Raw genomic sequence first — 144,179 nt, 5'->3', positions numbered from 1 at the left:
CACTTACAGTTTTCCTTCAGTATTTCTGTTATTTCTTCTCAGTCATCTTCTAGATTTCTCTCAGCCTTTCTATGTACCACCACAATCCAAAATTCTCTAGGATCTTTAATCCTTTTCATGATTTTGTACTAACTTTTTGCTGCAGGAGAGAAGCAGAGGAGTTGAAGAGACAGATGGGAGCCACTTCCAATTGGCATCACCTGCGTAAGGCATCCTTCCTGGCTGCTGAGAAGCAAAGACAGTAGCTGCATCCCCCTCTTTCTTACAGCCTGATCAGGACAAGTGGGGAACATGACAGATTTGGCTGAGAATGAGAAAGTGAGCTGTAAGGAGATGTGGTAAGGGAAGCACAATGAGGTTTCTGATAAGGTAGGGGCCAAGATACTACAGGAAAAACCAGAGGGCTTGCAGGGGAATAAAAGTGGCCACAAAACTTCTGAAAATCAGAGCTGGATGAAATGAAGGGGTACAAGCCTTTCATGAAAGAGGGGAAGCCTCGTTCATCCCTGAATGAGGGTACAATTCACCCTGAAAGAGGGTACAAAGAGGCCCCTTAATCTTCTTGCTCTAAGTGGATTTAAAGCTGTAGTAATGGGAGTCAACAGAGTTAATCTTTTACCCACTCTCTCCTCCAAAGTTGATCTCCACATACTGACCCCTCTCAGTACCTGCATGAATATTTTCCTTCCCTGTGTCCTATTCAGCCCTCTGTCTGCATATTAAGCTCAGCAGCTAACTTCACATTCCCTAAACTCAGAGGATTTCCTTGGCCCTCTAAGTCCTGCATGATGCAAGCATGCCAGACAAACATTCAGCCCTCGAATGTACTTATGTGGCCTCTTGTTTTCCTCTTGTGTGGCTCTGAAGGGTTATGAAAATAAGAGGCCAAACAAATTCATGCCAGCAGTAATTCCAGCCCCACCCTGCAGAATGGGCAGACACCACATGACCCAAGGAACAGCCAGATTTCATGATTACATTTAAATAAATGTTGACAGTTGAAAAGACTGCTCTGTTTCGCCCAGTTTTTCTCTCTGCTCATGTTCCTTCACTGCAGGGGGCTATCAGCACCTTGGCTAACTTGGCTGCAGCATGACAGGAGAAGATTTCACTCTGCAGGAACAAAAAGTTCCTTTAGAACTTGAAAATGCCCACGTAACAAAGCAGCATTAGTAAACAGGATTTCAGTGAACACCACAATGCTTAATGATTTCAGGGGGTTAAGAAGAGGCACGGATGAGGTGGGAAGAACCAACTGTTTTTCCAAATATTTTAAGTTCCGTGTTTGCCAAGATCTGCAGGAGGGAGACACAAACAGTAATATTAATAATAAAAAATAAAGGATATAGAAGAGTATTTCACTTCACTTTGCAGGCGGTTTGGCTATTTTGTTTGTTTTCTCTTCTTTTTTTCTGGACTTGGCTCCAGGTACCTGTAGTATTATTTAGACACTTCAGACAGGAATTTATAGTTGCCTTTTGTTGAATTGATCACAAGCTGTATCGACTCCATGTTTCTGAGTCTCTTTATCTCTTTGTAATTTTTCTCATCCTTAACCTTATGGCAGACTTCTACACTCTGCTTCGGAGCATATATGAACAGTACTTCTGGGTATTACCAGAATTAAACAGAAACTTCCATGAGCCCTTAGAAGAGTGGAATTTTTCTTACCAGCTTCAGAAAGGAAAAGGGAGATACTGCCTATAAATGAAACTTATTTTTTACAATTACATATATTCAGGAAAAATGCAAGACTGTGGTCAGTCCTACTGTTTTCTGAGAACTGAGAATATTAGTTGTTTGCTCCACATTTTAGGTTCACTGTGCACTGTGATCTGACTGCTGTCAATACAGATTAAACAGCATGTGGCATCAAATAATTTAGAAAAGTTTACATTGTTTGGAAATCCAGCTGAAAATTTTGAAAATCATATCTCCATGGTTTGTTTTATAATTTTTTAAATGCAAATACTGCATTTGTTTTTTTCTTTTAATTGTGTTACTAAAGAAACTTGCAGCATAGCTCAGACCTCATTGTAACTCATTACTATTACTTCATCTTGAGGTTACTTTTATTACAAAGAACAAAAATATTAACAACCACCTTGTAATAGGTAGCTGCCAACTGTAAAAAGACTATGACTTATTTACATTTTCAACTTCAGTAATTTTTTAGAGGTGAGAACAAGGTTTGTGTTCTTACTGGCTCGGCATCAGTTATACTACAAGTACAATACCATGATGCAAAGTTTTGAGTCTATTAATAAAACATGGAGGTTCTTTGACTGCTAGACACTGTGTAAATTTGGCACTTTTGGGTATACACTTAAGCTAGATTACTTTTATCTTCCTTTTGTCCCGATCCAATGTCAGGGGAGGTTTCAATACGATCCCAAGAGCGAGATTAAGACACAAACAAGGTCAAATGCTGTATACCCAAAATGGGTTTTTATTGTTAAGAAAGTGAGAAGGGGTAGCAGTAGGACAGAATGGAAGGAAAAGGCAGAAATAAAGCAAGGATGTGGGATAGGGCTGCAAGAATAGTCACCACCATGGATCCAGCGGCGTCCCGTTGGTCCTCAGTCTTCAGTTCTTTGGTGGTGGGTGCACACGGATCTGGCTTTGATGGTGGATGCACGCAGAGCAAGATTTTCTGATACCTTTCTAAATTCATTGTACCAACTGATCAGCATATCTGCTCCCCTTTAGTGTATTTTTTTTTCCTCTGGTCCAACAGGTTTGTTGCATCTGGCTTCAGGGCAGGAAGGTTTGCCTCTTGTCAGTTCATTAGCAATGCGGACATGGGGTCTGGCCTACACAATGGAGCCACAAACGGCTCCAGGATGGGGCCAGCTCAGTCCATGTCTGCCCCTTTGAGGCTTGTCTAAAGAGTCCGGACAATACAGCCGCAAAGAAGTGGGGGGGTGCATCCTTCAATACACTCCCGCTTCTCTGGGCAGCATCCCCCAGAGCAATTCACAGGCTGCAGCAGCTTCTCTTGGAGGTCTGCACAGACACAAGCAAGCTCTGAGACAGTCATAGGACATTTCAGTCTCTCACACTTTCACATCTGTTTTCTTCTTCTCACCTCCCATCATTCTCTCTGCTACTTCTCTTTGAGCATGGATTGCCAGTTGTAGACTCTTGCAACTTTGCTTTCAAGATGCTTGAGGATGTTGTAACGGGTAAAAAGAGAACAATAGCATTGTATCAATGTTTCATGGACACCACAGTGCTGTTTGACTCCCATATCCTCCTTGCAGGTGGCAAGATAGCAAACCATCAAGAAACCAAGTGGCATAAGCATAACACATTTCTCCATATATTCCTCACTTGACTTTGTAAGGAGTGGATCTGTACCACTAATTAACTTGCCACAGAAGACAAAACAGTTGGCTCTGCAAGAACGTATCCAGTTTCCTTGAATTATTATCTTGAGGCAGAGTAGTGTAGCATTTTTTACACAGAATATAGTATAGGCTTGGGCTGGGATTATGTCAGTGGAGAGACAGAGCTAGACCTGTTGTCTCTGTACCATGCATGCTGAGCCAGTACTGTGGAAACCTCTGGAGGTGCATCCAAGAGGCTTCTCTTTGCCAGCACAAGGCCAGCAGATTTTATGCACTCATGTTCATGCCATATCAAGCACGATCTGTTTCCTGCTATGCTGCAAAGCACTCTGGATTCCTAGAAAGCTTGATAGCTCTGTTGCAATGTGGTAAACTCAGAAAGTCAATTCAGGCTGGGTGCTGTATCTGAATGATTAAGTCCTCCTCCAGTTTGGAGTGTCAGGGGGTTGCTGTGCAAAGATACTCCTAGGTCTGGCCAGTCTTATGAGAAGTGGTTCCATGACTGCTCCCAGTACTTGCATCATCCATGTTTTTCTGCTATTGGGAAAATGCTTGTTTCTTTCCATCAGATAATGGCGAATTCACTGTAATTATTTTTGGCTGGTGTACTGCCAGAGTTATTTCAAAGTGGTGTAATAGAGAATAGGCTCATGCCCGTGTATGGTTTCTTTGTTCTGGAGAAAATAGTGTTGCTGAAGGTCAGACTAAGAGATCAGAAACCCCAGTAAAAATCCTTTCAGCCTGATGCAGAACAAAAGCTTGAACCAACATTACCTACTTGTCACATCCTTGTCCTGCCACTGGGGCAGACAAATCTGAAGGACCTCTGTCTATTCACACTTAACCTACTCAGCTCAAAATGCATCAATAGCTACTGGACAAAAGGACTTTCCACCCTGGGGTTGAACATGATTAGCTTCTGTAAAAAAGCAGTGTCAAGACAAGGGCTGAGAGCAGATACAGTTCAATACTTCCTGGCCTGCTAAGCAGGGAGCTCTTCTTTGCTTCAGAGTGCTCAAACCACAGCTCCTGTAACCTGAGGGAGGCATCAGATCTGCATCTTCCATATCACTGACTGCTCTGGACATTTCACTAATGATTAAAAGCACTGCCATCCACATTCACTGTCTCAAAAGTATGTAAAAGGCCAGCATGAGGAAACTCCTGGTGGTGAGTTTATATGCCTGTGGAAATACAAAGAAACAAACCGAAAGTCATTAAATGCAGTTTGATCTAAACAATACTTACATTTTTACTTCTTTTGTTCAACAGAAGGTAAAAACATCTATTGTTCACAATATAATCAATATTTAAATGGCATGGTAGCCGTCATCTTTTTTTCTTACATGAAAATCCATATAAGTGTATTCTTAAGCCTACATATAATGACTTCTTTTGTCCATTTTGTGAACAAAGGCAAAACCCACCCTTTCTAACGTCAAGCCACTAGATTCTAGCAAGGCGCTCTGGAGTGGTTCTGTTTCAAAAGAATGTTACAAAAAATGTGAAACCTTCTACACTGGCATAACCTGAGAAGACTCTACAGAAATTGAAATGCCAGACTAGTGAGATGGAATTTGCCTGTGTTGCTGACTGGGAAGGGAGAAGGGGGAAGAACAGCACACATTCCTACTGTAGAAGGAAAAACCTGTTTGTGACTCACACGGGAGAATTTTTTCCGAGAACAGTTCATCCTAGTGAAACTAAGACACTCGGGTCATGTTGCCAAGGTCATTGATATTTTAGATTATCTGATCCTTAAAGGAAAATTACCAAATTAAAAGTTGTGGGCAATATCCTCCATGGGTCAAACTGCTGCAGCTCCAGTGTAGCCACTAGAGGCACTTAACACCACGACGGGTTTCACGCTTCTTTTCTCATGCTAATTTGAGTTTTATATTACATCCTGTTTTCACAATCTTTCCGCTGTTGATTTCTGAAAGTCAAGCTGTTTCAGAGTCTGGCTTTCTTATATGTAATCCTATAACTGCATGGTTGTAAACAGAACAGTGAAATACATACAAAATAAACTTACTTGAAGTCATACCCAATGTAATGAACATGTTGTATTAGTGTCTAAAGCAACACTGGGCCGTAACTTCCTGCCACTTGCTATCTCCTACCTCTTCCCATTCCCAGTCAACTCTTGTTAAATGACAGCCTTTTTTCTCCTTTCATGGACCCCCTGAGATACAGCAACTGTCTAAAGCCTAAACATAAAACATTACATTTATTAAATGTGGAGACCATGTAAGGTGCAACCTCCCTGCAGAACCAGCTGCACAAAAACATCTTCACTGTTTTTACAGAAGGCAATTCCTTAATGGAGGTAAGCATTTGAAAATAACTTCTTACTCTAGTTAGTGCCGTTTTTGTTATCTCAATGTGATGAATTCCCTTCATAGTTTAAAAATCATGAGATTTAACTCTAGCAGAATATGAGTGTTGAGCTCTCCTTACTTGCCTTCTGAGTGGAAGAGCACTCCTTGCTGGCCACTAAGAGGAGGTACAAACACAGTCTGAGATTCATTGTGTGTAAATTCAAGCAACAGTCATTGTTTCATAATCCCTATTGCTTCAGCATTTTGCTGGCCTACAGTGAGCTAACAGGCCAGATTCAGCAGAGTCATAGGGTCAGAAGTTACCAGATTTTTCAATACAAACAGAGATCCTCACATACTCAGATAGCTGGGGTTTTAAGAAGAATACTCCCTCTGATGAGAATCCTCTGCTCATACCTTGTGTCTCTAATCACACACCTGAATTGTAAGCTTGACAGGGCAAGTTTTCTCTCTGCTATGACCAGGGCATACAGGGACCCAATGGTAGTGATATACTGCAGACTAGTAAAATATTAAATGGCTATCAGTAAGGAGCAACCTCCTGTGCAATTGTCTGCCTGACTAAATCCATGAAATCTGGACTCACTTTGGTGCATCACAGATCCTCCGGAAGTATAATCCACCCATGCATCATGGGGAAACCTGACATACACTGTGTAACTATGGAGAGTTTTATGTACAAACATATTCCGTATTATTAACAGATCAAAATCCACAGTTTAAGATTAATTATACTCAGTATCTTTGAGCTATTTATCCTACAGAGTGCAGCATGATAGTTCCTGGCAATACTCCACAGAAAAACTTTTGTGTAGGTTATCACTTCCACATCTTCTCATGAAGAATAGGGTCCAGTTTCCCTCAACCACATAAAGCCAGTCAGTCAGAAGCCACTGTCATTTTATGCCTGACTTCACTACTGCTTAATAAAACATTTTCCTGTTTTGGAAAACACTTGGCTATTCAAAATACAAGCAGAGATCCTAGTAGTCACTTCAAGTAGCCTTGCTGTGAACTACAGCTGAAGGGAAAAGTGTACTGAAGGTTTAATAACAAACATATTTCGAAAACAGTAACTAATCACATGGGAAACCACATATTTCAGCACATTACTCTATGAAAGATTTTTTGTTACAAAACAATTACTAAATCAAAGTGTTGATTATTAAGAGAGAAACTTCTTTTATGTCTTAATGTTCTCCTTAAGAAAATTACACATAAGACCTACACAGAATTCAAACTTTATCAGACAGCTCTGTCTACAAACAGCCTCTGAACATCCCTTAAAAATCCAATAAATGCTTCTCCAAATTTATTAAAAGGCCATGGCCATTAGGCAGTCAATTTTTGTTGTTCCCCTAAGAGACTGCTTACGGCAAATTTTACTGTGTTTCCTTCCCTCCTGGTATTGACTTATAATAAAAGAAAAACATTTTTCCCTGCTTAATGCATTTTCCAAAATTACATCAGTATCCATCCACTTCAAACAATTTCTAACAAAGGCCTTGTCCAGCTGAGTAAACAAAAAGATTTTACATATATTTCATTGAGCATTTTTAACTTTTTTATCATGAAATATTAACACAACTCCTCTTGCCAAAACTCATCACTACTCAGACAAGTAATTATTTACATACGTAAACTGAGGTATAAGTGCTTTTACTGTCACAGCAGAAGTTAAAAAACCCCATCCTGGTGAACTTGCAAGCTCACATGAAAATGGGGTATTAATATGCTACACAATTTAATGGACTTACAAGGCAACATGTCTCTGAAATAATAAATACTGTCTGAACAAAAAGAATTTCTCATGCTGATACACCTGTCAGAAAGAGAAAGATGAGCAGTACATGATATCTTATCTTGTTCTCTTTTTCAGCAGATTAAACACAAATCATTACCAAAGTTGATGGCCAGATTTCCTGAGTGCACAGTTATTTCCAAACAAGTAGCAAGATAGGCAGCCAACCCAGTGCCCCCTAAGAGAAAACTCTTTTCATCCCCAGCTGTTGAGGGCACGGACTTTGAATATGCTTAGAATGAAGCTTTAAGCATAGACTTTGTGGTGGTGTGGGGTTTTTTTGTTGGTTGTTTTTGCTTTGTTTTGTTTTTTTAAATTAGAAACATAAAATCCAAGGAAACAAATGCAGTATGAGCCATTTTTCTTTGTTTGGTGCTTTAAGTAGATTTTTTTTTAAAGCTGAATTGGACTCCATTTGATGTTAAGGAAAGGAAACCCTGTTCCTGACCAAGATGTGTGGCAGGGTGGGCATGGGAAGAGTGCTCCTGTTTATGGATTAACCTCAGAAGCTCAGGTTCCCCACCCCACCCCCCCCGCCCTTTTTTTTTAAGGACATAAAGGCAGCTGAAAATAAGTTGACAATACAGAGGAAAGACCTCATTTGACTTGTTGCATAGCCCTGAAATCCTCTTCAAACCAAATCCAGCTTTCACTCACATTGTCATGATCTCAGTGGTATCAAATTTTCTTGTCATGTGCTGCTATTCACTAGAGAAAATGGAAGAGAAAGGAACCCTCCCTGCACTGATTTTGAAACACACTGATGAATGCTCATTTTTGCCAAAGTTATCTTGACTGCAGCATTTCACCACAGAAACTCTATGGAGTCCAGTTTTTTGAAAGCTGCAATGTAAATCAGTAATTACTTGTTACATGAAGTGTCAATTAAACTTGCATGCCCCTTTATGGCAAGGTTTCACTTTTCCTCAATGATGTGTTAGACCATCAGAAAGACTGGTGACTTTGTGGCTGGTTCATAAGTGTGTGGCACAGGAGTTCTGGGTCTTGCTCTTGGGTGGTCTTCCTGTACAATCTTTACACCCAAGGGTCATTCCTTGCCTAAAGACAACTGAGACCTCTGCATGCCACCATAACACAGTAATATGCTGTGGTGGGTTATCCTTGGCTAACAGCCAAACTCCCACCCAGCTGCTCACCACCTGCCTCCAGCAGGACTGAGAGAGAAAATTCATATGGGTTGAGATAAAGGCAGGGGGACTGCTTACTAGTTGCTGCCACGGGCAAAACAGACTTGCCTTGGGGAAAATTAATTTATTTTGTTGCTAATTAAAAAATATGCAGATGGTGAGAAACATTCAATAAAACCACGTTTCCACTCTCTTTCCCAGGCTCACATTCACTCCTTCATTCCTGACTCCTCTATCCCACACTAAGTGGTGCAGGGGGTTTGCAGTCAATACACAGCAGTTGCCTTTCTGCTGCTTCTTCCTCTTCACTGTTTTCCTGCTCCAGTATGGGTTCTTTTCATAGGCTCCAGTTCTTCAGGGTAAACCTGCTCCAGCATGCATTCTCCATGGGCTGTGGGGAATATCTACTCTGCCATGCAGCACCTCCTCCTCCTTCCCTGACCTTGGTGTTTCCCTGTGATGTTGTTCAATCTTTTTTTCCTCTCCTTTTCTCTCTCTGGCATTTACTGCCCTTTCTTAAGTACAGTTTCCTAGAGGCACCACCAGCATGGCTGAGGGTCTCAGCTGTGTGCTGTGGTGGGTTGGTATGGCTGTGGCCAGCACGGGGCAGACCCTGGTCTCTTCATGCGATGGCCACCCCTGCAGTCCTGTCCTTGCAAAAACCTTGCCGTGGACACCCAGAACAAATGTACACTATTATATTTCCTAGCTGCACAAAGAAGTCCTTGCCATAATGCCCATTTGGCTATTTTACTGTGTGCTGTGACAGTACGTCATGCAAAGTGACAACAATTTGCGATTGGGATGTGGTATGAAACTTAGAGTTTACTCTAAGTGGTGAAGATTTGTAAAAATACTTTTCAGGTTTTTTTTCCCAGCAAATTTCACCACATCCCTATGTCACCTTCCAGAAAACATTATGCAAACTCATAGATCGAACCAGGTGTGAAGATCAAACTATAAAGAAAATACAAAGAAAACAAATACTATATCTACAGCAATTTATTCACCTATACAAGGCGACAGCCAGATATGTATGGATATGCATGTGTGTGCGCTTGTGTATATGAAGAAGAGAGGGATGAAGAAAAAAAAACGGGAGAGGGTGAGAGCATGAGGAGAAGGAGGAAGGGTAACGGGAACTTGCACACTCCTGATATTACAAGGCAATGCAAACAGCGACAGGTGCAGTTATTTATGGCAAAAGAAAATATATGCATTGGTGCAGACTGACCTAGGCTTACACAGTGGTCACCTGCCTGTAACTTAACAAGTCAATCTATACCATAAAAGATCCCTCCATTTCTCTTCTGGAGTGGAAGGAACACAAGAGGTAAAATAAAAAGGATTAGGGGAGTTGTTCTTCATTTCAGGCATGGAAGGCAATTTACGCTGTCAGATCCTGGCTGAAAAAAGCAATCTGTTGTGGACAGTGGTGGTTAAAGCATATCGGATTCAATCTGTTACAACACATCACAGAAAAATCAACATGTGTTTGAGATTATACCTATAATAAGTATTTTAAAGAAAGGGATTCTGAAGGCAGCTACAGAAACTACAGACTTTAAAACAAGTTCTGAACTCTTGGGACTAGTAATCCTTCCTGTAACAGCCCCTTAAGGTTTAATGGCCTGAGCTTTACATAAACTACGAGCAACAAAATGCAGTGTATCATGTGAGCAAGGAAGCAGAAAAATCTGCTATTGGGAAACTTCTGAAAGTTAAAAATCATATATACAATGCAAACACACTGTGGCTGCACTGGACCATGAAGTATGGTGAAGTAAACAGGGAAATGCTTTCACATTTAAATGCTTTTTTCAAGCACATTAATGCTTTCATAAGAAGGAGCTTCCAGTCCTCATCTATTAGATTCTAGGATATATTTATTTTTCCTAGTCTTTTTTTTATTGCTTTTTCAGAAATTCATTATTTCTCAGAATATGTCTAGAGTAAAAATTACTGTTAGGAAGAAATGAGAAAAATGTAATTTTGAAAGAAAAAAAGAGGATATTTTTAGCTGATATGTTTCAAGAGTGGTGCTACCCTAGAGAAATTTGTCTGACAGATTCCTACTGACCCATGATTTGTACTGAATCACTCAATGTATATAGCAAATAAAACCTCCCTCGTTTTTAGCACTTATTGGCACACAAAGAGAGATGCAGTAGATCAAGTACAAACTATTTTAATTCAGATTTAGTGAGTGTCTGCAGGTCAAGACAGGGGTGAATAGCCTAAGCATTGAGAGGATGCTGCTATGAATTCTATTGGAGCAAAAGACAATTTGGACGGCTGTCAACATTTTACATTTCATAGCAGTACAGTTGCTATTTGTTTTGCCAGAATGTTTACAATTAAAATAATTACTTTGTTAAAATACAGTGACAATCCTTAGGTCAGGCATTTTCTGTGCTTTCAACTCTTACTGAAACGGTAACAGAAACACTTTCTAAATACATACAAGTAATTAAATTTCTAAGTAGTACTTTTACTTAGCACCTGAATTCCTGTGTATTGTATAGAATGATCATAGAATCATAGAATATCAGGTTGGAAGGGACTTCAAGGATCATCATCCAACCTTTCTTGGCAAAAGTACAGTCTAGAAAAGATGGCACAGCACCCTGTCCAGCCAGATCTTAAAAAGTGTCCAATGTGGGGAATCCACCACTTCCCTGGGGAGATTATTCCAATGGCTGATTGTTTCACTGTGAAAAATTTTCCTCTGGTGTCCAGTCAGAATCTCCCCAGGAGTAATTTATACCCATTACCCCTTGTCTTCTCCATGTAATTCCTTGTCAAAATGGAGTCTCCATCTTCTTTGTAGCCACCTTTAAATACTGGAAGGTGGTGATAAGGTCTACCTTAACTCTTCTTTTTTTCAAGGCTGAACAAAACTTGTTCTCTCAGCCTTTCCTCAATATGGCAGGCTTTCCAGCCCTTTTGATAATTTTTGTGGCCCTCCTCTGGACCCTCTCCAGCCTGTCCAAATCTTTTTTGTATAGTGGGGACCAAAACTGAACACAGTAATCCAGGCGTGGGCAGACAAGTGCTAAGTGGGATGACTTCTTTATCTCTGCATCCTGTTGGCTTTCTCTGCTGCTGCAGCACACTGCTCACACATAGAGTTTGCTGTCCACCAGGACACCCAGGTCCCTTTTCACAGAGCAGCTCCCCAGCTGAGTAGATCCCAGTCTGTGCTGCACACCTGGATTATTTTTTCCCAGGTGCAAGACCTTACATTTGTCCTTGTGGAATTTAATAATATTCCTGTTATCCCACTCTTCCAGTTTACCCACATCTTCCTGCAGGGTGGCTCTCCCTTCTGAAGTGTCCCCACTCAGTCTGTTATCATCACCAAACTTCATCAGGGTACATCATACAGATCACTTATGAAGATATTAAACAGTGTTTGGCCCAGTATCAATCCCTGGGAGACCCCATTTGTGACAGGTTGCCAGTTTGTTTGAAAAGGAGTTATTTACCACCACGCTCTGGGTGCAGCCTGTCAGCCAGTTCCCCACCCACCACACAGACCACTTGTCTAGACTGTAACACATCAGTTTCTCTAGGAAGAGGCTGTGGGGAAATTGTACTGGCTGTGTGAAACCGTATGATTTATTCACTTCCCTTAGACATAATGTGGCACCTACTTTTAAAGCAAACTTAACATTTCAGCTTTTCTGGTTTTCCTGTCTCTATACTTCTTTTTCCCATATGCAAGGGAAAAACGCAAAACTTATCCATACATATATGGCATCATGTCCTGTCCTGGAAAGAGGCTAAAGCATGACAGCTATGCTAGTACAAGATCATGTGCTCCAACATTTCTTGCTTCATGTTGCTTATTGGAGAGTTTCCCCATCTCATCCTTGTAGATCCAACTAAAACACACCTGCTTCACAAATAATATCTCATCTTTACTTTGACTATAAACTGCAGTAATATTTCGGAATAATCTGTTCCTGTAAAATTGGGCAGTCAACTAAAGCAACTAGTGTTTTAGTTTGTACATTGGAAGAGGTTCAAACTGTCTAAAACTCTGGAATGGCAGAGCCACCAGCTGCAGCACATTTCATTTTCAAATCGTGGGAAGGGAATTGTCAGCAGGGTAGTACAAAACAATGGAAGTATCATGTCCATTCATTTTGTACAAAGTGTGCTTGATAAGACGGCTTAACAGCGATGCAGACTTTGAGTTACTTAAAAGAGTAGCCAGAGAAAAAAGAACTGAAGGAAAAGAATAGAATATGGAATACCTTATGGTCCCAAACAGAATCACAGAATCAACTAGGTTGGAAAGGACCTTCAAGATCATCCAGTCCAACCATTAACCTAACACTGACAGTTCCCAACTACACCAGATCCCTCAGTGCTATGTCAGCCCGACTCTTAAACACCTCCAGGGATGGGGACTCCACCACCTCCCTGGGCAGCCCATTCCAACACCTAACAACCCCTTCTGGAAAGAAATACTTCCTAATATCTAGTCTAACCTTCCCTGGAGCAATTTGAGGCCATTCCCTCTTGTCCTATCACTTGTTACTTGGTTCAAGAGACTCATCCCCAGCTCTCTGCAACCTCCTTTCAGGTAGCTGTAGAGGGCGATGAGGTCTCCCCTCAGCCTCCTCTTCTCCAGACTAAACACCCCCAGTTCCCTCAGCTGCTCCTCGTACCACCTGTGCTCCAGACCCTGCTCCAGCTTCGTTGCCCTTCTCTGGACACGCTCGAGTCATTCAATGTCCTTTGTGTAGTGAGGGGCCCAAAACTGAACACAGGAATCGAGGGGCGGCCTCACCAGTGCCGAGTACAAGGGTCAGATCCCTTCCCTGTCCCTGCTGGCCATGCTATTGCTGACACAAGCCAGGATGCCATTGGCCTTCTTGGCCCCCTGGGCACACTGCTGGCTCCTGTTCAGCCGGCTGTCAATCAACACCCCCAGGTCCCTCTCTGACTGGCAGCTCTCCAGCCACTCCTCCCCAAGCCTGTAGCGCTGCTGGGGGTTGTTGTGGCCCAAGGGCAGCCCCCGGCATTTGGCCTTATGGAAACTCCTCCAGTTGGCCTCAGCCCATGGCTCCAGCCTGTCCAGGTCTCTCTGCAGAGCCTCCCTACCCTCGAGCAGATCAACACTCCCACCCAACTTGGGGTCATCTGCAAACTGACTGAGGGTGCACTCGATCCCCTCGTCTAGATCATCAATAAAGATGTTAAACAGGAGTGGCCCCAAAACTGAGCCCTGGGGGACACCACTTGTGATCGGCCACCAACTGGATTTAACTCCGTTCACCACAACTTTCTGGGCCCGGCCGTCCAGCCAGTTTTTTACGCAGCGAAGCGTGTGCCCATCCAAGCTGCAAGCAGCCAGTTTTGCCAGGAGAATGCTGTGGGAAATGGTGTCAAAGGCCTTACTGAAGTCAAGGTAGACAACATCCACAGCCTTTCCCTCATCCAATAAGCAGGTCACCCTGTCGTAGAAGGAGATCAGGTTTGTCAAGCAGGACCTGCCTTTCATAAACCCATGCTGACTGGGCCTGACCATCTGGTTGTCCCACATGTGTTGTATGATGGCACTCAGGATGAGCTGCTCCATCAGCTTCCCGGGCACCGAAGTCAAGCTGACAGGCCTGTAATTTCCCAGATCATCCTTCTGACCCTTCTTATATATGGGTGTCACATTGGCCAATTTCCAATCAGTCGGGACCTCCCAAGTCAGCCAGGACTGCTGGTAAATGATGGAAAGTGGCCTGGCGAGCACCCCAGCCAGCCTCTCCAGCACCCTCGGGTGTCTCCCATCTGGTCCCATGGACTTGTGTGTGTCTGTGTGATGCAGCAGGTCACTGTCTCCTCCTGGACTGCGGGGAAGTCGTTCCGCCAGTCTCTGTATTCTGTTTGAGGAGGCTGGATTCCCTCAGTACAACTGGTCTTGTATTAAAGACTGAGGCAAAGAAGGCATTAAGCACCTCAGCCTTCTCCTCATCACTTGTTACCAAATTTCCTCCTGCATCTAGCAGGGGATAGAGACTCTCCCTTGGACTTCCTTTTGCTACTGACATACTTAGAGAAACTTTTCTTGTTATCCTTGGTTGCAGAGGCCAAATTAATTTCCAGATGGGCTTTAGCCCTCCTGATTTCCACCCTGCAAAGCCTCACAGCCTCTCTGTAATCACTGTGTGTGTCTAGCCCCTTCTTCCAAAGGCTGTAAACTCTCCTTTTCTCCCTGAGTTGCAGCCAAAGCTCCCTGTTCAGCCAGGGTGGTCTTCTCTGGCGTCGGCTTCTCTCAGAGCACCTGGGGACCGCCTGCTCCTGAGCCATTAACACTTCCTTCTGAAAGAGCGCCCAGCCTTCCTGGGCCCCTATACCCTTCAGGACAGTTTCCCAGGGGATCCTTTCAAGCAGGTGCCTAAGCAAGACAAAGTCAGCCCTTCTGAAGTCCAGGATGTCAGTCCTGCTTAGCTCTCTCCTGGCCTCTCTAAGAATAGAGAACACTATTACTTTGTGATCACAGATGAATGGTACAGAGAAAATTTCTTGTTGAGTGAGGAGCATAGAATCATCTTAATGAGAAATCACAGATCATCAAATTGCCATGAGCTCAAAAAAACCCTAAGTATCATCTACAAGTATAATTAAAGCTTTATGTAGAGTTGTGTCTGGTGTTGACTATATAAAAATTCTTGAATTTAATTTGAGATGAGCACATTTCAGTGTGTGATTGTTTGACAATTAAAACCACTATTCTGCTAAGTTATTAATTTTGATTTATTTATATAGGTGAAAAATATGTGAATTATAAATACCACTGGCACATCACCCTTGAAAAATTCTGTTTGTTCACTTATACATGATAAATCTGTTGCTTTGACAGGAAAGTAAGTATTTTTTTCATCAGTCAGTGTGATGCAAGTATAGAGGGTCATTTACATGGGTGGAGCTGTTACTCATTTGTATTATTACTTGGCTTTTATGCCAAGGCTAGCATCCTTTCTTTCATGAACACATCTAGATGTATAACTGCTGCAAGCTATTTAAACCCTAATTCTATTCTCATCTCAGGTAACATACTGTACCTTGAGCAACACAGCACATCCTACCTTTGTGATGGACGACATGGTTAGTTAGCAGTGACTCAAAAGCTGTCACCCACTGAGTTACCACCACATAGTGCCATATTTTATAGCAGTATACTTCAGAGAGTCAGAGAGAACTAACCATAGATGGTCTAACTTCTTCTGCACTATATTTAAGATATTGCTTCTCATCTATTCTCTTATATTGTTTCAGCTAATCTCCAGCTCTCCATTTAAAATTGCTTCATATTTATGGTTTTCTAAATATATTAAAAATATTTTTAAAAGAAAAATTTCCACTTTCCAGTCTCCAGTGGGTTTTCTGATCTTAGCTGATTAAATCATATCCCTTAGAAATGAGCTCAGAGCACAAAATGTCATAAAAAATTACAATGTTTTTAAAAGTATAATTAAAAATCTCTGTCTGGATATTAATTTGGTGATACCATTTTAAAAATCAAATTAGTCGTTCTTATGCAGTCACCCCCATTGCCCAACCCTGCACCAAGAGGAGAGGAGATAAGCAAGTGACTACCTTATCAAAGTCTGAAAGGCAAGAAGATGATGATAAAAGCCAATTTAGCCTATAAACTTTATACACAGTAGAAAAAAATTTGGAAATAGATGTGAAACCACACAAAGTCTTCAGGTGATGAACTTGATTTGGTTTCACCAGGCAACATTGTTCTCTTCATAGAAATTAAAACTATACCCTGAGCCTCAGTAGAAAAACTGCTGTACAAACATGAAGGTTTACTAAAGGAAAAACAAAGTGATGCTTATCTTTCTAGTACTTTGTCTATATTATCTCTCCCTAAAACCATGAAGTTTGTCATGGATTTGGATCTGTTCTCAACGAAGTATATAGATATATAAAGAATAATCTAAGTGTATCCACTTCTGGAAAATCTCTTTATTTTCAATTTAAACTACAGGACTCTCTCACCTTGAATTTAAAAACACTGATGTGCCTTAGATATTCACTCTCTCTACCTGATACATGATGTAACCTCTTTTATAACCTGGTTGCAGATCTACCTAGAATCCCATAGCATATGAAGCTGAGTGACTAGTGTATGTTATGCAGTATACTAACAGTCACTTTTATTTCTTTAGCTGTAAGGATAACCAAAACTTCTAACTCCTTTCAGTGTTATCATGTTACATAAAAGCCAGATTCCAGGATGTGGACATTTCCACTATAACCTACCAGAATGTCTGCTAAATCTGGCAGACAGATTATTTTGGGAGCGCTATTAAGTTATTTTAGATAAATTATTTAATCTAAACATTCAGTTTAAGTCATATCCCCTCACAAGTTAAAGACTTCTCTTATGCCTGGGAAGTCCCAGAGCCACCAGTATTCCTCCTGGACAATTTTGGATCTGAATGGAATTATCTTCAGTGGAGAAGATTAATAAATAACATAGTGTGACAGTTTGACTTTGGCTAAATGCCAGCTATCCACCAAGTCACTCTATCACTTCCCCCCCCCCCCCCCTTTTTTTTTTTTTTCTTCCCCTTGTTTTCTCAACAGGGTAAAGAGGGGAAAGAAGATAAACTAACCCTTGCGGGTGAAACAAAAGCAGTTTTAATATAAGCAAAGCGAAGCAAAGGTCCACGTGTGGAAGCAAAAGCAAACAGATTTTTTCTCTACTTCCCATGGACAGACGCTGTCAGGCCTTCTCAGGAATCAGGGCTCCAACACACGTAGTGGTTGCCTCAGAGGACCAAGGGTGACCCCACCCCCTTCCTCCTTTCTCCCAGCTTTATACTGAGCAGACATCATATGGTCTGGAATATCCCTTTGGTCGTTGGGGTCAGCTGTCCTGGCTGTGTCCCCTCCCAAGATCTTGCCCACCCCGTCCCACTGGGGAGGGAAATGTCGGAAAGAGCCTTGGTGCTGTGTAAGCACTGCTCAGCAGCAGCCACAACACCAGGGTGCTATCAACACCCTGCCAGCTCCCAGCATAAAACACAGCACCATGAGGGCTGCTATAAGGATAACCAATTCCAGCCCAGCCAGACCCAGTACAGTCTCCACCCCTTATTCCATACCATTTACATTATGCCCAGGTCCCACAAAATATTCATTTATCCATTCCATAAGCTTTCTTCACTCCTTCAGATGTTCAGTGACTTGGCTCCCATCTGTCAAGATGGATGTTCAGGACAGAGGTATGTTTGACTGTTGGACTCCAGCACCGGCTAGGTTTGGGTCGTCATTGCACGTATCTGGTTCACTCTTCGTCGTTCCTACTTCCTCCATCACTTCCTGCAACATACAACTCATCCCACAGATTGCTTTCCCCAAGGTTAAATGTTCTTGAGGCACACACTGAGTAGTCCCATCCTCCCGCATTACCCACCAAGTACATCCAGGTCCCTGAGCAAAGACAATCCCACGAGTGGGCTTGCCTTTTCCCAAGGGAGGAGCAATCCACACTGCCTTCCCCAGCCATTTCCCTCTGTGTACTGCAGGGACCTTATCTCCTCCCACAGTATGAAGGGGGTTTGTTTGGGCAGGACCAGGACGGTTAACAGATCCTCTGGTGTTAATTAGTCAACTGGCTTGTGCTAAATTTATATCCCAGTGCTTCCATCCCCCATTGTCCAATGCTCTCAACATAGTCTTCAACAGTCCATTATATCTTTCAATCTTTCCAGACGCTTGTGGGTAATAAGGGATGTGAAACACCCACTCAATGCCATGTTTCTTTGCCCAGGAGTTTATAAGATCATTTCGAAAAAGGGGTCCCGTTGTCTGATTCGATTCTTTCAGGAGTACCATGCTGCCATAAAATTTGCCTTTCAAGACCCAAGATGGTATTTCGGGCAGTGGCATAATTTACAGGGTACGTTTCTAGCCAACCCGTAGTTGCTTCTACCATGGTGAGTATGTAGCGCTTGCCTTGGTGTGTTCGTGGCAGTGGTCCAATATAGTCAATCTGCCAGGCCTCACCGTATTGAAAACTCAGCCATCGCCCTCTGTTTCAGGGAGACTTTACCCGTGTGGCTCCTTGATTGCAGCACATGTTTCACATTCGTGAGTGACATGTGAGATGGCCTCCATGGTCAGGTCCACCCCTCGATCACGAGCCCATCTGTACGTTGCATCTCTCCCGAGATGCCCTGATGCTTCATGGGCCCATCGAGATACAAACAGCTCACCCTCGCGCTCCCAGTCCAGGTCCAGATGACCTACTTCAATTTTGGCAGCTTTGTCTGCTTGCTCATTTTTTTGATGTTCTTCAGTGGCACGGCTTTTGGGCACGTGAGCATCTACATGATGTACCTTTAGAGACACGTTTTCCACTTGGGCAGCGATGTCCTGCCACAATGCAGCAGCCCAGATAGGTTTGCCTCTGCACTGCCAATTGGTCTTCCACTCCTGTAGCCACCCCCACAGGGCGTTAGCCACCATCCAGGAGTCAGTGTAGAGATATAGTACTGGCCACTTCTCCCATTCAGCAATCTTTAAGGCTGGTTGGATCGCTTTTACTTCTGCAAACTGACTTGGCTCACCTTCTCCCTCAGTGGCCTCAACGACTTGTCTTGTGGGACTCCACACAGCAGCTTTCCACTTCCGATGTCTTCCTACCACACGACAGGATCCATCAGTAAAGAGAGCATAACACCTCTCATCTTCTGATAACTCGTTATATGGCGGTGCCTCTTGGGCACGAGCCACCTCCCCAGGCAATGCTCCAAAATCTCTACCTTCTGGCCATTCCATGATCTCTTCCAGGATCCCTGGATGGTTGGGTTTCCCCAGTCGAGCCCGTTGCATGATTAACGCTACCCATTTACTCCAGGTAGCACTGGTTGCATGGTGTGTGGAAGGGATGTTTCCTTTGAACATCCAATGTAATACAAGTAACCGTGGTGCCAAGAGGAGCTGTGCTTCTGTACCAACAACTTCTGAAGCAGCTCGAATCCCCTCATATGCTGCCAGTTATCTCCTTTTTAGTTGGAGTGTAGTGGGCTTCTGATCCTCGATATCCCCGGCTCCAAAATCCTAATGGTCAACCTCGAGTTTCACCGGGTATCTTCTGCCAGAGGCTCCATGTGAGTCCGTGCTCCCCAGTTGATGTGTAAAGTATATTTTGCACAGCTGGTCCTGTCCGAACAGGCCCAAGAGCTACCGCCTGAGCTATCTCTTGTTTGATGTGCTCAAAGGCTTGTTGCTGCTCAGGACCCAACTCAAAATTGTTCTTTCGGGTCACTTGATAGAGAGGGCTCACAAGCTGACTGTAACCTGGAATATGCATCCTCCAAAATCCCACAAGTCCTAGGAAAGCTTGTGTTTCCTTCTTGTTGGTCGGTGGAGACATAGTTGCTATCTTGTTGACAACATCCAATGGCACATGACGGCATCCATCTTGCCATTTTATTCCCAAGAACTGAATTTCTTGTGCTGGTCCCTTGACCTTGCTCTTCTTTATGGCAAACCCAGCTTTCAGAAGAATCTCCATTACTGTTTGTCCTTTCTTGAACACTTCTTCTGCCTCATTGCCCCACACAATGATGTCATCAATGTATTGTAGATGTTCAGGGGCATCACCCTTTTCCAGTGCAGTTTGAATCAGTCCATGACAAATAGTGGGGCTGGGCTTCCACCCCTGGGGCAGTCGATTCCAGCATACTGGACACCCTTCCACATGAAAGCAAACTGTGGCCTGCACTCTTCTGCCAAAGGAATTGAAAAGAATGCATTGGCAATGTCGATTGTGATATACCACTTGGCTGCCTTTGACTCCAGTTCATACTGGAGCTCTAACATATCTGGTACAGCAGCACTCAGTGGTGGCGTCACTTCCTTCAGGCCACGGTAGTCTACTGTTAACCTCCACCCTCTGTCAGACTTTCGCACCGGCCATTTTGGGCTATTAGAAGGCGAATGTGTCTTACTGATGACACCTTGGTTCTCCAGTTGACGAATCAATTCTTGGATGGGAGCCAGAGAGCCTTGGTTTGTACGACACTGCTGTCGGTACACGGTCCTCATAGCAATTGGCACCTGTTGTTCTTCAACTTGCAACAGTCCCACAACAAAAGGATCGTCTGAGAGGCCAGGCAGATTGGACAACTGTTTTACCTTTTCTGTGTTCACACTGGCCACACCAAAAGCCCATTGGTATCCTTTTGGGTCTTTGAAGTATCCCCTCTTGAGATAGTCAATGCCCAAGATGCAAGGGGCTTCTGGGCCAGTTACAATGGGATGTTTTTCCCACTTGTCCCCAGTCAAGCTAACCTCGGCCTCCAGTACTGATAGTTCTTGACAGCCCCCTGTCACTCCTGAGATCCAGATAGGTTCTGCTCCTCTATAACTTGATGGCATTAGTGTACACTGTGTCCCAGTGTCGATTAAAGCCTGGTACTTCTGTGGATTTGATGTGCCAGGCCATTGAATCCACACTGTCCAATACACCCGATCATCCCTTTCCTCCTCCTGGCTGGAGGCAGGGGCCCTCTATTCCCGTTCTTGGTCGGAGTATTCACTGTCTGACTCTTGCCGTGCCAGGCTGGAGGTTCCTTCATCAGGGTCAAGGGAGGTGATCTCAGTCTTCTTGTATCTGGGAGATCGCTGGTTACTTTCTTGTGGTTTTACACCAGCTACATTAACAACCTTCTTGGATGTCTTCTTGGCAGGGGGTCTTTCCTCACAATTCATGTACACGTTCTTCTAACTTAAAGGTGGGTTGACCATCCCACTTCCTCATGTCCTCCCCCTGGTCGCGCAGGAAGAATCAGAGTTCACCACGTGTCATGCGCCTTGGCTTCCCTTTCCCCCTGACTGGGACAGAAGAGAAATGATTTCTTGGGGAGCTCCTAACATCCAGGGCACTCGCCCATAGAGATGAGGAGGTACCAAGACTCTCTTCAAAGTTCTGAAGCCAGGAAGAGACTGCCTCCACAGTTGGCGTACATCTTAGTCCTTCTCCTGCATCCATTTCTGGGTAGTACATCGCGGCCAAGCCGGCAGAATACGAGGATGGTGCACCTTTAATCACCTTCCTCCACATGGCCCGTGTGCATAGGACATCCTCTGGATTTTTAGGGGCTTCATCATTATCTGGATCACCATAGATGACTTCCAGCACTGCTAATTCTCTCAGGTACTGGACACCTTCATCTGCAGTAGTCCACTTCCCTGGGGTGTTGTCCATAAGATCTTCCTTGAAAGGATACCTTGCTCTAACACTTGAAAGGAGCTGTCTCCACAGACTGCAGATTGCTGTCTCTTTTCCAATTCCCCTTTCAATTCTTCGATTTCTAGCAAGGGTACCCAGCTATTGGGCTTCCTTACCTTCCAGTTATTGAGCATCAGCTCCATTATCCCAGCATTGCAGCAGCCCGGCAGCGATCCGCTCACTCGGCTGGTGGCAGTAGTCTTTCCGCAGATCTCGCAGTTCTGATGACGTCAGGGACCGGGTAGTTTCCGCCTCCTGTTTCAGTTCCGTTATTCCCTCTTCTGATACCTTTGCTGAAGGACCAGCTGCTTCCTCCTCTTTCTCCTCCCTTATTAATCGAGGGTATGGGCCTGTTGTTCTACTTGTCCATTGTTTCTTTTTTACTGCTGGGGCAATCTCTGTTGTTGTTATTGAGTTCCCATGTCAACCACAGTCCTTTGAGAGTGCTGAACTGCAGCTTGGTAAGCACAGGCCAGGCCCCAGTAAAGTGCTAGAAGTTGTTGATTCTCATTGGGATAGGCAAGGCACCCCTCTATCAGGTGATGTGTCAATTTTGTGGGGTTGCTTGCCTGTTCAGGGGTGAGATCCCAGGCTACAGGAGGTGATAACGGTCCTAGGAATCTGCCCAACTCCTTCCACTCTCCCTGCCACCCAGGAACAGGCTGCCTCAGGGCACATTTTGGTACCGACTCACTCAAAATTTGCCTTCTCTTACACCAAAAGCATACCGAGCTCCACACAACCCAAAACAGGTGAACAGCATCAATAAAGAGTATCAATGAACTAACATAAGGATGACTGAGTACCTTGAGAGCCTGCAAAATAAAACCACTCATGATGTTCCCGATTCCTTGCAGCATGTTCCGAGCTTAGCAAAAATAAAGATAAGCAGTGCAATAAACAAGCCCGTGACCAGCACAAGAGCTTGTTGCTTAATAACTACTATAGCTACAGCACATTTAATATAAAACTGCCATTGTTTTGCCCCATGTTGGGCGCCAGAATAGACTGTGATGGTTTGACTTTGGCTAAACGCCAGGTATCCACCAAGTCGCTCTATCACTCTCCAGCCCCCCCCCCCCCCCCCCCCCCCCCCCCTTTTTTTTTCCTTTGTTTTCTCAACAGGGCAAAGAGGGGAAAGAACATAAACGAACCCTTGCGGGTGAAACAAAAGCAGTTTTAATATAAGCAAAGCGAAGCAAAGGCCTGCGCGTGGAAGCAAAAGCAAACAGATTTATTCTCTACTTCCCATGGACAGGTGCTGTTGGGCCTTCTCAGGAATCAGGGCTTCAACATGCGTAGTGGTTCCTCAGAGGACCAAGGGTGACCCCACCCCTTTCCTCCTTTCTCCCAGCTTTATACTGAGCAGACGTCATATGGTCTGGAATATCCCTTTGGTCGGTTCGGGTCAGCTGTCCTGGCTGTGTCCCCTCCCAAGATCTTGCCCACCCCGTCCCACTGGGGAGGGAAATGTCAGAAAGAGCCTTGGTGCTGTGTAAGCACTGCTCAGCAGCAGCCACAACACCAGGGTGCTATCAACACCCTGCCAGCTCCCAGCATAAAACACAGCACCGTGAGGGCTGCTACAGGGGAAATCCAATTCCAGTTCAGCCAGACCCAGTACACATAGCTAAAGGAAAAGTGAAGTTTCAAGAATGTCCCAGTATTCTGGCTTTTAGGATAACACTGTATGGTCATGTTTGTGAGAATCTACAAATTTGTGAGATCCAAAACTTTGCTTAAATAATTGCACATCTTCATGTAATTTTTTTCTAACAGATCAAGTAACTGGGGATTTGTTAAACTAAAAATGCCATGTATGAGGAATTAGATTTTGCATTATAAAACACAGGGCCTTACATTCAAAGCAGGAAAATGTGCGATGATTCAGTACTATGTCTCAGTTACACCTTTAAGTTTACTGCTGATGTGACCCTTATGAAGGTGTCCTTTCAAGACACTTGGCTAGCTGGCTGTCCCTCCCACTTCTTTGTCTGTAAGAGTCTTTCCTGAGGTGTGGACATTTAAAGTCTCTTTTACTACTACAGCATTCTCAAACCCCAAAATATGCATGCATGCACAATACATGTACCCACACACTCTCTATCTATATAAAAAATATCCACATGATAGCATCTGTTTGCAGTGCAGATGAAGACAAACGTGATACAAACAACAGGATATACATATAAGTAAGAAGCTTCAGTCTATATGGGGATCCAGCATGATTTCCTTCAAACTTATGAACATGGGAAATCAGATCCCAGTTCCCACATATGACTGTTTACGTGGAGTCAGACTCTGCTACTTCTCCTTTCAATGTCTTTTCCATCTCATGCCATTAAAGCTACACTTTAAATTTCTTATTCTTCTGGACAATAAATGCAGGTCATAGGGTTCCTAATTCAAAATCCTGTGCCACATATGCCACCTGTACAATGTATGATGCCCCTGCTAGTACTGAGTACAGGATGGCCAAGGGACCATATACCAACAGGCTGTGTGGGGGTGTCCCACCTTGGGAACACGTTCTTAACCTGAAGAAGTCAGAAGGCTGTAGCCTTCCTGAGCATAGCTGCTTTAATATCACTGGGTTTAATAGATGCTTATGGGTTGTCTTCCATTGTTTTCTCAGTTTGGATCACAATGCCTGCATTGTGCTCTCTAGACTATTCAGCAGTAGTTAGTCCACAAGGTAATTATACCTTGTGAAAAAAAGATTTCATATTTTAAAATTTTTTTAATGTAAACTTGGCCGTGCTCATATTTTTGAGTATTAAAAAAATATATCCTTATTCTCCTTCTCTGCAGCAGTCATGATATTTAAACGCTATCATTCCTTTGCCTTCATCAGTTTTCTCCTTTAAGAAATGAAGGGTCCTAGTCTAAGAAACAAGCTCTTCAAATTAGAACATGGGAAACTCTGACTTCATATTAAAAAAATATATATATATACCGTGAGGGTGGTGAAACATCTGAATGGGCCCAGAAGCATGGGGGATCTTCATCCCTGGAGATATTCAGAACTTGTCTGGGCATTGCCCTGAACAAACTGCTAAACTGAGCCTCATATATTTCATGAAGAGATACAGACTTCTGCCCTCTGAGAGATCCTTACCTGTAATGATCTATTAACTCATAACAGCTTCATTTTTTGTTGTTGTTTTTTTAGTATTTAAGGCAGTATGTTATCGAAAACATGGTTTTTAAATTCAGGCATTGCCTGGATTGCTGTATGTGTCGCAGACGAACACCACAAGGAGCAGTCCACCAGGTCTGACTCAAGTGCTGCCTCAGCCTGTTTCCAGTACACTGATGAGAGAAGTCGTTTGTACTCCCTTAAAAACCATGTTCACAAGTGATATATTGGAGTGGAAAAGGAAAAAAAAAAACCTGTTGGAGGAATGCATAATGATTTTAGGAGATCTGTTTTGGATATTTTAATCCTGAAAAATTACCAGATAAAACCAGGAGAGGGCAATGGACACATAGAATATTGTTGATAGCTAGAAAGTCCCAAGCTCCTGAATGGTATGGTATTTTCCACTTTTTAATCAAGGGGTAAATATTTATTTGCCCCATCACTGGCTTTGAAGCAGCTGCATTTCTGAGATTAAATATCATCACATTGCACACGATAGGTCTGAGGATCTCTCAAGACAAAACAAAGGTTTCCACATCAAACTTGCTAAAATAAAAAACAGTTCAGAATTGCTGCTGAGAGTTTCCTCTTGGGCTAAATGGAAGAATGTGTTTAACTGGACAAATTCCCAGAATCAATGCCACAGAAATTTGCATTAAAAAAACCAACAATCAGCATTTATAAGTGGAAAAAACTTTGCAAAGATCTGTTCTAAGAAATTGCTTTCACAACAGTCTTCACATGAATGCTCTCTCTGAGTAGCTTCTTTCCCAAAGAATACTATTTTTAAGAAGCCTATTTAGTGCTTTTGGTCTCTTTCAGAGTGTTTAACTTTTGGTGAACTCTGAAAAATCTATCTGTTCAATTAACAAAATGAGGACAGCATTTGTTTGGTTTTCCCAGAAAGGAAGCTTGCTGCTATATGTGTTGCTGTTAGGTCCACTGCAGACATAAACAACAATAAATTGTCCTGCTGGATTGAGGCATATAATTTTCTTAGTTTTCTTTAACAGGAAACTCCCTTTAAAAAGACAGGGTAACTTCTAACTTCAAAGATGCTGTAATACAAAAAAACCCAAAACAAAACAAAAAAAACACAACAAAAAAACAGGAAGAAAAAGATGCTTGTTGCTTTCACTGAAACAAAAATAGCCTTTTCCAAAAGCAAATGAATAAAGTACATCATTATTCTCAGGTGTAAACAAGTGCAGGGGATTAAACTGGAGGTTTTTAATAGCTGAAGTAGAAATATGTTCCATCTAAAAAAAAAATCTTCAGAAGCTTAGGTCCTGATTTTTTATTTTTCAACCTTAGTAATTTAGGTTGGATGTGTTGGATTCTGTTTTTGTCCTAAAGGTATTGATTTAACATTTTATAACATAATATTTAAAGTCATGAGGAATTCAGAATACTTTCAGTATCCACAGGAGCAAACAAACACATATTGCCTGCATACCTAACTGACCAGTGGTTTACTGTAGTGAGAAACTGCACACCACATTTTATGGTTTAACCTCAGTGCTTGTTTTTTTATGGGTTCAAATGAGTTGAGTTTGTGTTTCTCAAGGATATCACTGTCTCACACTTAACATACATTGTTCACTGCTTGGAATATCTTTCTGAAACAATATATTTTAAATATCTGCATAGTTTATGAAAACATGATTTTATGTGATATGAATAACAACATGACCGTTTCCTGTCACAGAAAATGACTGAATTATTATAAATCTTATGTTCTTAAACAAAAAACATTATTATTTATGAAAGCATTAGTTTTATAATCGGGGTGTTGCCACAGTAAGCAAAATAAAAATGAAGGCAAATTTATCTCGATGGTATTTTCAAACCTAAAGAGATAAGAGATGCTCTCTAGATGCTATATAGTCACCAATGATTCAAAATGAATGTTCCAGTAGCCTCATTTTGTTTGCAGGCTTCTTGGGAGAAGTATGTCTTGGTAAGGATTTGATCACATAGAGCATGGAGGTGCACCAGTCTGGAGTGCACAGGACTCTTTGGGACTGCACAGGTGAGACAGGACTGACGGGGTCACAGTAACCACAGTGGAAATCTGTCTTTTCTTTCTGGCCCCTGATATCTTTTAAGACTAAAAGAAAGAAGCTGTCCAGTTTATTCAGGCACGGGATATAGTTTACCTGATACATTTTTAAGTCTGAGCAAAAGCTGCAACTCATGAGGTAGGACTGACTATGTGGAGCAGTGTGATCCCCAGGTATCAGGCTTTTTATTGGAACAGTCCCTCCACCCACTCTGCCTTTTTCTTAGAGTGCGGATTTTAAATGTAGTTTTATAAACTACAGTTATCATCATGTGTTCTGAACATAAATTTTGAGTGCTAAAGGAAATTGAATTTTTTCAAGTGATGCAGTAATTCTGATCCCAGTGTGTAGAAAGTAAAAAACATGTAACAAAAGAGAAAACTTAGCAATTTCTCTTTATTAATGTGTTTGACAAAGCCTTGAGAAAAAGGCATCGGACTGTCTTCAGGTGCTTGAATATCAAAATTTCCCAAAATGCTTCTGGGGGGTAAGCGTGTCTCTTCCCACGCAGTTGACACTCACTGGTGGTTTTCTCAGTTCAGTAGCACTCATTGTTTGGCATGAAGAATGCTAAGAAGTTAGATAAATATATCTTCAGCACACCAGATGCTGCATCCAAAACTGCTCCTTTACAGCAACATGCTCCTTTCCCACAGGTAGAAAACCAGTGGAGGACAGTGACTCCAAAGACCAAAAAATGCTAGGGTTCATTTCAAAAGGTGCTTCAAAGCTGCTTCAGCTCTTCAGCACAACCCAGGCCCTCTCTTAGTCAGAAGGGAAAAGCGAGGGACCTTACAAAGGTGAGTGAACAAAGACAGTGAACAAAAGTGTGTTTTACTTTTCTTACTTCTCCAGTTACTGCTTTTCATGGCTAAAACGTGTTCATGCTTGTGTTAGCAGGCTCTTTCTTACTACAGGTGCTGTCCTGAATGACAATTTCAGCGGAGGTGTTAAATTCAAATTATAAATAATGCACAGTTTCGGTTTGGTTTGGTTTGGTTTGAAGTGAAGGGAAAAAACTATTGCATCAGCTGACTTTGGGATGTGGTGAGCTCTCTATCATTTGACCTCTTTAATCCAAGACTGTCTTTCTAAAAATGATATTTTAGCTCAGCAACTAATTATGATCTTTATGCAGAAATTACTGGGTGAAATTCCATTGCCTGTGCTATGCAGAAGATCAGACTGTATAGATCTTTCTTGGCTTTAAAATTTTGTAAATCCAAATTCCAATCCAAATTCTAACTCAAGTAATCTTACTTACAGATTTCCATAGAGGTTTCTATAAAAGAATATTTCATTTTCTTCCTGTTCAACACTACTCATTAACACTACTTTAATAGCAATGGCATGCTCTTCCTTAGTGGTGTGCAAAGAACAGTAATGGGGGAGATTTCTATTACATGCTTTTGAATCTTCCATGATGTAATGCAAACCAAAGTTACTACTTGTTATTGTTTAGTCTTTGGCAAATAACAGCCTGTAAGGACAGTACAGTAATGATGGAAAGGCAAATGGCAGTTTGACAAAGACAGTATATTGCCCTTTTTAATTAATTCATGCATTTTAAATTGTGCTTTTCTCCTACCTCCTACCACAGTTAAATTTAAGTTTTAATTAACCAAAGTTTTACAACAGGGGAGTTGTGCTGGAAACCATTCTAATTTTAATGCAAAGTGAAATGAGAAGTCAGAGCTGCAATAAAAATGTGAAAAATACAGTACTTGGAGGAATTTTCGTTCTTTAAAAAATACATCACAGGACATACACAAACATGTTAAATGCTCTACTCTCAAGATTAAAAGTCACCATGCTGGTGATTTCCATGGTAGTCATTCACTAGAAATGAGCATTGTCGACAAAATAAAGGGGAATCCAGACACACTGTGTTCCTTGTGTGTCTGTGACAGAAACACCTGCTTCTGAAGCCAGACATTGAGTAAGCTTCATCCTTCTCAAGCAGCATCTCTGTTTCTTAAACTTGCCAGTGCTTATTCAGGTTCTGTCTTCCTACAGGGTCTCTTCTACTGATGTAATTCCAAGAGAAGCCCTATAGGAGTCCTATAGGCTCTGCTCTTTATTTCTCAAGAGGTCCATAACACTGAGTAAAACAATGTCACTAAGTCACGACTTTCTTATTCCTTATTGATTTCTCATGGCTTTTTGGAGAAACTCTTTCTGTGTTCCTCTATGAATCTTGACTTCAGTGGAGCAGTCACAGTAATTGGAAAAGCAGAAAACCTAGGAGCAGGCACACGTCCCTACAGTTGTTTCAGAATTTTGTGCTAGAAATTGTATTCTTGTCCTACTATGACTGATGAGACACCCCATTCTGCAGAACAGCTATCCCCCTATTGAGTTCCCCATAGCAAAGCAGAGACTGTGAACAGAAATACAAAATCTCCTAAAGCTTAGGACTGTATGTATTTGTTTATGATGGTCTGTGTATTTGTTTAGATCCAAGAGTTTGATTTTGTTCAAGGTATGCAGCGAAATGGTGCTTGTAGCTATATATTATATAGATAGATACATACAGGGAGTTTTGCTAAAAAGAACAAGTATGGAAAGAAATTAGTATGGTAAAACTAGACTAAAAGAAAAACTACTGTGGGTTTAGCTGTAGATTTACTGGGGAAGATAAGTGGTTTAATTGTTCCTGGTTTTCCCCATCTCATGTTTCACGTCCTGCTCCCATGCCACCACACAGATAACTTACACAAACGCAGCCACTGTGTGGCCCCAGCTTTTCCCTAGTGCCTCCAGAGTTACTGAGAAGTCAGTGTTGCACCAGGGTCAAGAGGTCTGTTATTTGTTCTCTCCCTCATCCCATTGCCTATCCCTTGTAGATCCTATTGGCAGCATCAGCCCATTGCCTGACCTGATGCAGCCACATAGCCCAGACATATATCACAGGGCACAACACAACTCAGCTGGAGGGATGGGGAAGGAGCTCCTCACTTTCTCAGACAAAGGCAGCAGCCACATCTGTCACTCAGTATTCAACTGGAATTAGCACAACTCAGTCTATACATTTCTGAATAAGGTATCTATTTTCATGAAGGTTTCTGTTTGGCTACATGACATATGTTGAGATAATTTTGAATGTTTTGGAATGACACACATGCAGTGAAGTTTAGACCTATTACTGTGTTAGTCTTCAACTCAGATAGAATAAACCCAATTTAATCAACCTGGTACACCGTGACAGTTTCCAAGCTTACCCTCAAAGACTGGTCTTCAATTAGGAGTCTGTTCAGTGAGGAGAAAATATTTACAATCAACTATTATTTCAGCTCATTAAAGCTAAATAACCACTTTCTAAGTATCCTTTTCTTCTACTCTTAGTTGGTGAAGCAAATATTACAGTCATCACCCTGGTATACCTTCAATATGTTTTTATAAACATTCCTTTTAATATAATTGCATGACTTAATGTTTTACTTCAAATAATTTCTCCAATCATCTGAGCAATGAGAAGATCTACAGTAAAATCTGATAACTACCTATGGATGAAAATGGGAATTAAATTAGAAATGTGTTTCAAAAAGTATTACTATAGAGCAGAATAGTAAAAGCATTCATAATATTGGTATGTAAGACAAAATCTGAAATTTAGACCAAAGGGAAAACCACCATGGGTGTTTCACTTGTGTCAAAATTGTCAACTTTTTTCAATAATAAACACAGCTGCATGAGGGCTTTCCCATGTTCTAAATGTTGCATCTGTTCAATACAGCATTCTGTATTCAGTGCTGCTCTTCATATTGCAGCGGTGGCCAAAAGTAATAGTCAGATTCAGTGCCCTGCTGTGAGCATCACTGAACCTATCATAGGAAGCCATGGTCCTTGCCCTAGAGAGTTTACAACCTAGCCTGTGAAAGGACATAACAATTGGAAAAAAACAAGAGAGTAGTAAGGAGGAAAGATAATGGGACCAAGATCATGTACTTGGATAAGATGAGAATATGAACAACAAACAATTTCTCAATAGGTTTAGTGTTCTCTTTATCTTATAAGGAAGGTAAATAAATAAAGTCAGTTCTTCCCAAGACTCATTCAATTAGACACTACTTTTTTTCAGTCTTCCTAGAATAGTTAGTTATGCCTAGAGAAAGAAATGCTCATCAGCCAAGAATGCTCACCAGTCCAGACCATCAGTTTAGGCAAACTGGCATATCTCCACTGTTGTATGTACACTGATTTGTTTCAGGACTGGAAATATATTATACCTATCTTCACAGATCATAGAATGGTTCAGGTTTGAAGTGACTTTTAAAGGTCATGTAGTTCCAACGTTCCTGACATGGGCAGGGACATTTTTCACTAGGGCAGGTTGCTCAAAGCCCCGTCCAACTTGGCCTTGAACACTTCCAGGGAGGGGTCATCTGCAGCTTCTTTGGGCAACCTGTTCCAGTGTCTCACCACCACCATTGTAAAAAATTTCTTCCTTATATCTAATCTAAACCTACCCTCTGCCCCTTGTCCTGTCACTACAAGCCCTAGAAAAAGTCTCTCTCCATCTTTCTTATAAGCTGCCTTTATATATTCAAAGGCTGCAATAAGGTCTTCCTGGAGCCTTCTCTTCTCCAGGCTGAACAACACCTACTCTGTCAGCCTGTCCTCATAGGAGAGGTGTTTCATCCTTCTGATAATTTTTGTGGCCCTTCCCTGGACCTGCTCGAGCAGGTCCATGTGTTTCTTGTACTGGGGACTCCAGAGCTGGACACAGTACTCCAGGTGGGGTCTCATGAGAGCAGAGTACAAGGGGAGAATCACCTCCTGTGACCTGCTGGCCATGCTGCTTCTTATGCAGCTCAGGACAAGACACAGCTTTCTGGGCTGCAAGTGCATGTGGCCGGGTCATGTCCAATTTTCCATGTACCACTATCCCAAGGTCCTTCTTTGCAGAGCTGCACTAAATCCATTCATCCCTGAGTCTGTACTGATACTGGGGATTGCCCTGACCCTTGCACTTGACCTTACTGAACTTCACAAGATTCCCATGGGCCTACTACTCAAGCCTGCCAAGGTCTCTCTGGGTGGCATCCCTTCCCTCGAGTAAATCAACTGCATCACTCAGCTTGGTGTCATCCACACCTTCTGAGGGTGCATTCAATCCCACTCTCTGTGTTATTAATAAAGATACTAAACAGTACTTGTTCCAGAATAGACCCCTGAGGGACACCCCCTGTTACTGATCTCCATTTGGACACTGAGCCGTTGACTGCAGCAATTTGGATTTTGCCCTTGGTGAAGCCAAGGCTGTCTTTAATCATCTCTCTGTCATCCATATATCTTGACATAGTGTCCAGTAGGATGCATTACATCTGGTTAAGTAATTCACACCGAAAACTTTTTTCAGGGTTTGCAGACTTTCTACACATAACTGTCTAATAAGCAAAATAGACCCAATGTATCTTAATAATATCAAACATTTTCTTTCCAATACCAAACTAAGAACCAAGATTGAGTTGCAAATGTGAGGGTCCTTATTTTAGACCTGTTCCTTATTTTAGATCTGTTCCCTGATCAGACATTTACATTTTGACAACATCAGATACAGCAAAACACGGCTGGAGAGATCTAGGAGGGATTAAGGGCTGATAGATGCCTAAATTATACTGGTTTTCTATGGGAACTTGGCTAATATAAGGTACTTTGTAAGTCTGAACCTGCATCTCTATCAGAATACCTTTTGTCAGGTAGGTTTCTGTGTCCTGCTAGAGGTAGATCTCACTGTGGAGAAGTTGGGCCATCAGTCTGTTTCTATTCTTCCGTCATTTATTTTTGAATACAAACTGCAAACTGTATTTCTAATGTCCTTGATACTCACCTCTAAAACATTATCTCATGCAAATATATGTGGGGGGTTTTGTTGTTGTTTATTGCGTACATATTCTTCAGTGAAAACAAAGTAGCAGACAATTGAAATCCTAATTTAAATAGACAATATAGGCAATTTAAATAGACAGTCCTATTAAAATAGGCAAATTAAATAGGATACAGGAGCTATCTGCGAGTTCTTTATTGCTTTCATCATTGCCTCACCTTTTATGCACTCACATTTGCGTTATGAATGGCATTATGGATTACTATTTTAATTGAGCCTTTGTATGCACCTTATCAGTATAACACAGACTTCTTTTGCAATGTCAATTATGAAAAATCAGGAAAGGAGTTAAGAAACTCCTTTATGCTATTTTTACAAAGTTAGCTTTGTTTTAGAGATATCACTGCCACTCTCTCTAACTATCTTTGACAACATGCATACTAAAATCATGTTCCAAAATTTCTGCCAATGTGTTCTGCTCTTATGTTATGTTGGACAGTGTTCCACTTTGTGAAAAATTAACAAGGACTTCTTCCCTGATGAAGAGGAAAGGAAAATGACAGATTTGACATTAGCCATTCCTCTCCCTTCATATATAATGTTCTTAATCTCAGAACAATCTGGTGAATGCCTCAATTCAAAACTAATTGCTTTCTCAAGTCTTCCTCATCTTGGACGTTTTTGTTTTTTTTTCTTTTTTTCTTTTGTGCAAAATACACAGAAGGGAAGATTAATTTTGGAGTCCTGCCACAACAAAGACATGCCTGTGTATAGAACTGCTCAGCCAAATGTTTGCTTTTTCTGAATTTACTTAGGTTTTTCAAGTTTATTATTATAACCTATTCTCAGTATTCAAAAACTTAAATAAAATCAGGTAGTTGTGTCTGAGACGGTAGGCAGTTGAGCAAATGCCCTGCTTATGAAGACAAGTCAGGACTGAACTCCCTAGACAAAAAAGTACTGTTTACTCAATTTTATTAACCTTGCTAAATGAAACTAACCTGTACCTATCACAGACATTAATGCACAGATAGTGGGTTCTTTGAGTGTCTTGAATTTCTATTCCTTTGTACATGCCATCAGACAACTTGCTGAAATCAAAACAAATAGACATGGTTATATTACTGATGGTAAGTTCTGCATACTATTGCAATGAAAGCGTCAAATACAATAGTTAGGGAAGGTCTCATTACAGATGCTGATGTGTAAGAAAAGGAGTAACTGGTGGATTTTCAAATTGCTGATTGAATTTGCAGTAGCTGCCTATTTATCTATTTATCTCACTTTTTTAGAAATCTCACTTGTTATAGAAACCTTTGGGAAACTAACAGAAAACAAATAGAAAAGTTAGAAAATATTCTATACAATACTCAGGGATACAATACAATATTCAGGGATGAAACACACTATAAGTTCAAGAAGGGAGAGGCTTTTTGTTTAATTTTCACTCTGCTCTTTTAAAATCTAGGTTCAATTAAGATACCGTGTAACTGCATGCTGCAAAACCATAGTCAGCTTTATCAACTCTAAACTTAAAAAATACTGCTATTAAAACCTCAGTGTAAAACCTTGATTTGACAAAAAATCTACTGACATCAGAAGGCTTTTGTCTTCAGGTCTCATGCAAGAAAACAATAACAGCTATCTCAGGTAGTGTAGATGATTTTCTTGATAATGCTGTTGGATCCTGCAGAGAGAGACAGGTGTGCTTAATTTCCTTCACTGGGTGTAGATATGTGCAATTCAGTAGCTCTACCCACAGTGTATACAACAAAATAACTACAAACTAGTTTTGTAATGCAGATAGATAACCCCAAAATATTAGGGGCTAGGTGGCAATGTGGCTGATAATTTTGAACTGAGGAGATTACCTACCAATAAAATTCTAGCCATTTTTCTTTCTTCAACAAATTGACAAGTTAATTGAAACAACAAAAATCTATGTGTTCCTTTGTAATAAAGTCTGAAAGTTTACTTTTGCACTTTACATATGGTAATAGGAAGCTGCCTGATTAGAGACTTCAAAATCAGACCTACAAATGGTAGCTAAATTTAAGCAGAAGATTAATTTTTGTGAAAATAAATTCTTACAGTCTGCTCCAAAGACTACTGATGTCAGAAAAAGTCTATAACCCTGATCTCTAATTAAGTTGGTTTGCTAAAAAAACCCCCTCATTACAGATCTGAATCTGAAAATACTCAGTGTTCTTAGTTTTGAGTGAAGTTCACTACTGTAATCTTAATTCTAACTACTAAGGGGAATTTATAATTAGGAACCTTTTAATCCAATGCATTGACAAGTGAGTTTCTAAATAAAGATATCCAGACCTGCTGTGAAATGTGCTTCAAAAAATGCACAGTGTTCTAGTTTGCAACAAAATTACCTAATTTTAAATATTTTAATGCAAAAAATGACAAGTCATAAAAAATATTATAAGTAAGCTCTGAAAAACAAGATAAATTTGAATAATCTAATTGCAAACAGGAGAATCAGAATAAGTTCTTAATCTACTCAAGCATAACTTGGATGAGTAAACTAAATTTTTCTGAGATACAAAAAACTGAAACCAACACTTACTCTTCAAGCTTTTTCTCATAGTGACTTCTAAATAACCAACCCTTCGATCCCAAACAAATAAATACCAGCTTCAAAGAAACATATTTAACACGTATTAAGTTCGTCTACTTTCATGTTAGGATTTTATAAAATTATTTGTATTTCTTGCTTCACATATGTGATTCTAGCTGAGCATCACTATTCATTACTAAACAAGAACACAAATTAGCCATCCTATAACAACAGAACTGATGATTTTTTAAAAATAACACTGAAAGTAACAAATAATGTGATTGGTGTAAACTGTCATTTAAAATAACTTCCCCTTTTCTACACTATCACACTTTTCTCATTCACACACTAAATGGTAGGTTTAGAGAACCTTAAAATGTGTTTCTTAGGACATGTACTAAGACACGCCAAATTCAAATAGCTTTGGTCCTGTTTAGGGTTTCATTGTCTTTTTTTTCAGAACTGGTTTATGTTTTTCCATTTTTGAGATTCACAACTGCTGTTTAATAGTGGTGTACACATAAGGAGGACTCAAAATGCTACACATGCCATTGAAGACATTTTTCCATTCATAACCTTTGAATGAGGATTGCAACAATCTACCTATTAAACATAAAATACCTTCTGATCTCAGGTTTTGAGAAATTCCTGTGATTACTTACAGATATCTGCTTCAATTAGTGTCATTTTCTGGTGAGGGAAAATTTAATTTCTCAGTTGATATAGACTGTATTTGTTTCTGTAGGCGGCAGAAATCAAAATCCCCAGTGCAACGAGTACCCAGGCATACCTACCATTCCAGACAAAAAAAGAAAGGGGTGGTCAAATGCTTAAGTAACTGAATGAACTGTGATCCAGCATCAGAACTGGGCTTTGCAAAGAAGCTCTATTAATCTCATGAGAAAGCTTAATACCAAAGTACTCAATTGTCTTTAGGGCATTTTAAAAGCAATCACAGTACCTGGCTTGCTTACAAAACTTCCAAGGTATTTCAGAGATTTTCACTCCATACCTCTCGTCACAGACACTGGTGGACTTTTTGATGGTCTAGACAGAGCCAAGGTATAAAAGCCTTACCACTAGGTAACCTGTGAGGAGAGGACAATAGCTGAATCGACATAGGCACCTAATAATAAGGGAAGGACATGATTCTCTAGAGATGCTGATAGTGAATTTCATACGTCATGAAACCTGAATTATTTAACAAATAAAAATTGTGTATGGAAAAAATGGCACACAATGTGAATGGCTGATAAATGGGCAGGACTAGTCTCAACTATGTTTTCTCATTTTCATGAAAAATAGTTACTTAATCGGGAAAAAAAAATAAATGGCTGGAATCCCACTGGGTGGAAACATTGTCTAATATCACACATTCGGCAACAACCTGCTGTTTGTAATGCTAGTAAGGTTTAGAGGAAGATTAGAAAGACAGAAACCTCATTCCTTCAGTGTTGTATTTTCCCTATCTTCAACCTTTCCATTTTACTCAGTCTTAGTCACTGATTGTTCCAGGCAAACCCTTAAGCGGGAAATACTATTGTCGAAAGCACAATGAGAAAGATCAGAGGGGATGAGCAGCCTGTAAATATGATGAAAAAGAGAACCCAGACCCAACCACCCTGTAGCAGGCTGCCTGGACTAGTACTAACTGGAGCATCAGGACACAACCTGCTTGTGGAAGGACACCAATTACTGGTTCTGGTTGGGGGCCCAGACCAGCAGATGCTCGTCACCAGTCTGGTGCTGGCTAGCAGTGGTAACAAACATCCACTTTGCTATTGAGGGTACTCCCAAGTAAGAAGACTTTGCTGTCTTCGATGCATACCTGTCTTGTGCTTGTCAGTGTTCTCCAGAGTGGGATTTTTGACAGTTAACTGCTGATTTCCCAGGGATTCTAACCCTGTAGAAACCCTGTTGTTTGGTGACTAGGGGGTGCGGAGGGGGGGGGGTGGGGGGGGGGTGGGGTGCAGGCGGTGGAAGTAAACACTGCTTAAGTGAGTCCACTAGGCTGCACACTTGTCTGCAGCACAGGCCTTCTGAGATCAAGAGCAGAGCAAGCAAGGCTGGCACGGTGAGCAGCTGGTACCAGACTCTGGTCACAGCCTCTGACCCACCTCTCCACAGGGGTAATTCTGATGCCCAGGATGGCACCACTGATTTCAGGGGCCATAAAAAGCTACTTTAAAGCTGAGTACTACTACTAAGTGGATAGCAGTGTAAATCAGCATTCACAATCCATCACAGTCACAATGCAGGACTGCATTTTGCAGGATTTTGATTATTGTGAACCTTTTAAAGTAATACGCAATTAAAATAAATTGCAATAGAAAAAAAAATAATAAAAAGACAGGATAACTGTATCAAGAACATCAAAATGCAGTGGCCACATCTGCCCAGACAGTAGCATGTAGACTGTTAACCCAACCTGGGGAAGACAGCAGCAGTGGGAAGGTGCTTTGCACGTGACTCAGTAGGGTAAAAACTTTCAGCCTGGGCTGGTCATCTTTGATGGGAATAATTTAAGAAATATCCTCACCACCAAACTATTGGTGAAGAAGAACTTTTGTGTATTCTCCTCCATTCCTTTGCAAGGATTCATAAGCAAACAGCTTGGAAAAATACACCCAAAAGGACTTTTGGCTGAAATCCACGGACCTTCATTCGTTTGCCTCGCTGAGTGATTGGACACAGCGTTGATGAACTCTTGCAAAAGCAGGAAGGGAGGGAGAGGCTTTCGGGCATCAGCCTGCTCCTCTTCTCCAGCACGGTTTTGGGGAGATGCTGGCTGAGCCAGACTTGTTCTGGTGACGGGGCTAAGCCTCTCCCATGTGAAATTTCACTTTTCAATGAAAACTTACTCCGGGAGGAGCACTGCCAGTATATTTCTTGTGTGACTCATACGCAGAAAACGCAAAAGTCAATAGTCAAGAGTTTATTTGATGGAGGTTTTCTCCTAATTAAGATGTCATTAAGGGGATCCGACTGTTACTCAGAGCTGAGACGAAGGTCCCCAGCAGCTGCTCCAGCCCGGGAGATGTGCCGGCCAGCACATTTTCCAGAACCATGTTTCCTCTCTCGCTAGCGGCCCCTTCCCCCTCTCCGCCACCCCGTTTCTAGTCTCTCCAGCGCTGATGAGCTAATAGCATTTTTCCTTTGCATACTTTGGCGCTGCCCCACGGCATTCTCTGGCAGTCTACGTGTGTCTGAGCGCGCCCGCCCGCCGCAGGCTCGGCTCGGCGCGGCTGCGGGTCGCGGGGGGAGGCAGGCAGGCCGGCCGGGGGAAGGCAGGCCGAGCGGGAGAGAGGGAGGGTGGGAGGATGGGGAGCCCCCGCCGCCGCGCCGGCCCTCGCCGCCCCGTTCCCCCCTCGGCCGCCCCTGCGCGGGGCGGGCGGCGGCGGCGGCGGGCGGGGGGCGGCCGTGGGGGAACTGTCAGGGCCGCACGTTTCCAGCCGCATTACGTGAACAAATGGCGGGGGCGCAGCCAGCCCAGCCAACGGGGCTTGTGTAACTTTGCGAGCGTGCCAGCAAGTTTAAAGTCCCTGCTTTCTCCTCCTCCTCCTCCTCCTTCTCTCGCTCCAGACACCAGCGCGGGCCGGAGGACGATGAGAGGCTGATTGTTTGCTCCGGCTCCCATTCGCATCCCCTCGCCTATAAATACCGGGGAGAAGAAAAGGCGCTCCCGCCGCCTCTCTCGGGCCGGGTTTTCTTCACGACGGCCCGACCTGCCCGATGGCATCGCCCCGGTGCCGCTGCGCCTGAGACCCCGCTGCCCGGCTGACGCTTCCAGAGGCGCATCCCGCACCACCCGGCCCCCCCCCCCCCCCCCACCACACCAGGCGCCCCCCCTCCCGTTCCCCCCCGCCCCATCCCAGGCAGGAAGGCGCCCCTCGCTCTCCGCTCGCCCCCCGGTTTCGTCCGTTTCTCTCCCCCGCCGGCACCCAGGGAAAAGGAGAAGATGCATTTCGCGCCGCCGGGGCTCCTGCTCGCCCAGCTCCACGCGTGCATCTACTGGAGCTGCCTGTGGCCCGCTGGCTGCCAGCAGCCGCCGCTGCGCCGAGACCCCCCGCCGCCCCCCGCCGCCTGGAGACAGCGGATCCAGTGGGAGAACAACGGGCAGGTGTACAGCCTGCTCAGCCTCGGCTCCCAGTACCAGCCCCCCCGGCGCAGGCAGGCGGCGGAGGCGGCGGGCAGCCCCATCCTGCTGCTGCGGAACAACGGCACGCTGCCGCGGAGAGCCGCCACCCGAGCCGCCGCCACCGCCGCCGCGCAGCCCCAGCCCTCCGCCGGCAGTCGAGGGGGCTCCGGCGCACAGCACTGGTTCCAGGCCGGCTACCAGGCGCCCTCCGGGGGTCGTGCCGCCGCCGGGCAGCGGAGCCAGGGGTCCGCCAGCCCCGCGGCTGCGGGGGAGGCCAGGAGCGCCTCCGCGGGCGCGTCGCGACCCAGCGCCCCCACCAGCCCCGCCGGCGGCACCGGGACCGACGGCAACGGGAGCAGCACCGAGGCCGGCGGCTTGCCGCCCCTCAGCAGCTTCAGACCCGGGCGGGAAGATGTCATGGTGGGAGACGACCCCTACAACCCCTACAAGTACACGGACGATAATCCCTATTACAACTACTACGACACCTACGAGAGGCCTCGCCAGGGCAGCAGGTACAGACCCGGCTATGGCACCGGCTACTTCCAGTATGGTAAGAGCCCTCCTTTCCTAGTCTTGCCTTGCCTTTCCCGTCCCGTCCCGTCCCGTCCCGTCCCGTCCCTTCCCTCCCGCCGCGCCACCCCGCTTGCTCCCGCGCGCGCTAGTGCCAGCGCGGCGCGTCCCGGCGGGGTGCGGTGCGGGATCGGGGGCCCTGCCAGCACCTCACTTGGGTCGAAACCTGCCCGGACAGGCGTTTGCGCGGCTCCCGGCCCGCGGGAAGCCCGGTGGGCCGCAGCCCCCGCGGCTGGGCGGGCGGGGGGGAGGGCGAGCTGCGGGGGGCACTGCGGGAAACCCCCCGCGGGCTTCCGAGAGTCTTGCCTGCGATGCGGTCCTTGAGGGGAGCCGAAGGGCCTGAGCAAAAGGGAGAGCAAGCTTAATGGGGGACAGGGGTCCGTGGCAAAACGACGTCTCCTAACGACTGGGATGGAAGCCAAGTATTTGCAGACGTGTCCTGGGTTGATCTTGCTGTTAATGTGGTTGGTTTGATGAACTGCAGGTCTCCCTGACTTAGTCCCGGATCCCTATTACATCCAGGCGTCCACGTATGTCCAGAGGATGTCCATGTATAACTTGAGATGTGCTGCTGAGGAGAACTGCCTGGCAAGGTAGGCATCACCCCGGCTTTTGCCTGTTTGCTGTGTGTTCTTGTTTGTGCTCCTGCGCCCAGCACAGCATACCTGAGGACGCAGTGAAGAGCGGAGAAAAGTGAGGCTAGCCCTGTTTGTAACCTTCTAAGCCTGTGGTAGATGCTAGGGTGTGCACGTAAGAAAACAATACTGTCATATTAGAGAGAGGAACTACAGATGCTTTGAAGAACCTACGTTTTGTGAAAAGTTACATTGCACATTTCTATTATCAGGCTCATTTGAACATATCTTAATTTTGTAAAATGGAGGCACCTAAAAAACCCACTTGAATCTGGTGATTTTCATCTCCCTCTCTAATCCAACCAGATCTATGGCATTCTACTGTTAACAACCCCCCCAAACCCCCCAGCATTCTTAACCAGTGCAAGTTACTATTAAAATAATAACATGCTAATTGTTTCTGAACTATGCCTTGTGATGTCTCTTAAAACTAAAATCTCCCTGAAAAGTGTTTCAGGGTCTTCTAATGGGTTGAAATAACAGCTTTGCTATGAAGTTAGGTCCTGTGCAGTTGGCAAAGAGGGATTTTTCCTGTTTTGTTTGGAAAGAAATGAATATGGCTGTTTTTAACCAATTTAACTTGTTTGATATCTTATCATGCAAACCAGATTCATTTATTTACCAGCATCATTAATTGATGCCAGACCGTTTCCAGGGTCATGCTCTTTCTTCACGTACTGGTAAAAGAAAACATGGCATAAGAAAGAGTACCTTCTATGCTAATTTTATGGTGAAGACTAATTGAAATGTTCTTGCTGGCTATCAATTGATTAAAATACTCTCTAATACGTCTTAAATACGTCTATTTAAAAGACCATAGATAATAGCTTATGTGAAATAGGAAAATACAGCCTGAAGAATATATATATATATATATATATTTTTTTTTTTTTTTACAACAGAAACAGACATTTGTGTTGTGATCTTACATACACAGTGCGTTATTTTGGTTAACAGCAACAAATGAAATTGTATTTTTGGTACCAGAGGAATTTTACAGCTAAGCGGTGATCTGTTTCAGAGACAGGGGCAGAGAGTCAATGGTCAAACTCCTCCTTATATTATTAGAAGCAGATCTGAATCTTACCCAGGTCTTGGTCTGACCCCAGACACTTCTGAGCACACCATGTGGAATTCTTGTACATCTCCACTGCATGAGCTTTAATGGGGTTGAAAAGATCATTGCTATCAGTTACTTCTGAGACAGTATAAAGTGTTTTTTAAAGTGTTTCTTGCCTATAATGACAGCTCTTTTTTTGCATTATTACAGTTCAGCTTATCGAGCAGATGTTAGAGACTATGACAATCGAGTGCTCCTGAGATTCCCCCAAAGAGTGAAAAATCAAGGCACGTCAGATTTTCTGCCCAGCAGACCCCGTTATTCATGGGAGTGGCACAGCTGTCACCAGTGAGTGAAGTGCTCAGTATGGTACCTTCTAATTATCTTTTTTGCTAACAAATTGTCACTTATAAGGTGACATTTTCTAAAACTGCAATGGAATGAGGGGAAACCATGGGGAAACTTTAGCCTTTTACTGTCTGATTAATTTTAGGGTAGTGGTAATTTCCCTTCATACAGCCACATGAAACCAAACTGACTATGAAGCTTGTCTGTAAGTGTAATACTCTTACAAGTATAAATTCATTATAAATACAAGTATTAAATCAGTTCTGACAGTGGCAGCTTCTCCCTTTAATTATATTTTACATCAGTTATAGTCCAGTTATATTTAAGTTGAACCAGTTAATAGGAGTCCCAATCATGTTAAAATAAATGTGGAAATCCTAAATTGTACATTCACCAGAATGTTCCAAATAATACATCATTGTAAACACTTATCCATACTTCTTGACTTAAATTTTAAGGGTTAGTTCTTGACAAGAAATGGCCTCGTCAATATGGACAAGAGAAGATACTGAGTTGACTGATCTCAGTATCAATATCCTTATCACATCATACTTGCACATAGCAGTACTGCTCTAGAAATAGCAAAATTGCTGGAAACACAGCAAGGCAAATGTAGTAGAACATTTTCAACATTCTGGGAGCAGGTAACACTGCAAACTTTTCAGAAAATTCATATTCAACAGTTAGTTTGCAGGTTTGTTACAATTTCTGCTATTTCATAGTAGGACCAGTTATAAAATACTAGAAAACTTACCTTTTTTCTGCCTTACTTAAAATTCTGCTGTTAGGGGTACATATGTGATAACATAATACGATTCTATTAAAAAATAATATGTGATGTGGGCTTGATTTAAACACCTGTGGAGTCAGTGGAATATTTCTCCGTAGTTTCAGAGGCTTTACGGTTTGCATGAAAAATCAGTATCACTACGACTAATTTAAAAGAAGGACTGATATTACTAGTTTATAAATCTTGTAAGGATCAAAAATTTAAAACAAATGAAACCAAACAAAAAAACCCTCCATAAATGCTTTAGTTAGCCCCTAGCCCTGCAAAAAATACCACCACCAGAAAAAAGAACCCCAAACCCTGGTGGTTGCAAAGTTGACAGATGGATGAAATGGATGAGAGCAATTGAAATCTTCCATTTGTAGAACAGCAGTTTCTTACTCTGCCACAAGAGCAAAGCTATTGCTATCCAGATGCAAAGTGTCTCTGATGTTGATTCTGTTCTTGGACAGAGAAGACATTGTGTACAAAAAACCCCTGCATTTCTCGTGATCATTTCCATGACAATGGAACAAGCTCATTTGGAAATGAGCTATAACTGCCAATTAGTTTGGCTAGCCATCAGACTTCAGTGTTAGTCATCATCATCTGTGGACTGGTTTTACTGTTCTTGACATGCATGCTTGTGACATTTGTGTGCTCCTCTTTGTTTTAACAATACTTTTGAATTCTCTTTAATTACATCTTTTTCATATACCTCTTGAGCTGAACACATTCATAAATAATGGCAGCCAAATGCTGCACAAACTGCAGGTAGATAGCACCACTTTAGTTTTCCACGTGTCTGGAAAAAGTGAACTTACATGAATAGGCATTCAAGTCCACAGTAAGAGCTGGAACTCACTTTGTGTGAGAGCCAGAAAAATCCAAGACTATGCCCAGATGAAAAGCATTCACACTTTTGAAATAGAGACTGCATTAAGTATAGACCACAAAAATTGTTGACATCTGACAAGATCTGCATTGCCAGTACACAGAAGCTGATTTCTTTATGTGGGTTTTGATTTCACTAATGTTATGAATGTGTTATACTGATTGAGGGACATGGAAATGTGAAACTCAGTTGTTGGGGTTTTGCTAGCAAGTAGGAAACTTTCCTGGTATTCATAGTATGTAAGGTAAGCATTCCTAGCGAAACTCTAGCTAAAGGCAGTTATAAGATATACAATTGAAATATGAACTACCTAATATTTGCTATTGTTACTGCAAAAGAGCTGAAGCAGGAAATTTGGAAAAACAGTGTTGCTACGGAGTATTTCCCTTAACAAATGAAAATCTATTATTTATTTATAGAAGATGGCACTTTTATAGTCATTGAAAGAATAATGAAAATAAAACTTAATTGAATGGCCAGTAATAGGAGAGTATACTAACACACAGGTTCCATGCAATAAATAAAATTTGGCCAGATCTAACAAAAGATAGATGAAAAAGGAATATGCTAAAATGTTACTGACATATGGTTTAACAGACATTATCACAGCATGGATGAATTCAGCCATTATGATTTGTTGGATGCAAGCTCACACAGAAAAGTTGCTGAAGGACACAAAGCAAGTTTCTGCCTTGAAGATACCTCCTGTGATTATGGATATTACAGACGATACGCATGTACTGCACATACTCAGGTAACAGTTGGTTCAGAGACAACCAAGTTTCTTCTGCCCCTCTAATGTATCTTTGGATATTTTTTCTACTCATCATCTGATTCCCTAAATTATCTGATGCCCTAACTAGCTCTGAAATTCTTCATCATAGATGCCAGGATAGCAACTTGGAGACTTACAATTTGCCCAGGTACTGCTAAATGGGAGTGTCTCAACACTCCAAGGGACACTCATTAGCCTAGCATCCCTGGTAAATGAACTGTATTAAAATGCCAGACAAGTTCTTGTGGTTGTAAGACTGGTCAAGTGAGCTAAAGAGAACACAAGGTGGAGTCAGTAAAGAAGTAGTCTACAGTGTTCATCCCCCAGAAACTGCTCAATGATGTCCTTGGCTGGTTTCAGAGTTCATAGCTAGTATTTTCTCCCTTATAGGGCATGAGGCTGCAAGGTGCTGGATTTTCTTAATACCTATAGCTACTGGCTGGCAGTTCAACACAGAAAACTTAAACCATAGTTTTATGCATGTATAGAAGGCTGTGAACATAATGATGGGTCATATACAACTGTAAAGCAAGGTGTGAGGACTTACTAAGGGAAGAGGTAAAAAATGGAATGTACCATTATGATAGACAACCCCAGGAGAACGAGGATGATCAGCAGTGTAGTATGGCTACCACTCTAAGAGATTTCATAGACTATTCCATTTGGAAAACCAGAAATACCAAATCTTGAGTCGTCTTGGATGGAAAGAGGAAATTGTTGATATTTGCTGTTTCTCACAGTATAAGAATTCAAGGATATCCAAAAGAACTGTCTGACAACAGCTTTAAAACAGATGGGAATGGTCTTTTGACACATGAATAAAGTATTCAATTCCTTGCCATAGGATGTTGCAGAGATCAAAAATATCTACATGGGTTCAAAAAAAAGTAATACAGGCTATTAAACACAAAAATCTGATTGTACCCCACATCTTAAATACAGTTAAATGCCTGGTGGAAGGAATTTGACTGCGTAAAGGACATTAAACATCCCATTTCTTATATTCTTTTCTCCTCAAGCATCTGCTGCTGACACTGTCAGAGACATGACACTCAACTTGATGGATCTGTGGTCTAACTCAGTGTGGCCATACTTAACACATAAACTTGTATCCCTTATTCTGCAGTTTTTAATCTAGGACATAGTTAATTTATCACAGAGAAATGACAGCTATGTTTCACTGGCTGACGTGTCCCCATTTAAAATATAATTAATGATCTGCAATACATAAAGGCTTTGAAGAGGCTTTATAAATATCTTTTCTCCTGTAGACTATGACATCTAACTAAGCAACAAACATATTTTACAGCTGGATTATTTGTGTCACTAGAATCATGGCTGTGTCAGTATTTCCACTGGAAGCCCATATTTCAGGGGTTTGTATTGGACTGTAAAACTTTCCTCTGACTTGGCCTCAGATGCTTGTGTCACTATTTGCCTGAAGAGACACCATTTCTGTGCAAAAACTTAATGTGAAAATGGGCCTAGAATGTTCAGAGGTGGCACTTTGGCGGAGTACATCTACTGGAGATTTTTAAGATTCAGTTGGACAGGATGCTGGGCTATCTTGTCTAGACCATGCTTTTGCCGGAATGATCCTTGAGATCCTTTCCATCCTGGTTTCTATGATTCTGTGATCTACAGCAAAAAATAGCATCATTCCTAAAGGTAGAGACAGGTTCCAACATGGTGATCAAGTTTGTACTCAGGGACCTCAGAAGCTATTCACTTGAGATTTACAGATATTTAGGTCCAGTCTTCAGTCAGTTTTGATTTTATGCTCACCTTTTGTAAAGAACAGTGAGTAATAGCATCAACAATACTTACATAAAAGGAGTACTATAGTAAGTGATAATAAAATACAGATATCTTACAGATGAACAACTGTCAATAGTAGTAATACAGTGCTGTCTATAATAGTGATGTGTTAGACTTAAGCATTTTAGTTCAGATATTCAAATAAAATGTCTAGAAAAAATAAGCTTCATTTCCTGAGCTAATTTTCTTAGTGAAATGTGATGGTTAAGTGAACTTCAGTCTGAGTGTCTCTAATGTCTAGAATGTTACTATTCCTAATGATTTTTTGGCATCCATCTTGACTTCATTTTTAAGGGACTGAGCCCTGGCTGTTACGACACTTACAATGCTGATATAGATTGCCAGTGGATTGATATTACAGATGTAAAACCTGGAAATTACATTCTGAAGGTAAGGGTATTGGGAGTGGGGAGGTTTGGGTTTTCTTTTTTTTTTTTTTAAAAAAGAGCAAATTATGTTCTTTTGAATATAAGTTATCAACTCAAACCTGGAAGTAGACAACACTGTGCTTTTTCCCCTTAAGGTGAGTGTAAACCCCAGCTATTTGGTGCCTGAATCCGATTACTCCAACAATATAGTACGCTGTGATATACGCTATACAGGCCACCATGCATATGCCTCTGGCTGTACAATTTCACCGTAAGTACATCCCTTTGTCTTTGCAACTGTTTTATATTCATAGTACTAAAGTTGACAAACAGATTTATAAAAAGTAACTACCACCATTAATTCTAGTGATACCCATTTCTTCAGTATGTTGTTTCTTGTGTTTCATGATGTAGTTCGTTCAAAATTCAGATGGTACTTCTCAAAAGTCTTTTTTGGCAGGTATGGTGGGAAAAGTTGCTTCGCTGTTGATAACTGCATAGCTTTCAAATATTGACCTCTGGTAATTAAACTGTTAGGCTAGCAGTGATTTTTACAAATCACTTAGCCTTGAAAAACAATCATAAAAGAATTTTGCTCTTGCAGTCATGCCATCAGAATATATAGCACTTTCAAAATTGCTGCTACTGTCTGGGCTGCTAGATAACTACTTCTGGCTCACGCCTTTGTATTTGCATTGAAACCTTTCTGTGCTCATTCAATACCCATTTATAGCATCCACACAGAACTGCTGAGCAGTTACAGAGCTCTTAAGACATTCTGCAAAGTCCCACACATGTACGTTTGTTACTTTGCTACTGCCGAGCAGCCATCCTCCCTGAAACAGTTTTTCCAGACATACTCCATTTACAGTTAATTTCTTTAAAAGTGTAAACAATGCCGTAATTATGCTTTTTCTCCTCCAAAAAGACAAATTGATTTAATGAATATTCTCACTATAGATCTGCTGTAGCTTAGTATCTGTGAAACACACACACAAAAAGCAATCAGTCTTCTGTAACACAGAGGTAAGTGGTTCTCAGGATAATATGCAAGTCGCTCATACAAGGTATTTATCATGTGGTTTCATTTGGACTGTACAAGGAGTGAGTATTAACATTGTATAGAGGTTCATGTGAGATAAATGCCACAGCAGTAAATGAAAAGTAAAACAAATGACCAGCATAGTCTGCTATAACAGCATCAATGAAACAAACATACTGATTAATGTGATTATTGCTTAATTATCCTCTAAAATACTAATTCTTTACTTTGTATTAGGAAACCAGTAGTTAATGAGACTAAAATGAGAAACATTTTTTCCTGCCAGTGAAGATCTGTATTTATAATCGCACTTTGGTCATAAAAGTGACATGTTAAATGGCTTCAGCAAAATTGTCCATTTGTTCTTGCTGTGTGGTGGTAAGACTTGCAGGAAACGGAGGGAGAGAACAAAAGCCATCCTGCAGGTGACAAGTGATTATTTTTGGTGGATCTGTGGCAGGAGCTTTTAAAGCATTTCTCTGTAACATGACTTACTAATTGGTACTTCTAGGAACACTGTCTCTGCTCACATTTACGTGGAAGGGAAATCTATGCTTCATGCCGTTAACTTTTAGTCTCACTATCCTACCTCTGTAAATGTTATTACATAAATATATTCATACAGGGTGAGGAAATAAAATTTGTGCTATTCTTTGTTGACCTGGGCTTTCAAGCTGATAAATGGGTATTAAGCAGATACTCTTTTTGTATCTGCTTGGTCATCTGCTTAACATTGTTTCTTTTCTTTTGACAGATACTGAGAAAAATGCAAGAAAATGGATGAGATGGTGCCAAATGTTTTGAACTGAAGTATCATTATATAAACTTCAATAGGATGTAAACACTATAGAAACAAAACTACAGAACATACACACATACACCCACACACCTTATGTGATTTTGAAGCACTTCAGCTGCTTCTCAAACAAATCTGTAACTGGATTTTAAGCATTTAAATTGGCATTACTTTTTTTTTTTTTTTTTTTAAACTAATGAAATGTGTGGAACTGGTGATTCATGCACAGATATTTAAAATTTGAAAATCTAACTAATTCATAAAAACAGGAGCATTTCTTAACTCCTGAAAATTTGGAGTCTAGGAAATAATAGACTTCAGATGGAATATTACTGGTGAATGAGTTGAACATATTCTAAAACTTAGCAAAAATTTATGTAAAATGAATTAAATAAAATGCAATAGAAAGTACTAATGTCAACTATCTCAGAAAATACCAGAATTAAAAACAGCTTAAAGTACCATTAAAATAAAACTTGCTAGACATGATATGAATGAGAAAAGTATGTTCAGTTTTCAAGGAATATTAACATATAGCAGAGAAATAGATATATATATATATATATCAATTATACCCCTGCAAGAAAAGTTACATTTTTAATACATTAGAAGTTTCTTCATTTTCGTAAGTAAATAAACAGATGGAGTTTTGAAAGAAACCTTTCATCTGTGGAAATGAATTGAAGACCTTATCCACCTTTCTATGTTCAAGAGATTTTTCAAGGTGGGGCTTTTAAAAGACTCCTGCAAACTTAATGTGGATGAAAAGAAATACCTGTCAAGAAGAGGGCTCTTGGAGATGATGAAGAGTCCCTGATGTAGTCACCTTTGAAAAACATCCAACTTGAACAGGTTAACCATTAAAATAATATAGGCAATTAACTCAGGTGGCACCACAAACAGAAGTAGGTCAGAATCTCTAACAAAGTATTTTTATTGTGAAAAAGCCTACTACTTTCTTCCCCCTTAAGTACTGTATTTGACTTTTAAAATGTGTATCTCAGTATTCAAACAATGAATTTGAAAATATACTATATAAAGAGGGAGAACAAAAGTCAATGTATTTAACATCATACTTCAGGCTGTTCAGGAACCAAACACAACATTGTTAAGGGGAAGAACTTCCAGCCCAAATTAAAGTTTTTGCTGAACTGCTTAACTGGTGCTGGGTACACCACTCCTCCTCCTATCCCCAAATTATTTTGCTTTTGCAGTGCACCCTGCTGTAAGTTACAGTAGCTGTGATTTTGTTTTTAAACTGTGAAATAACATATCACAAGGGGATCTGGCGTTTTTTTTTCAGAAGATTTCTGATCATGTAAAATGAAGGATCTACTTTTGAAACAAAGGGACTTAGAAATATTGATTGGTATTGGTTAAGTTTAATTAGCAGTTCAAAACACCTAATGAAACATGGAAAGCTCAACAGCTTTTTAAAAAATGAAAAATACATGTGCTATTTGGTATAGTTAAAAAAAGAAAAATCTGAGGAGTGTGGAGAGGTTTTATTACCACTTGAGAATACTTCAAGGCAGTATTTGGAAGTATTTTATGCAATAGAACCCTATAGATTTAATTTGGAAGTTTCATGAATTATTGTAATATCCTTTAAGGATCAACTTGTTCTTTACTACATATATTTAAGCTTATTTCATGATTATAAAGTATTTCCTTTCACCTTAATCATAACTTAGTTACAAATTTGCACAACTAGTAAGTATACATAAAAAGAATCTTAAGAACCACCAACCCAGTGATCACTACTCAACATTGGGAGTGGGTGCAGAATGAATACCATTTATACCTGCAGGTCCTTTTTTGTTTGCTGAGAGATCCCTTTTAGCAATCAGTCACCAGTATGGGCAATGAACAGAAGCAAAATTGGGAAACTAGATGTACTAGAAAGCCATTTATTACATGTGTCTACAAAAAAGAGGGTCTGTTTAAAGTCTAGGCTTCTGAAATCTCGGCCCAAAGAGTTTTTACGATTAAGAGGTGTTAAGGGATGCAAGTGCATTCACCTTTCTGTAGACATAGGTCAAAATTAGGGTGAAAGTCCTGACAGCAGCTTGGACAGTGGACACAAAAGCTACTGTAATGGAAGCTAGGCTGTGGGCACAGGCTGCTTCCTGGTAAGAGGTTGTGTGCTCGTACCTCATTGTGCCTGATGCTGAATGTGGGATCAGAGAGCACTAACTGGACATAGAGCAGCCACAGAAATTGAGTTTATCCCTCGGTTTATGAGGCAGTAACCTGCTCACATGTCTATACCCACAATACTTGCAGAACTCCACTGAAGTCAGCAAGGCGACACGAGGACCTTGAGCATCTGTGTAGGTGGAGCAAGTTGTAATACTGGACTTAGTCCTTTCAGTGGGAATGGCCTGGTTTGGAAAGGTGTTGAACGCCACAACTTTGAATATTGGGGATATTGTAGCTACAAAAATGTAGCTTTTTTTTTCCGTAGCAAAATATTGTATTTGTTTTGAAATGTGTGTAAGCAACATGACAGTGATGTACAATAGCACAAAAATTGCCTAAGATAATATGAACAGTCTATATAAAAAACCAAGGGATTTTAGGATTAAAAAAAATGAGGGAATGTGACTTTAACTTCCCCTGTTTAACTATAGTAAATCACAACACAGTAGAAGAGTTTATTATAGCATGTGTAGAAGTAGTTCTAAATAGGGAAGTGCCAACCAGTATTTTCAGTATCTTGGCTCTGCAGTTTTGACCCAGACACCTTAACTTACTTTTTTCATACTGGAATATAGTTATGGGATTACATGCATTTCTGTTGAAAAATGTTTATAAAAAGTATTTTGATAAAAGTTTATTTTATACAGCAAATTATATTTTGGAATTCTTTTTACCAGACACTGGGCTTATTCCCATCATCTTTGAAAGGCATCTTGCCATTGGTCTCAGTGGGAGCAAAATCAGATCTAAATTTTGTGAGAATTCTAGTATCAATTTGCTGTCTTGCAGTCTCAAATTGACTTTGAAAAGCTAAATAGTAAAAATGTGTGTGAAACAATTACCTCCCACATTTCAGATCTTTAGATAAAAATTGCACATAAGGAACATATTATGTCAGGCTCATTACAGGAGGGGTTTGTTATATATTTTTTTTAATCCTGAAATACATTTGATATTTGCATATTTCTAGACAAAAGTGTAACAAAAATGACAGATTGGTCACCAATGGAACCAACATATCGTGTAGATGATGTTTTTGTGTTAGTAAAAGTCTACTCATTTTCTCTTTGCTCCAAAGTTTACTATGCAGTGTCGAATGAGTACAAACACGAAATGTACCTTTCTATAGTCATTCATGCAGTTTGCAGTGTACTCATTCAAAACCAGCAGGGTGAATTTCATAAACGAGACACTGAAAGGTGGTTTATCCTGTGTCTCACATTTATGCTGATACGGCATTTGAGTTTTCTCCAAATCCTAAAAGGTGCTGAAAGATTTTAACTTGAATTAAAACCAAAGAGTATGTTATCGGGAAGTTTTTATTATGCAACTAAAGGCTACAGATACATTGAAATGCCACTTGGTTTTGCAACTTTTTGGAAGGTTTTTCATTACTTCCTTCACTTCTCTTCCAAGAGTCTTAATTTCAGTAACTTTGCATCTTTATCTGAAGAGCTCTAATTTATAATATTCAGGCACTAGCTTTGTATTCTTCATTGCACTTTCATATTCTTGTGTTACATGCCCGTATTATGGTTGCAAGTTTATGTGAAAATGACTTGAATAAAATGTTTCAAGCGTTCTACTTGTTGAAGTATTATACTTACTAAATGCAGAGGCCAGATCCATCTCAATGAGAAAGCTTCAATTGAAGTTGTCATCGATGTGAAAATGAGGAAGATTCTGTCATGCTGACATGGTCTCAAAAAAATGTCTCAAGTTAGAAAACGAGAAAGAAGAAATTGCAAGGCATGATAAATTACCTCTTGCCCTACACAAAGGTTTAACACATGAAGGCATAACAGGATGAGGTATGGTTCATCTGGATATAAGTTTTACTTACTATATTGGCTGTCTCTGTAGGAACAGGAACGTAGAAACCACTTTCAGAATTTCTGCTCCAACACCTTTACTTTAATGGAAGAACATGTGAGCAGTCCACGTTAGAAAGTCTATGTACTCTAGAAAATTGACTAGCACATTTAACAGTTACTCCAAAAACATTTTATCCTTTGTTATTTACATTCTCTGAGTACAAACCAACATCCTGCTGCCTCTTCAATCTGCACAATAAACTGATGAAATAGGCTGAATTGTGAAGCCTCTCTTGCCCCTTTACTGAGGATTAACACAGAAGAGCACGGTTAAAAACTTTGGAATGTTCACTCTAGTAAGCAGTTGTCAAACACTTAAATACCAACTAATGGTACCCCTGGCTTTGAGTAAATGGAGACAATAATGTAGCATCTTTTAAAATTCATAAAATAAATGTAGAATTATTTCAGATATAAACAATGCTGTGATGCTTTTTCTATAATTTAACAAAATGATACCTGTACTGCCACATATTAGAGCTAAGAGGTTCAAACAGAATTCCTGCAAGTCCTATCCTTAGAGCACAGAACGTGGTGTGGATCACACTCCATGCAAACACAAAAATGCAGCCAAAAATGCATAATTATTGCAGAAAATATATTGAAATTTATTGAAAATAAAGCATCTCCTTTTTTCCAAGTATCTTCTATCGGCAACTCTCATTTTCACAGTAGGTAACCTGCCTAGTATTGCAAGTATCTGTCACCAGTTTGGAAAGCAGCCCAACACTTTTGGCTAAGAAACTTGCTGGAAGTATATTTTCATTCAGCCTCTATTTCTCCTAATCTAATCAGTCCATAAAAACTGATGCAATATTTATACCTGTTCATAAGTCTTCAAACTTGTGCTATCAATACTACACCTGTCTTTTTTTAAAAAAAAAAACAACCCAGATTTAAACTACTACTGTCTTTAATACTGAAAAATCTGAGATTGTTTCGTAAATCTGAAGTGAAAAAATTGTGTATCTGAAGCAGTCTAGTAGTATCTTGACAGTATGTACCCTGACTGAGAACATTTCTTCTATGGTATGGCACTGAATTGGAAAGCACGGTTCTCAAGGTTTTTTAAATCTAATAATCACAGAATGAAATAACTTCCTATATCACTACAAAAATAAATTGGTACTACTTTGTGAGAGGTCTCTGTCTAAACAGTGTTACAGATATGTTATGTTAAAATCATGTATATACTGAAAATGTTATCTTGTTACGAGAAAATGTTCTGAACTTTATCAACCTCCAGGCAAGTTTACTGGGTTTATCAAGCCACAAAAAAATTGCCCAGTTGCACATAAAAAGTACTGTGAAGTCTCAACCATCATTACTTGTTTGTATAGTGCATTAAGGCTGTGATCCGGGTGAGTCACTAAGCACCAGCTCAAGTTGTAACCCATTAAAATATGAAGTAATGCCAGTAAACTAATTTTTCTTCTCTCATCTTTTTTCTTTTCTTTAAAGTTAAGACCTCAGAAATTATTTTGAAGATGAAAAAAAGAGATGTTTTGATAAGTCAGGCTTCCTTCAGGAAGAATTCTATGGCCACAAATTACAGCTGTAAGAATGGAGTAAGAAACTTGCTCAAATGCCAAGACAAACCAATGCTCCTAGACCTCTAAGCACAAGCAAAAACTACTTTAGAACATAAGCTCCTTAAAGTCTTTTGTTCCCCCTTCCTCCCCCCCCCCCCCCCCCAATTATTTGCATTATTTACAATCTTTAACTTTTTGGTCTTTAATGTGAATCCACTCTTAAAAGAGGGTGCTCATCTGCTAAAAGAAAGATAAGCTGTCCATGAAGAACTGGATTATAGCTGATAACATCTACCAAATGAAATTTTTCTTGCCTTTTACTGGAACCAGAGAAGTCACATACCAAACATTTGTTTGGCATAGCATTCAGCTAGGATTTATTTACTTACTTAGTTAAAGCATTAAGGATTAGCAGTGGCACCTGGAAAACTTCCAAGTTTGTATATAGCAGGTAAACGCATGGCATTTTCTACAAAATATGATCCTTCCCTACAAAACCACAATAAACATGTTTTCATGTTTTATTTTGATGCTTCTGGCGTTAAATGTTATTCCATATGGTACAGTGAGAATAACACAAAAAACACTGGGAAATGGAAAGTTATTTGAATTTCTAATTTCTCTGAGTGGCAATGGCATTCAGGAAATTGCTACATAAACTGACATTTGTTTAGGATGCAGAAAAGAAAGCCTGAGTGGGACAAAGACATGCCTAGATAATAAAACAAAATGGACCAACTTGAATCTTTAGTCTTCAAGAACTTAACATAGGGTGGGAGAATGGGCAGAAAGTGCTGGGCTATAAATACTAAGATACAAAGTCTGCAGGGGGGACAGAGAGGGAGAGAGAGAGAATTGACCTTATCAGCAACAGAGTAAAACTCTATTAAAAAAGTAAACTTGTTCCTGCACTTTGCCTTTAATGTCATTCCAAGTGGAATACACTGAAGTATTACACAGCAACTACATGTTTTAACTACATCCAATAATCCCCCTGTGGAGCTGCTGATGGTTAGGGAGGCATTGCTTAAGTTAGTCCTAAATACACATAATCACAAGGAACAGATGATGTAGGAAGAGACTTCTGGATATCATTTAGTTCAAACCCACTGTCCAAGCGGGGTCATCTCGAGATGGTTACCCAGGACTCTGTGCCAAGTCAGGTTCCGAGTATCTCCAAGGATGGAGACTCCACAATCCTCTGGGCACTTGTGCCAGTGTTCCGTCACCCTCACAGTCAAAAGGTTTTTCTTGTTTAAGTAGAATTTCTTGCATTCCAGTTGTGCCCACTGCTTCTTGTCCTTAGCATCCTGGTCAACCTTTGCTGGACTTAACTCGTCTGTCCTTGTCTCTTGTGTACTGGGGAGCCCAGATCTGGACCCAGCGCTTCAGATTTGACCTCACCAGTGCTGAGCATGGGCAAGGACCACCACCTCCCTCATCCTGCTGGCAACACTCTAATGCAGCCCAGGAGGCTGCTGGCCTTCTTTGCCAAGACATAGAAAAAGACTGGTTTTCGTAAGAATGTAATATATAGGAAGAACTTCTACACTTTAAGGTCTTACAGATTTTACAAGCTTACATGGATTTAAGAACAGACAAATCTGCAGAAAAGAAATCCGTTGAGTATTACTGAGCACAGTAAGCTGCAATATCACAAGGTGTCCCTGAGCTATAAAACTGGAAGCTCAGCAAGCTGGAAGTTGGATGATGTATCACTGTGTGCTTCCTCCATCCCTGTGCTTAAAGTATCCCTTTTCGACCACCATTGAAGCTATTAGATTAGATGGACATTTGGTCTTAGGCATTACAAAAGGCTATATGAATTGTACAGTGTATTATCTTAACACCCACTGCAGTCATTTACTAAGTTTCTGAATTAATTTAATGATGACAGATACAAGATTAGGAAAGATAACCGTATTTAAATAAACAAGACAAAGATTAATTACAAGTACAGAACTTGTTTCAATTAAACAGTAGGAAAAGTCCATAAAGAAAAACACAATAAAACTTCTACTTCGTATCCCAATCAAATGAACTCCCAAACTTGGAATGGCACTTAAATGTTTCTTAGTGCACAAAGACCTTACAGTTTTTCAGCATTCTTTCAGAAAGTCCAAGTCAGACATGCTGGAGCACCCAGATATATCCTCCAGGACAACAGTATTAAAGACACTTTTTCAGTTCTTCAAATCTGCAGTATAATCAAAAGACAGAGATCACAATTTAACAGGTCAGTATTTTATTGCTCTCCAGAAATTTTCTTATCATGCATAATACTGATTGGCTTTTCCAGCTACCTGATACATTCATATATTTGTGAAGCCTCTTCAAGTTTAAGAATCTCTTAGTTTTTCTCAGTTGAGATGTGTTTGATACTATAGTCCTAGGATTATCACCTCAATACTTTGTATTTTCCCCTCTCTTTTGACATCCAAGTGTTCATACAGTTTAAAGTACACTTTTACATAAAACCCAAAAACTCCAAAGATTCTGTACTATTTCTACGTGTCACAAAGTGTGTTCCAACAAACCATTCATTCACACTGGCGTCTATTTCATAAACGGTGGCACTACATAAGGGGACTTACGAACCGACACTGTATGATCTTCACATTAATCAACAGACAGCACATTGAATAAATGAAGCAATCTTTGTTATTAACAGATGGTAAGTTCTAGCAGTTGCTATTTTATACATTGCAAAGGATCAGGACAGCATCACAAAAATGTTCAAACAGCAGTTGGAACTTTGTAAGAAAATACCATGGGATGCAAATCTGCAAGAACAATTTTCTAAAATCTCAGTTTACAAATAGTCTAGTCATCAAATTTAATCTTTCTCCCTTGGAATGCTGTAATTTGAGAAATTTGTTCCCGGCGTCTCTTGCTTGCTTCCCATGATGGATGAAGAGGTTGCTCCAAACATGCTCTCTTATTGTCGCACTTAGCACCTGCAGCTTTTGCAAATGGTTGCTTCTTGAGCTCTGGTTCCTTTTTAAGAAGAGCTGTGCAAGGAGTAGAAAATAAAATATTAACTACATCATGAACCTTCATAAAAATATGCTAAAACTACTTTGGGCTTTCAGATATTTTCAAGAATCTCTTAATGAGCCATGGCAAACAGGTTAATCTGACTGTTCACAGCAAGATTTCCTCATCTTGCAACTCAGAAAATACTCACTTGTAGAATGCAGGTAGTTAAGATTTATTATTACTGACCACATTCAACATTTGTATAAACAAATAGCACAATCTCAACTTTTTTCTTCACAATAAACCATGAGATATTACACAATATCACTCAATATAACTGAAATAATATCCTTGATGCAATGAATTCCAAAATGGAACCATATACTGTAAATGGAATAAAATATTGAAGGAATTACAAGATAAACTACTTGTTAAATATAATCTCACATCTTCCCCTGTGCACAGGTAACAGTAACTGCTCAACATGAAAACTAACAGGAAATCACTTAGTTGTGTAAACCCTACTTTAAGTATTTCTAGTAGTAAAAAATAGGAAATAGCAAACAATATCCACAGATTAGAATAAAAGGTCAACATTTTTAGCATTTTAACAACAAATGTTAAAATGTGTGCCACAAAATCAAAATGAAAGAAAAAACAGTCTATCATGACTAGACTGCAGATGCAACAAAATCTCAAGATGTTTTTAATCTTATAACTGTACCAGGTTAAGTAATACATACCTGTTCCTCCATTTTTGAGATGTTGGTCTTTAGTATTTCTAAAAATAAAAAGAGAATGTAGGATTTTTCAAGATATGACAAACACCCGTGAATAAAGAAACATCATCATCAAAACACTCATGCAACAACTTTACAAGCACAATGTGCAAAACTCTTCCCTCTTCGTTAATAAAGAAGTGAAATAAGAAGTGTTCAATAGTGATTTAATTTGGATGCAGGTCTAATTAGGAATCCCATGTACATGTCAGTGCTAATGTGAATATGAAAAATATGTAAGGGTCAAGAAAGCACAAGACAACTGCAGAACAGTTTATGTGAAAATGTTCTAAGCTGTAATTAGATGAAGTTCTCCTTGATCAATAAGGGCTACTAAAAATCACAACAATTTCTGTTACAAGAAGGAGGAAGGGAATGGAGAACACAACAGGGGGAAAAGGTTTACCTTTTTCTGTTTTGAGATTTCTGATTAGAGGTAGACAAAGAACTGCAGAACATTGATTCTAGCTTGCTTGCTTTTGCACGTGGCTTGCTTTCTTCCATGATCAAATCTTGCGCTGTCCCAAGCACTGTGTTCTTTTCTTTCTTCACTATGTTTTTCTGTAGTCTATCTTTTACTTTTGCTGAAGAAAGATCAGTAACTGCTGCTATTTTTTTCTTTCTTTTTACTTTGCCAATGAAGAAATCATCACTGCTGTCACTGTCAGAATCTGATGACTGGTTATAAAACCTCTCTTCAGTACTATCATCAAAGTACTCCTCTTCATTAGGATGTTCCTGATCACTATCATCATTAATTATTTCTTTTATTGTATTTAATTTGTTCATGCTCATATTTTCTTTCAATTTTTGATAGCCAAGTTTCCTTACTGTTTTATTCTGAGTGACTGCTTGCATTTCTACTGCCTGAAATGAAGATTCTTCTGGAGGGTATATTCTGTCCATTTCCACAATTTTATGCTCAGATTCCCTCTCATAAACTTCTTCAGCCACCCTATCAGTTTCTATTTTCATACTCATTTTTGATTTGTGTTCACATCCTTGCTGTTTTTGTGCTAGTTTAACAGCTTGATTATCAAAATTGCTATTGAAATGTTGTGCTGATTTAGGTTGTTCTTCTGACTTAGCCTTTTTTGAAGGAGTGGCTTTGGTGAGGTTCTTTCTTGCGTCCTTAAAAGCTTTTACAGCAGCTATACAAGAGGCAGAATAAAAAGGTTTTGTTGCAGCTACATGTGAGTTTACTTTTTTTTTTTTTTAAATAAAATAAAACAATTTTGCAAGTTTAATATGTTATATTGAGTAAGCATATTTTGAATGTCCTTATTAAATCACCTACTGAACACATGGGGCAAGAAATACCTTAGAATACAGCATCAACAAAAGTGAGGAAAATAACTTGAAATTATTACCAACTGAACTGGGTTTAACTGCAAACTTCTCTTTCAGTAAAATAATTTGCAGCTGATAATCATGTTCATTTAGGGCATTACTTTGTGTGTAAAAATTGCAAACAAATAGTAAAGTGCTCAGATATAATTAAATGAGTATTTGGCATGCTCTGTTATTAACAAGATGACTTAGTGACATTATCACTAGGACCTGACCCTTTTTAATATAATTTTTAGTTGGAAAATTTGAGTTTAAAGACAACAGGAGATAACCTAAAGAACCAGGAAAGATTCCCTAAGGATTCTGGGAATGGTTTCCAGGGAAGTTTAAGGGAGTAATTTGCAAAACCTTTTAGTTGGCTTTGGAAACCCAGTTGTAATGCTCCTATCCTTGTATCTGCATGGTATTGTGCTCATTGACAGTTAAGTCCAATTTAATTTAGTGATACTCCATTATATCAATTTGATTTTCAGAGTTCCCATTACAAGCCCTGTTTGTCCTACACCCTTTATTTTAAACGTCATATAGCACACTGTCACGTATAAGTCCATTTCAACTACAGAAATGCCTACAAGCTTGTGACACTTGGTTCTCTGCAGCCAGTTAAGGTAATTACAGGAGCTTCTTGGTTTTTTAGTTTTCTTTTTATACTGGTTGCTCATGTCAGGTATACACAGGAAAAGTATCACACGTAAGCTACTGAAGTCAAACAGTATAATATTTCATACCTTTAAGTTCAGCAAATCTGGGTTTCAAGATGGGGTGTGTTGCAAGTCTTGCAATGGCTCGCTCAGTTGCAGTACAATTTGGCTATACAAAATAAATTCAAAGGCATGAAGTCAACAGAACAGTGAATATTTACAGAGGTCTGTATCAGTTATGCTACCATGCATACTAATGTGATTCTGGACTATTAACTGAACAAGATGAAAAGCTTATGACACTGTGGTATTTGAATATTTATTATTTTTCATGTATTACTGTCATTCTAAATGAGGAAAATCTGACTGCCCATCCTTGATAAAAATGTAAGAGACATATACATCTGCTACTTCTCAGGTACAGAAGAGGGATAACGTGATCTTTATTTTAAAAGCATACCAGACACATCTTTCAGAGCTAACACACTGATTTTACATTCACTATTTCTAACACACTGTCACTAACAAGAAACTGTTTGTAAAGAGGATGTAGACAACTTGAGTGGGACGCCCTGTGGGGGAGAAGCACGGTGGGCTGTTTCTTTCCCGCTCCCTCCTGTTGTTGCCCAGAGACAGAATTTAGGCCTAACTGCACATGTACAATCCAGAGAAACTGTGAGCTTTCTGGAACAACCTATAGTGCATGCGTATGAAAGACTACATAAAGGCAACACTCCACGTGTGTCTTTGTCGACCCATCACCTATGGACCAAGCTGCTACTCCGTGACAATGCAGGATCCAAGGGTGGTGATTTCCCCTTTTCCTATCCGCTCCCCTTCTCTTTTCTCTTTCTGTATTGTAGGAAAGTTTTGTAGGATTTGAATTGCAAACAGTCCATGCCGAAGTGCCATTATTCATTCTCCTTATAGTTATCAGTTGATTGTTGCCAAATTGTCTCCATTTATTCACTAAAGTGATCAGTCAATACAGTCAGCAGCACAATTGTTCCTCTGAATCATTGTGGTGACTCGGCCTGCCCTTCCACTCTGCCGAGCAGAGCCTGGCTCTTCCACCCGCACACAACCTCTTGGGCAATTCAAAAGATTCACCCCCTCGTAACCCACTGCGTGGGACGAGACACACATGCAAAGCAAATTCATGAACAGGGCGTGTCTAACATCTGCTCATGGATGGGAAGTAGCAAATAAATCCTTACTCTCCTTTTCATGTACACACAGCTTTGCTTCTCTTATTGAACTGTCTTTATCTTAAGCCACTAGTTTTCCCCACTTTGGCTCTTCTGATGCTATCCTCATCTTGCAGGATGTGAGCAGCTGCTGAGCGCTTAGTTGCTGGCTGGGGTCAAACCATGACACAAACACTACCTAACACATCAGCAATGCATGTTTAAAGTATCTGCTTTGCTTGACATAAGAGGACTCAGTGGGAAAGCATGTTTTTATGTACATTTTCTTCCAGCAGAATTATGCCACTTAAACAGTTATGTATTCATCGCATAAAGACAGACAGATACTTCATGCCAACTACTAGTGCAGAAGAGTCACTTTCAGTGCTTTCTTCTAAAGGAAACGGAGCAGAAGACAAGACTACAGCTACAGCAGAGCCAGTACTTCTAAATGTAGAAACATTTAATTGGTTTGCAAAATGTACATCTTGTTCCTCAACCAATGTAAAGCAAATTCCATTTGTATTTCTTTTGCCATAGTTCTAGAGTTTATAAAATACACTCTGGGTATGTCCGGTCATATTTTATGTTTGAAGTGTGCATCTGGGAATTCTAGTACTTTCCTTTCTCCTCAAGTCTCTGCTATTACAATGTTATTTCTTCAGGTCAAAAAAAAAGGAAAAATATTTTCTCTGTAGACTGTCTACAGAACTATGAACACTGGCCAGAGGAGACGGGTCAAAAGACGGGTCCATTTCCAAGGGCCACAGACTGGCTTACTTTCAGTCTAGCCTAGCTCTGAGAACTTGAAATCTGAATTTTGATCCCCATGTGACAGTGCTGCATGCTGCCACCAGATTCCTGGGAGAGCAAGCTCACATTTCTGAAGATCAAACACTATTTTCTTTGGAGATTTTTCTATAGCTGGAAAATCTATTTCTGAACTTAATTAATACACTTTCTCCCTCAGTTACTTCCTGTGGGTTTTGAAAGAATATACCATGAAGTTCAGAAAGCAGCAGCAGCTTCTGTGCAACATCTGGTGTCCTTTAATTCAAATATTTATAGAAAGGGTGTACATGCCAATCCATATGGAATAACCATATTTTTTCCTTATAGCAAAATACTTCACAAACACTACTCACACTGATAGACAGTAGCCAACAAACATACACTATGACATTCACATTCTTTAAAATTTCCCATTTTTCTGTTTTTTTGGCACATTCAATGCTCAATTTATTTTTCCTTAAGTATTTTCCAGTACATAAAACCTTGGCAGAAAATAAAACTTAACAGAAAAACATCAACTATATTTACAGCAAGAACACCCCTTCCACTTCCTTGGCCCTCCAGTATGTTTAATTATGCAGATACTAGAATTGTACACATATATTCTCACGTTCCTGCTACTTCTTATATTATTTCACACTGCAGTTCCACACATTTCTTCATGCAAGAATGTCCTAGTAATTTCCATAGGAACACTATTCCTTCAGCGTGCAACTGAAGCACTGCAAAGTGAAGAAGACAACTGAGCAGTGTGTAATCACACTTTTCAGTGAGAAGCTGGTAAGCTACCTGAAAGTCAAGATACTGTCTCCTCAAACTTTTTTATACTGGTAAGTGATGCACTGCTTCTGTATATAGTATTAAAGATGTCTATCTATCCGCATTGATATATTTCATTAAAATTCATGTGGACATTTAACTGAATTAACTGCACTGATCTCTGTATTTTCAAATATCTTAAAATTAAAAGAAATCCAAACCGCATAAACAAGCATTCTTCATCCTGAATAGTAGATGTGCACACAGGTGCATAAACCTCAAAACCATAACTTACCAGTTACAGCAGAATAGAGCAGCAGTTGTGTATGTGTAACTTATACATGCGCAAACACACATGCATGCCCCACATAAGAGACACAAACTTTGTACAATGTGGCAATGATTGGGAAGAGAATGGACATTACAAGATTGGTAAGATACAAACAGATTCACAATGAATTTTTGAGATGTGCTGGAATAGGGGTCAGAAGAAGTACGGAATGGCTCTAGGAGCTGGAAGAACTGGGTAAAAAAAAAAAAAAAGTCAGAAGTTGTGTGGGTAGTACCTGCTTCATACAATACAGGTGATAAAGTGAGAATGAGAAAATGAGTGTCTCACGGCCTTGGGGCAGATGAGATTGCAGGAGATAGAAGGGATACCTTGTCAACATGCTTGAGACAGTAGAGCTTCAGGAAGAATTAATTAGATGGCAGAAGCCTGGGATTAATTTGGGAACATGAAATGGAGACTTTGGACCATCACTTCATTCCTGTTCACATCTACTTTTGTTCATAACCTCTCTGCTATAATCATGATCAATAATAGGAAAAAAAGAGGTCATATTCTATTCTTCCATTTGCTTTTGTTTAGAAGGCCTTGTTACAGGTCTCACCAGAAACAGGACTGCTACTAGAACTTCAACGTTCTAGTAGCAAAGGGTCAAAGGACATTGCTACTAAACTGGTATTGCTTGGTGGCCCTGCATCTGCCACTTTAGATCATCTCAGTTATTTAAATTAATGACAATCAAATGGAGACAGTCAGAAACCCCACAGACAAGTATGCAGTATATGGCAAGAGTCATGACACAAAAAGTAGCCTTGAAGTATGTCATACTCAAGTTTCTAAACTAACTGGAAGAGCATTTTAATGTTGAGTGTAACAAGTCTGATTTTATGAAAAAAAAATGGCAGAGATAATGCTAACCAAGGTAAGTGTAAAAAAAAAAATAAAAAAAAATCCCCAATTCTAGGCCAAAACAAGACAACAAGACGTCATTGCAAATGCCCTTTGTAGCAGCTTAGGATAAGAGCTGTCTCTCTACTGGAAAAAAAAAAAAAAAACCCAAACCAGAAAACCTGTTAATCCACACGTTCTTCCCAGAGCTCTAACTAGTTACAGCTGTCCTTCATTATAACAGATGTGGTTAATGTGGAGTCACAGGGTGGCTGAAGGTGCCAGATTGTGGCTGCCATCCAAGTCTATCCCATGACCTCATACTGCTTTGGAATAAGACCCTTGAGAAAAGTTATGTTCTGACTGTGAAATGCTGCTAGTTCTCCCTCTTTATGTCTGTAAGACACAGAGTATGTGATCTGTGGCCGCCAGACATGGTGACAATTCTTCTATGAGGGGCAATTGGTTATTGGTATCACACACAGCAGCACTGTTGTCTTTGAGTTCCCAACAGCAAGAGATTGTTGACCCTGGCTGGACACCAGGTGCTCACCAAAACTGCTCTATCAGTCTCCTCCTCAGCTTGTCAGGGGCATGTTGTCTCTGCTGCTCGTTCCTCCTCAGGGGAAGATGACTCATGCTCTTCCTCAGCTCCAGTGGGGCCCCTCCCAAAGGAGACAGTCCTCCTTGAACATCTCCAACATGAGTCCTTCCCACAGGCTGCCATTCTTCATGAACTGCTCCAGCGTGGGCCCTCCCATGGGGTGCAGTCCTTCACGAACAGACTGCTCCACCATGGGTACCCCATGGGTTCACAAGTCCCGCCAGGAAACCTGCTCCAGCATGGGCTTCCCACAGGGTCATAGCCTCCTCCAGGCATTCACCTGCTCCAGTGTGGGGTCCTCCATGGGCTGCAGGGGGACAGGGACAGCTTGCCTCACCATAGTCTTCACCACAGGCTGCAGGGGAATCTCCAGTGCCTGGAGCACCTCCTCCCCCTCCTGCTTCACTGACCCTGGTGTCTGCAGAGCTGTTTCTCTCACATATTCTCCCTCCTCTCTCCAGCTGCAGTTGTTGTGCAGGCTTTTTTTTTCCCCCTTCTTAAATATGTTATCACAGAGGTGCTACCACCGTTGTTGATGGGCTCAGCCTTGGCCAATGGTGAGTCCATCTTGGAGCCACCTGGAATTATCTCCACTGGACACAGAGGAAGCTTCTACCACCTTCTCATAGAAGCCACCCCTGTAGCCCTGCCTGCTACCAAAACCTTGGCACGCAAACCCAATACACTCACCTTGATAATAAGACGATCAACCAGGGAATGCAGTAAACAGGTTTCTGTTGGATTTGGCAAGTGTTTAATAAAGGGTGGTTCTCCCAAATACAGAACTAACAGAGAGCAATCTCACAGGATTTAAAGGAGAGAAATATCAGCACTAACATTTCAGACTCTGCACTGGAAATGGACAGCCAAAACCCGACACATTTATAAGCAACTTTTACTCAGTTTTTGCTCAAGCCTCCCCAATTTTCTACGTAACAACAAAATGATGGTGCAGGTGTTACGAAGAGGTAGCTGTACAAGCTTATTAATAGCAAGATAGGTGAGAAGTTCTTAACAGCTATTACTTTTTTACGGATCTCAGGAAATCATGCAAGTTTCAACTTTTTTTTTTATTGGACTATATAAAATTTTTAAAATAGATGGACGAAAAATTTCCAACTGAAGCGAAAATGTTTTTCTTAACAGATTTAAAGCTTTTTTCAAAAAGCGGGATAATGCTTTGTAATAGAACAAAAGAAGAAAACCTGAACAATTTCTTACAAAACATCAGATACGCAAGTAAACTGGAAGTCCACCTTCTCTTGTTATTCTTTCCAACACCTGCCACAGTTTATATTGGTTTACATTATTTTCTGTTATCATGGTAATTCAACCATGAATGTATTTGGATATTTATCTTGCAAGCATTATGGAAGTTGAAGACCCATGGAAACATGAGGTACTCTGGTCAATCTTTTCACTCATCTGCATAACTGCACACAATAGAAGGTAAAGGTCTGGAGAATCTAACTGACCTTGCATTGGCAGTAGCACTGACTGTCAACTTATTATTGACTTCTGCAGACTCTTGAATCCAGCATCAGGGAGAAACATGAGATTTAAAAATAAGCCCTAACTTCAAACAAAAGTAGATTGCTTGCTGTTCTTTGATGCATGCATGATAAAAAAATCTTACCCCAACATCTGAAAAAGTTTAAAGGCCCTTTAAGAAGCCTAGCACTTTAGAAGTGTTAAAAGACCATATTTAATGGGAATATAAAAGTCAACAGAGTTCCTCTGGATTAACCTGTCACAACCAGTTTAGCCAACCATACAAGTGTGAGGTAAATGCTTATTTTTCAGATTGGGAAATGGTCAAAGAGAAATGGAGTGTTTCATCTGAAACTACCACAGTGATCTATAGCAGAGCTTGGCATAAACCCCAGACCTGCCCAAGTTCAAATTACGTACTTAATCTTCTACTAATACCTTCCTTCTTCTCTTTATGTATAAAATAATTATTACTATTGTTTCAGTAAAGAGAAGTCAGAGCAAAAAAGTCCTGAATAAAGCAAGTATGGATTCTTAATTATCTCCTCATGGAGAACAGGGTCAAATCTACGTGTAAACTGAAACAAGATTGTGGGAAAACTCAAATGTTGCTAACTCATCTTCATTTCTTTCAGGGCTAGTAAGAATATGTGTCTACAATCCTCTCAGTTTAGCATCCCACACAAGCAATGCACATATTTTTAAAGAAAAAAATATTAACTTCTCAAGGTCATGAAAGAGGACATAAAGCAAGCACCATGCCAACTTCCCCCCACAGTTGTGGTGGTCTAACTCATTGGGATGACCAACACTGAAAGCTATGCTGGCCTTTAAGAAAACCTAGAAGCATGCTGAATGTTGCTTTATGCTATAGACAAATGGGTCTATGATGTGGACAAATTGCCAGTGGAAAGCAGTTGTGAAAAGAGTACTCCCCCTATAAGAGTCTAAAAAAATTAAGAACTATCTGTACTGTAAAAATATTATACAATTTGAATTGATGATTCAGTACAATTAACTTGTACAAAATATGTACAGTTCTGACTTACAGCAATGTAAAATCAAATACATAAAATGTAACCATATAAAGGCTACATTGTTTTTGCTTTTTACATATAGCTTTGTATAAAATACATGAAATGCATATATTTTGACATTTGAACAGTTGAGGCACTATATCACTATAAAATACATGTGTTTTGCCAAGTTAAATAAAACCTTGGCACACAGCACAGTAAAATAGATGCCACTGAGACACACAAAAAGCCCCACACTGAGGACCCCACAAAAAACCCCCAACCAACCCCTCCCCAACCGAAATCGCCTGAAAAATACAATTGTACTGAGAAACTAAACTGGAAAGCAAAATATAATGAACTATAAACCCAACAAATGGACTTCAGGGGGAATAGAAAGAAAATGCATCTTGGATAAGAGGCAGTAGCTGTGAACAATACTAAGAAAAAGATCTTTGACACAAAATTCACAAAGATTTCTTCAGAGAACATAGTGAAATTTGGAGCAAAGGTCATATATAAATTAGTTTGACAACCACTATGTATCAGATCTGAAACCACAACTGACTTTTGCAGAAAAGTGAAGCTGACAGATCATTTGCTTGTAACTGGCCGTCTAGAATGAGGGTCTAGAGACTCAAAACAGGCAACTGATTATTAAGTCTGAACAGGGAGTTAAGCTGACCAATCTCAAAATGAGATTTGAAACAACCGCTATTTGGAAAAACAAAATTTTAAAAAGTGATTACTGATTTGTAATAAAAAAGAGAGCAGAAACACAAAGTAGACCAACAATACTCGGGCAGTGCTGCAAACTAAGCAGGAAACAGAACTGTTCAAGTTCACTAAAACCTGAATGCATCAGAGCTCCCAAGATCCAGCTGTGCATCAAGGGCATGTCCAAAGACTGAGTGGAAGCAGATGGCAGCAAATAAAACTGGCGATATACACGTATGAGCTCTGCATTATTAAAACTATGTAATGAACCAAGAAGTTCACAATATTCTGCCTTGGATGAACTTGAGAAGTTTCAGAATTGAGATATACATCACTACCATTATGAAGTCAATTTGGTGATCAAACTCTGTGCTGAACTTCCAGAGATGTAATCTTAAGACATCCTTAATGGTATTTCACTGTAAAACAGATGCTCAAACCTCAAATTATCACTTGTCAGATCAGCCCGATACAGTACCATATGTATAAGCACATATGCATAAGCACATATGCATAAGCACAGTTTAACAGAGAAAGTAGACATAGTTCAGATCTTCAGATATAAAACATATGAAAAGTTTGAAAACTAGCTAACATTTGAAAAACAAGCTCCAATTGAATCAGGTGTATTTCAGATATTTTATAATGTAAAAGATTTATAAGGTAAAAGATTTAGAATGTGTTTATCCCTGCCAACAAACGCTGCCTTGCTCAGACCTTCGCATTTACAAGCACTACCACCAGGGAACACACCTACATATAATGGAAGTATTGTCAGGTCAACATATTCAGATAAAACTCTCATGAGAGATGTATTTATGTTCAGAGCCCTGCTGAAGGAACTAAATATGAGATCCAGGGTTTGGACACACAGACGACTTAAAGACTTCACAAACTCTGCACACACCAGCCAGGGGTAGGCCATATTATAATATGCTATTCAAAACAAGACAGAATTTCTTGGCATACCGCATTGCGATTTTCATGCACAATTGAAAACAGATTTCTTTTAATCTATATGTTTTTCAGCCACTTTCTGAAAAAGACAATGGAAACACAAATTCTGTTCACTGAAAAACTGTTAAAACATCTGAGATAAACATACCAGCTCTTTGGCACCAAAATGTAGATTTTCCATCATTGTCTATTGAGGGAATATATGCATTTGAAACTTACTCTAATGATAAACACATGTCAGATATATATGGAAGTCCTGATATTACTTGAGCATATCAGCAGATGATGGATGTAAAATAAATGGAAATCCTGAATGTTCACATTTTATAGCAGGCACATAGAACAGTCACCTTTATGGCTTAGAGGCTATTCGGCATCTTCTAGGGCATTAACATTATTATTACTGAACTCTGGCATGTAGAATTTTCCTAATGTGTAATCACTCAACCATTTCAACCGTAATGCAATTATTTGTATTCCAAACCCAAGAAAAACTAGACCATCACTCTTGAACTTTAATGCTGTTATACTTTCACTAAGTGACTAATTACCTCACATTTCCCATACCTCCTCTTACCTATTAATCTTGCCATAAAGGGCCAATATGCTGTATAATTATGGTCTCATTTTACCAAGCTGTAACTTTTTAACGTCTTACCAGCCCCATTCATTGACATCTCATAGGTAAGATTTGTCTTTAAACAGAATTCCAGTAATTGAAGAACTTCTAATTTTTCTCCTTCTACAGTTAAGTTTTAAAAAGTTCAAGCCACAGTGCCTCCAGCATTTTTCATTTGATTTTCCAGTGTTAATAGACTGATGGGCTGCATATTGAACTGAAAGAGCCCTCCTAATTCTGTAACTATTTTTTTTTTTAGTCTTTATTTTTATAAATATCAATTTCTTAATTCTGAATTGTAGCACTTTAAATACGGATGTGGATAGGAAAGTGGGGAAGAAATCAGAATGTTTTTGTACTTTATTTTTATGATATATAATGAAAAACTGATAGAGTTTCATTTATAAAAATAAAAAGAGCAAAAGACAGCAGCAGCTGTTATTCATTTGAGAAATATCAGGAATGTCAGATTTAATTTCTTCTGATTTTGTAATGCAATTCTGAGTCAAGCATATATACAGAAAGAGCTTTTCCAGTTAGTAATGTGTGACTAGCTATCAGCCTTTAATGTGATTACATTTGTTTATATAACATTAAAGACATCTTAACACCTTAAGTCCTCTAAGCAACCAAAATAATGAAAGATTCCAATTCATGTATGTTCTACCTCATGTTCTTGTTCCTTGCATTCATCTTCTGTGCCAGCGCTGTCGTGCTTCTCAAAACAAGATCAAGAGGTAATGAACTATGGCCACCCTTCCCTCATGATACACTGATCTTGGTTTCTCACACAAAAATCCCGTTGGAAGTTAATGCTTTAAAACCACCTCCAGTCACCTTAGTTGAAATCTCTTCAATGGGTACTAATACTTAGAGGATAAGCAGATAGATGCCAAGGCAGGGAGAAGATTCTGCTTTCTTGTTGCGTTGGTCATATCCTTCTCCCTGCCCCTGGATTAAGTTTATAAATAGATTACTTTCCCTACGAACACATAAAAGATGCAATTCAAAGATTAAGGGTAACTGAAAACTCTCACTATCAATACCCATCCTAAATTTGTAGCTTCTCTAATCTCATTTAACATCTGTTCACAAACATCATTCTGACTGGCGGCTGTAGAACATCACCAGCACCTAACTTTTATGACAGTTGAAACTTCCATTCAAAAGGCTTCTTAGTGCTTCTCTTTTCCCATAATACATTTGTGCTGCTACACTTAAAATACAGTGCTTCACAACACAGCATCAGTTTTATGCATGTAAATCCTCCCCCATTATCTCAGTAAGGACAGTACATTTCATTAATTATCTTGAAGACCTGGCAGAATGATATTTACTGTATCTGTGATAAAGTTTTATGCCAGATATTCTAGTTTCTCCCCAATACATTTTTTCAGATCAAGTATTGGTATAGAAGCTTTCATACTTTACACCCTTTCTCTGTAGCTTCGTATTGGAGGTGCCAATCAACTGGGACGGTGGGCAGTTTGATTAACCTTTGTTATTTATTTGATCAAGCTGTTTCCTCCTTGGCCTTTAAGAGACATCCTGAAAAGCAGCCACATGCCCCCTGTTGGTCATGTCAGTGTGAATCAAATGGTACTCCATGCATATCATCTTACCCTTGCTTATAGTTTTTAAAGGCCAAGAAGATTCTGGAACTTGGCCGACCTTCCTTAAAAAAAAAAAAAAAAAAAGAAAAGAAAAAAAAGCGCCAAACCAATCACCATACCTTGAGAACCTCTTGTTATGCTACATTTTTTTTCCCTCCATTTTTTTCAAGGAAAGCATAAAACCAAAACTACTTCTAACATTTTCCTCTGTTGTTCCCATGATAGCTCATATCCAGTAAGATATTTATACACATCACTTAAATGTGATAAATACTCATTTAAAACAGAAATGAAAGTTGAGAGTTGCTTGTCATTTATGAGTGCTGTGAAAAAACCCAGCCATATGCATGTGAAACACTATACATCATAGTATCACTACCAAAGGCATATCTGAGCTTAAAAACACCGCTCTTCTACACTCTCCTTTCTATCAATTTATGCTCTTGCAAGTATGTTTATTGTGTCTGAATTACCTAGATAATCTAAGCCAATATTGCTTACAAAAATGTGTACTGACTCCCTCCGAGCTTTATTGACAACAATATGCCTGCCCACATTCCGACACGGTAAGTGAAATTAACATATTCGAAACAAAAGCAACCACATGGCTTTTGAGAACAAGCCTTGTGTAAGGACAGGAATACACTTTAATAATCTTGAACAATCAGTTCAGCCAGGCAACAAAATTAAGTCATACAGCTTCACAGGAATGCAAATAAATGGTAGAAAAATCCCTGGACTAGTAATTCAAAATTTGACAGGAGACAGCTTTTTTGTCAGATAAACACAGTATCTCTGAAAAACTGCCAAAGGTACTTGCAGTTTATTTAAATACTGAACTTAAAAAACATTCTTTCCAGAATGGACAAAATCCAAGCTATAATTAAACTGAGATCACTGCAATTGCTACTCTTCTGTTGAAGATGATGGTAACTTTGGTCTAGTCTATCTCCTTGCTCTCAACAGGTGACATGCCACATGCATGGCAGCCTAGTTTGAATGCAGAGGGACTAATGGTGATATACAAATTGGCCCAGAGAGGGAAAGAGTGGTGGTGGGAATGGAATGGCTAACCAAAGGTGAGAGGGCAACAGACAGCACAGAGCACAGACGTGAGCCTGAACTCTCCCACTGGAAGCCTGTGAAGGGATTGATACTGGCTCGTCTAGCAGTCAGATGAACAATCAGGTGGAGAAGTATGTGGGAGAAGAGTACAGAAAGACTTGTCCAAAAATTGACACACTTAAGTTTTATAGTGTCATAAAACTTCAGTTGCAGCCATAGCAATCAATTCTAGGCTCTAAAGTATAGAGGAATCTACATAAAAGTCATGCTAAACAGCTTGCAGTTCAAGTGATCAAATCTGGAAGACGAGAAACCTTCAGGAAAAGAAAACAAAAACCAATCAGTCACACAGAGAAAGTATTTACGCCTGAATGTGATATTCACCACTGAATGCAAAATTCTTCACTTCATCAGTAGTCTTACAAAGACCACAGACATTCCTGTTTAATGTTAACATCTGGTGTTTGACATGGAAAATTCTCAGGAAACAGCGGCTTCATACATTCAGTGTAACTTCCATTCAGAGTCAAAATACTCAGGACAAAAAGAATTCAACTCTGCAACACTCATTCCCAGCATCAAGCCAATTATTTTAGCCTGTGTTACAGGAAACTGCTATTAAATCAATGCAACACTTTTCCAAAAACATAAGATGTTGACAGATACAACTATTACACAGAGAAAAGTATAGCTGGCATCTGATATGCAAATGAATACCTTTATTTCCATACTGAAATAAGAAAGGAACATAACATTTTAACATGTACAAAATTAAATGGAGTATTATTATTTCACTATGTGCAGCATAAACACATTGCTGGCAAATGGAAATATCTTTGTATGGACAAGGCAATACATTCATTCTGAACCAAAATTAAGTAAAGTTTATAACTAAGTTTCCAATAAATGAATAAAAGAAGGCAGGTGTAGAAGAGGAATGAGACTGAGATTGTTTAACAGAGTCCAGGCAGGTGACCATTAAGCCATTAAATTATCACATATTCTTCTTATAATTATTCTCTGATTGTCTCCACAATTTCTAATTTAAGAAGAATGTAAGAACCAGAATTTAGATAAAAAGAGAATGAAGTTTTTATAGGTCCCTCAAATCCACTAGCTCCCGTACTGCCAAAATCAAACCACAAAACAGCGAAGTGAATTAACGATAAGCATATTATCAAAGCTGACGGACTATCACATCTCTGTTACACAAAGACTGATTCATACGGTAGTCCTCTCCCTATGGTTTATGGATTGCACACAAAGTATTTTTGTAAGCAAAGAATGTTAAAAATCCACATAAGTAATTACGTTGTTACGCTGCTATTAAAGGCAGTAACAACAGAAACAGAAGTTGCATCAATAATAACATCTTTCCTAATCAGAAGGTTTGTGGAGTGAGTTGAATCTTCAGGGGGGGTTGGGGGTACAGTGAGAAAGGAGGAGGTTGTGGAAATATCCCCCAAAACTCAAACTAAAGACTGCAACTATTATGTCCTTGATCCAAAGCCTCTGAAGTTAACAGAAAGTCTCCAATTAAACTGCAAGAGACTTTGCATCAGGCCCCTTTTATGATTTAGTGCATTTCCTCAGATTAAATCCACAGAGAATGCAGACATTTTGTTTTTATATACTTTCCACTAGTAGGTATTTAAAAATAAATTAAGGCAAAGATCACAAGTGTACATTTAGGATTGTCAGCTAAAATAGAAACCTTTATATTTTTCAAAGTTAGATAATACAGATAAGACTGTTCCTCCTTGAATGCAGACGTGTTTAATCAAAAGTTATACTCAATTCAGAAATAACATATTGCTTTCTTTCCCTGTCACAAAAAGTACTAGCAGTATCAAGTTTAAAATTTCCATAATAAATAAGTGAATTCTTTAAAATAAATGTTATGCCTTTACTGATTGTGTAACCATGTCTTGTATGTGTTAGTGTCCTGTAACCAAAGATTACCATCCAGTGATATATTCCAGGGAACTCGATGCTCCAAATAATTACTTACTGACTGTTAATTAATGTCTCAAAGTTAGTAGCCTTTCATAAACTGCCTTTCACAGATTGTCGGTGTGAAACACATTTTTAGTGTAAATCTACAAAGAAGAACATAAAATAACACAAGCACTGTGACTGTCCTATCCTTGCTCTTTTTTTCGTTACTGATGAGAGATATTGTGGACTGATAAACTGCCTAGTTTCAGGCTATTAGCTTCACAGTTTAAAAAGAAGGTGGTATGAATCTGAGAAATGCTGTTTTGATAATGTGATTTAAACACTCTTCTGAAAGACATAAAGGTAATACATAATCAGTCCTGTAACTTCATCCCCTTATCTTCCTGTCTGTCCTGAGCAAAATTACTTTTCTACCTCTTTCTCATGTCCTTCTTGCACAAGGACTTCCTTAGTCCCACACCAGAGATACAGTGAACGCATGTAGGAGCTTGGGAGGTGAAATGGGGTCTCCTCACATGTGAAGCAGTAGAAGTCTCATTTGATAAAATGCAGAAAAACTTTTCTTACTACTGTTAGTATTTAGCTGTTTCCCCAATCCCAAATTCATTTGAAACATATAGGTAATGAGCCATAGATATAAAATTCACTCACCCCTGAAATAACCCCCAGAACTTTAACTGTAGCATAACAGTCTTTGGGTCTCTATTAAAAATACCTGGACCTGAAGCTAGACAGCAGTAATGTCATCTGTACATCTGTCCTCATCAGGTAGCTTAGACTGTTAATGATCAAAATCATGATGTGCACCAGGCTGCTCAGTAAAATCCTGGCAAGTCTCTCTATGGCCATGCATGAGCTGCCTGAGATCCTGTTTCCAAAGCCTCCGAATTCCTTTTAAATTCCAAACAAGACAAAGTTGGTTCGTGAACAAGAAGCAATCCAAAATAAGCTCACGAGGCCTTACATTAGCAAAAAAAAAGCTTCTAAGAGCTAGTAATGGCTTACATTTCTGGTCTAGAAGAAGTTTCTCAACACACTTAGAAATTATGGAAAGCTTTTCAGTAATCTTCAGACTCACAGTGATGTGGCATGGCCCCAACAAATTTGAAGATCGCAATATACTCAAAATTTCCTGGTTCAGAATCCTCTTTGCAGACAAGCATCTGCATGATTCAAACATGACATTAGAGTAACAGGTGAAAATACAGGACTTAGCAGGAAAAGGTGGTGCTCTTGTCAAGGAAAACAGATTAGGGCTCAGTGTAAAAAAAGGAAAACTGCTCCTAAGGTTATGTGAAGATTGTATCTGAAAGCAAAGAACAGAAGATGCATTTATCATCTGTATTTGTTGTTATTTCTTCAAGTCAAAAGCATGTGCTCAATTCAAGCTCTGACAGTAACGTATACTGGTACTCTATTCTTCACTCAAAGAAAAATACAATAGTTCTTTGCAGTTTTAGTTTCAACTACTACCCGACCCCACCCCAAAAAGTAATTTAATTTTGAAGCACACAGACTTTATTATTTTTTTAAAAAGTAGCATTTTGACTTAAGGTGAGATGGCACTCCAGATCATAGCTTGTAGTAGTCTTCCATTATGCTGCATTCTCAGTGTTTAAAACCCAGTGTTTTTTTTCTCATGTCTGGAAAAAAACCCTAAATGAGATGCTACAGTAAGTTAGTACCTGTTAGCACTAGTGCAAGTGCAACAAAACTAACTGCAGGTACGATGGAGTTGTTCACAGGTGGACCAATGTCCCCTTTTCTGGAGAAACTCCACAGATGATATATATAATTTCTCTATCTTAACCTAAGTTTCATGAAATCATGTTAGTAATAACTAGAAGACAACAGTTAAAACCTGTCAGTTTCCTGCTTGTAATGACAGCATTTTTAGGATTAGCTTCCATTTTATAGGCTCGGTGTGCTGGAGCACAACACTAATGAACCAAGCCTCCCGTAACAGTTCAGGTACATAGCTGTAAGGAGCACTTCAAAATGCAATCACAGCTGGAAATATCAGTTTAAAAATACATAAGGTAACAGATCTGCCACATGATTTTCAATTTTATTAATAGCGGGAAACTACTGCAGACAGTATGCAACTATGTAGAGAAAGTGCACAAAACCTTAGTCAAAACGTAGAAAATACAGGTTCTATTCTTCAACAGCTGTAACTAAGCTCCAACAATGTAAAGCCTAGTTAAACTTGCATGGCAACATTCATTACAATTTTTACAATAGAATTTATCACCTGTTGATAGCAACGGTGCCAGCTGCAGTAATATTAAAATGGATTAAAGATATTTCAGCAGAGATGCACAAAGAACTGTTCACCTACTCCTTCTTGTGTTACAGTAACATGGTAAGCCCATTTCTATAAATTAGGAAAGGAGAAGTCTTGTGTCATGTGGCTGGTGACCCTTACCAACTCACCCATATATCTGATTTGCTTCCTAGCAAATGTAATATAGCAATATTGACAGCTAAATTGTAAGAACTCAAGTTAGAGTGCCATTTGCTAAACACTTAGCACAATTTTATTATACTTGACTGAAATCTATGCACACTCTTTTTAAATAGAAAAGTATGCTTATCTTACTCTGAAAAAGATATGGGGAAACACAGTAATGGAACATAAAACCTCAGTGGGTCAAAGGAATTAAACAAATATCTTGACTACATGTCCACTATGAAAAACTAATATTCAGCATTCCACAGTGAATTAAAAGCAGACTGACTTTTATCAATGAAAACAAACCTATTCTGAAAATGAAAACAGCCACAGGATGTTTCTCTTCAAGTGTTTCGAAACTCAAGTTAATGAAAAGGTAAACAGTGTGGTCTGCATTTCATGTGACCTACAGAATACTGCTAGGGATAGATAATCAATGATTTTTTTTTTTTTTAATGTTTAATAACTAACTGTGGGAAAAGAAGAAATAATACACTGGAAAATTATTTTTTGTTAAAGCACACGAGGGATGCCTTCTCTACTTGAGGATATGCTATGGCTGACAAATAGCAACCAAAAAAGTTATGATGGCTTAGCCACCACCTGTGAACAGTACTGTAATAATTAACTGTACATGTTCTACTGCATTGAGGTTAAAAACCTTCTATGGGTTTAAAAAAGCATCAGCACCCATCCATAAAGTTGCTTTCAAACATGAGACCTATTCATTACAAGGTGTGAGACTGACTTTTGTACCACTGAAAAACAAGACCAGCACCAGAAAGAAGCAGATATAACAACAGTTCTAGAAACCAAAACAATTCCATGAAGATACCCATATTATCTCTTTCCAAGGATTACAGCCAAATGAAAGCCTATTTTAAGTAAATATGGAAAGCATACAGTCAACCATGACTATGAATACCTCAAAAACAAAGGAACAAGATAAACTAGTAAGATTTGTAATATTCCTTCTGTATTCTTGGCAATAAAATTGTTCTCTTAGAAAATAAAATTCCAACTGTAAAGTCCTTTAAAACAACAGCATCAGTTATTTAATTTTGGTGCTTCTATACTTTATGCAACCAGCATAAGCCTGATGCATTTGAACTGTTGGCAGAAGAATCTCCTACAGGAAGTGACAAAATGTCTTAACATTTCAATTTAGCATGGCTCTTCAAGCATGAAATCCCTCTCCGTGTGTCCTCACACATCCAGAATCTTCACTTCTGCACTATTTCTAACATTACAGTAACCAGTTTCTGACTAGCTCACCTTCAGACTGGAAAACTGTGGTCAAATAAATTTAAAAGAATGTTGCTTTTTAGCTCCATGTCAGTATATCTGTGACCTTTTTCTTACTCCCTTCTATCATTAAAGCGAAAGAAAAGCAATAAGGTGCTGTCATCCCAACACTGCTCCAAAAATACCAAATTCCTATGATATTTTCCTATTGATTTTGTTCACACGAAGCATGGAAATCCTGCTATGCACTATGCTAATGGGTGAACTACGTCACACATTACTTTGCTTTGCAACAGCATAGTTATATTAGAAAGTAATGATGTCCTTATAGAAGGAAATGACCCAATTCTACATTAAAACTTAGCCTGCAGACTACAAAAATTACAGGTTTCAGACCCCCTCAGTGGAATACCCACATGAATTTAGGATAACGTGGAGGAAAATACACAATTTCATGTATTGGTATTTTTGATTCAGAATTGCTTTCTGGCATCACTTCTGCAGCACATCCCTTAAAACAGTACTTATTGCTGTTCTTCTTCACTCTTCTTTCAGAGTGTACTGTCTGCTCTCAACCTCAACTGCTTACTTCAACAAGCATCTTCTCACTTGTACATCTTCATGTCATCTCTTACAGATATCACTAGTCAGACAATATTTAATAATGTATGATCAGTGGGCTTCAGGAGAAACACTGCACTGAAACTAATAAGCCACAGGGGTGTTAAAATTCCACCTTTATTCCAGGTTACTGTTTGTCATGTTTTGTTCACATGTGGAAACTTCTCTCTGCATCTAAAAGTATTAGAGCCTTTTTCCAACTGTTGTTGAAAGCTTAGATCATTTACACTAACTGAACCATGTATATGTACTACATAAACAAAACAAATAAACAAATCTATTTATAAAGACTCAAAACCCACTACTGTGTTTCCTGGTATTCTATTCCAGTTACTAGGGATTAGCCCACCAACCTAGACAACCATTCACTTGTACTAAACAGATGTATTAATTTTTGTAGATATGCCCTAGTGGATAAATCTCCTTAGAAAAGCAAGTAAGGTCTATATTGAAGACGCAGTATAACATACAGAACACACTGTGCAAATGCACATAATCTCATACATGCACCCTTCCAAAGGAGTGTTCTCACAGCTACAGAATCAGGGATAAGAAAACAAAAACCAACAAGCCTTACCTTTCTGCAGACACTTTCAAAATTAATTTCTGTCCTAAGACCAAGTCTGGTAACTTCATCTGGCTTTATTTCCTGTGGACAAAAGATGTATTTATTCTTCTTATGATCAGACTTTACAAAATCTTTCTAAGGTTTACCTTCCTCATAAATATTCTAACTTCATAGCATCTCCCATTGATCTCTTAAAGGAATAAAATCAGTTTGTTGATTGATTTTTTTGTGTGTATGTAAATGTTTCTTGTGTGTATCAGTTTGTTGATGATTTTTTTGTGTGTATGTAAATACTACATTTACTGACTTCCGAAACATCATTTACTCTTAAACTGCCTGTATCTACTACTACTGAGGGCTATAGAGATTTTCAACAGCAAAGTATGCAGAATGGTCATTTTATTTAAAGAAGTGTTTAAATTGCCTGTATTCTTGTCCTATAAATATAATTTGGAAGGTTTGAAGTGAAACTTAGACTCTGAAATTACATCAGAACTTATCCACATATGTGAACAAGTAAGTTTGAGACAACTAAAATGAAGTTCAGAAGAAAAAAACAATTCTCTTTTCTGAAAACACTCACTATACATGCAATTTTCATTCCTGGACTTAAGCATTTCCACTGGCAGCTGAAACAGAGGAAAGAAAATCTTGGACAAGTGGATTTTGTTAAAAGTTGAATACTTTACGAAACATTTCCCCATGACAGATTTCTCGTTATTTTAAAATAGATATTTTATATATGTTGTATTACGAAATGTCCTATTAACTTTATCAATTGAATACACTGAATTATTGGCTTTTTCCTCCTCCTATGTCAAAGAAATCATGTTACATACCAGTTGTTTGCCAGATGGCCATTTTAAAAGCAGTTTAACTACTGTTACGCAGAGCCCAAATCACTTCCACACATTCATAGTTCCAAAGCCATAGACACTTTGTGGAAAAAACCCTAGTTATCTGGATAGCTTTCATCCAGATCTAGCCTTTATCACAATGCTGGTAGCTTTGACACCTGATCTGTTTGCTGAATTTCTAAAACCCGAGGAAAGCAGATGACTTAAACATAAAATACAGTAATTTTGTAACACTTGTGGTCGATAATGAAGATGAAAACCTAAATCTGAAATGCCCATATGAAGTATTGTAGTTTGAGAAAATGCAACATGTCCAGGTGCTTGGACTGCACCTGTAGTTAACGTTATGCTTAGATGTGGACAAGACAGACACTAACTGAAAACCCTTAAAAGTAATTACTGTAACTACTGGCTCTGAATAATTATTAGCAAAGATTCAAATCCAAATCAAATTGTGGGAGACTTGATAATTTAGAAATGTCTAGGAAAAAAATCTACTATATAAAAGGGAAGGACTTTCATGTTTAACAACTAAATTATACTTGTTCCTTTCACTCCTCTTCCTTACTTAATCATCCTTGATAAGTATTCCAACACTTCAATTTAACATCCTGCTCCACTGTTAAGTTTCCCCAGTTTATACAGTTGCTGTCCTAAATCTGGGGCAGTCTGTGCACTTCCTTAAATATAAGTTCAGGGAGAATCAAGTAGCTTTCTTTATTATAGAAGGTCATACCTTGCATTTCAAAATCTTATGTTGTCCCTCTTTCTATATATTAGAAAACTTACAGAGAGTTTGCATCTTCTCTAGATCTTTAAAGTGTTGCATAAATTGCATGTAAAACTATAAGCAAGCATATAATAATGCAAATAAACAGAACAAAGTTAAACTGAAAAAAAAAAAGTCTCTTATTGTAAACGTCAGAAGAGCTTCCTGACAATGAGGTGTAGAAGTCTGCAATATCATCTCCCAAAGGTACTGGTGGAAGCTCAATCACTTAGAAGACAGAATCCAGACTGGAAAAACACTGGTGGATGTAGGAAACAATCTTCTACTGGCAGATAGACAGTTGGATGACCTAACGGAATCTAGAGATGGAAAAGACCTATGATTCAGTTTTCCAAAGCATTTCACAGATGGTGAAAGTAGGACACGGTGGTTAAGTGACATGCTTACTGTCACATAGTTGGTTGGGGGCTATGAATGAAGCTCTGGAATCCCATACTATTCATTAAATCAAGCTGTTTCTTTTTTTAAAAAAATTTGTGTGATCTTCATCCCAGATAAAAATGCCAATTTCCTGTCTCTTTAGGATTTAAATACAGCAACCTGGTTCAGAAAGGAGGCAGGTAAATTTCAGCAATCCCTACGCTAGAATGTCAAATGTTTAATTTTTGTATTACAATATTGCTGAATTCCCTTAACATTGCAGAATCATGCAAAATAATGGAGAAGGAATTACAGTTTGGAATGTGAAGTCACGAATGGAACTTCACTGAAATTCTTAGAATGAGCCCAAGAACCTCCTGTTAAGGCTTAAACACCCACATTTATAAAGTATCTCCTTCACTTCCCTTAGAGTTAAGGCAAAACTAGCATTTTTGACTTACGGTCACAGCAGCACCCTAGTTTTGTAAAAGCAGACATATAAATCAGGTTATTGGAATACACAGACCTTTTTTCTGTGTCTATTAATGTTCAGTGGCAGACAAGAAAATAGTAAAAGGATATAGTGATATTTTTCTCAGCAGAGCTTTCTCAACTTTGAAAGGCACATAGCTCAAGAAGTCCTGACTCAAACAGGGGGCCTTTGTATTGAGTATCTATTATGAAATCTTTTTTCACCAGTTGTGTTAGAGGATATTAAGGGATGTCCATTTGAGAAACCTGATCTAGTAGAAGGTGTCCCTGCCCATGGCAGGGAGGTTTGAATTGTAAGGTCCCTTCCAACCCAAACCATTCTATGATGCTGTGTTATAAGTGGCTGCTGCCTCCACCATCTCTGGGATCAGTCCAGGGATTCCTCCTGCCCCGCTGCTGGAGCCCATCCCAGTGCATCCTCCAGTTCTACAGATGCGCAGTTGCTTTCTCATTGTCACATTCAACCAGTAGTGAAGCTCAGTTATGCAACTAGCTGCCACAGACAAGGTGCTGTCTTCAACAGCACCCACATGTAACACTCCCAAGACTCACATGAACTTAAGTATAACCATCCAAGATGTCTTACTCCTTTTCATCTGTCCAGGATTAAAACTCACTATTCAAGAGTATGCTCCTTCCCACCCTCCTCTAGATTCATGAGCACATGCACATTCATCCATCCCTCAAATATCAGCACAGCATATCCCTCCATCCACCTAATAGGCTTCTGCCTGGGTCCAGAGCCCTTTCATTTACCTCACGGGCCTCCTTACTTGCATGCACTCATACCCCAGTCTTACAAGTACTCTAGTCTCACAGGCTACCTGCGCTCACAGGTCCCTCCCAAACACCAGCACGGGCCCTCTACCCACCTGATACCCCCACCTGGACCCAGCATCTTCCATTCACTGCTAGTCTAACTTAAGAGTTTGCTAGTGAATTACACATGCCAAAGACACACATGAACAGGGTCAAACCATGTGAAAGTACAGACACTCTGCCCCCATCAGCAGCAGGCACCAGGCACATGGGCTACAATCTGCAGTCCCAGTTCAGATGCTAAGAGCCTCACCTGCTTTACTTGCCCCAGCCTCACCTGTAGCCATGCCCAGGACACACATTGTCCCTGTACTCTCAACTGGGACATGTGCTGCTCTCGCCCCTGTGGCTGGAGCTGAGATCCTCACCCACTCCTACTGCTGAAACCAGAGGCTCAGGACACCTACACTGCTGGTCTGACTCTTGTTTCTGGCCCTATATCCACTCATGCTGGTCCCCTCTGTATCTGGAACCTAGTCCTTACAGCACTCACACACAGGATAAAGAGTGAGATTACAAAGAAAGTTAAGAAAAAGTTATAAAAAGATGAAAAACTGGGGCAATCAGACAGAGGGCTTGGTCAGATAAGTGTATTAACTAGTACTGGTTGGGACTGGCCCCTCCAATACCCGCTCCCACCTATGCCCTCCTAAACACTGTTTACTAAGTTTTGCATAGTCCACTGGTCCCCCCATATACTCATGTTCATCTTGTTTCCCCTTCTTATCAGGTACAAAGTCCAGGCTGGCCTTCCCCAAAGCAATACCAGTAGTTTCTTAATGGCCCATTACTTAGTGACTGGAGACTTTTTGTCAATGTCTCTGTTGGCTCCTGTCCACCAGCTATGTTCCTCTCTGTGTTTTTATTCATCCCATCCCCCCACACTTATTATCGCCTTATCATTTAGAAGGTCCACTACTGGAGGCTCATATGAAGAATGCTCATCACCATCCATGTGCCCTCACAGATTATGGCTGCTTTCTGAAATAATACCTGGTTTCATAACCAGAGTTTGGGACTGGTGTACCAGAACGACACTCACTCTGCTGTCTAAGTGGAGGCAAGGGATGGAGACATGCAGCACACCAAAGATGCAAGGGATATTGATGGATCAGTAACCGTGGTAACACCTGTGAAAGCTCAGGTTGGAGTCAGGACCTCTAAATGCAAAAAGGTGCTGGGGCCATCAGCCCATCTGAAGTGCATGTATACCAATGCACACAGCATGGGTAACAAACAGGAGGAACTTGAAGCCGTGATGCAACAGGAAAATTATGATGTAGTGGCTATCACAGAAACATGGTGGGATGTCTCCCATGACTGGAGTGTGCCAGTTGATGGCTACAAGCTCTTCAGAAGGGACAGAGAGGGAAGGAGAGGCGGTGGGGTGGTGCTGTATGTTAGGGGCTGTTATGATTGCTTTGAGTGCAAGTGTAGTGAAGACAGGGTGGAGTGTCTTTGCGTTAGAATCGGGGGGAAGGCCAACAGGGCAGATGTCAACAGTGGGAGTCTACTATAGGCCACCCACCCAGGACAGAGAGGTAGATGAAATATTCTATAGGCATTTAGGAGAAATCCCACAATCACTTGCCCTTGTTCTTGTGGGAGGCTTTAACTTCCCAGACATCTGCTGGAAATACAACACAGCAGAGTGGGACCAGTCCCGAATGTGTGGCAGGTAACTTCCTGACACAGCTGGTGAGTGAATTGACCAGAGAAGGTGCCCTGCTGGATCTCCTCTTTGTGAACAGAGAAGGACTGGTGGAGGATGTGGTGGTTGGAGGCTGACTAGGGCACAGAGATCATGGAATAATAGAGTTCTCTATTCTTAGAGAGGTCAGGAGAGGGGGCAGCAGAATGACATCCTGGACTTCCAAAGGGATGACTGTGACAGAATCCCTTGGGAGGTAGTCCTGAAGGGTGTAAGGGTCCAGGAAGGCTGGACACTCTTTAAGAAGTAAGACTTAATGGCACAGGAGCAGGTGGTCCCCAGGTGCTGTAAGAGAAGCTGGCGACAGAGAAGACCACCCTGGCTGAACAGGGAGTTTGGCTGCAACTCAGGGAGAAAAGGAGAGTTTACAGACTTTGAAAGAAGGGGCTAGCCGCTCACAATGATTACAAAGATTCTGTGAGGATATGCAGGGCGGAAATCAGGAGGTCTAAAGCCAAGATGGAAATTAATCTGGCTTCAGCAGTCAAGGACAACAAGAAATGTTTCTAATGTCAACAGCAAAAGAAAGACCGGAGAAAGCCTCTATCCCCTGCTATATGCAGAAGGAAACATGGTAATACAGTGATGAGGAAAAGGCTGAGGTGCTTAATGCCTTCTTTGCCTCAGTCTTTAATAACAAGACTAGTTGTACTGAGGGAATCCAGCCTCATCAGACAGAACACAGAGACTACAAAAAAAGACACCCCCGCAATCCAGGAGGAGATAATCAGTGACCTACTGCACAAGTTCATGGGACCGCATGGGATACACCCGAGGGTGCTGAAGGAGCTGGCTGGGGTGCTCGCCAAGCTGCTTTCCATCATTTACCAGCAGTCCTGGCTGACCGGCGAGGTCCCGACAGATTGGAAATTGGCCAATGTAATGCCCATATGTAAGAATGGTCGGAAGGATGTTGGTAAATTACAGGTCTGTGAGCTTGACTTTGGTACCCGGGAAGCTGATGGAGCAGCTCATCCTGAGTACCATCATAAAACACATGAGGGACAACCAGATGCTCAGGCCCAGTCAGCATGGGTTTATGAAAGGCAGGTCCTGCTTGACAAACCTGATCTCCTTCTACAACAGCGCAACCTGCTTATTGGATGAGGGAAAGGCTGTGGATGTTGTTTACCCTGACTTTAGTGAGGCCTTTGACACCATTTCCCACTGGATTCTCTTGGCAAAACTGGCTGCTTGCAGCTTGGATGGGCACACGCTTTGCTGGGTAAAAAACTGGCTGGATGGCCCAAAGAGTTGTGGTGAACGGAGTTAAATCCAGCTGGCAGCCGGTCACGAGTGGTGTCCCCCAGGGCTCGGTTTTGGGGCCACTCCTGTTTAACATCTTTATTGATGATCCTGACGAGGGAATCAAGGGTACCCTCAGTCAGTTTGCAGATGACACCAAGTTGGGTGGGAGTGTTGATCTGCTCGAGGGTAGGGAGGCTCTGCAGAGAGACCTGGACAGGCTGGAGCCATGGGCTGAGGCCAACTGGAGGAGTTTCCATAAGGCCAAATGCCGGGGGCTGCCCTTGGGCCACAACAACCCCCAGCAGCGCTACAGGCTTGGGGAGGAGTGGCTGGAGAGCTGCCAGTCAGAGAGGGACCTGGGGGTGTTGATTGACAGCCGGCTGAACAGGAGCCAGCAGTGTGCCCAGGGGGCCAAGAAGGCCAATGGCATCCTGGCTTGTGTCAGCAATAGTGTGGCCAGCAGGGACAGGGAAGGGATCTGACCCCTGTACTCGGCACTGGGGAGGCCGCCCCTCGATTCCTGTGTTCAGTTTTGGGCCCCTCACTACACAAAGGACATTGAATGACTCGAGCGTGTCCAGAGAAGGGCAACGGAGCTGGTGCAGGGTCTGGAGCACAGGTGGTACGGGGAGCGGCTGAGGGAACTGGGGGTGTTTAGTCTGGAGAAGAGGAGGCTGAGGGGAGACCTCATCGCCCTCTACAGCTCCCTGAAAGGAGGGTGCAGAGAGCTGGGGATGAGTCTCTTTAACCAAGTAACAAGCGATAGGACAAGAGGTAATGGCCTCAAGTTGCACCAAGGGAGGTTTAGACTGGATATTAGGAATCATTTCCATCCAGAAGGGGTTGTTAGGTGTTGGAATGTGCTGCCCAGGGAGGTGGTGGAGTCCCCATCCCTGGAGGTGTTTGAGAGTCGGGCTGACATAGCGCTGAGAGATATGCTGTGGTTGGGAACTGTCAGTCTTAGGTTAACAGTTAGAATAGATGATCCTCAAGGTCTTTTCCAACATAGATGATTCTGTGATAATACCCTCTGCCAGTAAATTCCGAAGATTAATGAGGCATTATGTTCTAAGTTGTCCTGGTTCAGCTAGCAAAGGGTTAGGTTTCCCCGGCAGAGAGAGAGGAGGAAGGGATCTCCAGCTGGGTTATTCATACCATGCTGACGTCAGGTCCAGGGGCAGAACCTTTTTACTTTGCTCTTTGGCGGGCTCGGTGGCGGGAACCTGTTTCCGTGACCATTTTACAGTATTTCTCTGTATACTGTTTGTCTTGTTCACTGTTATTGTTGTTTATTGTTGTTATCATTGCTACTGTTGTTGTTCAGATTGTTTATCACGCTGTTATATTAAATTTCTCCTTATTTTAACGTGGGTTTGTCCCTCACTGCCAGCCTGACCGGCTGAGGATGGGGGAGAGACAAAGGCAACATGATCTCCGGTCCAGGCAGGGCCTAAACCAGCACAGCTTTAATTGGTGCCCAACATGGGGCACGAAATAAGAATAAAAACGGACAGACCCTGACCAGAGTGTGATAGAGCAATATGTTGGGTGTAATTTTTCTCTTTGTATTTGTTTGATAAGAAAATGTTTGCAATGCTGGCCCACTTGCTTGCGTGGTGGGGCTGGATTACTCCTTATATCCAGTGTATGATCCCAGTGGTGGCGTTTGTTATCGGTGGAAAATGCATAAAGGGTCTTATGTTGTTATACGGGCTATTAAACGCTTATGCTGCCTTTGTATTGCTGGGGGGGGGGGGGTAGGCCGGTACCTGTTTGCCGTTTGGGCTTTTGTTAGGGGTCTCACCCCCTCTGTGGGTGAGCCAGGGGAAGAGATCCTCTCGGCTTTGGGGAGTTTCAGTTATCCTTGGAGCCTGCAGGCCAGTGTGATTGTGGCACAAAGATTTCTGAATGTCTGCCTGATTTCGGTTTTGGCCATGTGGCACTTCTCTAACAGTAGCAATGCCTGGAAACCTGCCCCGAGGTCAGATAATAGTGAGTGGCAAGGGGTGTGGGAAAAGATGGGCAAAGGCCTGAGTCAGTGGGCACCCCCAGAGCTTTCGAATTTCACTCCTGAACAAATGCAGAGCCCTGATAGGCTGATGGAGTGCTTAGAAAGGGTGTGTTACCACTGTGGCAAAACCCAGGAGACACAAATCGCTGCAATGTGTTGGGGACTTGCCCACACCTACCGTGTCCTCTTAAATACCACCCACTGCCCTCAAGGGGAAGAAAAGGCCACAGAAAATGAAACTATATCTGAACCAAGGGGACAGGCAGAGCCAGTATCAGTCGCCTCCACCAGCACAGCGACTGAACCAGAGAGCCAGCCAGTGCCAGTGTCAGTCGCCCCGATACAGAAAACAAAATATACCAGAAAGTCAGTTCGTAGAGTGAGGGATGAGGATGAGCCAGGCCCATCACAGGAACAGGAGGAAAGGCCAGAGGTGATCGTCCGATCTCTATCCCCGACTGAGCTGCAAGATATGTGGAGAGATTTCGGCCGCCTGGGAGGCGAGCAGATTTGCACCTGGCTGCTCCGATGCTGGGACAATGGAGCCAGTGCTTTTGAGAAGGAGAGGGGAGAGGGGCCAAGCAGCTGGGATCTTTGGCCAAGGAGGCTGGCATTGATAGGGAAATAGGGAAACAGACTCAAACCCTCAGCCTTTGGAAGCGACTCCTGCTCAGTGTAAGGGAGAGGCACCCCTACAAGGATGACATCCTATGTCAGCTAGGCAAATGGACCAGCATTGAGAAAGGCATCCAGAACCTCAGGGAACTGGCTGTGTTTGAGATGATCTGTGGTGATCTGAATGATGAGCAGTCACCCATGGACCCAGATCAGGCCCCTTGCACACACTGTGGCGAAAAATCCTGAAGAGCGCACGAGAAGCACACTCGAAAGCACTGGCAATAGTGTCCTGGTGGACAGACACCCACACTCTGACAGTGGATGGAGTGGTTGGCAAGCTCCGGCAATAGGAGGGAAATCTCCCTTCATCTCAACATTCCTGGGTCTCATCTGTGGAGGAACTGTCTCAGAGGGTCCAGAAAATGGAAGAGGACATGTCCTACATTCCACCTGCACGGGCTGATGTCTCAGCCATTAGAAGTAAACGTTTCCCCACCCAAGAGAAAGGCAGCAGAAGGCACACACCACAAGGCACCCTGTGGTTTTTCCTCCACGACCATGGAGAAAACATGAGGAGGTGGGATGGACAGCCCACTGCCGCCCTAGCTGCACGAGTAGAGCAGCTGAAAGGGAAGACCATCACAAAAGGGGAGTCCTCCAAGAAGAGCGCAGCTCCAGTGTCCAGTCAGAAATCCCCCAGACAGAATAGAATGGCCAACGTTATGCCTGACCCTCTTGAGGGGACCAGTAAATCGTTCTTGCAAGGAGTGAGTGATGCTGAGCAGGATTAGAGGGGCCCTCCCTCCAGCCAGGTGGAGGAAAGGGATAATCGGATTTACTGGACAGTGTGGATCCGATGGCCTGGCACGTCAGACCCACAAGAGTATAAGGCTCTGGTGGACACTGGCGCACAGTGCACCCTGATGCCATCGAGCTGCAGTGGGGTTGAATCCATCTGCATCTCCGGAGTGACAGGGGGATCCCAACAGTTGACCCTACTGGAAGCTGAAGTGAGCCTGACTGGGAGGGACTGGCATAAGCACCCCATTGTGACTGGCCCAGATGCCCCGTGCATCCTGGGCATAGACTGTCTCAGGAGAGGGTACTTCAGAGACCCGAAAGGATACCGGTGGGCTTTTGGTGTAGCTGCCCTGGAGGAGGTTGAACAGTTGTCCACCTTACCCGGCCTCTCAGAGGATCCCTCAGTGGTGGGGCGGCTTAAGGTTGAGGAGCAGCGAGTGCTGATTGCTCCCAGGACGGTGCACCGGCGGCAGTACCGCACCAACCGAGATTCCCTGGTCCCTATCCATCAGCTGATCCGTCAACTAGAAAGCCAGAAGGTGATCAGCAAAACTCACTCACCCTTCAACAGCCCTATGTGGCCAGTGAGAAAGCCCAATGGTGAATGGAGGCTAACTGTGGACTACCGTGGCCTGAATGAAGTTACGCCAGCAATGAGTGCTGCAGTGCCGGACATGCTGGAGCTCCAGTATGAACTGGAGTCGAAGGCAGCCAAGTGGTACGCCACGACTGACATTGCTAACGCGTTCTTCTCCATTCCGATAGCGCCAGAGTGCAGGCCACAGTTTGCGTTCACTTGGAGAGGCATCCAGTACACCTGGAATCGATTGCCCCAGGGGTGGAACCACAGCTCCACCATTTGCCATGGACTGGTCCATACTGCACTGGAGAAAGGTGGGGCTCCAGAACACCTGCAGTACATTGATGACATCATTGTATGGGGGGACCACAGCCGAGGAAGTCTTTGAGAAAGGGAAGAAAATCATTGAGATGCTCCTGAAGGTTGGCTTTGCCATTAAGCAAAAGAAAGTTAAGGGGCCTGCAAGGGAAATTCAATTCCTAGGAATAAAATCTCAAGATGGGCGTCGCCACATCCCAGTGGAGGTGATAAACAAGATAACAGCCATGGCTCCATCAACCTCTAAAAAGGAGACTCAGTCTTTCCTGGGCGCTGTGGGGTTCTGGAGGATGCACATCCCGAACTACAGCCTGATTGTGAGCCCTCTCTACCATGTAACCCACAATAAGAACGATTTTGAATGGGGCCCTGAGCAACAACAATCCTTTGAACAGATTAAACGGGAGATTGCCCAGGCAGGAGCCCTCGGGCCAGTCCGGGAAGGGCAGGAGGTTAAGAACATGCTCTACACCGCAGCCGGGCAGAACGGCCCTACCTGGAGCCTCTGGCAGAGAGCACCTGGGGAGACCCGAGGCCGACCTCTGGGCTTTTGGAGCCGGGGATACAAAGGCTCTGAAGCTAATTACACACCAACTGAGAAGGAGATACTGGCAGCGTACGAAGGAGTTTGGGCTGCCTCAGAAGTGGTCGGCACTGAAACACAGCTCCTCCTGGCACCCCGACTGCCGGTGCTGGGGTGGATGTTCAAAAGAAAAGCCTCCTCCACGCCTCATGCAACAGATGCCACGTGGAGTAAATGGGTTGTGTTGAAAACACAACGGGAACCCCAGCCGCCCAGGGATACTAGAGGTGATCACGAACTGGCCAGAGAGGAAAGATTCTGGGATGTCACCAGAACAGGAGGTGACACGTGCTAAGGAGGCCCCACCATATAACGAGCTGCCGGATGAGGAGAAGCGATATGCCCTGTTCACTGATGGGTCTTGTCGCGCATTGTGGGAAAACATCGAGGATGGAAGTCTGCTGTATGGAGTCCCACACGACGGGTCACTGAAGCTGCTGAGGGACAGGGTGAATCGAGACAGTTTGCAGAGTTGAAAGCCATCCAGCTTGCTTTGGATATTGCTGAGCGGGAAAAGTGGCCAAGGCTCTACCTCTACAACGACTCGTGGGCAGTGGCAAATACCCTGTGGAAATGGTTGCAGCAATGGAAGCAGAACAACTGGCAACGTAAGGGTAAAACCGTCTGGGCTGCTGAAGTATGGCAGGACATTGCAGCCCGTGTGGAAAACCTCGTTGTGAAGGTGCGCCATGTGGATGCCCATGTACCCAAGAGTCGGGCCACTGATGAACATCGACACAACCAGCAGGCAGACCAAGCTGCTAAGATTAGAGTGGCTCAGGTGGACTTGGATGAACCCCCAGCAGAATGGAGAGCGATGGCTGAAATACAGATATGGAGAGGCCTGGCAGATCGACTACATCACACTGCCACAGACCCGCCACAGGAAGCGCCACGTGCTCACAATGGTGGAAGTAACCACTGGATGGCTGGAAGCTCACCCAGCGCCCCACACCACTGCCCAGAACACCATCCTGGGCCTTGAAACACAAGTCCTGTGGCGACACGGCACCCCAGAGAGAATTGAGTCAGACAACGGGACCCACTTCTGAAACAACCTCATAAATGCCTGGGCAGAAGAACACGGCATCGAGTGGGTCTACCATATCCCCTACCACGCACCAGCCTCTGGGAAGATCGAGCGCTACAATGGACTGTTAAAAACCACATTGAAAGCACTGGGAGGTGGGACCTTCAAAGACTGGGACATGCATCTAGCAAAGGCCACCTGGCTAGTCAACACAAGAGGATCTGCCAGTCGAGCTGGCCCGGCTCAGTCAAAACCTCCACGTGCTATAGATGGGGATAAATTCCCAGTGGTGCGCATGAGGAATATATTGCGCCGGGCAAAGGTAAAGGCAAACCCATGCACGGGATTGATTTTGCCCAAGGACCTGGGTGCAACTGGTGGGTGATGCACGACAACGGAGAGGTCCGATGCGTACCACAGGGGGACTTGATTCTGGGTGAAAACATGCTGTGAATTATGCTGTGCCTGTTTAAATTGTTGTTTTGTTATTGTTAACTGCTAAATGGCAGCTGGACATGATGCAGATGGTATAGAATAAAGGGGTGGATTATATCCTGGTTCAGCTAGGATAGGGTTAGGTTTCCCCAGCAGAGAGAGAGGGGGAAGGGATCTCCAGCCGGGTTATTCATACCATGCTGGCGTCAGGTCCAGGGGCGGAACCTTTTTTACTTGCTCTTTGGCGGGCTCGGTGGCAGGAACCTGTTTCCGTAACCATTTAGTGGTATTTCTCTGTATATCTTTGTCTTGTTCACTATTATTATTGTTTAATGTTGTTATCATTGCTACTTTTGTTGTTCAGATTGTTTATTACACTGTTGTATTAAAGTTCTCCTTATTTTAAACCGGGTTTGTGCCTCACTGCCAGCCCGACCGGCTGCGGGTGGGGCAGGTGCAACAGCAACGTGGTCTCCAGTCCTGGCAGGGCCTAAACCATTACATAATTTAAGAGGCAATACAAGTTAAGAGGCAACCAGGTAAGTATCCTACTTAGTGCTGGGATCAACAGACCCTTCTCCCCTGCATGCTGACCATGTTTTCCCTCTGGAAGAGACTACAATTACAACAAGAGCTACTTTCAGATACCAGTACTGATGGCACCAGTTTTTAAGCTGGGAAACACTGTTACACTCATAGAAATGGGTAGTAAGCAAGAAGGGGAACAGATCGCTTCTTTCTAATTATAGACTGCAACCCTATCTCAACTTCTGTCAGAAAACCCTTTAAGAGACAGGGACGTGAGCAAGGGAAGACTCTGCAGGTCAGTGTACATGACAAAACACAACGGTGTAGTTCTCTTTGTCCTTGTGCCTGAGCTGCGCAAGCAACTGACACAGAAGCAACCAATATGAGACTGGAAGGAGGTCATGAAGGCAACAGAGCAGAATCAGGACCAGCCTGGCTCCTGGGATTTGCACAAATTTTCAACAACTTTCACAATGTGGAGACTGAGACTCCTCCAGGCGTTCGCCACTTGAGTGGCTGATCCATACTCTGGTGCAGGGATGTTAGACGAACCCACCTGTTAACCAGCTGGACATCATAAGGTCTTGGCCCGAGATTAATCTGAATAAACAGATATGAAAAACTACTGGACATGACATAAGAAAACTGCTGGATGTGATAGATAATGCAAGAACCTGACAGAGTATCTGGATTTTATTGATTGTTAAGGGAGAGTTAACATGAAAAACAGATGAGTTCAATGGAAAGATAGAGTAGGGGGCAGCTTTTGTGGGGTTACGTCTTGCAAGGCTGATACTACCAAGGTAACCATACTGGTAATAGCATGTAAAGCCAAGACCGCCTACGAAGTCACACTGAAATACCCAATTTGGGGAAAGAAAGTAACTATGGGGGGGCAAAGTCCGGACTGGGCTGGGAAATGGGAGTGCTAGGGCACAGGAAGAGATATGGCAGTGCACAGCAGGGGTTGCTGTGGGGCAGTCCTGAAGCTCTGAAGTGAGTCCCAGTACCACAGGCAGCAAGCTCACCCCACTACTTACAGAAACTTAAACCAGCAAAGTATGGTTTTTGTTTTTTTAAATTATGAACTTATTTAAATAAACCATAACTGCCTTACACAGATAGGCAAGACTATATCAAACAGAAGTGTGTCTCAGAAGTATGATATTGATCGTAGTTCCTTAGATGACACTTTATCCAAGTGATACTGAGGAAGCTACAGTTTCTAACTTAATGGGTATGGAAATGTAATTTATGGAATAGCCTTCAGAAGACAGGAAAGTGAAAAAAAAACCCTGTCAGATGAGGCTTTAACACATCTTAGAAATGCTAGATCATTCACATAAAATGTATTCCCAGCTATGCTGTTTGAGGCAGTTTTAGATGACTCAGGAAAAAAAAAAACTTGCCAGTAATGGCCTGTAGAAGCAATTTAGGAGTCCTCACTATTAAAAACTACCCAATCTCAATTTTGTTTTGACTAGTATTTTCCTTTTACCTTTATCATACAATTAATTCATTTTCCTCATTATTTTCTCACATTTTTGTAGCTGTATGAGTGTTTAGACTTTCCTTATGAAATCACTCCATATACATCATCTTTGTAAGATGATATTTGTCTTGAAATGGAGGAATTTCTATAAAAAATAAGTAATAGAATCAGGGTATATACAACTAGATAACAGAACACTCATACCAAAAATCAAGTATTACTGGTGAAATCTCAATTGTATTTGTTAGCCATTACTGCACTTACATTGTTTAAAATATTATGATTATTTTTACCCTTGAACAGATGTTTCAGACTACTTTCTCGCAAAGCTTATTGTATTTTTAAGCAGCATTCCGTCTTCTTTTGCTGTTTTCTTTCATTTTTCTATGTTTCTTAGTGAGGAGAAAGGGATAGGAAAATGCCCCCAAACCTCATTTCAGAACAGGTTTTCAGCTTCTTTTTCTACAGTCACTGCATGGCTTCTTGTCAGAATCAATCTGTTCCCCATATTCTGTAAAAGTTCAGTATTTTAGTCATTCAGAGTAAAAGTAGTCTTTGACTCTTAGTGTAAGTAATACCACTGTGAAAGTACACAAAAATAGGATCATGCACTTAAAAAGTAGGATATCTTCAAAACAGTGAAATAAATCAGCCATGGTTCACCTGAAAGTTTCTATGCTTTTCAAAAGAAACTAAAACCATGATAAGACTACAAGCTTGTTTCAGCTATGAAGGCCTGTTTTCAAAAAATGCATTAATCTAATTGGTTATACCAAACTGATTATGACAAAAAAGTGACTTTTTCCCCCTGAACAGTTTACAAATCCAAATCCTTTTGTCAGTAACTGCCTAAATATGTATGTGTACATATACACACACAAAAAAGAATTTCTATAGATGTAAGTCTCATTAGTGATCCACTGTAACAAACTAAATGGCATGCTGCCTATGTAAAAAAAAAAAAAAAAATCCACTGCCCAAGGCCATATCCCTGCAAGCCCCCATTTTACCAGATGTGAAACCAAGATGAATAGTATTGCCAGGAGGGGAATTTGCATAAAATTAATAAACAGAACAGTAGGACAGAACATTTAAACTAGTAAGTAAAAATCCGATAATGTCAAGTGAAGTGTGGCTTAAGCTTATTAATAAGTTTAATAAACAGGTCAGTGCTACACTGAGATATCTGCTTTGTTATAAAATCACTACATAATTTTACCAACAGACCTAATTAAGCGCTTTAGAGTAGCTGGCTGCCTTCCTGTCAGTATTTATAAACTACTACCGAGTCACCTCTCAAGCCCCATTTTGAGAAATTAAATGTCCTGAAGTTCATCTACGACAGAATGAAAATTTGTCCATATGTAACTTCTCCAAGTCCTTTCTACATTTGCTCTCATTTTTTAACTATAGTTCTAAAACCAGAATAAAATGGGATGCAGTATCTGTCTTAGTAATATCATATAGAAGAAAACTCATTCTACACAAAGAGCCTGTAGGCTTCCTTACTCCTGGAAATTTAATCTTCCATTTGGCTTTACTTTTTTTCCTCAGCGGAATCCAGACAATCCAGGTCACAATCATCTTTATCCATCACCTTGAAATTACATAAAATCCTTCCAGAGAGGTCTACTGATTTGTGTCCAATTTCCCTAACTGTAACCTGATGTTAGGTAAACTCAGAAGACTGTATTTGCTACTTGTTTGTGACTGTGCCTTCTGCAGTAAAGCTTTTGACACCTAAAGACTCAGACTTCTGTTTTAATGATTTCCTGATTTGTTGACTGTGCCAAGTAATCCCAAACCCACATTTATCTTCTCTGGCTGAATGACAACATGAGAATGCCTGAATGATGCAACTGCCCCATTTATTTTACTTGGTGCTAAGAAATAGATTGGGTAATCACTGAAATGTTTTATTCCTGATTAACAAAAATATAAACTGATACATTAATTTAAATGGATATAGTAGCACTACTTTGATACTAAAAATTCTGTTGCTAGCAGCACCTAGAATCTCCAGCCTCTGCACCCATATATTTCTACTAAAAATACAGCAAATCTGAAAGCGTGGCAAATAAAAACCAGATATTTTTCATCAGAAACTCAATCCAGCATTTCATCATTTCAATTCTAAAAAGATTTGCCATTGTCTCTGTTGCAGCAGACTGCAAACAGATATGTTGTATAATGTTTCTCAGCCATGGATGTGAAAGCATTAAGCTGCAGTTACCAAGAGTTTCAAATTACTGCTTAAGAGAACTGAGATTTTCAACCCACAAGTGAGAAGCCAGTGAGGGCCAACAGCAGTCTCAGAGGCAGACTGATTCACACAGAGTCTAGAATGGTGCCATTAGAGTCACAGGCCTAAATTTGACTGATTTCCTGAAAATTAAGAAGGTACAGACTGCCAAGTCACTTGCTCAGAATATTATTGGCCTTCACGAGTCAAGCAAGTGTCTTGATAACTCCATGCTAAAAGCTTTTCTTTTTTTTTTTTTTTTTTTCTTCTTCTTCCCAGCAGTCATTTGGAAAAAACTTATACCCACCAGTCCTAGAAGTGTCATCTCACCCACTGGCCCATGCAGCTGAAATGGGGATTTCTTCTTATGTTCTTGGGTGAATCACACTTGGGGCTCATGGCAGAGGATGCGCTAGGAAAACTTCAGCACTTCAGTTCCCCCAGTTTACAGAATCACCCTGTACTACACAGAGAAGGGCCTTGTTATGCTTCACAAACTACCCTCAGTTCATTCTTAAAAGCATTTATGTGTAATACTTGAAACAGACATAGTAATATTTATAAAATGCTTAGGTAAAGAAATTAAAGCCAAGATATGCTTAATCTACTCATGCTAGGGTAAAGATCTCTCTGTCTTGCTCAGGTTGACTCACCATTCGTCCTGTCAATGTGACACTCAGGATTTTCAGTGTTTGTGCATATTTATGCCACAGCCTGCACCTTTCAGATAGACTCCTTCACCTTCTTTATTTGGGAGCTATCATGGTTTCTTTGGTGACTCACTGCCAGATCACTGGCATAAACCCTTGCTTTCCAAGTTACAGATGTACACAAAATTTAAGTGGTACAAACATATAAAGCTTATAAAAATATACTGCGTACTAACAGAGAACACAGAAGACAATAATTAACCAATTAACCACTGTAGTGTGAATGTGTTTGGGAAGATAGATTCCCAGTCCTTTTCATCTAGTATAATGTAATTTACTGACAAAGTAAAGACTGCGTGTTGAGGCATAAGTGCACTCAAAATTAATATAAACAAGACAAACCAGAAAATTCCTAATAGATTCTTTTTTCTAAATGAAAATAACACACCACATTACAATGGGGGTAGGAACGTCTTTCCAATTAACTGCACATTGTAGGAGCTTCTATTAAACTGTTTTCATACTATCAGTCTTACAAATATTTACTAATAATGTTTGAATAAATACTACTTCAGAAGTTTGCACATTTTCAGGAATGACATCTTTAAATACATGATTTTGCTAAGCTTACAGCAAATGTAGTAAGTCTGAAAAAAGTTCAAAGTATGCAGACGTACAGATTTAGCTTTCCATAGACATCAAGTTTTACTGTAAATACCTGTGTCATAAAGAACAGAAAACTACAGGAAAGCAAAACCACAATAAAAGCTTCCATAGATTTTTTTTTGTTCCACCAGTCTAGCCAACAAAGCTTTTCCCAGCAACCTGACTGGATGACTAGATTCTATATCATCACATACTGGTTTTATCCAGTAGAAATGAAGACATATTCTCTCTAATTGCAGACAAATTAAGGGAATTATAATTTAAATACATTCCCCTATATCATTAGGGTTTAAGATTACTATTATGTCCTACAGTAATTATAGTATTGTTCACTTATCAAGTATCCAGATTCTATATTACAAAGAAGAAGGAAAGCAGAAAAAGAAAGGGTTCTACAGTTGCTAATTTTCCTAAAGTATACACTAAAGAAAACATCATGTAATTTTTAATGACTTTGCATATTTCATCGATTATCTTACATTTCAAAAGCTTTATAGAATTGAATGTTGTTTTAACTTGCCTTTTATTTTAATGATGTTTAAAAATAAAAAATAACCTTCCTCGAAATCATTAATTTTCAACCTTGATAGATTAATAACAACTTGGGCAGGAATACTACACAACAGATTAAGAAAAAATAGTAAAACTTAATTCTCATTTTAAAATAACAAAACCAAAGAAGGTCCAGTGACCAAAGTCACTGGAGGAAATGATCAGAATAGAACTTCCCAAAAAGTCAAAAGCTGTACAACCATCTCACTTAAGATAAATATATGGCATTTGATTTTGATGGGAGTTAACTATTACTAATCTGTTAAAAAAAAAACCAAAACCAAACCACTCCAGAACTACAGTTAATCATTGGGAATGAAAGAATGTATTTCAATTGGAATTTGTCTAGCAATTGTTCTCTTTGTAAACTACACTGGTGTCAGGTTTTTGCTGGCACCAATTTTAAACATTACTAAATGTCTACAGTATTGCTGTCTCAGTTTAGATCCAAGTGAAATTCAACATCAACCTGTGAGTTTTCATCTACTAAGTTTCACAGTTCAAAATTTTATAGTTTTATTGTTCTCTGGACAATTAAAGTTATTAAAATACTCAAACAAAACTGCACAATATTCCTATAAACATAGTTTTGTCCAAATGGTTACCTTCCTCTAGCTAAATATCCTTATTCAGCTATGCTAAACAAGCTCTCTTAAAAGCAGAGCACGTAGCTGAGGCAAAGACTACTTATCCATGCAGTTTATTAACAAAATATAATGAAAAAACAACTCTTCAAAAGAAGAGTTAACATGGCTAGTTTGTTTAAGCTGTTGTAAAATACCCAAACTTTATTTGTCAAGTGTAGGCTGCTCGTCTGCCACGTTTATAAACTAATTTAATATTTCAAGAGGTATGCAAGTCAAGTGCCAGCAATTACATCAGTCTACTGAGATGAACACTGTGAACTTGGCATTTTATTTAGTCAATTAGATTAAATGAATTGTTTAATTTTGGAGGCTGCCATCTGATTCAGTAGCCACATTCAGGGAGCAACAGTAATTGTTTTCACCATCTGATACAAAAAATAAAGTTAGCAAGTCTGTAATCTTGTGACAATTTCAGAAGTAGAAGGTATTATGAAAGTAAATTACAATGACAAGCATTCAATAGAAAAGTTACAAAAACTGAAAAAAACAAGCTCACTGGATTATTTAGCACAGCAGGCATGATGATGCCAAAATTATTGTTACTTGAATACTCTTTTTTCTTCAAGCATCTTATAGCTCTAAATGTCAGTGTTCACTTGGACTGGTACAATCTGTAATTTCACTCTGTACTGGCAATTTGTTCCATGCTGCTCTTCTAATATTAAAATAACAACCGCATGCAAGTTCAGGGTTAACATATTTCCAAGCAGTCCTGTGTTGGCTGGATCTATCTTTGGTTTTGAATTACTATCCCCGGTATTCACAACCCTTGCCAGTATCGCTGGTTGCCAGATGAACCGCTTTTGTAAAAATTAAAGAAAAACAGCATTACCTGCCAGAAGGGGACGCTATGCACAACTAGCAGAAAGCCACCTCTCTCAGTTTAGCCTCCTTTCTCCCAGCAGGAATTTGAGCCAGCAAGACTGACACCAAAGCGGCCAGGAAGAGGGTGTATTATATTCTCACAACACTCCCAATAGACAGTGACTGACAAATGTTCCAACCCGCTAGATTCTGGTTTGGAACATACGGAAACAGAAATTAGTAACAAAGACAGAAGAACCCAGAGAGATGCAGAGAGAGACAGAAGAGTGAATGCACAGAGCCATATACACAGCTCTTTCGTCTGCTTCCAGAGGGCATAAAAGAGTTCATAGATTAGACACAATGGAGAAAGAAAGAATTTTCTTTTTCCATTCCCCTTCCCAGTATGCAATATCTCCGGGAAAAGTACTCCTCCCCCACTCTTCTCTTAAAGTGTCATGGGAAAGAAAACATATTGCTTTTTGTCCTTTCTTAGAGATCTTGAAAGCTGACAAACCTGCTATCTCATTTGACCAAGCTGAGGGATAAAGTGGAAGTAAGAAATCTGGCAACAAAACATGAAAAATAAAATTTTTTTCAGTACCTGTAGATTTCCAGGTTGGCTGCTAAAAGCTCCTGAGTAAATACTGGTATACAAAGTGCAAAAGAACTACCCAGGACAAATATATGACTTATGTAAACCTCCAACATCAGTAGTGCACCTTGTATCCTGGGGAATCCTATCTTAATTTTGTTACACCTTCTGTAGATGATACGCTGTATCTCTGATCCTCCTTGATGCTCCTCTTCATACTTTTACTAGTTTGGGTTTTGTTGTTGTTTTTTGTTTTGTTTTGTTTTGTTTTGTTTTTTAATACACTAGAAAACTTATGCAGTATACAGTAAAACGTTTGATTTAAATAGGAACAGACTGTCTGAAGACACCAAATAGCAATACAGCATTTTCACACAGTATCTATGGAAACTCAAATATCCACCTCCTCACTGGCAATAGCCAATTTCAATCCCATGAAAATGAACCATTGGAAATGTAATTCTCTCTCACCACCACATGCATTACTTTGCATTTATCACTATTATATTTCTTTAGTAATTTTACTGCCCAGTTAGTAAGTTTGATAATATTATTCTGCAGTTTCTTAGTATCTTCACTATCCTGAAATTTTGGATGATCAAGCTCTGTCATTGATTCTTTTCCTGAATCATTTCCAGCACTGATCTCCACAGAACTCCACTGTTAACTTTCCATCTATTTCTCTCTTCCACTTACTATGTTTAACTCTGTGACTAAAAAAAAATAAAAATCTCTCATATTCAGAAACAGCTTTTTTTTAAAAAAACAACAACAAACAAAACCACAAAGAAACACCAGACGCTTTGGTGAAAGCTGGACAACAGCTTTTTGGAAATTTAAAAAAATATACAGACTCTATCAGCAACATCCACTGTATATATTTATTCCTTCAAAGAACTCCCACTGTTTTGCAAGTCATGACTTTCATCTCCTAAAGGTACAATTATTCTGCCTTATCCTATTTACCCATGTGTTCACTAAATCCACTCTTTAATAAAAGTGCCAATGAGTCTGTCCAACACTGAAGTCATATTTACATCAGTATTACATTCCCAGAACAAACTTCATATATTTTTTGAAAGCAGGAGGCAACCATGGGGGAAATAAGATTTTACACACAAAAGCATCAATTGGAATAAAGTGTCACAGCAGCTGCTGTCACCATTCTGAATTAATTCGTTTCCAAGTGACTATAAAGACAATTACAGTAGGCCTCAAATTTCTCCCCCCAACCCCTCCAATTAGAATAAATAAGAATAAAACCTTTACTACAATTTTCAAGAGTGATTTCTTTTATACCTGTGAAGAACAAAAGACCTAATTTCTGTGGGAAATTACCTCAGAAGAAAGAGTCCTAAGAAGAATAGTTGATTAAGGGTACTGAGACAGTTTAATATTGATCCACCATACTAAGTAGATTCACTATTTACTGGAGATATCTTAGCTTCTCCAGAATACATTTAAGTACAAAGACCCGTTAGCATGCAGCAAGAAATTAACTAGAACTGCCTCAGAGCAGACCATCTTACTTGTCAGCTATTAGTACACCTCAGCACGGGATAGCTAAAATGTAAAGAAAAGGTATGCAGTGCTTACAGAAACTTTATTCTCTATCTCAGGTTCAGATGAATTACAGAGAACGTTAACAAAGAGGCCCAAGTTGGTGCACTGAAGTGAAATAAATACATGTTGGGATGATGAAAGAAGTCAACAAGAAAAAAAAAAAAGTATTTCGAATATGAATAAATATTTTCAAAATGAGCACAAAACCATGCTGACACTTCTGTCATTATTTTGAATAATAACAGGTGTTTTGGTTTTCTGTCACGGCTCAATTTTCAAATAAATTAAGGCATATGGGTTACATTAATTTGTTTTTTGTACTACTGCAAAGGTTGCCTCTTTATTAAAATAAACAATAAAAATACTTATGCAGAATTCAGAAAGGACAGAGTCTCATCTGCAAGCCATATTTTTTAAAAAGTGAAAATAGCTTATTTTGCATCCTTACAAAAAAAAAAAAAAAAGATAGTAAAATTCTTACGCAAGACTCAAGAGGAAAAAGCTTCATCTGCAAGCCATATTTTTAAGATAGTCTTTACTGAGAACCTACTTTAATATTTTCCTTAAGTTGTCTCAAATCCAACAAAAAGCTGCCTTTGTGATCTGTTTTCACTTTGTAACTAAGAATCTAGTGCATAAAAAACCCCCACATTATAACTGCTTCTATTTAAGTATCCTGTCAATGATGAAGTCTTGAAAATGAAGCTGGTGATATTTTTACTGACTTCTACGTTTTAAGAAATGCAACACATCTTTCTTCTGCAAACCAAAGCAGTATTTTGTGTAAAAAAAAAAATCATTACTTCTATTATCATAAAGAAATAGAACAGTAGGAATGGCTATCAATTGTTTTCTCATTCCAAATTATAACTGTAGAATACAAGATTTTTCCCCCACATTTCTCTCTCAGTTTTTCTTACAATTCTAAGTATTATTTTATGGCTGTTATCTAGAAAAAAAATGCATCATATTCTACAGCTTTCCTGTGCTGAGATTAAGCTTGCTCAGTGCAGGTATTTTGACCCCGCAAGAAAAGCAAATGAAAACAGTTATATTAAATATGGGGTTTCTCATTTTAGCATAAACATGAATGGAAGAAATATATCAGTGAAAATAACATGAAATGTTCTGAATATTAAGAACAGAACTCAGTGAGTATCCAACCTGCGCTCTCACTACTAAAAGCATCATGTCAGAAGAAGGTGGTAGGTATGGTCTGCTGGGTGGAGCACTGGCTGGATGGACAGTCCCAGAGAGTGGTGGTCAATGGAGCTAAATCCAGCTGGGGGCTGGTCACAAGTGGTGTTCCTCAGGGCTCGGTGTTGGGACCATTTCTGTTCAACATCTTTATTGATGATCTTGATAAGGACACAGAGTGTATCATCAGTAAGTTCGCAATGACACCAAGGTAAGCGGGCGTGTTGATCTGCATGAGGACAGGGAGGCTCTACAGAAAGACTTGGATAGATTGGATCCGTGGGCCAACGTTAACGGGATGATCTTCCACAAGGCCAAGTGCCAGGTCCTGCACTTGGGCCACAACCACCCCCTGCATGGCTACAGGCTTGGGCAGGTGTGGCTGGAGAGCTGTCTGGGAGAGAAGGATCTGGGGGTTCGAACTGACAAGCAGCAGTGTGCCCGGGTGGCCAAGAAAGCCAACGGCATCCTGGCCTGTGTTAGAAATAGTGTGACCAGCAGAAGTAGGGAGGTGATAGTCCCCCTGTACCCTGCACTGGTGAGGCCACACCTGGAGTATTGTGTCCAGTTTTGGGCACCTCAATACCAGAGAGATCTCGAGGTGCTGGAGCGAGTGCAGAGGAGGGCAACGAAGCTGGTGAAGGGCCTGGAGAATAAATCCTATGAGGAAAGATTGAAGGAGCTGGGACTGTTTAGTGTGAGGAGGAGAAGGCTGAGGGGAGACCTCATCACTCTGTGCAGCTACCTGAAAGGACATTGTGGAGAGGTTGGTGCTGGTCTCTTCTCACAGGTAATTAGGTATAGAACAAGAGGGAATGGCTTTAAACTGCAACAGGGGAGGTTTAGACTGGACATGAGGAAAAGACTTTTCACAGAAAGAGTGGTCAGTCAGTGGATGGAATAGGTACCCAGAGAGATGGTGGAGTCACCATCCCTGGATGTGTTTAAGGATCGTTTAGATGAGATGTTGGGGGATATGGTGAGGGGCTGATGGTTGGACTCAATGATTCCCAGGGTCTTTTCCAACCTGTATTATTCTGTGAATATTCAAGGAAAGTGGGTATACCAAGGAGACACGGTCGCGTAGCCTCTTGATAAGGCATTCCTCCCTCATTCTTATTAATCAAGAATATCAAGAGTTAAGTCTTAGAACTCCTAAACATTGAGAAAGACATCCCAGCAGACAGCAATTCAGCTCATCACTTCTGTATGGTTTCCATCTGAATTAGGAAATCCAAAACATCTCTGCTTTGACAGAAAAAGTTGTCATCATTCACTTCTAAGGATAAGTGTATGTACATATTGGTAGACAGGCGTAAGAAAAATTTCCATGAAGTAAATTCTATTCAGAAGCCACATCCTTACTGTCTTGACTGGAGAGGAATTACACATACCAACATTTGCTCCAGAAATAATTTGTATTTGTTCAGACTCTTACTTCTCTGTGGAAGTGTAACACTGTGTCTTTACTCATTATTTCAATGTTAATGTGAAGCTTTTAATTTCAGAAACAGGAGGAAAGATGTTTTTTCAAGTAAGTGTTTGTTCAGTATCAGAAATTCATAATATTTCTGAAACAAAATGCTCATGAATTGCTGAGGAATTATCTCCTACAAGGATATCACAGAAGAGGAATTCCATGGAAATTCATTATTAGAAAAAAGAAAAGGTATCAGTGAGCATATCCAACCACCTATCATGATAGTCTTGATAGATTAGCTGGAGAGAGATGATACTGTAAGAGTGAAAGAGACAAACCCCTGAATTTAAAATTGAAGCAACCAACCTTTTTTGCCCTTCAAATCCAAGGACAGGATGCTTTGATAGATATATGCAAAGGATGACAAAACACTGTTTGCAACAAATTAAATACAGAAGTATATGATGCTTTCTTCTCCACCTCCAGTCATGAAACATTGATTGTCAAACAAATTATCTTTGCTGGTTTTGCATGGAAAATGTACTAAGAGCCAGTTGTTTACATCTTCTCTGAAACGGGTCTATTTACTGGTAGTACCAGTTCAATAATACAAACTAGCACAGAACAGAATATCCATAAGTTCATCAATTTAAGCATTATTAAAATTCTACTGTCTAGACAAGCAGAGGTATGGTACTGCTCCACACAGTGTAGTCTCAAGCAACTGACCTAGCTGCTTGTATTCAGTACTGTTTATGATGCTCTTCCACAGACTCTTCGGAAGGTAAATCTACAGTATAGCAGTTATTCATGCATATTGAAACCTAGTCATGCAACTCTATTGACTTATTCCCAAAGCTATTTCTTAAAGAGGAAAAACAACTGACTGAATGCGAGGGTTTTCATTCTTAACTAAACCTAAAACATTTTATTGTACATCTACAGTTTTAGTGTTCCTAACTTTAAAATCCCTCTTATGTTTCTGTAAACACAGAATTATGTACACTGGAAGAGACCTCCGTATTTAGTGTAACCTTCCGCCCCAAGCAGCTCTAGACAGAGAAGGCTCTCCAGAGCCCTTCTGTTTAGAACATCTTCAAGGACTGAAATCCCACACTCTCTCTTTGCTATGTTTTTCAGCATATGTAACTTATACCAATGATCCTTCCAGTGGACATCTCTGAAGAAAGAACGGCTCCATCTTCCTAGGCATTCTCAGGGCTATGTCTAGACAGGTTTTGAGTATTTCCAAGGATGTAGACTTCACAAACTCCTTGGAAAACCTGTTACAGTTATTAATCACCCTTACAGGGAAAATGTTTCCTCTTAGATTTAAACAGAGTTTATTTTATTTCAGTTTGTGCCCACTGCCTCCTGTCTTATCGGTGGGCACCACTACTTCCATCAGGTATTTATACACATTGATAAGACGTCCCTGAGCCTTCTCAAGGCTGAACAGTCCCAGCTCTCTCACCTGCTCCTTGATGCTCTAGTCCCACAGGCACCCTCATGACCCTTCACATGACTTGATCCAGGATGCCCTTAGATTTCTTGCACCGGGGAGCTCAGAACTGGACTGAGCACTTCAGATGTGTCTCGCCACATCTGCATAGAAAGCATCACCACCCTCAACCTACTGGCAACGCCTTTCCTAATGTAACCCAGGAGACTGCAACGCCTTTTCCATGAGGGTGCATTGCTTGCTCATGGTCAGCTGGGGTCCACGAGGACACCAAGGTCCTTTCCTAAAAAGTTGCTCCCCAGCCTAGCGTAGATGGTTGCAGGGTCTCTGTTCCCACCTTGTAGGGTTCCCTTTTACATTTGAGCTGGTCATGATCTTTTCCTTTATCCTGCAGGCCTCCGGCTGCCTCTGCTTGATTTCCTTTGTGGTGGAACGGTTCATTCCTGAGGTCAGCAGTGGTGATACCTGGAAAATCAACCTCTCCTGGACTCCCCTCCAGGACTGTATCCCCATGCGATTCTTCCAAGCAGCTGCCTGAGCAGACCACGTTCTGCTCTCCTCAAGTCCAGGGTTGTGATCCGGCTTCTTCTTTTTGTTCCTTTCTCTCAGTATCCTGAATTCTACCACCTTGGCGTCACTGCTAGCAACGCTGCCCCTGACCTGCCTCGTGCTGACCAGTTCCTCCTTGTTTGTATATATCAGGCCCAGAAGAGCACCATCGGTCATTGGATCCTCAATCACTTGCATTAAAGAGTTATCATCAGTGCTCTCCAAAAATCTCATGGATTGCTTGGCAGCTGTGGTTTAACATTGCTGCAGCAGACAGTGGGGCAATTCAAGCCTGCAAGAGGCTGTGGACACAAGACTTCTTCTAGTTGTCTGAAGAAGGCATCACCTATGTCCTGGGGAGGGTGTGCGTGGCCATGGGGGAAAGCTGGTGTTGGGGAAAGTGGGGCTGGGGCCAGGCAAGGGGGCTTAGGCCAGTGCTGGCAGGAACAGTGTGTGCAGCCACACCACCCCTAATCTGATGGCAGATTATCTGCTGTGGATGCTGGTGGGAAGTCATCTGGAAGGGGGTCTTCACCTCTGTATCAGAAGTGGTGTGGCCAGCAGGACTAGAGCAGTGATTGTTCCTCTCCACTTGGCTCTGGTGAGGCCACACTCCAAATACTGCATCCGGTTTTGGGCCCCTCGCTACAGGAAAGACATTGAGGTGCTGGAGCGCGTCCGAAGACAACCAGTGAAGCTGGTGGTCTAGAGAACAAGTCTTATGGGGAGCGGCTGATGGAACTGGGGTTGTTTAGCCTGGAGAAAAGGAAACTCAGGGGAGACCTTATTGCTCTCTACAACTACTTAAAAGGAGGTTGTGGCGAGCCGGGTGTTGGTCTCTTCTCCCAAGTAGCAAGTGATGAGAGGAAATGGCCTCAAGCTAATGCCAGGGGAGGTTTGCACTGGATAGAGGAGAAATTTCTTCACCAAAAGGGTGAGTCACCATCCTTGGAGGTATTGGAAAGACATGTATACATGGTGCTTAGGGACATGGATTAGTCGTGGACTTGGCAGTGTTAGACTCTGTGATCTTAAGGGCCTTTTCCAACCTAAAGGATTTTATGCTTCTATTATCTGTTCCTGATCCGGTGGTGTGCAGCGAATACTCACAATATCACCCATGTCCAAACATCAGTAACGTGTTTCAATTATTGTGACCTTTTAAAAATGGTGAAAGCAGCCTCATTATTATGTCAGCTCCTCCAGCACCCCAAGTATAATGTACCTGGTCTCATGGAATTGTGTACTTACAGAAGCCATTCCTGTAGGCCTTCATATTCATATGAGTTGGAAATCTATTCGAGTTCTCTATTTTATAACACTACCTGTGTGCTTTCAAGTAGTGTCTCTACATTCGTCCCAGGTAGTCTGTTCTGGCTTTCACCTCTGGCAGACCTTTTTTTTGTGTTTTGGCTCAGCAACACTCTGTTTATCCATGCTCTCTTCTTCTGCATTACATTAGGTGCTCTTTACATTGTGTTTTCTACTTGGAAAAGCTTTCTACTTCAGCCTTGACAGAATTTGAGGTATCTTCTAAATGAATATTCAGAGTTTTATAATAAAAATAATCTATCTCACTAGGGCATACATTACCTAGAAGAGCCACGTAATGCCACCTGCAAAGTAGAACACGCTGTTGAGAATACAAGCAGTAGAATTCAGCTTCCTAAAAGTGCCTGAATTTTTGCACGTGAATTCCCGAGTAATGCACACACGGATCTATCCACCACTCAAAGCAGAGAAATGCATCACGCATAGACAAAAAATCAGACACTTGCCAAAGCAAGGATCTGCACTGCTCCACTGGGGGACTGCTGAATGACTGAGTTCTACTCCCTCTTCCTTTCCTGAAATGGTGTAAGTGGCATCTGGCCCATATTGTTGTGAACGTTGGACTACTTCTGTCTCAGTCTTTTGCTGAGAAGCATCAAGGACCCTTCCTAAGCTGATTACATTAGAGTTTAAGAGCTTCCCATTACTCTTTCAAAACTTTCAAAGGTTAAAGATTCTATAACATTAATATGAAAGTCTGCTATCCATTCTGAAAGAAAATATGCAAGACTGTTGGAAACGTGCTGACAAAAAAACCCCAGAAGTGAAAAGTGCATTAGGACTCATTCTTACTTCAGTCAATTCTACAGTGAGATGTTAACTGAAGCCAAGGCTATAGAAGATTAAAGCATTAACCAAAAACCAAAACACTACTGTTAGAAGAAAATGATAAGGCTTTTTGAAAAAGCCTGGTATTTCAGGATACAAAAATTCCATGCAAAAAGTTCATACTAAAAGAAAGATCTTTCAAGCTCCTTAAGGCTGAGCTACTCTAAAATCACCAGTTACCCAGTCCTGAGCAAAAGCCATTTGACACCCATCATCGCTATTAGGTTCACAAAATTGGATTATTTTTGTTCCAAGGGCAAAGACTGAAAACAACCTTCAGGCTGAAGCTCTGCCTCTTTTGGATTTCAAAAGCTTGACAGTAGTACTGGAATTCATACTTAACTCTACTTCTGTTCATAACTTGCTAAAATATAAAGTTGAGAGAAAACAATTTAGAATAAAGCATTATTTTTTTCCCGTGTCTCTTGTATTAAACTCATTATTCTGTGATAAATACTGTATTTTAAGTGTATTAAAAACTCCCCAACATTGTATTGACTTATCTGTTTGTCCAGTGATAATTTTCAGGATAGAGAATGTATCATGTATCTTTCCAAGATATTTAACAATGGCTGTAACCAACTGCTGCTCATTCCCAACAATTGGAAGATATTTACCCTTCAAGCACTGCAAACAGCCCTTCTTCTGTATCTCATTAATGGGCATCCTCCAAACATGACGTTGCTATAGTAACACCTGCCATAATACCAAGGTTTTCACTGTAAGATAAAGGCAAAAACTACTCCTAAATACACAGTAAAGTCAACACATAAAGTTGTACTAAGACCTAATTTCAACAAAGAAATTTCAACATTTCAAGATAAGGTACATGTTGCTAAGAATTTGTTATTTTTGTGTAAAGAAACTTTAAACAATATCACTGCTTCCTAAATAAGGTAAGAAGTACTTTACAATGGATAATGAATCCATTTTGACAGTATCATCAGGCCTGGCAAAGAAGTAAAAAAATTCCTGTAAGTATACACAATTTTATAAGTTAAAGAAGTAGTATCAGAGGGGGACTAGAAAGGATTATACTGTCTTTTTTTCCTGTTAAATAAATATTTTATATGGTTTTGGCAAGACATCTGGAGAACTCAAAAAACAGTGTACTATTTCAATAGCTTTGAGAAATCCTGCAAAATAATTAACCCAATTCCTGCATCCATGTAGCTGGAATTTTGAACTGCTCTCATTTCCCACAACGTTTACTTCTGATTGTTGTGCTTGAGACATTATTAATTGTATTTGCTAATTAAGTTATTTTTAATCTCCCACAATGAAAACATATAGAATCAAAAATTAAATTTAATTCCAACAATAGCACAACAATATATGCTATTTTCAAATTCAAATTAACAGAAAGTTTCCTAATACAGCCCAGCACCAACACTTCCTAGGTTCCAATATGCACAGAACTGTGCATGTGTATGTGCAGGATATACAAACAAAATTAGACACAGACACTATATTTAACCTGAAAAGCAATCATCTAATTATGTCCCACTCCTAGTAAACAGTATATTTACAGGGAAAATATGTCATCAGTGTCTCTTTAGAGTCTACCTGAAGACAGGAATAAAGCATCCCCAAGAGTTAAGACAGGAGTTATCAAATAACAGCAATCCTCTACTTCCTGTAACATCAGATTGCAATTAGCAAAGATTCACACTAGAAAAAGTTAAGATCTTGTAACTGAAAGTTCGCATTTGTATCATTCAGAAGTACAGCAGCTCTTATAAATCCTGCTAAGCTGCAGGCAGCCAGCTTCCCAGAACAGATGATCATTATGCAACTGCGAAAGGTAGCAGTTTACGAAGTGGCAGAGCCATACCAATACTCTGTGCTGCCCAAGAAACAGATTCCCGAAGTAAATGAACTAGTACAAAAGGTTTGGGGGTTTACGGGCAGCTGAATGCAGAAGTGTAATTCTGATAAGGCAAGGAATTCCCCCTTATTGGATTTCAACCCCTCAGATTTTTTTCCTGTGTAAGGGAAACTTAAGCCATCACATTAAGGACTTAATTCAGACAACTAACTGTTTCAAGGTCCCAGAATTTCAGTCTCTTTCTCAAGCCTGAAACAAATTGCCTGTGAAATGGAATCCTGTGCCTTCTGAGGTCATCAAGATACATAAAGACCTTCAAAAGATACTGTTCATGCTGGCAGCTCCCAGAAGGCTTTTTTAAAATTCTGGATACGTAGCAGGGGAAAGGTGGTCTGGGTCTGGTTTTGACTGATGGAAGAAAAGTGAGTATTTAGAAAGATGTGTGCTGTCTTTTGCAACTGGGAAAAAACTCAGGAAAAAAATTGAACTGTTTTCCTTTTCTTTCAAAGATGTATTTTCTTCGACCTACAGCAACTCTCTGTGTTTTTGTCCAACCAATAACGAAATTCTAGAAGTTGTAAGTAGCCATCTGAAGAAATCTTCTAATCTGAAAATACACATGCTGTCGGACTCTGGTGTAACATCCACTTTCTGGCTTCAAATCACTTTGTGTAGTGTAATTATTTTTTGTTGCTTTTTGTCTTTTCAGCCGAAATTCTCTTTGCAGCTTGCTATACTCCTCAAGACTAAACATTCAGTAAGAGAGAAAACAAACATTTTTTCTTACATAAAACAGGTAAGTAGAAATTTATGGAATATTTCTGCATGTTACCTGGAAAATGACCGATTTCTATATGCCGCACACAGTCTATCAGTTTTGAAAGGATTTGCACCTCTCACAACTGTTCGGGATCCACACACTGAAATTGCTATAATAGTCTAGATAATACAAGCCTGCTCCAAGTTGCAACTTTGTAGTCCGCTTAACCAAATTTACCTTATTAGCCATTTCTATTCTGTTCATTCTTTCCTAAAAATTCTAAATTATCCATTCAGGATATGCAAAGAGTTCTTTATGAATTGTATGATCAATTACTTAAGACAAAAGGTTGCTAGGAGTAACATTATACCAATATAAAACCTCCCACTATCTTGAATAATATCAATAACTTTTGTGTAAGTTGTCTTGTTATTCTTCCATGCTAAATGAGGAATATTTCTACGCCAACTCTAAAAATCTCCATTGTCTAGAAATCAACAGTGGAGAAGAAATATGTAAACAGATAGTGCCTTTTAGGTCGTGACTCACAAGAAATAGGAATTTTTCTTTCATTTAAGAAACAAATATATTTCAGAGCTACTAAATGTCTATTAGTTAATTTTTAAAGACTAAAAAACCCCAAGAAAACTAACCTTTTTGTTATAAATATAGTATTAATATAAGGATGCATTTTTTTAAACAATAAAGACCACTTACAACACAATTTCAGATAACTGAGCACATTTACTAGCTATTTGCCTGATAAGTGGGAGAACTTTTCCTCTTTCTCAGCTGCTCACTTTGAAGACTCCTCCTTTTCTATAAACTATCTTAAAGGAAAATTTGTTTGCCTTCACCTCTCCAGATGACAAATCTATCCTCCCTTGACAATCACTCTTAAAGTTAATGCTTACAAGTCCTGCACTCCTTAATGCCAACAGAAGAAACAACTTGAATGTACTTATGCAACATAGCCTTGAATAGAGGCATCCTTTAGGATGTCTGCCTGAGCCAGTCCTGAAAGCAAAAGCACAATGCAGACAAAGCAAACATTTCTGGAAGATGTGTGCTGAATGCATCTTGCAGTGAAACCCTCTTGGGAGTGGAGCATGCTCAGAAGCCCCTTAAAATATGGGCTTGTAAGCTCAGTGCTGCACTACACCTGATCACTTGATACATACTATTACAAATCAAGACACTTTTCCAGGATTCTCATCATGCTCCAACAGATACATAAATGTGTCATCATCATCAACAACAACAACAACAAAAGAGCACTCACAAAACCAAGTTTAAGACCAATGGCAAGTCAGAAAAGCAGAATGCTACAATATGACTGTCATGTTGCTTGAACAGTGCTTTATCCTTTAATACAGTGTTGCCCATTTTCTTTTTCCCTTTATTGATTTGTGAGGACTCTTGTTTTGTAAGTGATGGGCTTAAAACCCCTATGATTCCTGAGTGATCTGGCACAAAGCACATCTAAATGGGTCAACGAAGCCTTTCCAGTTACCAGATTTTTTGAAGACTAAGATCTGTGCAAGGATCAGGAAATTTTTTTTAAAAAAAGACCCAACAATAAAAGAGAGGAATGTGAACATACATCCCCCTACCCCCCACCCCAAGGGTGATTTAATCACTACAGGAAAAACAACCAAACCAGCCATATTATGTGAGAACAGTTTTCCTTGCCTATATAGGACTCTTGTGCTCAAGCCTTATGACTGGAAATTGTACCTCATGTCAACACACACAATTTTAAGCAGTATCAGTCAAAACTGGGCTATGACTAGTACAAAACACCAAGTTATAAAATTTCAGAAGCATTTGCTCATGTGTCATAACATATAAAATACAGAAACTATCAATTGACAGCAAGGCTGAAGAGAAAAAAAAGGGTCTGAATCAAGTGTTGTCAGTCCCTTGCAGCTAAAATTTCAAACCACCACAGAACTTTGAATTTGAAAATAAAGTATAAGTAGCATCACACCTGAAGCTAAGAGAACTGACAATGAGGATACTGTATTGTCAGGCACACAAAATGCCTTCCATAATCCAGAGCAGCATAAGAACCGTAACTTTTTGCACTTTAACCTTTATAGTAAAAACTTCAAGCACCACACATTACTAAACAAATTCATATTTAGTCTGGCAAGCTTAAAGAGTCAAACTGTCTAACACCTTGACAGATGCAGCAAACATGGAAATATGCAAATATTAATAATTTTCCAGCTGACTCTGGAAATATTTGTTAAGGTTTAGTAATGCAGTCCCAGAAAACCGACAAAGCTTTTTGTTACTAAAATGAACTGCCTCTAATATTTAAATATCCAAACATGGTATTACCTTCATGGCATGGATTTCTTCTATTAATCTCTCAACTCGTTTTTGGTTCTTTAATTTCAAGTCTTCTGAACCCCTGCAAATAAAGTCAGTCTTTATTAAAAAAATCTGGGTTTTGTTCACTTTATTTCTCTGTGGACTAATACTAAATAGCAAAATAAAAATATCACAAGACTGATATTCCCTTGTTGTTAAATGAATATTTTAGCAAAGAGATGAATATAATCTAATGCTTCTGCTGTTCCAGACAGAGGAGGAAAACATTGAGGATTTACCAGAACTATAAGAAAGACAAATGTTACTTTATTAGAAAACAGTAACTACAATTCCTATCAACAATACATAGGAGAAACTGCTATCTCAAATATAAATGCATTAATATCTGTGTATTTAAATATAAAAGATCATTTGGCTTGCTTTTCATTTTGTGTAATTTGCTAAAATTGTGGGAGAAGAGTAGACTCAGTTTACACTTTGAACATAGTAACAGATTTCTGTTACACCATCTCCAATAATACGTCATAAATTATTCTAGGCCACTTATTTTTAAAAACATAATCTACAAAATGTTGCTTTAACTATTTACTTAAATATTAATTAATACTAATTATTAAAAAACAAGTATGACCTGTACATCTATGCAAACTGCACAGTATTTTTTGTTATAGAACACTGCAGGCAACTGCAGTGAGAAAGTGTTGCGCAACTTATGTTCAACAGCAGAATAATCTAAAAAATCAAGTCTGACACTGTTTAAAAAGTGCTGTAAAAGGTTCTGTAAGCAATTTGGATTAATTTCCAATACTCTAAACCCTTTTAAAAAATGTTATCTGAATTCATCTTTATGAAACTGCTTTTTAGTTAGCATTTTTAGTCTATCTAAAGTGACATAAAAGTAAGACAAATAGCATTTATAGTGCCTGAAGTTTTCAATATAATACATGTTTCAGTTTCTCCCACTGCTCCATTTTTCAGAAAACAATTAAGATACTGTTTCATTTATAAACACAAAACCAAGAACACTGATATTTAAAACTGGCCTTTTCAACTTTAATTTCCCAATGTGTCTGGTTAGTCTGCGAATAGTCAGGACTCTGGCCTTCTTCACATCTTTTCTCATCTTCACAACCTGTCAGAAGGATAGAAGACATTAATTATTAAGCTTGTTTTCCTTAATTATTTTCCACATACAATACATTCATTACATTGACTTAAATGTTAGAAAATAAGTTTAACAAAAAGAACAATTTTTGAAAAGTGTGCATTCCCCTGCTAACCAAATCCCAGTTCAAATGAATTCAGATTTCATTTAAAATCAAACTGCTTCCATAAACATCAGAGGAAGAACAACCAACAGTCTAAAAATGTGTCTGAGGTCTTAACTGAAGACAAGACATTCCTAACTGGCCATACTTTAATATTATTCTTAGAGCTAGACTGAGTTACAGATTTGAAAAGACTCACCTTTTGCCTTCACTTTATTTTTGTCCCAGTGAAAGAGCACCAGTACTTTTCCATTAGTAAATAATACATAAAAGCATTTTACTTGTGAAACATTTGGAAGCTTACGGAAAGACTCTCAAATTAAATATTATTTATTATAGAACAGAATTTGAGATTTGAAAAACTTTTTACATACTTAATTTTTGTTGACAATAAAACCAAAGAGATTTCCAACTCACTGCAGTCTCTCAACTTTCTATCCTACCAATACTCTGTTCCCAAAATGTATTTCAAAGTAGACAGTATTAAATAAAACTTGACAATGATGTTTTGGTGTTATATCACACCCAAAAATAAAAGAAACATTCTAATAGTTACTAGACAGACAGTACAAACAGACACGTTTTTGGAATCTTTTGTTATTAAATTCCATCATGGGAAACTCTAGTCTAGGCATTGTGTTGTCAATCATGCACATTTTTGAGATACAGGGAGGCAAATGACTTATAACCCTACTTTTTTATAACTCAGAAGAATCCCTTATTTATTCAAATATATCTTACTATCACTATTAAGATTTTGTAATTAACACTTAAACTTAGAAAATATGAAATAGTAAACAAACAAACAAACAAAAATCTGTCTTCCTGACAAAAAAGCCAACTTTCCCTTAAATTTATCCAGTTGGATAAGTTTCAAAGTAAGTTAGCACCTCTTTACCTCTTTCTCAAGGAAGTTCTTCACCTCAGATTTTTATTTTATCTTCTAATTTCTCAGAGATAACATCAAAATGATTGTTTAATGGTGACTGAACCGTCAAGTCAGTTCCACCAGGAATATCAGTGTTATTAGACCTGCATCAAGCTTGACCAAAAAAGAGAGAAAATAAATCTTCAAAACTCACAGAAGATCATTTCACATCTGTGATGGGAGGCCTGGCTAGTATATGACCCCTGTGCAGAGACCATAAAGCTGAGACAATAGATTTTAAAAAAACCAGCTCCCATATTTTGGACATCTGATTATGTCTGCAGCTAGGTTACCAACACAAGCAAGCAGTTAAGCCTTGAACTGTACTCAGTAGTGGCTCTACTGAAGGTCAGAGCACTGAATCAGTCAGAGCAAGACAATTTCTTAGAGAGAAGCACATGCTGATTGCCAGCCCCACCTCTGCCAGGGCAGAGGAGGACTGTGTGGAGCAGTGCTCCCCTGAAAAGTAGGGGGCGGAGAATTGTACGGGGGCAGCATTACTGGCACTTGCACAGAGAGGAGGGAAAAGGCAAAGAAGGTTTTTGGGACAAGAATGACTGACTTAGAACAGGAGACCAATTTTAAAACTTGCACAGCAAAGGTCAGTACTTAGCTAACCTAGTGAAAATAACTGTGTACACAGGTCTACCTACAAACATTTCTACTTCAGTTAACAGCAGAAACCACATGCCAAAAAGTACCTCTATCAAGTCTCTGCTAGACAGCAGCACTGCTCAAGTCTCCATGCGCTAAGGAAGAAATCCTTAACATTACCATTTGCCACCTGACCAGGTAAACATTTCTTTTCATAAGATAGTCAATTGAAATATCACAGCTTCCCATATTACATCTTCTAAATGGAAAAAAGAAAATAAAGCATCTTCTGGCGGCCTCTTAGATGCTACGTATGTTCAAAGAGTTCGGGACTTCAGATGCAAACTGGGTATGACTTCTTAGAAAGTCAGGGTGGGGTGTTTTTTGTTCCCCCCCCCCCCTTTTTTTTTTCCTAAATAAATAATTTAAATAACTCATACTTTACATATTAGTTACTGTGTAGCCAAACATGAAGTATATTTAACTTTCAAAAAATATTTGCAATCTATTTTTTAATAGAAATACTAATGCAGACACAGCAAGCTTCTGGGGCCTACAAGAGCCAAACCCCAGCCTCCACCATGGCCCGCCAAAATGAAGACTGTATAGACATATGACAGAGGAATGAGGGAAGGTATTCACTCGTTGGCAGGCTAGGAATATCAATTTATGTAATCCACAGTCACTTCTTTCACACAGGACAGTATGCATCAACTGTGTTCTTGGAAGTACTCATAAAGTTCTCAGGAAAGCAGTCAGCTCTTTGGGACAGAAATCAAAAAAATTTTGCTTTAGATTTAGAGTGTGTCTGAAACAATGTGGCTTAGACCACCAGGGTGGCTCCTAGGACTCACTGGACTATTAGCCTCTCATGTTACAAAGAGAGATCTGCAACTTCCTCTTGAGTAAAAAAAAAAAAAAGCAAGTCCCCCTCACCAAAACCAGTAGTAGATTTAAAAAACAGTAACAACTATTTACTCATAATAAGTAAGACATTTTTTGTAAAGAGGTTAAGAAATATAATAAAATGAGAAGTCTTTCCGCTGAAATGTAGAAAGGCTACAGTGTAAACCAGGGTCAGATTTAACAATGCTTTAAGATCAGGCAATAAGGATTTTTAATCTAGTTAGAGGTCACAGTAAATGCAAAAGACTAATTCTAAACACAGGCGAATCTCAAAGCAAACAATTTCTTCACATTCTGGGATTCCTGGAAATTCAGGAAGCCTACAACTGTAAGTGGAAATAACCACTTCAAGGATTCCTTGCAACAAAGAACAAGAGATGCTTTCCTTTGTTTGAAGACATTTATTCATTCTGCAGGAAAACATTATCTACAAAGCAATTAAGCCATTACTATTTACTAATACTAACAAATGATGAATACATATTTATTAATTTCAATTAATTGTAATTAATAAATAACACATATTTATTAATTACAATTCTTAAATAGTAAGGATGGATAAAAGAATAGATATAGATAATATGTAAATTATTAAATCTAAAAGAAATCATAGGGGAAGTGAACTCACATTTAAAAATAAGCCTAGGCAGTAACACATACTGTATGCTGAAAGCACATGAGCATGTTTCAAAAGCTATGGTCAGGAATAAAACCCCATAAATTCTGCACTACTCCTTCCACAGTATGCAATTGGTATTTATATTCCTACAGAACCTAAACAAAGATGAAATGAAAAAAATCCCATGGCTGCTGGTATTCCACAAAGGGAGGCTTTAATGATCCCAACAGTTTGCGAACTACAGTAAGCACTGACACAAAATATGACATGTACCAGCCAATTGCACACAAGTAATTTCAAGCCATAGGCAGACAGTAGCTGCTGCTGTTTCAAGGGAGAAAGAGCAAACAAAGAGCGCACCATGGGATCAGCAGATTACTAGCCAGACTAGAACTAGAAACCCTCTACTGCAATTTATCTTTGCCCGAGGAGTGCACATTACTGAAGAGGATTATAACAAGAATTGCAAACTTCAGCACTACCTACACTGAAGTGGTATTTGGCACATAGCTCCTGGTACTCACTTCTAGTGGCAGTAAAAAGAGCCCTGATTTGGATGGCACACTTGGCATGGTACAAAGGAACAAGAGGGTGTATGTCAAGCGAAGAGGGTGATTGCTAATTAACAATGCATCTAAGAAGTGTATGTTTAAAGGCATCACAAGAACTATATTTAACCCAGAATTTACAGCTGAGGACAGGAGAAGCCAACAGATTCAGCCACTTTGCTTTCTTACTTCAGGTTGCTTCTGCTTCTGGAGGGTGAATGACTATTCCCAGAGATTTGTCCTCCTATATGGTAGTCTAGTCAAGCCTTCTCCAATCCTCAGCATATCCGAGCCCTTCTCATGCCCAAACAGGGGGAATAAAGGGAGAGAAACTGACAGAGAAATGTTTAATTGTACCTTTGATCTCTAAGTTTCATTCTAGGTGTTTTTTTGCAAGAAAATAGTTTGGTTTGAATCCTGATATTTCAGTCATAGTCACAAATTACTTAATTTCAACAAACAAAAATCTTGGAAGGGCTGAATCAGTGCCTGAGTTGGACTCACTGGAAAGGTCTTCTGACCACATATCCATTTTAAATTAATGGGACACAGTTACTGTATATAATAGAAGACAAAACACATGTGTAGTAGAACAGAAAGTTATTTTAATAGCCTCCCACACAATTAAGCTGTTGCAAAAACCTTTTATGAAAGCGTTCAAGTTTCTTAAAGAGAAACCTAAGGTATTTTCAGATGAAAGAACCGAAAAAATATCTGGTTTAGGCTCCAAAAACCTAAATCACTACATGATGGTCCCCGTATTGGTGCTGGCAAGAAAAACACATCAAGCAATGGACAAAATGACAGTACAGGCGCAACATTATATTCGAAGTCACATGACTAGTCAAAGGTATTTGCCTTCAGAGTTTTAAGACAACAGCAGCAAAGTTCTCAAAGGAACAACTACATTAGAATAAAATGTTGTACTTGGCCACCTCTGAAACTTGTTTTGAGGTCTGTACAAGCAACATGCCTCCAAACTAAGCTAGTGTTCAGCCAATAGGGAAAAAAAAAAAAAAAAAAGGGAAGTGTGACTAAAGATTTGAAGATGTATCAAGAAAGGTACGTGTCTACTCTGAACTATAGTATCAACTATACTTGACAAAAAAACCCACCCCTAAACCATTCTTCAAAAAATATTAATCCAATGCATTAAGAGAAAAAACCTAATAGCATATTTTTGCCCATGACCTGTTCAATATATTCTATTCCAAAACACTGAAATACTGGAAGAACTACTAGAAAGTTTATGATAAGAAAAGCGTTTTTTTTTTCATGTTACCATGTATAAAAGCTAGTACTGTACATGAAAATACCTGAAAGACCCAGAATGTCTTAAATTCTTCTTAGGTCAACATTAATAAAAGCTTACGCAGTCAGCCCCAGCTATACAAAATGCATGAAAGCCAATAAACTGATAGCCATGTCCTTCTCTGAGCTGCCTGAAGCCATACAAATTGTTCACTTTGGACTTCTATCCATGAGGCGCTGAACATTTTTGTCCTGACCTAGTAATGCACTTAAATTATTAAATCCTTAAACAATCAGCACTAGATAGACTTGAGTTTCTTCATCGGCTTCTGCTCTATGCCAGCACACAGTCTAGTCTCAGTTCTTCTACAAGTAACAAGAAAAGTAATTCTGTTCTTCTCAAAGGACACTGTACCTAGCCTCATTCAGTGAAAAAACTCATTGTAAGAGTTTAGCGTTCTTAAATATCCATAACGTTATATAAACACACACCCACTAAACAGAGGCCTCCCTACTGTCCCCCAACATGGTGAAGTCTCTCCTATAAGAAGAATGTCTTCAAGGTTGAGACACAATTGCAAAAAACCGTCATTTACAGTTTGGAGATACCATTCCTAAGCAATGTTCTGTAATTTTACATACACATGTCCAAATCCACTTTGCAATATAAGGTTTCTTATGTCTTTTCTGTCACTTGAGGCTTGAAAAAATAAGATAAAGCTAATAGGCTTTATTTGATACGAAGGTCACATCTGAGAGCGGGATGACACTGAGAAAACATCAAGAATCTACCTTGTAAATTCTGTCTCAGGAAAGAATCTATTTTAAATATACCTGATCATATCGCTATCAACAAATTACCACATACCTGCACAAACTGGATGTGGTGAATGAACGACAGCAATAAATGAAATTGTAGGTCCAAGATATACCTCAGTTCTAGCGGAAGTTCCATGCCAAGGAAGCCTAGCAGTTTGAACTAAGAGTCTGATCCATTAATATCAAAACACCTCAAAGCAAAAAATTATTTAGATGTGCATAAAGTTATACAATAGGTTTTTGATTTTACTGCATTAAGAAATTTGCTTCTGAATACCCTCAAGTTTAAGCAGCACCAATGGAGTTGAAAGGGAAAAAAGTAACTAAAAACACATCAAAATCAGTTGTGCATGTTGCTGAAATTATGCATCAACAAATGTCAAAGCAAGAAATCCAGCTTAAAAAAAAGCAAAATGTATCTGAGTATTCAAGCCCTCTCCAATACCTACAAGAAAAACATGGAAGAAAGTAATGTTTCAGTTCTCACCAATCTTCTTTCCTTTCCTTGTTTTAGGGCACACCAAAAGTATAGGTTTCATTTTACAGTTATTTGGCAGTCTTTTAACCAAGAAATTACCATGGCAACAGAGTATTCTAAATGTTAATTTTTGGTCCTTTTTGGCAAAAGAGTTTTCAAATTCAAAACACCTGCAGCTGGATCACATATTAGCCAGAACTAACAATAGTACATAATCTTTTGAGTGAATAATCCAAGAGAAAAAATGTTTCTGGAACTTTATTACAAATATTTCTCTCTATTATCTGGACTGTCAGCTTGAAAGACCTAATAATTTTTAGACTCTTAGGAAAAATTAGGAATTACCAAGCTTACTTTTTTCTTTTTTAGAAAAAGAATCACTGTATTAGAATATGTATTTTATACATGTCAAAATATCTGGAAATGGCCAGTCTTAGACTTATTACAGCTTCATATATTTGCATTATAAAACCCATATAGAAGTAGGGAGGTAAAGGCGGCAAGAACAACATAAATACAACTACATGGAGTACCATATTTCAGGTGTTCAGTTCCAGGAGTTTTACACAAACACAATCCACAACCACCACACACATCCTAACCTTACAAAAAACAAAGGTGAGTTTTCAGCCAGATCAGTTTCCCAAACTGCTACCCCTTGCATTCACATGAATGTTAACTAGCGCCAGGGCAAAAGAGCTAAGAATGTACCGGAGAGAGAGAGATGGGCTACAACAAACCTGACTACAATAAATGGGCTATCCCTGTATTTAATATAAGGATCAAATCCCAGCACAGAGATTGCTAAAGAACTCAGTTTCTTCAGTGAGTATCTGTGCCATCTCTTCAGCTATATGACAACAGGTTCGAATCAAGTGGACTGAATTGTATCACAATACATGTAATGAAAGGTAAACCAATTCATGAAATATGAGGCAACTTTTTCTGGATTAAAACACAGCACCCTGCTGCCCAAAGCAGGCAGAAGTGCCATCACTAGCTGGAGGCACTCACAAAGCAAAACACCATCAGCCTCTCAGTCCTCTGGGCGCTCACCCTGTCAGGTTCCTGAGGAGGCTGCTAAAGATGAAGGGGAAAAGCACACTGCCCACTTGGGCATGTTTCCACCTTTCTCACAGGAGAAGTAATGCACACACTCCTTATGAGTTACTGTCAAACCCTTCTTCCAGTCTGTCCATGCTGGTTTCTTTGTACGTTCTCAACTGCAGCACTGAAACACAAGTTTCTTTTTTCAATATAGCACTCTATTTCCTCTTGCATGGAGAACAGTTGTAATTTCTAGCATAATTTCTCCAAGTGGAAGCCACAATGAGTACTCAGACTGCTAGCAGAGATCATTTTCATCTAAAGGTTTTGAAAAGCAATTCCAAATATCTCAGATAGTTGGAGGGAGTAAGGTTAGTCTAGAATTACTTGCTCACTGCCAAAGACCAAAATTTAATGGATTTATTGCTTCAAAGTCAGTGTCTCACTGTATGGAGGAGTCAGGCTCTGTGTAGTACTTCAGAAAGCATTTGAGCTCTCAACGCCAAACCAGGATCATGAGCTGGCTAGATACATTTCTAAACCCTAAAGAGATAGCAGCAGTTGTAAAGGTCCAGGTAAGAAATAACTGTGATAAGTTAGAGCAAAGATGCTATGTTACATAAATCAGTGCACAGGTCACCACATGGAAATAAAAATACACAAGTCTCCCAGAAATCACCTTTGGGTAGTTATCTTTCTAACGATGAATGATTTCTAATGATGATTTATCAGCTGGACATGAGTTTGAAAACCCCTAGGTAGCACTCTACTAAAAATATTTCCATGGAATGTTGCAAAGGAATACGAACAAGGCAGTCAACACAGCCAAGCTCAAGTCAGTGGATTTCTATGTCTAGGATTTGTTAATTAGACCAGAGCTCTAGCTAGAAGCCACATGTGAATTTCACACATCCTTATGCTTTGATTTCACAGGAAGACAGTAATAGCAGAAGCTACAGTAGTGACATAAGAATTAGCAGGATGAACACAGGTGAATAAATAATGAGTGGTGAAGGTTTTTTCCTCTTTTTCTTTTCAAATGGTGAACTTCTTAAAAGTGGATGAGAAAGAGTGCACTGCACCCATGGCAGTGTTAGGAATCTCTACATTACTTGCACAGCCTGAAGCATAACACCATACCTTGACTATACTAACTCACAAACTGTGCCATTTTTTACATTAACTATACAGAACGCAAACATTATCCAAACATGTAGAGCTGAACTGTTATCATCAAAAGAAGATTGTGTCAAAACTGTGTATGACACTTTTCACATAACAAAGTCAGAAATGCCATAACATTGTTTTCATTTATCTGGGGGGATGTGTGGGATTGCTTTGGCTTGGTGTGGGGTTTTTTTTGGGGGGTGGGGGGGGTAGTTTCTTTGGTTTTTTCCCTTTAAAGATGCACTGTCATGTTGATACTTCTTCCACTTCAAGATAGGCAACCTTTTTTTAATGACTGCAATTTCTACAGAAGGGATAGTCAAAAGAGGTTTACAAACTTACACATCTGTTCTGAGGATATTTTAAAAATATAACGACAGGTTAATGTATATTTTTTAAAGATTAACCTACTTTTATCTAAAAATGAGCCTTAATAATGCAGTTGAGCACTTGCCACCCTTTCACTTACCACAATTAGCAAACCACAGTATTAGCCTAACCACCACTGAGGAGCTAGAACTCTCTTCTGACTGCCTGATACCAGATCAGCAAGCGCTTTAAATGCAAGTTACATTCAGGTCTGTGAAAACCCCAAAACATCAAGGGATGGCTTTGTTTGACAGAACCAAAAGATTCAAGAGTCCCTGCTATGCAAGCCAGCAAGATGTCTGTTAAGTACCAATTCCTTTGCAACAGAACGTAAAACTAAAGCATTTGAATAGATAACATTTCATCTTGCAAGGAAAGCAGCAGGAAAACATCCAGTTGATAGTTCAGCTGAAAGGAAAAAACAGACCAACATAAAATTTTCCCTTATTCTATCTCAGTATGATTGTCTCAGTCATGGGTATCAGTCACTTGTAGAAATGTTTACAAGAGGGGAATGGTGAGAGTGCACTGGCAAACTGTAAACATAAAGCCGTTTCCCTTACATTCTTCTCTAACTTCCCTCACATTTACTTCCACATAGTACTTGGCTGTCGAATATCCAGAGAACAGTTCGTGTTTGCAGGGACCTTTAAAGGTCTGCTGGTCCAACCCCCCTGCAATGAACAGGTTGGTCAGGGATAGCTGAAGGGACATCTTCAACTAGACCAGGTTGGTCAGAACCCAGTCCAACCTGACTTTGACTGTTTCCAGGGATGGGGCATCTACCACCTCTCTCGGCAACCTGTTCCAGCGTTCCACCACTCACTGTAAAAGATTTACTCCTTATGTTCAATCTAAATCTACCCTCTTTTAGTTTAAAACCATTACCCATTGTCCTATCACAACATGTCCTACTAAAAAGTCTGTCCCCATTTTTCTTGTAATTCCCCTAAAGTATTGAAATGCCACAATAAGGTCTCCCCAGAGCCTTCTCTTATCCAGGCTAAACAACCCCAGCTTTCTCAACCTTTCTTCACAGGAGAGGTGTTCCCCTGTTATGGTCAGTTTTGTGGCCCTCGTCTGGACCCAGTCCAACAGTTTCATGTGGTTCCTGTACTGGGGACCCCAGATCTGGACACAGGACTGCAGGTGGAGTCTCGCAGGAGTGAAGTAGAGGGCGAGATTCACCTCCCTCAACCTGCTGCCCATACTTCTCTTGATGCCACCTAGGATACAGTTGGCTTTCTGGGCTGTGAGTGCATACTGCCTGCTCATGTTCAGCTTTTCGTCCACCAGTACACCAGGTCCTTCTCCACAGGGTTGCTCTCAATCCCTTCATCCCTCAGTCTGTATTGATACTGGGGACTTCCCTGACCCATGTGCAGGACCTTGCACAACCTCTTGACAGGCTAGGTAAATTGCACTTCATTAAAGATGCATTTTAAGCATCCTCATACCATTCCCGTGGTCAGACAGTTGTTCTTTGCATGCTACAGTTCACTTTCAGGTAACTACAAGACTTCAGCATTCGTGGATCATCCATTCCTCATATGTAGGCCTCCAACATACTATGGTCAATCAGTCAGCAGGTCAACTGTCATACTGGCTCACTCTGATTAGCATGCAGTGTGCTTTGTCATTAAGCAAAACATCAAAATTCATTCAAAGCTGCTCAGCTCCAGCTGCAAGATCAGTCTGCTGAGCTACTGTTACTAATTGGGGGTGGGATGGAAATGGAGAAATAGGGACAGTGGCAGTTGTATACTAGTTAGCCCTACAAGAATGGATGCTGCCCCTTCTTTTTTCACTGGTAGAACTGATCTCATTCATGCATTCATTTGGTTTGGAAAGGCCTTGGACAACATCCACTGAAAGCAATAACTTGCATCAATATGGTTTAAAACTTGTGGCATAGCACAAGCAGAAAATCAGCACCTGAGCTGACTCAAAGATTATGATGGAAATTCTGAAGCCTGCCAGCTAAACTGGTTCTTCCATGTATAATTTTGCTTTTTAATAGTCTATTTAGACTTGAAGTTCTTTAAATATCACATCAATTTGTAGAACTACTCTTATGTAACACCGATGTTATGATAAATTACTTTATTTACATGCTCAAAAAATGAAGGAAAATATATCCTATCCTACATTTAAAAAATATTTTTTCCATGTCATCTTAGAAATCCCAGTTTCTCAACTTTGTTTCAGAATTTAGAATTTTCAAAATTTGTTTGCTGCTCAGTGTTTCTGAGTTTAATTAATGATCCTTTTTGCAAAGAGATGGTGGTATTGGCCTCCTAAGCCATCAGCAAAAAATCTGAAGAGTCCTGAGAGTCAATACATTACAACTTTTCTTAGCTATCCTGAAGTGGAAGATTAAAAATAAGTACCCCAGAATTAAATTTGTTAACCTGGTTTCTGAGGAAATTATGTTTGTCAGCACATTGTCTGCCTGTCAGCATCCCTTCCCAGTAACTTTTGGGCTTACTAAACAATAACCAAGTTTGACAAATCAGCACAGGCCAGAACTCCTACACATTTTTTTGAAAACTGGTAGCAAAGCAGGAGATAAGGACTAAAATGAGCATGCCTCGCATAGAAGAAATATACAGCCAGAATTAAAATCTTTTCCATTTTGGCTGCCAGTTAGTACATGCATACTCATTCACCAGCATGTCTGGCTCTGAATCAGTCACGGAACACCAGTCGCATCTCCTGATCCCTCGAACAGGTGGGAAACACAGGCCATAACTACCAGTCACTGATCAGCGCTCAGACAGAGCAAATCCAAGGATAATACACTAAAAAACTGTAGAGATAGAGGAGTAACTAAGAATGCTGGCATGAAGTCTTAAGGAATATCAGACTCAAAGCTATAAGATGACAAGTATCGTTGGTTCTGCATCTTGAAATACATCTTATTCTTACCGCATTCTTTGGACTTACGTTTTTGATCTGGTGATTGAAGCTTCAAGGGAAATTAGAACACTGACAGCTTCCTGAACTGGATAGAAAGAAAGGTTCTGTGCAAGACACTTCATGTAAAAAGAGACATTTTTATAGTTACTCCAATTACCCAGAATGGGAAGCCTGTACGACATTACAGCAGCACAATACTTGCCAAATATTCCTGTCTTAATATTACCAGAAAATGCATTATTTTTGTGAATCTGTCATTCAATACAACCACTCACTTTATACTAAGACTTCAAAATTTCTATTTCAATGTCACTATATAGTTGTTACTATGCAGACACAAAGGAATCAAAAGAAAAATGGTTTCATTAAGCAATTAAAATAAAACTCAGCATCAGCTGACAAATGATCAAGTTGGAGAAATACCTATTAAATTATTTCTCTATAAATGTGAAGGATAAATACCACAATTTTTAGATTGTGTATAAAGTATATGTATAACCTGGTTTTCTGAAAATTTAAAATAAAAGTAACTGATCCTACTATAATAAGAAAAATAAACTTCTTGTTTTAAAATCCAACCTACTTTTCTTCAAGCTCCTCCCCAGTAGAGTTTGTCCCTGTCTATATATGTAAGAGGAGGAATAAGTACTAGGGAGCCAAAAGGCAAGGAAGTTCTTTAAAGGTATGTGAAAACTCCCATCAGAAAAGGGAAAGGTCTTAACTATCAACTCCTGCTGCCAAAGTGAAACTCAATATTAAGTTTAATTAACTGCTGGATATAAGCAAACCACACCTCAAGCTAAATCTTGCAACAGTTAAATCTAATTTCCATCATGTCAGTTAAGTATCACCAGTACTGATGCACTGTGGTGGAATAAGCACCTCCCTCTGTACTACACTCCTCACAAAGCTGAAGGAAATTCCATCATGGCAGTATTTTTTAAACTAATGATAAAATTTTCTCCTGTCTCCAAGAGTGTCTACTTTCCTGTCTGACACTCAAATATGATACTTCTAAGGGTTAGACAAGAAAAAAAGAAATCTATATTACTAGCATCACAATCTAACATGGAATGAGGGAGTACAAGGAAAGCAAGGAATGATGACTAATCCAATAAATAATCAAATATAAGTCACAGTGAGTGAAGTTCTAGGAGAGAAAAAAAAAATCCAGAAGCACTTTTCTTCTATGCCTGGAAAAAAATTAGCTGCAGCAATAACATGTAATAAGGATTGAATCTTCATATTTTCAAAGGAAGAAATCCTCTATTAAAAAAAAAAAGAGAAGAAAGAACAATAAAACAGGGAAAGAACAGAAAAGATGTGTATGTAGTTTTACACCTTCAAAATATGTGTACTTTGCATATCTTCTTATAAAAACTGCCTTCCCCTTATTTAAAGAACGGTAACAACAGCACTGCTTCCCACTAAAAAACTGCTCTTCCATTAAACTTGTTTCTGCTATCCTGTCTCTATTACTTATCTTTTTTCTGGGTACTCTTTCTCTCACACAGCAGTTACATATAAGGCCAAAAAATTCTTAAATTATGTATTTTAACAGGAGTATCATATGCCTTCTTTTTCAGTCTTTTTGGAAGTACAGGAACAATTCTTTCTAATGGGAATGCAGAATTACCTTGCTACACCAGTTGTTCTTTACTCTCTTAGTTTAAAAAACCCATTCAATATCATGATGAGAAATTTTCATGAACACAAACACATGGGGAAAGTAGTCAGTGTCTGAAAAAAAGTACAGAAGAATCTAATAATCCACATTCTTCCTGGAAGTTTCTTCACAACATAAAATAGAAAAAGGGAAGAAAGACAAGTATGAAAAGCAGAAAGAATAAAGAGTTTAAAATATCCTTGCCAGATGTTTGACAGACGTTATTCTTTTGTTTAAAAGTATACCTTCAAGCAATTAGTTCTCCATCAGGCAGATGCCAAAACACCAGTCTACAAGAGTTTGTGTAACTATCCCAGTATTAGTTACTAATAGCTTAGAGCACTGCTCAAAAATCTTTGCTGTAACAGAACAAGTGTTTTCATATCATCCATCTATTTTAGGTATGGTATGTTTATTGTCCAGCCATTTAGAACTGCTCTTCCACACCAAGTGTTCGTTCTGTTGGGGGATTCCCTTCTTCTGAAGCTTGCTACTTTCTTCCTCAACTTTCCAGCTTTCTCCACACCGAATATGTTTCCCCTTCTTATGAGCTCTCCTCATTGCTCATCCTATTTCCTCCTGTCTAACACACCTCATTACCCACTGATCACTTTCTACTGTTGTAATATTTAAAGAATTACCAGCTATCTCTATTTCATCATTCTTGTTGCTTAATGCCTTCTTTGCCTGAGTCTTTAATAAAAAGACTAGCTGTACTGAGGGAATCCAGCCTCCTCAGCCAGAACACAGAGACTGGGAAAACGACCCTCCCACAATCCAGGAGACACTCAGTGATTTGCTGCATCACATAAACACGCACAAGTCTATGGGAACAGATGGGACACAGCCGAGGGTTGGGGTGCTCGCCAAGCCACTTTCCATCATTTACCAGCAGTCCTGGCTGACTGGCGAGGTCCCGACAGATTGGAAATTGGTCAAAATATGACGCCCACCTATAGGAAGGGTTGGAAGGATGATACAGGGAATTACAGGCCTGTCAGCTTGACTTCGGTGCCCGGGAAGCTGATGGAGCAGCTCATCCTGAGTACCATCACACAACATGGGGGACAACCAGATGCTCAGGCCCAGTCAGCATGGGTTTATGGAAGGCAGGTCCTGCTTGACAAACCTGATCTCCTTCTACAACAGCGCAACCTGCTTATTGGATGAGGGAAAGGCTGTGGATGTTGTCTACCTTGACTTTAGCAAGGACTTTGACACCATTTCCCACAGCATTCTCCTTGCAAAACTGGCTGCTCACGGCTTAGATGGGCACACGCTTTGCTGGGTAAAAAACTGCCTGGACAGCCGGGACCAGAGAGTTGTGGTGAATGGAGTTAAATCCGATTGGCGGCCGGTCACGAGTGGTGTCCCCCAGGGCTCGGTTTTGGGGCCACTCCTGTTTAACATCTTTATTGATGATCTAGACGAGGGGATCGAGTGCACCCTCAGTCAGTTTGCAAATGACCCCAAGTTGGGTGGGAGTGTTGATCTGCTCGAGGGCGGGGAGGCTCTGCAGAGAGACCTGGACAGGCTGGAGCCATGGGCTGAGGCCAACTGGAGGAGTTTCCATAAGGCCAAATGCCGGGGGCTGCCCTTGGGCCACAACAACCCCCAGCAGCGCTACAGGCTTGGGGAGGAGTGGCTGGAGAGCTGCCAGTCAGAGAGGGACCTGGGGGTGTTGATTGACAGCCGGCTGAACAGGAGCCAGCAGTGTGCCCAGGGGGCCAAGAAGGCCAATGGCATCCTGGCTTGTGTCAGCAATAGCGTGGCCAGCAGGGACAGGGAAGGGATCTGACCCCTGTACTCGGCACTGCTGGGGTCGCACCTCGATGGCTGTGTTCAGTTTTGGGCCCCTCACTACACAAAGGACATTGAATGACTCGAGTGTGTCCAGAGAAGGGCAACGGAGCTGGTGCAGGGTCTGGAGCACAGGTCGTACGGGGAGCGGCTGAGGGCACTGGGGGTGTTTAGTCTGGAGAAAAGGAGGCTGAGGAGAGACCTCATCGCCCTCTACAGGTCCCTGAAAGGAGGGTGCAGAGAGCTGGGGATGAGTCTCTTTAACCAAGTGACAAGCAATAGAACAAGCGGTAATGGCCTCAAATTGGGCCAGGGAAGGGTTAGACTGGATATTAGTAAGCATTTCTTTCCAGAAGGGGTTGTTAGGCGTTGGAATGGGCTGCCCAGGGAGGTGGTGGAGTGCCCATCCCTGGAGGTGTTTGAGTCGGGTTGACATAGCACTCAGGGATATGGTGTAGTTGGGAACTGTCGGTGTTAGGTTAATGGTTGGACTAGATGATCTTCAAGGTCCTTTCTAACCTAGATCATTCTGTGATTCTGTTATTTCTGAACTGCTCCAAGAGCAAGCAACCACCTTAACTTTTGCTTTGTATTGTCTGAAATTTCTGTTTTATCATGTAACTTATCTTAAGTTATGCTCTGCTCCTATCCTAATAATTTCCTCTTCAACAGTCCCCCAGTAATTTTTGCCACTGGATGAAACTTTATTCATTACTTTTAACCAGCTGCTATACAAAACAGTTCTTACTAGCCTCTCATGCAAACAATCTCTGTTCACTCATCCCTTCTGTTCATTCATTCTCTTAGCATGTCTGTACATGACCTCAGACTTTTTCAAATGTGCCCTCATAAAACAGCAAAGAGGAATCAAAGAATCATAGAAACATTTAGGTTGGAAAAGACCCTTAGAATCAAGTCAAACCCTTAACTTAACACAACCATGACTCTAAGCACCACGTCTACACATCTCAGTATCTCCAGGGATGGTGACTCAACCACGACCCTGGGCAGCCTGTTCCAATGCTTGAGAACCCTTTCGGTGAAGAAATTTCTCCAAATATGCAGTCTAAACCTACCCTAGTGCAACCTGAGGCCATTTACTCTCATCTTATCACTTGCTACTTGGAAGAAGAGACCAACACCTACCTCAATACAACCTCATTTTTGGTAGTTGTAGAGAGTACTAAGGTTTCCCCTGAGCTTCCTTTTCTCCAGACTCCCAGTTCCCTCAGCTGCTCCTCTTGACTTGTTCTATAGGTCCTTCATCAGCCTCGTTACTCCTCTTTGGACGTGCTCTAGCACCTAAGTGTTCTTTCTTGTAGTGAGGGCTAAAACTGAACACAGTATTGAGATGCCACCTCACCAGTGCCGAGTACAGGGGAATGATCACTTCCCTGTCCCTCTTGGCCATGCTATTTCTGATACAAGCCAGGATGCCATTGGCCTTCTTCACCACCAGAGTACACTGCTGGCTCATGTTCAGCGGCTGTCGAGCAACACCCCCATGGCCTTTTTCTTCAAGCAGCTTTCCAGCCACTCTGCCCCAAACCCATAGTGTTGCATGGTGTTGTTGTAACCCAGCTGTAGGACCAGGCACTGGATCTTCCTGAACCTCGTGCAACTGGCCTTGAACTACTGATCCAGCCTGTCCAGATCTTTATGTAGAGCGTCTTTACCCTCAAGCAGGTCACCACTCCCACCTAACTTGGTGGCATCTACAAACTTACTGAGGGTGTGCTCGATCCCCTTGTCCAGATCACTGATAAACATATTAAACAGAGCTGGGCCCAAAACCGAGCCCTGAGGGATACCACTCATGACTGGTCACCAACTGGATTTAGCTTCTTTCACCACAACTCTTTGGGCCCAGCCATCCAGCCAGTTTTTTACCCAGCAAAGCGTGTGCCCATCCAAGCTGTGAGCAGCAAGTTTTGCCAGGTGAATGCTGTGGGAAACGGTGTCAAAGACCTTACTGAAGTCAAGGTAGACAACATCCACAGCCTTTCCCTCATCCAATAAGCAGGTCACCCTGTCACAGGAGGAGATCAGGTTTGTCAGGCAGGACCTACCTTTCATAAACTCATGCTGACTGGGCCTGATCATCTGGTTGTCCTGTACATGCCACGTATGACACTCAAGATGATCTGCTCCATAAGCTTCCCCAGTACTGAGGTCAGACTGACAGCCCTATAGTTCCCCAGATCCTCCTTCCAGCCTTTCCTGCAAATGGGTGTCACATTTGCTAAACTTTGGTCAACTGAGACCTCCCTGGTTAGCCAGGAATGCTGATAAATGATGGAAAGTATCTTGGTGAGCACTTCTGCAGCTGCCTCACTACCACTGGGTAGATCCCCAGGGTATAGCTGATTCTGAAAATAATGAAGATAGCCTGTTATCACAGTAGAATCTTTGAGATGCCATCTATCTCACACATCACAATGGCTATAAATTAAATGGAGAATGTTCCCCTAACCACAAAGATTCAGATACCAGCATTTGCTATGCCAGCGATATACTGTATGTATTGCTTATATAAAAATATAATCTCTGCCTTGCTCCACCACTAGCTTTAAATAATTTTTTTTCTTTGTAAGGGGTGGGCTTTCTTGTGAACACTTTCTTTCAAGACAAAGTAAATGTTATTTCAATATGTTTAATTCAAAAAGTACTAACAGTTATACCCTGAGGAGTAAATTTTGTTTTTCATTTGTCAGTTTTATTTTTCTGGCTGGTTTTCATTCTATATTGAAATTATCAAGGTCAGAATCTAGGGAAAATGAGCTAAGAAATTCTGAATTGCAGAACAAAAAAGAGAACAAAAATAACAAAGGAATAAACACAATTTTGTAGCCACTTTAAAGCATGTTTGGAGATTTTTATTTGAAACTGGCTTATTCTCATTATTCCAGATATTTGGAAATGGAGTAAGCCAAATCATAAGATGGAACTCCGTTTCTAAAATAGCTTTGAAACAAAAAGCTATTCCAGATTCACTGCTTACATTTGCACCTTACCTTAACACACAATATCTTCTAGGAGTAAGACAAGCCTCAATTCCAACATTTGACTCATTAACATCAGGAAACAAAGTCCCTCTCATTTTATTCTGAGCTTCAAGTTCCTGCTCCTAGTGGAATATTACTCATTTCTGCTCCTGGTCAGGGTAATGAATTTTTGAGATTGAATTCTTTCACACTGTATCAGATTTAAAGACTTTGCAGTCTAACTTCTCACCCTAGCAAGCTGCTATACAATAATATTTAAAACTGATAGTTGTTTAATTCAACTGCTGAGATCCACTTTATATCCAAAGTTTTCTTGACCATAGATAAAAAGAATTTAAACAAGTCTACAAACATATAATAAACTAGCTTCCAACACAATGAATGAATCCAACCAGATCTCTAGATAGTACACTCAAACTCGAGAATTAGAGCCCCTAGCTTAATTTTGTGTCTTGGATCTCAATATCAAGCTTACTGGTGATTTAAATGGGAGTTCTCTAAAAGCCATTACACAAATACTCTGTTGGACTCCATTTTGACCTGTTTACTCAAGACAAAAATTACAAAACAGAAAAGCATGTCAGGTGACTACAGAACAGAAAGTACACCAAATAAAAATTAACAGAATATTTACATTCTAAAAAATGGTATTAATTTACATTATAAGCAGTTAGTTTTGAATATACATATGAACACACACAGAGACTTAATTTGGTATTAAATGTGATGTGAATAAACATGTACCACTGTGATCCACCTTTGCAAAAGAAATAAAGTAATGCTAAGTTTTTTCATATAAAATCAATACAAGAATTTAAAATCCTTTCTGTTATATGATTTAAAGGACAATCAAAACAGTCACTGAATTTAGTAGCTGGCCACTTTTGTGCTAAAAATGCTAACTAAAAAAGTTCTGCCTTAATTCCTCTTCACTACTGACCTCCACAGTGTAAGGCAAACTAAAAGGCATTTTATCACTGCCATATCAACTAGTAATTTGTGATGAAGTCACAACTGATTACTATTCCTCCTTTTAGGAACCCCCCAAGCCCCAGATTTTGTTAGCAAAAAATCCCACCACCACCCCTTTCCTTCTACACCCATTTCAGCCTTGCTTCCTTCATTTGGCAGCAAACTGCAGGGCCACCAATGCAAAGGTTGCAGAAAGATGTCTGCAGCGACAGCAGTAAGCAATTAAGCCCATTTACTGTAACAGAACCATGTTTTAAAATTGTATTTTATGCATGTATATATCCCCATAAATTACATCTGATAAAAGACTATACTGTGTACTGCAAGTATCTCTCAGTTCCTTTAAAATAAAAGTTAAAAGTTTCCCATGACAGCGTTTGCATGTTTTTTTCATTATTGTACACTACCACACCAAGGAACCACAGATGTTTTGTTTTATGAGAGCATCTTACTAGTCTACGTGGCCTACCACACACACTTTATATAAACCACTTGAGCTAAGGAAAAGTTTTCATTTCTGTCCTGAAGTACAGTAGTTTGATAATGGCTGTATACAATATTGCCAGAAGCAAAAACTTCAGTTTGCCATGTTTAACTGCTTCAGTAATATGCTGAAACAAAATCTGTGTGAATAGCAGATCTGAATTTGCTGTTAATATTAGTATAACTGATGATGTGGCAACTCCAGAAACTTTAGAAACAGCTGCTGGAACAGTTCCTAGGAAAAAAAAAAAAAAAAAAAAAAAAGCCACAATTCCTCAGAATTCTATCTCACAGAGTGTAAGTTTGGAAATTTCATAAGCTTTCAAAAGGACCTTTTCCTTAGGACATTTACATGGTCTGTAAAAGAATGTCAGTAATTTAACACTTGAACTGTTTTAAGCAGAATTCAAGCCCAATCAAGTACAATTTTCTTCTCCTTCAAGAAACTGTTGTGCACAGAATTATTTATTAGTAACACAACTAATGCAAGAATTATTACATGCACTTCCATAGAACTAAAATGACTGCTGCCAAGTATTCAAAGTCCTGTTTGCTTTTTAACTTTGCACAGAGTTGTAATTTACAGAAAAAAAGTAGTGATTTGCCAGTATACTGAGAAATAAACTGAGGAAAAAGATTAGACATTTGATTTTGAATTGTGTAGAAATTTATTTTTACTCAGGTCTCGTAACTTATTCATATGCCTTTCCAAGACTTTAGACTGATTTCAGTGACATAAGAGACTGTATGACCAGGTTCAAAGAAGTATTTAAGATCACATGTATACCAGAGATACACAGATCTTGGTAGTGCTAGAATTCAGCCACAACTTCAGTTTTGATCACAAAGCTAAGTACCTGTACTTTTTCAAAAGCATCTAAATGCTAACCACTTTAACTTAAGAGATTATTCTGAAGTGATCACAGATGAACTTAAAGATTACTTAAGTTGCCCAAGAGCCAGTTTCTCTGATATAGCTTAACGATACTGGCAGATAGCTCAGAACAGCACCACAACTGGTGTCCAACATCTAAGGAACAGTTTAGACGTTGGGGCACTTACCAGAACTGAAAAGCTTAACATTACAGACCTTCTTCAACGTGAGGAGTGTGGGAGAAATGCTTCTACTTCAAGAGAGTAGCTTGGCCAGCATGCTGGATAGGTGCTGGAACAAACAAGGTTCATAAGCCATAGACAAAATAACAAAAGGGAGATCATTTGTAGACCAGCAAGATGGATTTCCTCAGGGGTAAAGAGTTCCGAATTCCTGTATTTCCTTTGAGAGATCTCATGTATTTTATGTTAATTGTTGGATAAGCAGCCTTTGGATCACTGCCAAGGACTTTTCCTACGGAAATGCTCCCACTGGTGAAACACATGCCCAGGCTCCCCTTACCCCATAAAATCTCCCTTTGCCGGACAATAGCCCAGCGTTACTCTTTGCGATTAGTGCACTCTGCTGGTCACTGAGATCACAGGATTCAACTCATCTCAGACTGAGGGAACCTATATACCAACTTTCTCATCTGCTGTAAGGTTTTGTAAAAACTAAGCCATTAAACAGTAAATGCAGCATTTCTCCATCAGAGGCATGCTTTTAAAGAAGGCATGATATTTTGAATTATGAGCAGTAAAATATCTCACAGCTCAGTCCAATACTGGATAACTGGTCACATACCTCACGTCATGCCTCACCTCCGCACCTCCGCTTTAGGCAGCTGTAAAGTCAGCACACAGGAATATTAAAGTACCCTAAAGGAACTCCTAGATTCCCACATAGCACAGGAAACAGCACAGATCTTTGGGGATAGTTACTTTATTTCAAAGACAAGCTTGGATCACTGCACTGGGCTGGCTGCCCAGTATTTCAGACCAATTTAAACACTAATGCCTACAGCACTCAGTCACTGTTATTTTCAAAGTTTCCGTCTAGGATTCTTTTTTATCACCGGTAAAGAAGGTCCAGGAATGCATTTAAAAATATCACAACATGCCTTAGGTAACACTAGCTGTTTGGATATAATACACTAAAAAATTGAATGCCCACATCAGCTTGTTCATGATAGTAGAAAGCAATTTTAAAGAAAAGCCAAAAAAGAAGGGCTAAGTGTTCATTTCTCTGATTACTGTGGAAAATACAACTCCTGAAAATTATTTTTGCTTTACTTACTACTGGACTGTAGCTTGTTTTAAAAGTTCTTTGAAACAACTAAGAGACCAGTTGGGTTTTTTCCCCCCTTGATATACCATTGGTCACATTTCCCCAAAATAAATATGAACTTACTTAAGTATAACAGTGAAATTATAAGATTCTTCTTTCCAACTGATCTGTAACTACTCTCCAATGAACTCATTATGTAACATTAACAAGGTCAGACAAATATAAGGGCTCCTTTGGCTCCCTCTTTGAACCCTCATGCTCTCTTGCCCTTATAGCCTTGACCACTAGTTAACTTCCATAACATAAGCACCTGCCAGACAACATAACTGCACATCATATAATCATCCTGACTCTTTTAGGTTTCGTTGGTTGTATGCTCTCCCCAAATCTTACGCTTATTTCACAAAAATGCCACTGCCTAAAGATAAACGCTTAAGTAAGATGCAGAACAGTATAGTTCTACCAGCCCCACAAGCCAAGTGAACAGCTTACTATGGTGGAAAGCAGAGCTTGTCTCCACCTATCCTGCAGGTCCCTCCCATTCATCTCTAGTCACATGTTCCTGCTGCTCTCACTCCCTGTAAGACCCTGCTACCTCAAACCAGTAGCAGAAAACTACTCCAGCAAAAATTTTTTTCTGCCCACACAAGAGAGAGGCACAACCATGTGGCCATGTGGGTAAGGAGCAAGAATGAGAAGCCACAGCTTCAGAGGCAGTGAATCCAGCTGCCTGTGAAACCACAGTTGGAGAATCACTTTACTTCCGGGGCACATCACATATGTTTGAGACACCATACACTGAACAGCAAAGCAGTTCTTCACAAAAAATCTTAAACAAAAGGCCTTTCAATGTTAAAAAACTGTTGCATTTTCTATAGTCTAAAACATGGGGTGAAAAAAGTCATTACTATAAACAAAATTTTGAATTTTATGTCTAAATTGTCATCTTCAGTCAATGAAATCACAGAGAGGCATATGACAGTGATGTGGCAGTCAATGCTGAAGAAGGCTGAAAATAAGGAAGATCTTTAACTGCAAATAAATACCACAGAGAAGTCCTAAACTCAATTTGTATGGCATGTTTCTCTGCAAAAACGGTGATCATCCAATGACAAAAAACCCCTTACTTCAATTTAAAACTGACATTTATACAAGCATGCTGGACCTACTGTATCAAAAACAGAAACACATAAATGCACTAAGGACTAGCATGTATAAGTAATCAGGTTTTTCACATGTAATGCACCTTACAAAAATCATGATGCAGTTCCTGGCTATATAAGCCAATTCAGCCTCAGGAAGAACACATGACCCTCTCGAATTCCCACCTCTTCATTCTTTAATAATTGCACTTGATATCCCAGTCAGACCATGTTTTTTTTTCACTGCTACAGAGAAACTCCAGTCACCAGAAGTGATTTACTTTTCAAAGCATGTACTTGGACTTACAGCAATTTGTGAGTAAAGGTACATGTAAATGCAATTTCAGTAACTATTTTTCTTTTTCCATTTGACATCTTAGCTGTGTCTGACCACCTAATGACAAACATGATACCTACCCATAAAAAGCCCAACCCAGCCTCTACATAAGCATCTCCAAACATACATTTACTTCTGGCTGCACTGTGATAAAAGATGCAAGTTTCACAGAATTACAGATATAACTCAGACTGCAGTTTCAGACTTTCAAAGACTGTCAGTTTTTTGTTACAAGTTAAGGTTATGAAAAATATCAGACAAAAAGCCATGGGAAATAATCAGCTATGCTATCCATCTTCGACTCTGCTGTACACCAGTCCAAATCCTCAGCCACATGTCCAGACTGCTTTCTGAACATGTCATTCATCTAAATTGCAGTCCAGATAACTCAGAGGTCAGGACGTCAGTCCTAAATCTGAAGACTAAAAGGGCCTGAGTATTGCTTCACTGAGTAGCACAACACAAACAGTTGGGACCCAATACACTCCTAAGTGAAATCCACCACCTTAAACTTCATTATTAAGCTCCCTAGATGTAGTTTTTTTAATCTGCTCTTTGTTTAGTAGACTTAACAATTTGAGTGCATACATGTTACTCTGAAGAGTTACTTTTATCTTGACTCTACATTTTAGGCAAAAAAAGAACACTGCAACCAGGGATGACAAGCATTATGTAGACATCAGCTTTTATTATCTAAAAACCTGTAGCTTTGTAAATAAACCTTTCCTAATTCAGTAAAAAGTCTGTAACATTCTTATGGAAAAAAGTTATTTTGGATGCATGCAATTGATTATTATCAAGACAAATTTAAGAGAAAATGTCACCTCATACCAAAGTTTCCATACACAAACAAGTTAAGCAAATTCATGTCCCACAGACTTAAACAACTCTCAACTCTGAGAGGATTTAAATTTGCTTTACATAAAATGACGCCTTATTAATATTCAACTTCAGTGATTATGATACTCATGTCATACATGTCACACATTAGAACATTTATTTTTAAAACAATTCACAGAGACATCACCTGCATTAGCTTCACGGTCTTTCTGCAGCTTAATTCCTTGAGGTAGTTGTAAGAAGAATTTAATTTCAAAAAAGTAAAAAGGGAGGCAGAAAGATAACTGTATTTGTTGGAATTTGTTGTAATTGTTGTACTGGTAGCACCGTATGACTGTAAAAACAGAACAATTTAAGCAGCCTGGGTTCTAAAAAGCACACAAATCTGGGCTGGTTCCCATTCAAAAACTTTAGTTTCATACTACCATATACTGTTGATCAATGACAGTAATTTTTCACATTAAACTTGAGCTATCTCCCTTTAAACTTGCTCCTGTCCATGGCAGTTGATGATTATGTGCTGCCATCTAGCAAACGTTTCCAGAAAAGTTTAACTTTGGAAGCTATTCTGTGATAAGACGCCTGAAAATTCTTAAAGCCTTTTAAAATATGAAACATTATGAGACAGCAGTAGCTCTTAAAAAGACTCCTTCAGCTTGCATGCTTATAAAATTAAACACAAGATAAGAATACTAAGCCTAGTTAGGCTCAATAACAAACACTGTAAAAGTGTGGTCATATACAGTGGATACATAATAATTGCAAAACCGAATTTTTCATTCTATAAATTATGTGTTCCCTTGTATAACAGAATATGATGAGTAGAGAGTGGTAAGAATTACTGAATTTTCCTTTTCTTTTTCGAAAACTGTAGTTTTCAGTTTCACTTTTTTCTAACTTTCTGCAGTCTTCCTCTGCAGTCTCCTCTTCCCTGTGCATAGAAATCAAAGTGCACTAATCCATACAGGAGTGGGATGTCTGAATTACTAAAGCATTTGTGTTTGTTAATTCTTTTCAATCTTAATTTTTCAGTCACGCAGTCACCTGAAACTGTACTTTATTTACCAGCAGCAAGATGATGGCCTCAAAGTTACTGGACCTTGCTAACTGTGGGTTCTATCATGATCTTGCTTTTTTCTACTATCTAGGTATATATGCAATTAAAGAAAAAGAATATACTCTTGGCACAATATCTATTTGTTAAAATGGAAATAAGGTGAGTTTCTGAAGCTGCCTTTCCAGAAAACCTGGAATATGTCAATTTAATACAGCTGAGTTTACAGGGTCTTACACAGAACTATTGTAAATCTGTCTATAATGACCTTATCAGCTATACAAAGGTCACAAAGTTGTTCTTTCTGCAACAACTACCATCATGCCTATTTGATACAGCCTAATGAGGGAAAAAATGTGTATGATCCCTAGCACTGGTTGATACTGGAATGCCACAGGTGTATAGTAGAAAGCTGCTTTGTAATTACAGCAAATCTTTCCCTTAGCAAACTGGAAGAATACAAAAGGAAAATACCTTTGTTTAAAATATCAGATTTCCTAAAATCATTACTTTATTTACGCTCAAATTTCACAATTTCACCTATGAGGAAGATAAATATTTTTTACCAGTAAAACATGTTCTTACAACGGCATCTCTGTAATAAATACACAGAAGATACCCAGGTACTGGTAAAGAAAACATTTATTTCAGATTTTATGACTACTCACCATAGTAATTAATACAGCTCTGATGCTTATGAAAAAGCATAGATGTAGAATTAGAAAAAATTGTTTGATCTACTCACACTAGGTCTCCATCCTACTCTTAGCCACCCTGACCTTCTGTCCCTCTTGATAAGATGGCATCCAGGATTTTGGTCTCTGTACTTCCTTACGACCTTACAGGTCTCACATGGACCTGCTACGAGAGTCTACTTTTTGTCCTATAGCTTTGATGAAAGCTCCCACTTCCAAAAAAAAAAAATAATCTAAGAACTTACTTTCAGTTTCCTCTTAGGATAGGATGACAGTCAAACTATAAGAAGGAACAGCGTACCCCCAGTGTCCTTACTGAAATTTTTCAATCTTTTGTTCAGAAACTCATTGTATTCTACCTTTTTCTGAAGAACTGTTTGGTCATGCCTCAGCCAAGCAATGCTTCTTTTTTCATCCTTTGTTAATACCAATATCTCTTTAGTGAAAGACTATAAATAATCACATGAAGTCAATCAATCAAAAAAATCCTTGCCTCAACAACGAACTAAATATGCTATTATTTTGGCGATTCACTGGCATATTTCAATGTGAAGTCATTCATATTTGATGTTACATTGTTAAGAGCAAGGGCCAAAAGCTTGTAATAAATCACTGAGTAAATATCTACACTTTATGTAATATCAAACCACCTTTTTTTTCTGATGAAAAGGCTAGTTATCACTAAATTGACTCACAAATCAGAGTTATTATAAGCCTAAAATATAAAACTTACTTTAAATAGAAGTGTAACCTGAGAATGCTTGTATAATCAGTCATTTTGGTTCTGATGACAAGTTTAACCACACTACGAATTATCTAGGAATCCTGGAAGCGCACAATGCAATCAATCTGCAGAAGCTGATACAACAGATGCTCAGCAGAACCGTCAGCTGCTTTTTAGGTGTTGCAGAAACAATTTAAAGAGGCCGATTTAGTCGTGTCAGACTTACTGCACACAACGAGTTGCAAATGCGGAGTCAAAATCCATCACAAGTGGAACACACCTAATTTAGTTCACACTATATAGCAGGCAAAAATTCAGAAAGAAATGTGAAACACCAACCTTCTTACGAACAGGAAAAAGTCAGTTCTAACCCATTAATTGCTCACTCTCAGCCCCTCCACCTTCAAGAAAACAGGGCAACATCTTTGATCTTTGCTATTCAGGAGACAGGCAGCTGAGAGTTTGGTAGGTCTGCTAGAATTACCTGCAAAACTCCAGTGCGAACAAAAACACAGTAAGTCATGCCATGATACCACGACGATATGCCAGCACACCGAACCGAAGCATACATGTCGACAATTGCCTACCACCCCCCTAAGGGTAGTTATCTTCGCAAAACAGATCTTTATTTTCATCACACAGCCCTTTCGCCAAGGGCCATCACGGCGCACGGCGTTCCCCAGGGGAACAGCGGCTGCCGTCTCAGGCCACATGGCCACAGCCGCGGCCTTCGCCACCGCTCCAAGCAGCCACGCCAGCCCTGGGAAGGGTCGGGACGGGTACGACCCGGCCCGGGCCGGCCCGGCCCACTCGCAGGGCGACACGCCGCCGCCCGACTCTGCCGCTTTCCGCCCCCTCCGGCTGCCCCGGCCCCCTCCAACGGCCCCAGTCTCCGCCTGCCGCGCCGGGCCCTCCCCAGCCCAAAGCCTCCCCAGCGGCCCCCGCCGGCCCGCTCCGACCGCCACCCGGAGGAGGCGGGGGCGGCTGGCTCACCTCGTTGTTGAGGTTCAGCGCAGGAGCCATGGCGCCGGCCCCCGGCCCAGCCCGCGCCGCCACCCGCCCGCCGAGCGCTCCCCACGCCGTCACACCGGCGCCGCGAAGCGAAACTGCGCGCCTGCGCCGCGCGTGCCGCGGCGGGCCCGCCCCCGGCTGCAGCTCTGTGCGTAGCGCCGCCTCGCGACGGCCTCCGCCGCCCGCCCCGCCCCGCCCCGCCCCGCGCTGCCGAGGGGCGCGCGCCCGCCGGCCTGGCTGCGCGGCGGCGGCCCCGGGGCCCGACCCCGGACCCCGGGCTGGGGCGCCCGGCAGGCCCGGCAGGTTCGGCAGGCCCGGCAGCCGCCGTCCCGTTTCCTTTAGGAATGGGGTGAAGAGGGCTTTTTTCCGGTTCTCGCGGGTGACATGCCACCTGGGCCGGAAGAGGATTCTGAGCCTGACTCGTCTCAGGCGCGCAGGGGGCAGCCTTTTGAAAAGAGCTCGCCTCGCTGAGAGTAAACCTGAAAATTCTCACTGTTGCGTTGCATTTTGTGGTGTTACACTGTATCTTCAGCTGGCTGAATCAAAGACCCGGGAAGATGTACACCTCTAAATCGTTAAACTAAAGGGATTTTAGTTTATCATCCTCCGAATGATTTACAATCTTAGAAATAATCTGGGACTCTTGCTTTTCTCATCTCGTTGCTGCCGTCATGGAACTAGCCCAAAATAAGATTACATGAGTAAATGGTGAACAGTGCCGTGGAACAGACTATACTTTATCCTCCCTCCCTCCTTTTTCCTGTGACCCAAAACCAGCCTCCATTTTCAAACTGCTTTAAAATTTTCAGATTGATTTTTCCATTTGTGCAGAAGGCAAAGCATGAATTGTGTAGAGACTGAGTCGTTTGAAGCTTTAACTGTAAAATTTTACAAACAGTTCATTTAAGAAGCTCTAGTGAAATGGGACTGAGCATGTGTTTCAGACTTTGCAAAATCTTGGTCAGAAAAGTTGAGCAAAGTTGTATCAGAACTTTTCCTCATTATTTCCAAGCTATTGTGCTAGAAGGAACTGTTGATTTAAACTCTTAAAGGTATTCTTCTATTTTACTGAAATGGGACTTTTACATAAAACTCTTGCCTAATTGTAAACAACTCTTGGCATGTCAAGAGAATGAATAATTGTTTCACATTACAGTTTATCTGATGCAGTATTGAAAAGAACTGAGATCATATCTGAAAACATTTGGGGAAATTGTTTTAAATATAAAACCTTTTTGTTTATACAAATAAAATCAGTTTCAGGAAATTCGTTGGACGCTCACCAGCAATTATAGCTGGCCCCTGGATGGCACTGTTGTGCCTGGAATTCTGCTTTGAAGTCTGAATATTTAAACAAATACAACTGTTGTCAGCTGTCTCTGTAATGCATTTTGTCTGCAGGATCTAGTATTTAGATCTTGTTATATTTTAATGTCTGATTTCTAACTGATGCTCAGGCATGTTCTGTAAGTGAACTGCAGCTAAATCACCTTTGGCTGTAATTTTTATCAAGTCTTGCATGCAAATGGGATCAGGCCGGGCTAGTCCTTCAAAGTAAAACTTTCAAGTTCCATTTCGGATCTTTTGGTGGTACTGTTTTTTCAGTAGCAGTCTAGGTTTCATTTGGATTAATAAAGAGCCAACTGAAACTACTTTGAACCCATCCCTTCACAATGTAGTAAAGGTATTTTGTTCCAGCAGGAGCTGAATTTCAGTTTAAACAAACAGTTGCCAGAAATGCTTTGGCTCTAACTGCAGGTGAGGGTTATTTACCACAGCTGATGTTTTGGAAAAATTCTGACTCGAGAAGTTATATCCAGCTTACCTAATGTCAGCTGACCATCGCAGAGTGTTCTTTGCTTTTTAGTACCACTGATGGCAAGCAGCTATAGTGTTCTACATGAGAAGTAGCTGCATTTGATTACAACTACATACAAAGCAGTCTTGGATGTAATACACTCAATACTGTCAATGCATTTTTAAAAATGAAAGAATATGATCTCTTATCTAGATTGGATTTATATGCAATGAATGTAAAATTGGAATCAGAAACTCAGTAAGGAGGGATCTTCCAAGGAAAATAAAGAGGTGCTTCCCTTTGTCTTGATCTTTCATGCAAAACCAATTCCTAAATATGTCAGCCTTAAATTCCATTGTGCACGTTAGCAAAGAGAAAGACAAATCCAGGACCAGGGAACCAGCAGCAGTTCTGTGACTGCAACCAGTGCCAGCCTGGCCTCACATCAATTAGAGTTCTTCCCTGTCTGTGTAGCCTACTGGGTCATAACCTCTGTTTTCCTTTCCATGTCCTCTGGACACTGAAATAACTTGCTTTGGAGG

The 144,179-nt window shown here is 40.3% G+C and overlaps 2 protein-coding genes across 6 annotated transcripts; one reads left to right on the top strand and one right to left on the bottom strand.

Annotated features, from left to right (window-relative positions):
- Window positions 1-39,415: 39,415 nt before the first annotated feature.
- Window positions 39,416-52,510, top strand: LOX (lysyl oxidase). 4 transcript variants are annotated; one of them, XM_074932622.1, is made up of 7 exons: window positions 39,416-40,200; window positions 40,705-40,813; window positions 42,126-42,263; window positions 44,525-44,681; window positions 46,815-46,910; window positions 47,044-47,159; window positions 48,685-52,510. In XM_074932622.1, exons 1-7 carry the CDS (start codon window positions 39,468-39,470, stop codon window positions 48,689-48,691), a joined length of 1,356 nt encoding a protein of 451 aa, XP_074788723.1. In that variant the 5' UTR covers window positions 39,416-39,467; the 3' UTR covers window positions 48,692-52,510. The 4 variants fall into 4 exon arrangements, with proteins under 4 accessions (XP_074788723.1, XP_074788726.1, XP_074788725.1 ...); XM_074932625.1 differs by lacking the exon at window positions 48,685-52,510 and having other exon boundaries at window positions 39,416-39,892; window positions 40,004-40,200; window positions 47,044-47,163; XM_074932624.1 differs by lacking the exon at window positions 48,685-52,510 and having other exon boundaries at window positions 39,416-39,892; window positions 39,956-40,200; window positions 47,044-47,163.
- A 2,331-nt stretch (window positions 52,511-54,841) lies between these two features.
- On the bottom strand, window positions 54,842-141,927 carry SRFBP1 (serum response factor binding protein 1). Of its 2 annotated transcripts, none has more exons than XM_074932851.1 (8): window positions 141,822-141,927; window positions 114,080-114,168; window positions 113,043-113,115; window positions 78,938-79,009; window positions 60,171-60,252; window positions 58,499-59,243; window positions 58,057-58,094; window positions 54,842-57,345 (listed from the first exon to the last, which is right to left on the bottom strand). In XM_074932851.1, exons 1-8 carry the CDS (start codon window positions 141,849-141,851, stop codon window positions 57,158-57,160), a joined length of 1,317 nt encoding a protein of 438 aa, XP_074788952.1. In that variant the 5' UTR covers window positions 141,852-141,927; the 3' UTR covers window positions 54,842-57,157. The 2 variants fall into 2 exon arrangements, with proteins under 2 accessions (XP_074788952.1, XP_074788953.1); XM_074932852.1 differs by lacking the exon at window positions 141,822-141,927 and adding an exon at window positions 141,168-141,249.
- Window positions 141,928-144,179: the final 2,252 nt, after the last annotated feature.

The sequence above is a fragment of the Athene noctua genome, chromosome Z (genome assembly GCF_965140245.1).
Source record: "Athene noctua chromosome Z, bAthNoc1.hap1.1, whole genome shotgun sequence".
Lineage (NCBI taxonomy): Eukaryota > Metazoa > Chordata > Aves > Strigiformes > Strigidae > Athene > Athene noctua.
This window is presented reverse-complemented; position numbering and strand designations above follow the sequence as displayed.

Excerpts from the sequence above, each read along its gene's own strand:
- LOX (XM_074932622.1), top strand. The coding sequence starts at position 39,468 with ATGCATTTCGCGCCGCCGGGGCTCCTGCTCGCCCAGCTCCACGCGTGC. Across the intron at positions 40,201-40,704 it reads CACCGGCTACTTCCAGTATG|GTCTCCCTGACTTAGTCCCG; the intron begins GTAAGAGCCCTC and ends GATGAACTGCAG. Across the intron at positions 42,264-44,524 it reads GAGTGGCACAGCTGTCACCA|ACATTATCACAGCATGGATG; the intron begins GTGAGTGAAGTG and ends ATGGTTTAACAG.
- SRFBP1 (XM_074932851.1), bottom strand. The coding sequence starts at position 141,851 with ATGGCTCCTGCGCTGAACCTCAACAACGAG. Across the intron at positions 58,095-58,498 it reads AAATCTCAAAACAGAAAAAG|AAATACTAAAGACCAACATC; the intron begins GTAAACCTTTTC and ends TTTTATTTTTAG. Across the intron at positions 57,346-58,056 it reads TCTCAAAAATGGAGGAACAG|CTCTTCTTAAAAAGGAACCA; the intron begins GTATGTATTACT and ends CTCCTTGCACAG.